Source organism: Populus alba, chromosome 13, assembly GCF_005239225.2.
Source record: "Populus alba chromosome 13, ASM523922v2, whole genome shotgun sequence".
Classification (NCBI taxonomy): Eukaryota; Viridiplantae; Streptophyta; class Magnoliopsida; order Malpighiales; family Salicaceae; genus Populus; species Populus alba.
The window spans coordinates 16063754-16183298 of record NC_133296.1 but is presented as its reverse complement, the minus strand read 5'-3'; the positions used below and the strand labels follow the sequence as shown (position 1 = coordinate 16183298).

At 33.8% G+C, this 119545-nt stretch overlaps 13 protein-coding genes, 3 long non-coding RNA genes, 1 other non-coding gene and 1 pseudogene across 22 annotated transcripts in view; 5 read left to right on the top strand and 13 right to left on the bottom strand.

Moving 5' to 3' along the window:
• Positions 1-6638: 6638 nt before the first annotated feature.
• Positions 6639-8025, bottom strand: LOC118054019 (LOB domain-containing protein 15). 2 transcript variants are annotated; one of them, XM_035065452.2, is made up of 3 exons: positions 7879-8025; positions 7414-7663; positions 6639-7262 (listed from the first exon to the last, which is right to left on the bottom strand). In XM_035065452.2, exons 1-3 carry the CDS (start codon positions 7890-7892, stop codon positions 6855-6857), a joined length of 672 nt encoding a protein of 223 aa, XP_034921343.1. In that variant the 5' UTR covers positions 7893-8025; the 3' UTR covers positions 6639-6854. The 2 variants fall into 2 exon arrangements, with proteins under 2 accessions (XP_034921343.1, XP_034921344.1); XM_035065453.2 differs by having other exon boundaries at positions 7822-7941.
• A 16429-nt stretch (positions 8026-24454) lies between these two features.
• Positions 24455-27085, top strand: LOC118054017 (CBL-interacting serine/threonine-protein kinase 10). Its single transcript, XM_035065450.2, has 2 exons — positions 24455-24612; positions 25171-27085. The coding sequence occupies exon 2, from the start codon at positions 25563-25565 to the stop codon at positions 26913-26915; it is 1353 nt and encodes a 450-aa protein (XP_034921341.1). The 5' UTR covers positions 24455-24612; positions 25171-25562; the 3' UTR covers positions 26916-27085.
• A 2975-nt stretch (positions 27086-30060) lies between these two features.
• On the bottom strand, positions 30061-33358 carry LOC118054068 (uncharacterized). The gene is made up of 4 exons (XM_035065513.2): positions 33126-33358; positions 32586-32724; positions 31700-31833; positions 30061-31609 (listed from the first exon to the last, which is right to left on the bottom strand). The coding sequence occupies exons 2-4, from the start codon at positions 32631-32633 to the stop codon at positions 30427-30429; spliced, it is 1365 nt and encodes a 454-aa protein (XP_034921404.2). The 5' UTR covers positions 32634-32724; positions 33126-33358; the 3' UTR covers positions 30061-30426.
• Positions 33359-35585: 2227 nt separating this feature from the next.
• On the bottom strand, positions 35586-36451 carry LOC140954432 (uncharacterized). The gene is made up of 2 exons (XR_012167658.1): positions 35993-36451; positions 35586-35905 (listed from the first exon to the last, which is right to left on the bottom strand). It is a non-coding gene; the product is annotated as an uncharacterized lncRNA (long non-coding RNA).
• A 6064-nt stretch (positions 36452-42515) lies between these two features.
• On the bottom strand, positions 42516-43449 carry LOC118054016 (uncharacterized). Its single transcript, XR_004688456.2, has 3 exons — positions 43255-43449; positions 42997-43163; positions 42516-42757 (listed from the first exon to the last, which is right to left on the bottom strand). It is a non-coding gene; the product is annotated as an uncharacterized lncRNA (long non-coding RNA).
• Positions 43450-43496: 47 nt separating this feature from the next.
• On the bottom strand, positions 43497-45558 carry LOC118054015 (uncharacterized). Its single transcript, XR_004688455.2, has 3 exons — positions 44781-45558; positions 43714-43826; positions 43497-43624 (listed from the first exon to the last, which is right to left on the bottom strand). It is a non-coding gene; the product is annotated as an uncharacterized lncRNA (long non-coding RNA).
• Positions 45559-47224: 1666 nt separating this feature from the next.
• Positions 47225-48949, bottom strand: LOC118054013 (CBL-interacting serine/threonine-protein kinase 11). Its single transcript, XM_035065447.2, has one exon. It carries the CDS (start codon positions 48692-48694, stop codon positions 47441-47443), a length of 1254 nt encoding a protein of 417 aa, XP_034921338.1. The 5' UTR covers positions 48695-48949; the 3' UTR covers positions 47225-47440.
• Positions 48950-53848: 4899 nt separating this feature from the next.
• LOC118054014 (EPIDERMAL PATTERNING FACTOR-like protein 6) lies at positions 53849-56302 on the bottom strand. 2 transcript variants are annotated; one of them, XM_035065448.2, is made up of 3 exons: positions 55458-56302; positions 55190-55239; positions 53849-54368 (listed from the first exon to the last, which is right to left on the bottom strand). In XM_035065448.2, the coding sequence occupies exons 1-3, from the start codon at positions 55594-55596 to the stop codon at positions 54138-54140; spliced, it is 420 nt and encodes a 139-aa protein (XP_034921339.1). In that variant the 5' UTR covers positions 55597-56302; the 3' UTR covers positions 53849-54137. The 2 variants fall into 2 exon arrangements, with proteins under 2 accessions (XP_034921339.1, XP_034921340.1); XM_035065449.2 differs by having other exon boundaries at positions 55813-56302.
• An 8753-nt stretch (positions 56303-65055) lies between these two features.
• On the top strand, positions 65056-66348 carry LOC118054067 (protein GRAVITROPIC IN THE LIGHT 1). Its single transcript, XM_035065512.1, has one exon. It carries the CDS (start codon positions 65056-65058, stop codon positions 66346-66348), a length of 1293 nt encoding a protein of 430 aa, XP_034921403.1.
• Positions 66349-66956: 608 nt separating this feature from the next.
• LOC118054012 (transcription repressor OFP17) lies at positions 66957-67759 on the bottom strand. Its single transcript, XM_035065446.2, is given in 3 exon segments — positions 66957-67028; positions 67030-67206; positions 67208-67759. Coding segments are annotated over 3 exon segments (666 nt in total). The 5' UTR covers positions 67625-67759.
• Positions 67760-69582: 1823 nt separating this feature from the next.
• LOC118054011 (transcription repressor OFP4) lies at positions 69583-70934 on the top strand. Its single transcript, XM_035065445.2, has one exon. It carries the CDS (start codon positions 69627-69629, stop codon positions 70779-70781), a length of 1155 nt encoding a protein of 384 aa, XP_034921336.1. The 5' UTR covers positions 69583-69626; the 3' UTR covers positions 70782-70934.
• Positions 70935-78037: 7103 nt separating this feature from the next.
• LOC118054010 (probable serine/threonine-protein kinase WNK4) lies at positions 78038-82520 on the bottom strand. 2 transcript variants are annotated; one of them, XM_035065442.2, is made up of 7 exons: positions 81720-82520; positions 80646-80911; positions 80335-80558; positions 80086-80243; positions 79697-80006; positions 79190-79492; positions 78038-78798 (listed from the first exon to the last, which is right to left on the bottom strand). In XM_035065442.2, the coding sequence occupies exons 1-7, from the start codon at positions 81813-81815 to the stop codon at positions 78329-78331; spliced, it is 1827 nt and encodes a 608-aa protein (XP_034921333.1). In that variant the 5' UTR covers positions 81816-82520; the 3' UTR covers positions 78038-78328. The 2 variants fall into 2 exon arrangements, with proteins under 2 accessions (XP_034921333.1, XP_034921334.1); XM_035065443.2 differs by lacking the exon at positions 80646-80911.
• Positions 82521-88250: 5730 nt separating this feature from the next.
• On the top strand, positions 88251-88321 carry TRNAG-GCC (transfer RNA glycine (anticodon GCC)). Its single transcript has one exon. It is a non-coding gene; the product is annotated as a tRNA-Gly (tRNA).
• Positions 88322-88326: 5 nt separating this feature from the next.
• Positions 88327-88417, top strand: LOC118054070 (small nucleolar RNA snoR114; annotated as a pseudogene).
• Positions 88418-88466: 49 nt separating this feature from the next.
• LOC118054009 (uncharacterized) lies at positions 88467-95954 on the bottom strand. 2 transcript variants are annotated; one of them, XM_035065441.2, is made up of 9 exons: positions 95221-95954; positions 93309-93494; positions 93074-93166; positions 92626-92808; positions 92381-92483; positions 92096-92281; positions 90628-91544; positions 90030-90499; positions 88467-88768 (listed from the first exon to the last, which is right to left on the bottom strand). In XM_035065441.2, exons 1-9 carry the CDS (start codon positions 95518-95520, stop codon positions 88765-88767), a joined length of 2442 nt encoding a protein of 813 aa, XP_034921332.1. In that variant the 5' UTR covers positions 95521-95954; the 3' UTR covers positions 88467-88764. The 2 variants fall into 2 exon arrangements, with proteins under 2 accessions (XP_034921332.1, XP_034921331.1); XM_035065440.2 differs by having other exon boundaries at positions 88467-89281; positions 95221-95952.
• Positions 95955-101870: 5916 nt separating this feature from the next.
• LOC118054008 (UDP-xylose transporter 3) lies at positions 101871-105991 on the bottom strand. 2 transcript variants are annotated; one of them, XM_035065439.2, is made up of 9 exons: positions 105781-105991; positions 105642-105699; positions 105342-105504; positions 104370-104554; positions 103527-103594; positions 103225-103357; positions 102839-103000; positions 102477-102749; positions 101871-102355 (listed from the first exon to the last, which is right to left on the bottom strand). In XM_035065439.2, exons 3-9 carry the CDS (start codon positions 105460-105462, stop codon positions 102239-102241), a joined length of 1059 nt encoding a protein of 352 aa, XP_034921330.1. In that variant the 5' UTR covers positions 105463-105504; positions 105642-105699; positions 105781-105991; the 3' UTR covers positions 101871-102238. The 2 variants fall into 2 exon arrangements, with proteins under 2 accessions (XP_034921330.1, XP_073259876.1); XM_073403775.1 differs by having other exon boundaries at positions 105642-105702; positions 105803-105991.
• A 3346-nt stretch (positions 105992-109337) lies between these two features.
• Positions 109338-111096, bottom strand: LOC118054007 (expansin-A8). The gene is made up of 3 exons (XM_035065438.2): positions 110855-111096; positions 110400-110712; positions 109338-109958 (listed from the first exon to the last, which is right to left on the bottom strand). Exons 1-3 carry the CDS (start codon positions 110988-110990, stop codon positions 109655-109657), a joined length of 753 nt encoding a protein of 250 aa, XP_034921329.1. The 5' UTR covers positions 110991-111096; the 3' UTR covers positions 109338-109654.
• Positions 111097-117381: 6285 nt separating this feature from the next.
• The window catches only part of LOC118054006 (nardilysin-like), a 9077-nt gene continuing 6913 nt past the window's right edge, over positions 117382-119545 (bottom strand). The window contains exons 15-19 of the mRNA XM_035065437.2: positions 119455-119545; positions 119263-119369; positions 118771-118924; positions 118096-118217; positions 117382-117840 (exon numbers count right to left, since the gene is read on the bottom strand). The exon at positions 119455-119545 is cut by the window's right edge and continues 113 nt beyond it. Coding sequence (XP_034921328.2) covers positions 117597-117840; positions 118096-118217; positions 118771-118924; positions 119263-119369; positions 119455-119545 — 718 coding nt within the window. The 3' untranslated portion in view covers positions 117382-117596. The remainder of the gene's footprint in view (positions 117841-118095; positions 118218-118770; positions 118925-119262; positions 119370-119454) is intronic.

Genomic DNA, 119545 nt, shown 5'->3' with positions numbered 1-119545 from the left:
AAAAAAAAAAAACACTTACTGGCATGAAAATGACCTTAGTTGGCACTAGCCGGCTAGCCCTACAAGAAACCAAGCATTACGAACACAATCATTTTAAAAAAAAAAAAAACTATTGATAAGCTTCGTTGACTCGTACAAACTTTTTTAATGATTTAGAGATGCCGATGACATTCCATGTTATATATTCTTTGATTATAAAGCGTTACGAATTCATTGTATTTATATAGTAAGGTTGTGGTAAATATATAACAATAATTTTAAAAAACAAAGGAAAGAAAATTCATTCTCTATATTTCTCATCAAGTTGCTCCACTACTTAGTTTTGTTAATTTAATAAAATCTTTTATTGGAAGTTAAATGCTATATAACACCTAGACCATAAGACAAGAATTAGACCCGGTGGCCTTTGCAAGCGAGTGAGCAACTTTGTTAATTTAATAAAATTATATTTTTTTTTAATGAATGTCGAATAATTAATTAATAAGTTGGTCATATACTAGTGAATGGAAAAAAAACATAAACAAATATGAGATAGTATGGTAGCATAATAAGCGGTACTTATACATCTAGCTTTTAAAATCCGTTTAAAAATATAGTTATGGTTACTTTTCAAAATGTTTTTTATACTGAAATATATTAAAATGATATTTTTTTTATTTTTTAAAAATTATTTTTAAAATCAGTGTATCAAAATAATCTAAATCACATAAAAAAATTATTTTTAATAAAAAATAATAATTTTTTTTTTAAGAAAAATGGTGTCTTAATGTATAGGATCTTATAAGAATTTTCAAAATTAAAGTGTTTGGCTAAGGTAATGCTAGGATGAGTGATCTCCTGTAAATTATTATGCATCTCAATTCACACACAAATATATAATTATTTTCAGAATTACTGTATGTCCCAATCCATACGCAAGTGTATAATAAATTTTTTTAACAAAAAATGAGAAAGTATATAACTTGTCGTGCATAACTAATTAACCATAGTAGAAACTCAGTTTTCAAAGGAGAAACATCCTTCGTGTTTGCTGTTCTGCCAATACTTTGAATGCTAATTCCGGGGATTTCATTTCATTGGCTGCAATTTTGGAACACTGTCAGGCATTGGGCCTTCAGAAATTTTACAACGGTAAACGTATCTAATTAAATAATTATTATACTTGTATTAAAACTTGACTTGAGTTCTGACCGAGTTTACAAGTCAAGAGAATTAATTTGAATTGTCTAATTTTTTTTTTATAAAAAAAACCAAAACAAAGATTACTCTGAATTTTTTCTTAGAAAAAAAAGTCAATGAGTACTGAACTCAAGTTTTACATCAAGACACGGTTGACATAAGTGTTTTTGGGTTAAATTTGATCAAGTTAATTTTTTTCTATATTTTCTTAAACTCAAACCATTATAGGCCTTGACTGAATTGGGCCCTTATTCTGCCCTTTGAGTTGGTTCTAGTGTTATAATTTGGATTATTTTACTATTATTAATTTTAACTCTCACTATAAAATAAAAGTAAAAAAAATAATATTTAATTATAAGTTTGACAATAATATGTATTTAAGCATAAAATAATTTTTTTATATATATATTTATTTACTGTTCATTATCAGCCAAGCAAAATACAAAAATTATCATTGTGTCTTATACATCACTATAAAAATATAATTTTATTTTCGTCTCTTTTGATATATATATATTTCTATTATATTTGTTTTTTCTATCTAGAAATAATAATCTATCAATATCTAAACAACAAGAATCAAAACTCACAATTATTCCCTTTACCCAACCATTTTTTATTTTTTATGTCCCTCCCTAATCAAAGGCAGAGAGGTTGGTGGCTGGCTATTTCCATAGCGGAGAGGAAGACAGGAGAGAAGTAAAAATAAAAAAAATAAAAAATAAAAATGAAGAAGGAGGCGATTAATAGTAGAGCCCATTGGACAAAATCCTATGCCAAGGTCCAGCCCGATTAACACGAACAATCAGGTCAGGCTGAAAAATCTCGATGTAGTCCCATCCATTTTTCCCCGAGCCCAAGCTGGCCTGTCGGACCGCCCGACCCTTGAGCAGGTCAAGAGTTTATAAGTACAGTTCGAAGACTAAGTGAGTTTTTATTCTTGTCTTTTAAATCGTTTAAATAATTGTTTGATCTCAATATACATATTTATCAGCCCCTGGAAACTAAATTCTCCAGCTCCGTCCTTGCTTGGCCCAGCTAAAACTCCAAACTTTGCACTCCAAATCTTAGAATTACAGAAGGAATATTAATAATAATAAAAAAGGAGTTTCTGATGACACAAACTAGACCAAATCCAAAGAAAAACAACATGAAAACCAAAAGAAAAATAGATTAAGAAAAAAGAGTTGCTCTAAAGTAGAATGCTTTCGAGACCTCTAAATAAATCTGAACCTCTATAGGAGAATATAGATTTGAAATAAATTGGACTGTGTTAATTGAACTAGAAAAACTGGTTAGTCCTCTGGTAGGGAAGTAGACTGTAAACATACCCCTCAATTAAGTTCTTTTCTCTTGGTATCGATTGGCAGAGAAAAATAAAAAGAACAGAAAAAGAAGATAAAAGGCTATAGAAGCATACTTGTTATCTTTGACAAAAGCATTGATGCAAAAACAAAAACAAACACAATAAGACAACAAACAAGAACATAAAATTTGGCTAAAAAGGTTATTTATATAAAAATTTTAATTTCAAAATTTTAGTAACAGATATTTTATCTTTAATAGTTTAATTAACACTTTAAGTACAAGGTTATAGAAGTATACTGTTATCTTTGAAAAGATGATTGAAGCAAACTAGGAGTGATTATTTTTTGTTTGGTTTAGAATTTTATAAAAATAAATAAATAAATTGATTTTAAAAAAAAAAATGGTTCAAACCGACCGATTTTGGTTTTGTTCGGTTTGGTTTTTTAAGACGGAAACCAATTCAAACCGGTTTGGCTTGGTTTTTTCAATTTGATTCGATTTTTCAGTTTTAACTTGTTTTTTCAGTTTAGCTTGGTTTTTTTTTTTTTTTTTTTTTTTTTCCAGTTCAGATATGGTTTTATCACATCTGCCAATTGAGGCAGTTCTTGTTGGTGAGCTTCAAGTGAGAGGGATGATGGTTGCCAATGGACTAGAGACCGATGACGCGGACATGAAGGGAATGTGAATAGAGATCGGAGTAGCAGCAAAGAACAAGGAGGAAGGCTTAGCCTATATAAGGCAACATATATAAGTTAAGGTACACCATACTACACAGAATATATAATTCTATATAAGATAAGTATATTATTTCCTATAATATAGCACATTCCATATTAAGCATATTTTTAATTATAAACTTAATGGAGTTGTAAGTTGTAGAAGTATTCACAAAAAATAATAAATCTTTCGTAAAGTTACCATATCGATTTTGTACAAATTATAAATTCAAGTCGATGTGAAATTAATCTCTGGAAGATCGTTTATTAGCAAAACAGGTTTGAGAATCCTCAATCACTGGGAATTATAAATTAGTCATTAATTATATATAGGTATAGGAATTCTCATAATCATATATGTGGCCTCCAAATATCCATTGTAGGCGTAGTCAACCCCTCATAAATGCAAAATCAGCAATATATTGATGAAATTATAGCTTAAGCTTTGAAATGCTATATATATATAATCCATATTGCATAATATATAGATTCTGACATATTTGATACATAAAAAAACAGCCACATGTAATGCGTAGAGAGCATACCACACTGACCTATATTAGCTAATAATTTTTTTTTTTCTCTGGAGAAGGAGAGAGACTTTGCTGGAAGGAGGGAGAGAGAATTTAATTTTTTTATATATCAATAAATTTTTATTGGTGGTATTCATGGGAAAGGACAAAGTAATTAGATGCGAATATTTCAAGCAACCATGACGTGAAACCAAATTATCACTATTGTATGCTACAATACATTTTATATAGAGTTCGGCAATGAAGTTGATGTTAGACATCTTATGTATACACTTTCTTCATGGTTTTGTTTGTATTATAATCCAAAACTATTCCTTGCTTCTTCTACTTAATCAAATGAGCTCCACACGCCAAGAAAACCCCATTTCACAAATCAAATCTTGTTGGCGTTTTGATCGGCACAACGTTGACTCCAACCCTAATTATATTAATTATTCCATACCATTAAATGCATGTACACTGTTTTCTCTGTAGACATCTCATTAGTTAAAATTAACTCAAAACCACTGTTTTAAAACTAGTAACAGTACAGCGGGTTGATTTAGAATTGCACAGACAGACTAGGAATCTGAATTAATCTAAGTTAATGAAAAAATAAAGAAGAAGAAAAATATTTCAACTCAAAAACTATTTCAACTCAAAAATTTAAGTTATTAGATGATGTCTCAATATATAATTTATACTATTCTCTAATATACCTCTCAAGTGAAAACCCTTTGAATTTGAAACTTGTACAGGTCCATATTATTTTGTATTTAATTTTTATCAAATAAATAAAGATGATAAGATTCGAACTCTTGACCGTTTGATCATCAATGCTCTATTACCATGTCAAAGAACCATTTCAACCCAAAAATTTAAGTTATTATGTAAGATTTTAATATATAATTTATATTATTCTCTAACAATCTGGCTTAAATCAATCAAAACCCAACCATCAACCTATTGATTTTTCTTGTCAGAGCACAATGTTTTGAAATTTTTTAAAAACCATTATGGTCCATTTAGGTTGAATTATTGATCTATATTTTACCCTAAGTTGACTCAGAATAAGTTTTAAAAAGATGGTTAAAACTTAGAATTTTGCATTTGAAAATCTCAGGCTCCAACGGAAGAGATGTAGAGGGGATCCAGGATTGAATTTCATTTTTTGTAATCCGAAGTAATTTATAAATTGAGGAAGAGCTACCTTTTATTGTATAATCCAAAATTTATTAAATAGAGTAGTAATTCAAAATAAAAAATGTGTCAATCCATCCTTCTATACCCCCATGGTTTGGTTCCTTGCCTTACAGTACATGAAAACAAGAAAAGATTTGTGGCCGACATCAAGCACGTTGGGATGATATAGCGCTGCAAAACTCCTACTTGGAGACGAATCGAAGAGGTGAGGTGGGAATGCATCTTAAAAAATACATTGTAAGAACTCAACAAGGAGTCATGTGAACTGGCCAGTATCCAAATTCAAAAAATTATTGGTTGGCTGAAAGAAGAAAAAGAAAGAAAAACAAAAACAAAAAGAATAATTAGTATAATTATTTAGCTTGTAGAAGCCTCAAATTTATCAATTAGCTTAAGCCAATATCATACTACTTGATTGAATTGTTTTTTTCTTATGAAAAACTACTGGATTGATTATTTGTAAGGAAAAAAAAAAAACTAGAAAGGTGCTTGATTGAATTTTTTTTTTTCTTATGAAAAACTACTGGATTAATTATTTGTAAGGAAAAAAAAAAAAACTAGAAAGGTGAAGCTGCCATGAAGCCGATCATTAAATAAAAAAAAGAATAATTCTAATTTTCCAAAAGTTTTCCCACAAAAATCTAAGATTGAATAAGTGGATCTCACTATGAATCCTAGAATTCAACGATTCAAACTCTTCAGGAAGTTATGGGAAGAATCTTCACCAAGATCTTACAGTATTGCTCAAAAAACAAGCAAAACATAAAGAAAGATAATTAATGATATATAATTATATATAGGAAAAGTGATGAATGAATGCATGTAAAATTGGAATAAATGCGATCTCTTGTCTCATCTACAGATTATAAAAATAAATAATTATTGCAGATTGTCTGGGATTGATAAAGCCATGTGACAAAGGAAACAGCAGAGGCATATAGTAAAATATGACTCTTGGAATTCAATTTAGGATCATGAATTTAATATACATGGGAAGAATCACAGCCCCCACCGTACCTTTTGCCTCCCCCACGTCCCATAAACAAGACTTTCAGTTCCTTCAATGGCTCAGGCAAACATGTATACACATGCATGTACTTATTGGAAGGTTCAGTGAAAGCAAAGCCTCTTCAGTCACCACACGTGCAATCAAGACTCGAATCACGAGAGATTGTAAATATGAACAGCAAGATGTGCTCATAACACAATAGTTGAAGGAGTGTTGAGAATACTAAACATTCAAATCTTTAACCTTCAAAGTTTCTATTGATGGATTGATTCAACACTCGTTAATTTTGAATACACTGGTCCTCAAATTTATAGAGATTTCTTTTTGAAGTAGAAATATTTTCACACAAATCCTTTTTATATAAAAATCTTTTCCTAACTCAATTAGGAACAGCTTCCATTACTGGATGATGATTTTTGCTTTGTCTATGGAGTGAAATTTTGATGAATATATGACCTAGTATCACTGAGCTTAATTAAAATTTTCTTCTGTCATTTCAATCAAATGGGTTTGGATTCCATGGTCAGAACTTGTTTTTTCCTAAAAAGAAGTTGATGAAGGAGAAGTTTCGAGTCTCACCATGAAAATGAAAGGAAAATGTTGCAGCCAGCAGGCAACAAAAACCCTAATATACATGAAATTTTAGACAGGTAGCTAGCTAATAGTTCTCTCATCAAAACAACGAGCAAGGAATTTTCAAGAATGATGAGAGGTTAAAACAAAGCAACAATGTCATTAGAAATTATGAAACGGGAAGTTCTCAGGTCCTTAAAATTCACTACGATTTTGATTTAATGCCCCGAGTTCTCTCTTTCTTTCCCCATGATTTCTCAATCTTTACAACAAGTTACCATTAAGCATAAGGCAACATTATTATACCAAATGCAATGGTAATTGTATAAAAACCGACTACGGTCTAGAATAAAATTAATCAAAATATGGGACATTATTTTCACTTGAAATAGTGCTGTAACCTGATGTGCTAGTTGGTGGTGTATAAAGAGAAGAAGAGGAAGATGAAGAAACAACGACTGAAGGAGGAGGTGGTTGTGGTGGTAGAGCAAGCGTTTGTGACGGTGTTGAAATGGACACGGTCGCAGAAGAAACTAAAGCAGGATGAGTAGAAGAAATAATGTTAGTAGCAGCAGCAGCTTCTCTGTATTTGTAGTTGAGTATCTCAGCCCTTATTGCACTAAGTTCAGCTTGTAGTGATTGAATTTGTTGTTGTAAAGCTGAAATTGCACCCATGGAGCCATATACTGGATCTCTTAGCCTCAAGTTTGCTTCATAAACTAGACTATTTGCAGTATCAACTCTTTGACTTTCTGGCACCTCCTAGATAATTAAACCACAAAGCCAAGGAAAAAATTTAAAAAAAAAATCCCATAAGTCATCAAGAAAAAAAATCGAGAAGGCCAAAATTTGTAAAAAAAAAAATTGAAAATTAAATAGATTATTTGTTATAGGGAATTGAAGGGTAGCTTACCATCAGCAGCTTGGAGACATTGCTTGCACCGTAGACTTTGTGGACAGCAGCAAATTTCTGGGGTTCATGTGGAGAAAAATATGGAGAAAAAGGGCACTCTTCAGCACATCTTCTCCTTAAGAGTTTACATGCAGCACAAGGTGTAACAGTGTTCAAAATTACAGGAGGACCTAACATTTGTCTCCTCCCCATATGAGAAGATACATCACTCTCCCTCTTGATCCTCTTTCCTAACTCTTCAGATCTCTCCCTAAAACACCAAAGGAAAAAACAATATTACATGATATTTCAAGAAAAACACTATGTTTTTCTTATCAAAATTTCAAATAGAGAAAGAAACAGACAGATTAGATCGAAGTCAAGAAGACTTCTTAGTATTTAATAGGCTAGTAGAAGCTAGGGTTTTGCCTTTTGTTGAGAGAATATAGATCTTATTCATTTCTCTTGAGGGTAATTCCTTCTTACCTGTCTCTGGACATTCAAGCATGCTAGTTGGTTGTCTATATCAAAGCCAGAAGAGAGGGGTGGAGATGACTAAGGGAGAGTTGCAAAATGAAGGAGAAAGAGAAATAAGAACAGAGAAAAGGAGTGCTTAAAAGGCAAGGTAGTCACAAAAAGTAGGTCAATATATATTTTTTAAATAATGAAGGAAAAAAAAAGGATTATGGTGAAGAGAGAAAATGAAATTTGTAATCATGTAGGTGATAAATATTAGTAAATGTAGAAGAAGTTAATGTTCTAGGGGTTAGGTCATTGGAATTAAGAGGAGATGGAAAAGATAAGAGAATGCCAATATTGCTGGTATTTTTTTTTTATATATTAATCAAAGAAATATTATTAAGAATTCAGGGCTATAAAAAGAGATGATAAACTAGAAAACAAGTAAAAAATCATCTTGGTTACATGAAAGTTAAAAAGATTGAAGCAAAACAGATAAGAAACGTTCTAAAGCAAAAAAGTTCTACATGAAAATCCATTTTAAAATTTTCTCTAAATTGCCAAAAATATTTAAACATGTATACATCAATCTAACTTCAAAATTCTTTAATCATAAAACAAGATGATTTTCTTGATTCTTAGGAGGTAAGCTGGTTTTAATTTTACCCTTTTTTTTTTTAAATTCTCATTCTATCTTGACGTGACTTTCTGAACAACATCATACCTGTTCATCTCAAGTTTCTCTTTTTCTTGATTTTTAAGTTCAAATGAGAAAGCAAGCTTCGTGTCCCCCACATGTGAGGGCGACACTCTTAAAAAGAGGATTAGTCCCACTTGATACACTAGTTTCAGTTAACCTAATGACTGATTTTCATCGATGTGCTTGCTATTTCAAAAACATCTCCTAGTATGGAATTGAATTTGGAGATTTTAGACATACTCCAAACTAGTGACGAATTCATAAAAATAAAAATAAAAATTCTTTTTCATAGCTTTTTCTCAGATTTAAATCTGAATTGATCAAGTGGATGACAAAACTCATTAAACCATCCAAATCAACAATTCTAAGAGTTAGAGATGGTAATCTAAGTAAGGGTTATTGAAGAACAAAAAAATACAAGAACAAGAAATTTCCAATGACAAATCACAATATCATAAAGAAATGTAACCAAAGCTGCTATACATATGAAAAGTAGAAATGACTAACCAGGAAATTATCTATCTGGGATTCACTTACAAGTTATACCCTCTTTTCATGACCAAAACAGTAGCAACATGCTAGAGATATAGAAGAAGTTGACTCTAATATTTTTTGACAAACATTTGTGATTTGGGCGATCAGAAACAGCAATGAATCAAACTCAAAATTTGGAAATTAATTTCTTGTTTATTGAAAACGCGTTCATATTGTGTGCTTCCCTCTTATAAATACATCAATAGTAGGACTCGCCATTCGATCACGACACCGTTTACCATTTCGATCAGCACTTCTCGTCCTTATCTGATTATTTGGGTAAAGTAAAATATATTGAACTTTGTCACGGTTCATTGTATTATTACCTTCAAACCAGATGTCACAAAACAACCCAAGAGAGGCCGGAAACTAAACTATATCTAACACTTTCAAGTTCAAATGGTCTTAGGGTCGAAATATTGCTAATTAGGAGAGGCCGGCTTTGATTGTGCAGTCTAAACTTCATAAAAAATAAAAAATAAAAAAACCCGAATCACCTGTTTGATGAATACCTAAGTATCAATTTAAAAACATGTGTCGTAAAATCCAAATGTGTCTACAATATAGAAAAAAAAAATCATCAGCACTTCTATTTCAATAATACAAAAAGAACAAACTGTATTTTCTTGGCTAATTAAATTTCTATTTGCAAGAAATCCTCTTGTACATAATATTTTTTGAACTAGCAGCCAAAGAAAATTATTGCGCTATGTTACGGGCAATACAAATCTCTATTTGCAATATATTTACTATTAGTATTGCATATTTACTTAAATCTAGCATGTATATATTTCATTTATCTTTTCTTGATTGATAACTTGATGGTTTTGGATTAAAGAATTAGAGATTGGAACTTGAGACTTTATACAATATACTAATCATTGACTAGGGCTAAGTTACAGTTTAGATTATTTTTTTATCATGTAAAAAAGGTTGGCACTGCTAACGTATTTTCTAAAAGAAAAAAAAAATCTTATTGGGGTTAGTATAATGTGATTCAGTCAACTTGTTGAGTCTAAATGAAACTTAATTAACTAGGAAAAAAAAAAACAACAACAAAATTAAACATTCATAAAATCAAGCATCAACAAAATGACAGAAGGTTTATATAAGACTTTGATAACTCTATAAATAGTAAAAAAAAATCAAATTATAAATATCAATTTAAAATAAATCAAATGTTAAAGAATAAAATTGAAAAAAATATATATTAAAAAAAAACAAATCAAATGAAATTGATAAAAACAAATACCCAACAAAAGCCCATGCACACAAGCTGAGGTGGCCTAGTACATCTAGGTCTTAATTAATAGAAAAAAATCCCAAATGCATGGGTCTGCCAGCCTCGGCCATCACAACTAGATTTTGATAATTTATTTTATTTTTTAATATATTTTAAAAAAATATAGAACAAGTGTGTGTCGTCTACTATAGTAGATGACGCATTGCTTGTTATATATATTTAGATTCGAGCAATCAAAGGGTTGCCATAAAATCATTCTAGTTACTAGAATAGACTGGGGTGTTTTACACTAAAAAAAATTATTTTCAATTATTTTTTTAACAAAAAACAACCTAGAGACATAAGTAAACTTGTTTAAACCTTCAAACAACCTAAAAATATCCAAAAAAAGAAATCAACTTGAAAACCCAAAAACTTTTTGAGGTCATATCTACTCTCCCATGCAATCTTAAGGTGAAAGAACACCAAGTGAAAACTAATTTCATTGAAAAAAAACCAGCTGACACTAAAATCAATTATTTTGGTAGTAAGAAATTTCAGTATCAACTAGCTGGATTAAGCAAAATTGGAATGCGATGACTTTCTTTTTCCTACCCCAAACCAGGGTTTGAAAAATAAAATAAAAATGCAACTTTGGACAAAAAGTGAATAATAAAAAAAAATTAAAGGAATTGAAATTGGGTGGGTTGCAGAGGATAAAGTCAACTTTTTTAATTAATTTTGATAAGGCCATCTAGTTTGTTCTTATTTTTAAATTTTATTCTCCATTTTTTAAATATTTCTTTAGTTAACAGATCAAAAACAATTAATTTTTAATTTGTTCATAAAAAAATTAAATCATCTAAAAAAAGATTTGATGACCAAAAATGAAGAGAAACCATCATGTAAATCCTATGAAGGGTTACAATGGCATGGTGTACATTAAAAAAACCACTCCTTTTAGTATTTTTTTTTAACATAATAATTCAAGGCTACACCTTAAAAGATTTAATATTGCATCTCTCTGTGAGCTTTTTTATTCCACTGGCTGGAAAGGCAAAGTGCTATATGACGAGGGTCGAGGGGTAGTCTTCTCTCATTTCATTACAGCTGAAGAAATTAGAACCATTGATGAAATTGGATTATCTGTTTCACCTTACAAAAATTATTGGACAATCAATCTGTAAGCTACACTCTCATGTATATATTTCTATTGAGCTAAAGATTTTCAAAGTTAGCATAGTTTATTTAGGTTCGTGTTCTATAAACAAGGCCATGGATTAGGCAAAACAAGTTATGATAATAAGTCGCAAATGTTAGAATCATGGTAGGTAAAGAAAGGGAGGGAAACCTAAAAAAAGGGCATGTTTATGGAGATTGAAGGAAGGGAGGGGAGGGATCTAAACTTGCTTAAAATGCAAGAGATTAATGGACTATGAGTTCTTGTTTGACCCGTCTATTAAGGCTCACAAGTCGCATTCTTGCTCTCCTCGATCTCCAACCTAATCTTTAATTTCACCATTACACATACATACACCGACTTTCACCTCACTTCTTCCGCATAGTTTTATAACAATATATGTGGCCACCTCTCTTGAAATTAAGCCCTAGAAAATGTCACCTTTCATGTGATCATAGCTTGCTGTTAAAGTAAATCTAATATCCATTTTCCCGAGCTTATATTAAAACCCATTCATTTTCAATCGTTATGCATCAACAAACATTCGTTTTCTTGGTATCGAATGGTCAATAGAGGAGGCCAAGATCAAATTAGTAATTAATGATGGTGATTTTCTAGCTAGCACATGGTTTTTCCATCCACAAGTTTTCTGGGGATCAGAAGCATATGAGTGGGCAGTAACTTAATTGTGTAGTGGGTCTACATAAATAGGGTTAATGTAAACTTTGACAATCTTTTTTTTTTTTTTTTCATGTATTCAGTTAGTGCGTCTAGCCAATCTCGAGAAAAGTCTTCGCTCATCACAAAACAGTTATAGCTAGTTGAGATTTCTTTTGAGGTAATAGTACCTTCTTCTTCTTCTTTTCATTTGATTTCGTCTTGGTCAAGGAATCTATGGTTTTAAGGAATTAATTAGGTTACTTTTTAAGTTTAATTTAACTCTATGGTCATCGAGACGGAATTTTAATTCTGAACTACATATTTTGAATACTTCTATACCAATTTATATAAATTATCTAAATATTCATTTCAAATTTTAAATTTAAAAAAATGAAATGAAAAGGTGGATCTATCATTTCTTAACTATTTTAAAGACATATATTCTATATCAATTTATATAAATTATCTAAACATTCATTTCAAGATTTAAATTTAAAAAACGAAACGAAAAATTAAATCTCTTCGACCATCCAATTTCGTCTTTTTGAGACATTAATATAGACAAAATTAATTAGTGTGGCCTTGGCCCGTTGAGTTCCCAAGATTTTGGGTCTTGCGGATATTTGAGTCCCTTTAAGGACTAAAACCCAATGTAAAGCCTGAACTTGCAATCCAACATGTGTGCACAAGCAATTTATTCGAAAAACATAACAGGCGACTGAATTAGCTTGCCATTAATCTACCCTAGCAACTTTTCCCATCTCGAATGTTTTTTTTGTAGTTTTTCGTCTTAGGTATTTGAATTTGACTGATGTAATAAAATTATATTAGAGTTTAAATTGTGTTTTGAAAAAGAAAAGAGAAAACGAGAGTTGTGTTTCTCTTATAATTAATAAAGATGATAATTAATAAAAAAAAATAACCACATATAAAAGTTTCGGGTAGAGCTTAACTAGCTTAGAATTAATATAAGAATATGCTAAATATCCATGATCATTACGGGAGTTGGGACTCCCTACTCCGATAAATCCTAGCATTTGACATCATACCTTAATATATTCAAGAGCACTGCAAAAATCAACTATTTACGTACGTATTACTTTCTGCACACTTCTTGCAACAAAAATTAATGCAATTTTGTAGGTGAAAAATGTGGTCCAAGGACTAGCTAGATCAACTTTCTCATTCTGCCTCAATTATTGCACCAAATTTCTAATAGTCCTACATAGAACTCTTAAATTGCATTTCTCAGATTCTGATGCTATACGACAGCAAAATTACCCTTCTCTTTGGATTGGAAAAGGTTGGTTAATGATCATGAGACTGCTGGGGCCAGCTTTTCTGCAGAGATTAATTAAATTTCTTTCTAGTTATATTTTAGATATAATAAAAAAAGAAAAGAAAAAAGGGGGGATGTACTAACTCTTGTGGATACTACGTTTGCTTTCCTCACATCATTCTTGAATTCAAACTAGAAATGATGATTAAAGAAAGAAAGGCACACTTAACCTCCAACTATAACCTAATTCTTAATTGAGTCCCCCATCTATGGATATTACCCAATTATTCTTCTCCTTAAGACCTTTTCCTTCAAGATAATAAAAAACGAGGACCCGTTTGTCTCAACACAATGCCTTTTTCGTTACTATTTTAATGATGGAAGTTAATATTCGAGTAATGGTGGATTGATGGGGATTCAATTGTGAACATTTTTAGTCGGAGGACTATATATTACATGATAGCTGGTTTCTCTAAAAACCCAATAACCACCTCTGTCCACATCTTACTAACCATAAATATATGGTTTCTATCAATTATTGGCTTTGAAATTAAAGTCTTTAGAGGAAATTCTTTAGGGTTAAGTTAATTATAATTATTAGAGGGATGCATGGCGGCCAATGCAAATGCGTCATTGGTTAGTGAAGCAGATGATCAATTCACCGCTAATTCAATGAGAAGCCATGTGGTCACGTGGTACGATCGATCTCTGAAGTTAAGATAATAATTGAATTTCCAAGTAATGTTTAAGAAGCTATAAATGCACGTACCATGTATCACTAAAATTATATATATAGATAAATTGAATTTTTAATTATTTAGAATTTTAAATTAAATTATATGGAACTTGTTTTGAGATGATATTGACAGCTTAATAAATTTAAAAAAAAATCAAAAAAAAAAAATCAGGTTCGCTCTACCCAACTCACCAAATTAACTCGTGACTCAAGTTATGGACTTCACTTGATTGATTTAATTTTTATTTTATTATTTATTAAAAAATAAAAAATCAATTCATAATTAATTTAATATTAAATAATAAAAATTAAATATTAAATTTAATGGAATATTAATTTTTTTTGTTTTGATAAGAGGAGGATTAGCTGTTTTAGTAATAAATACAAGTCAGAATATTCTAATAAATTATAATCATATATGCTTCCTTGTCTTTTCTAGTTCCACATGCCTGGATTTGCATATAAGCTAGCAGATTTCAGCCATGGAATTTCATGCGAATAAAATACGATGACAATCGAACGTCTGCCCATTTTTCACAATATAGTCATTCTTTATATAGTTTATTTCCTTCTCTATAAATATAAAAGCATACTCGTAATATTGTTATTGGAGTGAGTTTAAGGCTTCCATTCATTTTGTTACAAGTGGGAAATGCACAGTTTTAGCCATGACCAATATCCTATCGATATACTTTTATAGAGCTCAATTTATATTTTCTATTCTTTATACAATTCCATTTTATTTAGGACACTCATTCAATATTAGATCTTGATTGGTGATCCCAGATCTAAATTTAGATTAGACAAACTAATTAATTTCATTGACTTTAAGAAGGGATTATCAAAACGTTGACTAAGATTTTGACAATTTTTTAAATTATTACAAGGAAAACAAAGAGAAAAGACACGTACATCCATGGAGCAAATGCAGTTTCCCTCTTCTTTCTTCTTTCTTCTTTCTTTCTTCTTTTTTTGCCATAATTAACTAAATATCTTGTGGGCGAAATGCTATAGTAATTCCCTTATTTGCCAACGAGGTTTTTGGAATACCGTAAACCATTAATCTAGAATATTAATTTTCATTAGGTGGATTCCATGTTGAACTCAAGAAATTATTACATGAACTTGGTTGAGAGAGAGTATGCACCTTTTGACTGATTTGCATGCTTTACCGATCGACTCCCGGCTGGTTGAACCTCTTGGCCTTTACTCTCTCTGTTATTGGCTTGTGCCATTTCTCTTTTTATGACTCGATAAATTTGCTCGTTTTTGTGATAAAAAAGGTTTGGAAATAACTATAATCACTTGCGCAACAAGAAGATGAAAGAAAAGATGCAAAATATATGATTATACTGATAATATGATCACTTGTTTCACTCATTAATCAAGAGAATTAACCACTCCAACGGTCACCACTAGTTTCAGCAAGTGATTATATCATCTCTCGTGCAACTACTACAAGGACCAAAAGCTTTCATATATATATATATATAGATACCAAACAACACATTGACTTGTTAAGCACCCCTGAACAATACCTTGATCATGGATGCATAGCAGCCTCGAGACCTGGCACTTGCTCCACGACCAATACCGCCAAAGCACAAGGTAGAAACAGGATATTCGCATTCATTTTCAAGATCCTGACCATCATGATTCAGCATCATTTTTCTTGTGTCAAAGTTTTGTCTTGGGCTTGACATTCCATTATAACTTCCTCGAGATTTCGAAATCTTCATTGGTGAAGAAGGCACAGAACATGTTGCTGACCATGAAGATGATAACCGCGACGAAGAAGAAGATGATGAAGAGGAAGACGCAGGTGATACAGGCAGGTTTGTTTTCCTTGTGTACGAACGTTTGGGGAAAATAGAGTCCAAAAGACTAGATTTAGATAGCTTTTTTGCTGGTCTTTTTGGAGTATTGTAAAAGTAGGATGGCGGAGGAGTTAAAGGAGGGAGAGGCTTTTCTCGGAACTTGATCTTAGGAGTTCCTGGTTGAGACTCCCAAGTGAAGGGAACTGCAACAGACGCACCAACATGGTAATCTTCTGTGCTCAAGTTAGCCATGGAGACATCTCTTGTTACTCGTTTAGAGGAGCCCTTTTTGTCATCTTGCTTTAATTTGAAGGACTTTTGAGGAAGCTTTGAGATGCTTGAAAGCATTTTTTTTTTTTTTTTTGAGACTTGAGTTATGAAGATATGGAATATATGGCAGAGAAATAAAGTGGATGAGTAGAGCTTAAGGTAAGCAAGGGTTTGTATTTGGAGGGTTTCCTAGACATTGAAGGATTCGTTTTAAGACTTCAAGTTCCCGTGCATGAACACGTAGTTAAGTTTGCTTTTCTATTTATATATATAGTTGGGTTTCTCGATGCAATTAGGTCTCAATAATTACTCAATTATTTAGTAAACAAAATAATTACTCAATTATATACTACAATAGTCCTTTTAGAGAGGGAATAACTTGATTAAGGCTACAATAAGTAAATTTAATTCGGTGATAATTTTTTTTCAGACAAGGTGTAGTATTTTTTTTTTTTTAAGTTGTTATTATACCAAAACAATACGAGAATATTTTAGTAGAAAAAAAAAATCAAAATCATTAAAGTGCAATTTGTGTGGTATAGCTAGCATGGCCCAACAAGTCTTCTTGTCAAAGAAAATATAATATTACACTACACTTTAAGTGAAAGTGTTGTTTAGGATTTAGACCAATGGATAAATTTCTTCTAACGAAATTCAGAAAATTTTTAACATATATATATTTTTTTTAGGTATAAGGCTTTTGACCTATCTTTTTAACCCATGTGGGGTGATTCCTACATGGATTATTAAATTCATACGTGACCTACCATGCATTGTTTTTCTTTTGTTTATGAGCACCCTAATTATATCAGATTTAAAGTCAAATTTATTTAGCGTCGACAGTTAAGACATGATTTTCGGCTTGGGTTAAATTATTTGATTCCGTAATTTTTTTTATTATCATAAAAAGAAGCAAGAGAGTATCAGCCACTTGGAGGCTTATTGCCAATAAATTTTGGTCAGGGTGAAGATAAGACACAGCAATAAATTTTGGGTTACGGAAATGTTGTGCCCAGAAGAAGATTATTGTATGTAGGATAGCTGCCTAATATTGTGCTTCATAAATGACCACACAGCTATAATTTCCAGCCCTATTTTTGCTCAATTTCATGTATATATTCTCTAAGAAAGAAAGGGATACCTTTGGGTTCACGAACTTGACCTAGTAATGTTATAGCTGTCAAAATTCAGCTGAATATATATAATAGGTGTAGACGTTGATGCAGTAACAAGAGAAGGATTAAAATTTAAATCAAATATTTGAAAATGTATAATTAGGAGACAAAATGGAGAGAAGTTGACAAACGATCTGCAAGAAATTAACTGAGTTAATTAATTAATCGTTCTTGAAACTTGACCATGCATATGTATTTAGACATCACAACGCCCATTACTCGTATCATACTATATAGGTCATGGTGGATGAATGACGGAGGTAGCAAGAAATTAACTTGAATCAACTGTTTTTTTTATTGCTCACAATCATGCTTATTAAATCCAATCCGAACAAGTAAATTTATGATCCAAAATTTTATTCAAGTTGAGTTTTAATTTGATTTGAATTGCTATTGATATTAACCATGCTAAGATTTTATATAACTTAATAGGTTGATTTACAACTTGATTGACCTAATTACTTAAACTAGATCCAAACTTAGCTAGATCAAAATTAATAAATTGTGTTGAATAAAAATTAATTGAACAAAAATAATAGACTATAGTTAATGAGCCTATGATCTAAAATTTTATCCGAGTGGAGTTTCAATTTGAATTGGTTTTGATATTAACCTTGCTAATCTTGTGTAACTTGACAGGTTGACTTACAACTCGGTTGACCTAATTAATTAAACTAGATCCAAACTTAGCCAAATCAAAATCAATAAATTTTGTTAAATAAAAATTGATTGAACAAAAATAATAGACTATAGTTGAGCTTATGATCCATAATTTTATCCCAGTTGAGTTTCAATTTGAATTGGTTTTGATATTAACCTTGCTAATATTGTGTAACTTGACGGGTTAACTTACAACTTGGTTGACCTAAATAAATTAACCTAGATCCAAACTTAGCCAGATCAAAATCTCAGCCCTTGGTTCGACTCGAAATCATCCTAACCATTGGCTCAAAGTAGTAATAATGAACTGTCAGTTTTGTGTGGAAAAAATGGTTGTTCAGGTTAGCCATTTTGAAACGGTGTCACTGTCTCTACAGCCTCAATTAGCCCAAATGACTTAGACTTTCGTGTAATCAAGTGTCAAAGAATCGTTTGAGTGCAAGTTTCATTTAATTTGGGGAAGAAACGAGGCGTCAAACGCCTTGAGAAGGTGGCCCCTCGAGCAACCTCTCTGAAGAAGATAATGAACAGTATTTCTGCCAATTACACTTTAGTTATTTAATTTATGATTTATCTCTAATTAAACCTCTGATTAACTTTAATTCAAACCCTAGATTTCAGTGTTTTTTTCCAGTTTGATCCTTGGTTTTGAACTTATTTAATCAAGTCCTCAATTGGCTATTAAATTTCAATATTTATGCAATTAAGCCCCTGATTTGACCAAATCAACTCTTAAAAATTGTAATTGGCCCCTAAACTTTAATTTCTTCCAATTAAAGCCCAAATTAACTTAAAAATTCATTTTTTCTTGAAATCAAACCCTCTATAAATTTAATTGAGTCCATAAACATCTGATTTTGGATATTTCTTCATCAAATTGAATTTTTCTTTATTAACAGAGCTTTCATCAGTCAACGACATACAGTAAAATTTTAATCTTTGTATTTTTGAACCTCCTCAACTAAATTCTAGCTATTTTCTAGGCACTTCGGCATCTTTCTCTCACTGTTATTATTTTTGTATTTTTTTTTCTTTTAGCCCAAATATATTTTTGATTTTTTTAAAGAGAAAAGGTGAATTTGGAAAATAACCCAAAAATAAATTATGACATGAAGAATAAAATATTAATAGATCATTGACCTCATTCCTGAGTCCTTTTCAATAATGAAAGAGAAAGAGCAAGAGATGATAGCGCAAAGGTTCCAAGAAACAAGCATGAATACAAGCAATAACACTATAAATCTATCAAAAACGAATGGTACTCACACCGAAGTGGTGGAATTTTTTCTGATTCCTTGAAGCTAGTTAGATATAATCTCCTTAACATAATTGCAATCAGAAGAGCTTTATGTCCAAAGTTTCTTCTTCAGCAAAGTCATCTTTCTAGGCAGAGGGTGCCCAGAAGTCCAGAAGCAACAACAACAATTCTCCCACGTTAGCTTTTCACTGCATTTATTTTCTGTTCTTCACTGTATCATGAAGCAAAGCATCTGTAATTGTCCTGTTTCTGCACACACTTAATTATGTGTGCTTTTATCTAAAAATGCATAGATTTAAGTATCCATGCATGTTGAATGATCTTCCTCCGGATGTCTGGTTTCTTAGCAACCCACTCTTAGTCTTTGGCTTTTGGCACATGCTAACATCACCAGTAGCATGACAAGGCACAAAATGTTCTTTCCTGTGACAAAGGCCACACTCCAACAGATGCAGGATCAATTACTTATTGAGTTAATTCAGTCCTCTTTAAATTTAAATTCCTAGAACACCGAATCAAGCTATGTAGGAGTATGACAGGATGCTTATCAGTCTTCTTGCCTCTCAGAACACATGAAGAAGCCGAAAGATGTTAGAGAATAATATAAATCATATCCTGGGACCTCACCTAACAGCTTAAGCTATTAGGTTGAGATAGTTCTTTGACATTATATCAGAGTTTTGATGACCAAGCGGTCACGAATTCGAATCTCACCATCCTCATTTATTTGATAAAAATTAAGTACAAGGTAATGTGGGTATGTGCAAGTTTCAAGCTCAAAGGGCTTTTACTTGAGGGGGTGTGTTAGAGAATAATATAAAATATCATGGGACCTCACCTAACAGCTTAAGCTATTAGATTGAGATGGTTCTTCGACAAAAGATAAACAATTAAATTAACCATTATTCAAATCATGAAATCTTAATCCAAACATCCTAACATTTAAGAATCATTGTTAATGTCATAACCTATTTTTAGAGTAAGAGTAGACAGTCACCATGATACTGTATATATGCGACAGTTAAGAATAACTAAAATTACCATAGATAACTCTAGACAGTATTAATGTTAAAGGATATAAAAAGTTGAATATGGATTTATTGTAATTGACTGTGTGCAATGTCTAGCAAAGCTTTTGAATCGTGTTTAAATATTTATAGAATATAACCAGTTGAGGTAAGAAAAATCCTCAAATTATATCCAAAAAAATGTAATTCTTTATTTTTTTTCTTATTTATCATGTATATTGTTTAGATTTTTATCTTTATTTTTCTAGTGATTTGGATAGCTCAAAAGTCAAAACATATCATTGAACCTAATTATTTTTTGTGGATCCTATTTCTTTTATATATAAAAGATTGTATAGTAAATTAGGATATGAATTTAATGTTATTTCCAATTCTTTTTTTTTTTTGGCAGAGCATTAGGCATGCAGTACTTATTATTATTTCCATAAATTAGGATCCAACAAAAACTTATTCGGTTGACCGATGTGCTTTGATTTATACAGGCAAGAAAATGTAATGTCATGGAGTACAGGATCAGTATTGTCCCACGTCAAAGCACAATACACTCAATCTTGATGGGATTTCATGTTAATGATTAAGTTAATAGTTATTTTTTAAATAATTAATTTAATTTAAAAATTTAAATTATTAAATAAAATTTTAAGATATACTTTTTTATTATTTTTTTAATATTTTTTTAAATGAAAGTTTTTTGAGTTTGAAATGTACAAAAATTTAAATATTTTGTGCATAATTTTTATTAAATAAATAAAAATAATAAGATTTGAACTTATAATTGTTTTGTTATCATAGCTTGATATCATATTAAATAATTAATTCATCTTAAAAGTTTAAATTGTTAGGTGAGATCTTAAAATATAATTTATATTATTTTTTAATAGTTATTAGTGTTTTTTTACTTAAAAATATATTTAAGATAATATTTTTTATTTTTTAAAAAATTATTTTTTACATTAATAATTTAAAATTATAAAAACATTACTTTAAAATAAAAAAAAATCTCTTCTTCTAGAAACGATGGTATCCAAAAGGACTGCAAGCTAGCTAGCTATCATTGTTCCAACAACTCAACCGTGGTGTTACAATACGTGACACATAACTTTTTTATTGTTGGAATTAAGGTCCTGAAGATTATGTGGTGATAGAAGATGCACATTTTGATCGGATTTATTTGCTTTTAATTATTCATCAAACCACAATTTTGTTTCTCTATTTATTATTTAGAGTTTTCACTTTCTAGATTATATATATGGCTTGTTTTATCTTAAGTTTTCTATTTTTTTTCTTAAGATTCAAAAATCACATTTCATATTTTTTTAGACTAGATAATTATTTTTATATAATCATTGAGTTTTAAATATTTTTTATTTTTATTCTTTACATATAATGTTTTTAAAATTATTTATATATGTATTTACTAGATCATTAGCTCGTGTTATACTGCAAATCAAATTTTTTTTTTTTTTTAACATTTATTTAGAAAAACATACATGCATTGCTAATATGTTTTATATAAAAATAAAATAAAAAATAAAAAACAAACCTAGGCATATGAGGTATTTTATACTAAAAAATTCATTTCAAACTTTTTCTTAATCCAAAAATACCTAAAAAATCCTAAAGAACTTTATAAATTAAATGAGTTCAAATAACCTAAAGATAGGATAAAAACCTAAAAAAACCAGTCCAAATCCAAAAAACATCTTAATAATATATCTACCATTTCATATAAGGAAAAACAAAAGTGGAACTTTTCTCATCAAATATAATCCATTAACATCAAGAATGAATTTTTTTATGGTTGAAATTAGTATTAATCAATTATTTTCTCTCTTTGTGACCAAAACTTAGTGATTTTCTCTTCTCTCTCTTAAACTAGTAACTTAAGAATAAGAAAATTATTTTTTTGGACTAAATTTTAATTTATGAAAACTATAAGGATTGACAATGAACCATTTGGAAAGTTAGAATGGTCAAAATGAACTTTCCATTCTTACTTTAAAATCACAATCTATTTTGTCCATCCTTTTCATCTTGGTCCCATGTCTTTGAATCTTATCCTCTCAAAAAAATAAATCAATTAGCCATTAATTTGATCACTTAGAGATCAAATCACAAAGAAAAAACGTTAGGGATGAAAAAATAAACAAAGGATTATCATAATCTACTATGCTTCGTGCCTTGTGCTACAATGAAAATTAATTAATCTTCAAGGAGAAGTACGTTTTTTATATGTTTTAAATTTAAATTTAACGCATGTAATCATTCATTCAAGTAAATAGAGACACCATTCGATCAAATTAACATTCAATAAAAGAAATATATCTAGCAATTTGTTTTCAAAATTTCAAATCATGGGAGTATATATCACCTGAGTCACTACAATCCACATTAACATAGAAGCTCAGGTCATCACTATAATCTTTTCGAAGCAATATTCCTAGCTAAATCCCAATTCAAGAATTTTACTATATGAAGAACATCTTCTTGTGTAATTAATTAATATTAACCCTTTCTGCTCTTATCAAGAAATATCATACTCACACTTGAGGGTCTAGTCCATTGGTCAACAGCAAAGCTTGTCTTTGCGAAGGTCCTGGGTTCGATCCTCAAGAGTACCAGTCTGTCACCCCCGCGGTGCCTTACCTGCCTACTGGGCTTGCAGGATGTTCAGTGGGCCCGAGGAATAGTCGTGGTGCGCGTAAGCTGGCCCGGACACCCCGGGTTACCAAAAAAATAAAAAAAAAAAAAGAAATATCATACTCAACTTAACTCATGCCTATCTGAATTCTAATCTTATCACCTACAACTTTCAGACAAGACAGGATAAAATACAATAAAAAAACAAATGTCTCGAGCTTTCGAGCAACTTGTGTTGGGTGTCCAAAGATTCATGCTCTTGTGTGTTACATGCAATGAACACCACTCGATTTCAAATATTTTGGGGTCCAACTATATTTTAACATGGAGTTGCTTTCATGGAAAAATCTGCCTTTTTTTCTCTTCTTTTACGGGGAACTTTAACTTGATTTTTTCCACCATAAATTATCATATTGTTTTCTTGTGGCTAGCTTTCTTTTTTCTTAATTTTATATACCAAGATTGTGGGATTTTATTCTCTTTATGTCCTTTTGCTTCGTTAAATTTCTAAATTTAAAATATGAAAAAACGTCAACCTAGTATTTATTTCAACAACTAGTCAAATAATAAGATAATAGTACCCCCAGAGGACATCCCAACTGCTTCCCAGACATCAGATAATTCTCTCGACACTTGGCATTATAACACAATCACATGTCTCATCTAAATCGAGAATATTAAGATTTTGAGATTAAAAAAATTATTTTTTTTTGTAATTTTAAATTTAAATTATGTAGTTGTTAATATGATAATTACTAAAAATTATATTATTATTAATATTAAAATCTATGAAATTAATTAAAATACATGTAAATTGATCAAACATTCCTATTAAAAAAAATAATAATAACAAAAAGAAGAGCCCATGACTCTCATGATGGTCTTGCCCACATAGATACTCATCCATGCCGCTGTGACCCTGTAAATTATGCATTTAGTCCCTCTAATCTTAAGTCTTGATCTCTTAGGTGCCTTTGCTGTCTTTTTTGTATTAGTATCATCCTCCTATCCTCCCTATTTTACACTAGCATAGGGTCCATCTTCATCAAACATTATTCGGGATAGTGTTAGACTATTCCATTATTTATTTATTTTTTAAAAAAAGAGTATTGATAAATTTAAAGATGAAAAAGAAATCATGAATAGACACAATAACAATTATTATGATTTTATTTAACTTTTAAAATATTTATTGGATATGTCCACTTATGATTTTTTATAAATAGTCATTTTTAATATACTTGTATAATCTAAAAATATTATTAAAAAATAAAATAATTCATTATATAAAATAAAATGAATCTAAACTAGTCTCAAACTTGATATGCATATATGGGACTAAAGTAAGATAAAATTGAAAGAAAGGGACCAAATAATACCATTGATAAACTAGTACACGTACCTCATGGCATATTCAAGTATCTATCTGGTAAGAAGACATGCCAGTTGCCACCATTGCCATTGCCGTTGCCGTTGCCTTATAAAGTGGCTTTAAAATCTCTTACAAAATTTATTTTGTTACCAACCGAACAAAGAAAAGAAAGACAGAGAGACAGGGCTTGTTATCCATTTGGAGTCGTCCTTCTCCGCTTTGGATTCAAGGTAAGCTGAATGAGTCTCTGCTGAGTTTGCCATCTTTTTATCTAGATTTTGTGGGGTTTTTTTGGGTTAAATTCCGGTGCTGGTTTATGTAGAAATTTGTAGCTGTGTTGGTTTAGATGGTGTGTGAAAGTTTTCATCTTTTTAATTAGAAGTTTTGTGGTCAAGTTTCAGTTTTTTGAAAGGCTTAATCTTTGAGATTGATCATGATTAAATCTGAAAATTATTGTTGTTGTTATACTGTTTAGTGAGCATTTCAAAGCGTCTGGCTATGCAGTTTTTGATGACCCTACACGTGTTTATTAGCCTGTGTTAGCTTTTTAGTTCCTAAAGAAGCAGACTGTGATTTGTTTGAGATTAATTTTCAGACCATGAGCTTTCTTTTCTTTATTCATGGTATGGAAAAACAAGGGTTTTGGGCTGTGGGGATCGAGTATATAACAAATGTGAAATTTGCCTTGCAAATTCCTCAGCTACAATTTGTTAAATTTCTTAGCATGTAGATTTAATCTTCTTATTTTTTTGGCTTATTTTCTGTTTGCTCTTGGTTTTTTGTCTCAGGTTATAAATCCTGTTTTTTTGTGTTGGTTTACAAGTGTCCTGCTGAAGGTGTATCCTCTACACCGTGTCTCAGCATTCTTAAGGTGATCTTTGGCCGAGAAACCCAGGGAATGCTGCATGATGTTCCTTAGTGTTTGGCAGTCCATCTTTGAAGCCCATCAGGTTCTGGCTTTGTCGGATCCACCCTTCTTTGCTCTTGATGAGATTGGATTTGTAAATTATTCGTCCTCTTGCTTTTGTGCTCAAAAGCATCATGGACCTTCAAGTTGGTATGATCTATGTGAAGACGGTTGAGCCATTTATGCTTTTATCTATAGATCCTACTTTCTAGGTTGATAAAACATATAGGAGGAGTGTTCTATATCATAGAGTATTAGCAGTTTTAGCTTGGGATGGAAAATAAACCAAGTGTGTTGACAAAGAACTATGAAGTGGGGAGATTGCTTGGCCAAGGCACCTTTGCCAAGGTTTATTTTGCGAGGAGTATCAGAATGAACCTGAGTGTAGCCATTAAAGTAATTGACAAAGAGAAGGTCTTGAAGGTTGGGCTTGTTAATCAGATCAAGAGAGAAATATCTGTAATGAGACTTGTTAGACACCCTAATATCGTGCAACTTTATGAGGTCTTGGCTACCAAAAGTAAGATTTACTTTGTAATGGAATATGCTAAAGGTGGTGAACTCTTTGACAAGGTTGCTAAAGGAAGGTTAAAGGAGGATGTTGCCCAGAAATATTTTCAACAGCTGATCAATGCAGTTGATTTCTGCCACAGCAGGGGTGTTTATCATCGTGATATAAAGCCAGAGAATCTGTTGTTGGATGAGAATGAGAATCTGAAGATATCTGATTTTGGATTGAGTGCCCTCGCTGAATCCAAGCAACAAGATGGACTACTACACACAACTTGCGGGACACCTGCATATGTTGCTCCTGAAGTGATCAACAGGAAAGGTTATGATGGCACTAAAGCTGATATTTGGTCCTGTGGCGTGGTTTTATTTGTGTTATTGTCCGGTTATCTTCCATTTCATGATTCAAATTTGATGGAGATGTACAGGAAAATTGGCAGAGCAGAGTTCAAATGCCCTAATTGGTTTCCAACTGATGCTCGTAGGTTGTTGCGCAAGATCCTGGATCCAAACCCCAGTACAAGGATCTCCATGGCTGAGATTAAGGAAAGCTCTTGGTTTAGAAAAGCGTTGAACTCTAAACAAATTAAAACTGGAACAAAAAGCGAGGAGGTAGCTGCTTTGGATTGGAATGGTTCTGGTTCTTCTGAGAATAGCAGTGTGGCTTCTGAGGCAAAGCAAGAGTCAGCCAAACCTCCTATCTTAAATGCTTTTGATATCATTTCCCTTTCTGCTGGATTTGATCTATCTGGATTATTCGAGGAAAATTATCAGAAGAGAGAAGCAAGATTTACTTCTATACAACCGGCTTCAGTCATCATCTCTAAACTGGAAGATATTGCTAAGCGTCAAGAGCTGAAGGTGATTAAGAAAGATGCAGGTTTGCTGAAATTGGAAGGAATGAAAGAAGGTAGAAAGGGGCCATTGTCTGTTGATGCTGAGATTTTTGAAGTGACTCCAAATATCCATTTTGTGGAAGTGAAGAAATCTAATGGAGATACGCTAGAATATCAGAAGATATTGGAAGAAGCTATAAGGCCTGCTCTCAACGATATTGTTTGTGTCTGGCAGGGTGAGCAAGAACTGCAACAGCAGCAGCAGCAACAATCAAATTGACCAAACTAGCAGCATCAGTTTGCTCGAGATATTCTCTCAATGCCAATTTTTCCGCTATATCTCATGTTTGTACAATTTCTTGAACTTCCTATTTTTGTACTTCCATGCTTGTACTTGTAAGTGTTAGAGATGCCTCCGGCCTCCCTCAATAAACTTTAAACTTGCTCGTATTTGCTATATCGTTAATGATTACTTTCAATGCTCGTAACTATCAAGTTCTTGAATTGCATGTCCTGTCTTCCCATGATTTTCCAATAACATTTTCCAGGTATTCTCTATCCACGCATACAGTTTCTGTTTTGCTTGCACTGAAAGTTAATATTATGACCTAGATCCACATATACAGTTTCCAGGATCACCTTGTAGCAGCTGCAAATATATATCGTTAAGAGCAAAGAATGCTTCTTCTTGTTTGAGATTTATCATTATTTAGATTGCAAGAAGAGGTGTATTAATGCTTTTGTATCCGATCAAATGACTGCGCAAGCACGCACAACATTAGTCGATTTTGAAATCCTTTAAAATGTCAAAAGATCTGTTCTTGATTTTAAAAAATAAATCTTTCCTAATGCGCTACGGTCTTGTCAAGTATGTATTTTTGGCGCTCTGTTCTTGTCAAGTGATACAGCTTACATGCAGCAAAGGTTATGCACTTAAAGTCCATGAACTTTCTTCGGAAGTTGGCAGTAAACAGCTGATCTGTGCTTTTCAACCAGAAATATCCACATACGCAAGTGTGTAGTGAAGTTTTCTCATGACTTGCTATCTTGTACACATGGAGAGCATATTGCAGTTGAGCACCCCTGTCCAGAAAAAATTCTGTATCCTATATTTGAAAAATGATCCTTTTTAGACGCCCAAATAGGACACTAGTGGTTAGCCCTAACCTAATTTAGCTCGCACATGTGTGTATAAGCTGTCCCAACATGATTCAGCTTCACATACTTTGGTTTATGTGGTCTGGTACAGGTGATAGTGCGTCTTGGGTTCACACGTACTCATGCCTACAGGCTTGGTAGAGATCCTATTTTGGCAAAGACAAGATGATGGTGTTTGATTACCAGGACCCTCATGGCCTCAATTGATTCTAATTGTCTGGATTAAGCAAGAAAGTGGTACGTTAATCATTTGATTGGTAACTTAGGCCCCCAGATTCATGTGGTTAACAGTAACTCCACCAGTCTTATCTCTGGACCAAAGCACAAAATCCCTGATTGGAATTGTTCATTAGCTTTTCTCTTGCAAGGGGCCTACAGGGACAGATTGCTTGGCAAGTATTTCCTTGGAAAGTCTGTCTGAAAAATGGCTTGACATGATATTGCTTTAGATATGTCTGTGTATTTACCAAATGTATCACTTCTTGTCACCTGTGATGTCTAAAACGTACAAATCAAGTTTCTGTTTTTGTCCAGTTGATGTTTTCTGAAACTAACTAAAACCAACGGCAAGGTTGTCAAAATCGCGTTTTGACTCGTAAAATCGTACGATTTTACGAGTCAAAACATGCATTACGAGTTGAATCGGTTGAAAAAATCGAAAATAAGTAAAATCGGGTTGAAATAAGGTAAAATCGTAAAAATCGGATGATATCGCGCAAAATCGCGATATCAAAACCGTTTTTACGATTTCAATATAATTTCTGAAGGCCCCACTCCCCAATATAATTGTCCCCCTCCCAATATTATAATTGAGGCCCCCCCCAATATAATTGCTCCCGCCCCCCCCCACCTCCCCCCAATATTATAATTGCTCATTTGCTCCCCCCAATATAATTGCTCCACCCCCCCCAAATAGCCTTGATTTTTGTGATTGGTTTCTCTTTTTAGGTTTTCAGTAGGTGGGATTCATTTTCGTGGATCTCACTAAAATTATGGTAAACATTTTGTACAAGTAAAGTATTTTGTTCAAGAGGCTTTTTTTTTCTTGGTTAGAAAATGTTTTTATAAAAAAGATATTATTTTTATTTTAAATTATTTTTTAATGTTTTTTTATTTTCATATAATAATATCAAATTACTTTTTCTAACATATAATTAACTGTTTTGCGGACTTATAAATGAAGTAACATGTAGTGTATATATATTATTGTGGTGTATGTTGCTTTTAAAAATTAATATTTATTTAAAAAATATATACTATAATAATGCTGAAATTATATTTTTTTATTTTTTATATCAATATATATTTTTTTATTGTGATGAATGCTTAAAGAATGATGAGGAAGATGAAGGGAATGAAGCTGGTTTTAGTTTACATGACACACTAGCAGATTGTTTGTTTTAAGTTTGTTGATTATTAGTTAATGAAAAGTTATTTTATATTATATATGATTTTTATTTGAATCCTGTATTTTTGAGATGCTTAAACTATATATGAATTTTTATTTGAAGCTTGAAATATGTATGAAGTTTTATTTGAAACATGTTTTTTTAATGTGCTTGAACTATGTATGAATTTTTATTTGAAACATGAATTTTTTTAATGTATTTCAAAATTCCTTACGATTTTACGATTTTACGATCCGTTTTTACGATCCGATTTTGTGAAGGGTTTTCCGTTTCGTTCTAAAATCGCGATTTTAACAACCTTGACCAACGGTATTAATTTCATTAAAAATGAAAACGATCGCCACAAACGCATGTTAATTATGAATGCTAAAGATTTATGGTATTTACTATTGAAGACATAAAACCATGATGCTCTGGGCTCTAGTCTTAAAGTAAAATAAGCCATCATTTACTTTGATAATGTCGGAGTAAAATATTTTTATAAAAATATTTTTTTATTAAAATAATATTTATATATATATATATATTAAATTTTTTATGTTTGTAAATCAAAACTGAAAAAAAAAACTTAAAAAGAACATTAATTTAATGTTTTTTTCAATGGACAAACACGTTAAAAAGTGAGTTGAGATGAAAAAAAAACACAAGAATAACAAAATTCACCATCATGTCAAAGAATTCAACCTCAAATGAAGGTATAATGGAGCAGGTGCTATAGCAAATTCTACAGTTTTCCCCACTTTCTGTGCATGTTCCACAGTCATTTCAAGGTTTAGGATTAGGAAGATAGTTTTATTTTAGTGTCATTCTTATTAGAATACTTGACATTAGTAGCAGCTCTACTCAACCTTAGCAGACATATCTTCTCATGTTTCACTATTTTTTGAATAATGAATAAAACTATGCAAAAATTAAATAAACAAATAACATGATAAAAATAATTTGATCATTTCCAATCTAAGAGCAGTTTGATCAGTTGAAAGGGCTGCCGCTTTAAACAGATTGCACCGCCTGAATAAATCCCATTATGCAAAAAAGCAAGCATGAAAATATCTGATATGAAGTTTATATCACCAGTCCATGATCCAAGCAGGGTTGGTAAGAATAGTTAACGTTGGAATAAAATTACAATGTAGCCACAGCAGATTCTTCGGATTGAAACTGTGTACTTATCCAATTACTTTTTGCTATTATGTCCAACCTAGGAAATTGGACAAGCTTGGGCTAAGTCAAGTCAATAATTACCGGATACACAGGAGAAACTCTTCTCTTCTTGTTGGCTGACCTAATTCTGCATTCTGGAGATGGGGACAGCAAATCTATAACCTCAATTTCCCGAGGAATGAATGACCTTGGAATCAGGACTTGATCTTTATCATTGATTACTTTGCAAGAAAGCTTCTTCCATCTTGGCCAATCAAATTCAGAAGCATCCTCGCCGATTAATGTCAATACACCCCCATCTCTAGTCTCCCTCGCAGAAAAGTTTGCGACAATAGAAGATGATGCTTTACTTGATGGCTGATTCATGAAACCAAATGGTTCTGCATAATCTAGTTCTGGAGAGGGTGGCTCTCTTTGGTCTTGCATGACATATGGTTCAGACTGTCCAAATTGTTCACGAGAAGCCTTGTTAATACAATGTGCATCTACAGAAGAATGAGTATCCACGTTCACAGTTTCACAGGTGCTGCTAGCTTCATCATCTTTGTCAATAACTAATTTCTTAGCCCTCTGCCAATCCAATTCAGAAACATCCTCATCAATCAATGTCAATACGCCCCTATCTCCAGCCTCGCTCTTTGAAAAGCTAGTAACAATTGAAGAAGCTTTTCTTGCTAGTAAATTCATGAAAGGAAATGGATTTGCATGATCCAGTTCTGGAGAGGGTGGTTCCCTTTGGTCTTGCTGGTCATATTCTTCAAACCATCTGAAATGCTCATTGGAAGTCTTGTCATTGCTACGTGCAAAATCTGCAGTAATACGAACTATAATATCTGCATGTGCTTCTTTAACAGTTCCTCGTGTGTTAACAGATTCATTATAGTTTTCGTGTACGGGCTCACTTCTGTTACAAGCTTCCCTGGATGCCTTTTCACCATATCCACCTTCAAAAACATTATCCTCCCTTCCATTATAGCATGGAAGCTCATCCAGGGAGGAAACTTCAAGTTCCACCAAGTTTGCCTCAAAAGTTCCACTTCCATCACTAGCTCTCTCATATTCCTCTTCACCATCCCAGGCATCTTCATTTTCTCTCTCTTCAAATAAAATATCACCCGAATCACAATAGCAGGGAAGCTCATCCATGGGGCAAATTTGGACCTTCATGTTCTTTGGCAAGCTTGGACAACCAACAGAGTGTACTTTGTAGTTCGTTGAGAAATAGTTTATGGTGATGTTCAAGCTAATCATGTACAGAGACACATTCAGTATTCGATATATCAAACCTTGAGATCAAGTAATGTCTATTTACTTCCACAAGAATAAGTCATACCTCTGCCAAGACGGTAGGTTAAGCATTGTGTAAGCAAGTTTAATCTTGTTGGCAACTCCTGAGAAGGATTTAAAAGCAGCAGCTGCCTGCCTCACTGCCACTGATTCTGTTGGGTGCTGCCACGCCCATTCAAACTGCAGGTTTGCATGCACATTTCATATGTTAGCAACTATGATATGAGTGAAATTCTTATGTATTGCAACTAATGACAGGATCTTAAAACTCTGGTTTTACAGGTAAAGAGAAGGACTAGTTTTGGCAGAATAAAACTTTGCTCGAGATTATACAAAATTTCCGAAGAGTTTCGTTTTTTTTTTTTTGTCCCATTCCTAAAGACAGTTTTGAAGATGTATAATTAAAATAATTATTCTCTTTGATTCAAAAGAAAAATCTTTGCTATCATTCCACAGGCCTACAAAGCACAACTTCATTGAAGAAAAAAAACACTTCTTTTTATTATTTTCGGGATAAGATGATCAATAGCGCATCATCCCATCAGGCGGCAACCATCTGTTCTACTGCACAAAATGTTTAAGACATGCTGCTTAAATACTGGTTATGGTCCCTTGCTGGGAGAAAGAGGTGAAAATAAAAACAGGAAGTTAATATCATAAAGAAACTCCGAAACAAGAGCAGGCAAATGCGAACTTCCAAAATCCAAAGCATGATAGCAAGGAGCAGATCCAAACAATATTTTTTTACCACCTCCATTTCAGTTTAGATTTGTAAATAAACTGCCAAGGCCATTGTCTTGAGGTTGGCTGAAGGTAAGCTCTTCTTCCTAGACTCTAACATCGACAAAGGTAAAGGATAAAACTGCTTCAACATACTATATGAAACCAAAGCAGAGAGTGAATAAACAGTTAAAAGAAGAAAAAGAAATAACCTGCAAAGCAGCAACGTTAGTTGGGAAACCATAAATGCAGAAAACCATTTCCCATGGCCTTCTTTTCTTAGTCCTGCATGCTCCACTTCTAAGCTCACCATTGTGTTGCCTAATTCTCCGCCGCGGATTCACTGTAAACCTGCAAAAATTCCAGTCCTTTCACACATCAAAACAAGAAAAAAGAGAGAAAACATCTTGTCCTGGCTTGCTAAAGATCAAATCTTTTTTGTTTACACAAATTAAATACTCAAAAAAGGAACAAACTTGTCCATTAAAATTGGGTTTCAAGTAATGGGCCAATACAAAAATCTGAAACAGAGATTATATGGGCCCACAAAACAAATGATCACAACATCACTAATCAATCGAACCCTTAATAGATTGATGGATTTTTTTTCTTTTAATTGAAGACTTCAAAATATTTATAAATCAATCAAAGACTACTACTTTATAGATTGATCAACAAAAAATACATAAAACCAAAGAAGACACCAATCTTAAGATTGAGAAAGCAGAAAAAAGTGAAAGAAGGAATCAAACCCGATGTAGGTGTGGCCTTTGAATCTGGGGCAGAGAGAAGTCAAGAGATAGCAAGCGAAAAACCCATTCTTTCCCTTCTCTGATTCTCCTAGTTCTTGAGGATTTTTTTGGGGTTTTTTCTCTTTCTTGTCATTTTACGGGTATGGAAGATAAGGATACGTTGTTCTTCCTCTTTTCTTTATCTATGAGGAGGGAGTGGAGTTAGATGCAATTCGACCGTTGGTGTGTGGGTTTTATAAATATTTCAAATTTTGAGTTCTTCTGTTCACGGGTTTAAAACATGACTTGGCTTGGCGGTTGAACCGTCATCTTGATAACCTCAGTCAAAAATTTAGATTGATCCATAGTTAACTTAAGAAAAACCGAATCAAAACAAGTTGATTTTTAAAATAATTTAAATGATATTATTTTTACTTTAATCTACATCAACAAAGCTACCCTATGATGTGAGATTTATCAGACTATAATATTAATTCATAGGGTAAATTTATGTTGATTTTTATTGTAAAAATTATGTTACACCGAGAATATTAGAATAAATGGCTTGGAATTAAAAATTAAACTTTTGTCAAGTTTTTTTTTTTTTTAAAAAAAGAAGAATTTTAAGATTGTAAGAAAGGCAGTTCTTTTGATTTTTTAAAAAAGAAAGAAAGAAAGAAAGAAAGAATTCAATTTGTAATACATCATATCATCTACATTCCAATTTTTAGAAGAATTCATAAATCTTCCAAGTTCAGATGAGAAAGAAAAACATAGAACAGCAGAGTGAAAAAGGAGAGACTTGCAGGAGCGGCGAATTCAAAACTTGTGGAGGATTCCACCACCTACTCAGCTGCGTGCAGATGTTTTGCCTTGAAAGAAGCGTCACTTTTACCAGTGTCTGTGGAGGTTCATACAAGGTTGTAACATATCCTCCTCAGGGCTTAATTTTCAATGCATGCCAAAGAGATCCGGCATCCGACATAACACAGGTGGCTTCACTTTCAATCCACAATAATGATAATGATAAAAAATTTTATGTATACATTAATTATATATTACCTCATTTCTCAATTAATTGCTTCAAATGTTACCTTTCAAGTTAAGAAGTTTTTAAATAGATATCATGGGAAGTTATGCATCTTTTATTTTACAGTATTGTGTAAAAAAAATCTATTAGTAAATTCATTTTCAATCGCAACCACACTATACCACAATGTTTTTTAGCTTATTTGGCAGTGTAATTATAATTATTTTTCAAATAACTTTTCGTGTCAAAATACATGGTCTAAAGAGAAGAAAGCTCCCCTAGCCACGGCCAATAATATTTTTTTTTTTTATTTTTAAAAAAATTATCTTTGACATCAGCACATTAAAATGAATTGAAAACACTACAAATATATTAATTTGAAGTTAATAAAAAAATCTTTAATTTTTTTCAAAAATGCTTTTAAAATATAAAAACAAACAACCCTAATGTTTTTTTGTTTTTTTTAAAATTATTTTTAACATCAAAACTTCAGAATGATTTGAAAATAATAAAAAATATATTAATTTGAAGTTAATAAAAAAATAAAAATAAAATTTAAATTTTTTTAAAAACACTTTTAAAATACAGAAACAAACATCCCTAAACTCAGCTGGATCGGTTGAATATTTACCTAATTTGACCAATATCATCATGGAACATAAATGTATGCATTACTTGTATTCGTTTATACAAGGTTGTACAACAATGGCCCCAGGGTTCTTGACATTACACAAAGCAATGTGGGAGTTTGTATCTATAGGCACAAAGAGACATGCAGGCATCACTATCACCACTTGACAGGCTACTTGAAACCAATCCATATTTCCAGAGAATTATAGTAACTTCCCATCTGAATTAATGCATCTCTGGTACTGTCAACAATTTTATAAATTTAGCATATGGCAGAAAACACACATAATTAAAATGTGAACTCTTGGCTCATGATGTTGATATTCCACACTAGCTGTATAGATCTTAAAATGTGAACTCTTGGCTCATTGCATATTGCAGATTATCATCCAATACACAAACCATTATCACAATCCACAACAAAATCATCTCAATTTCACCAATTCTTGTAACACCTAGCTACCATACATACATTACCATCTTCCTAATTATAGCCAACATGATAAACTCTCAACTCCTAAACAAGGTTTCACACTTTTTAAGTTCTCGACAGATTGGATCCGAGACACACCTTAAACAGCAACACAAACTACAGAAGAGCAGCATTTCAACACCAACACAGCACATAAGAAAAGACTAAAGTGCAACACAACATCTAAGAGCCACAAAGTTTTGATCCTTCATTCTTACTAAATGCTAGTACTAGTAATTACAATTTCATCACCTATAAAACAGCAGCAACATTACTACAAATTAAAGAGCAGAATCTCACCTCCAGTACAACATAAATGAAAAGAGTAAAGAGCAACACAACATCCAAAAGCCACAAAGTTTTGATCTTTCATTCTTACTAAATGCTAACAAGTTACAATTCCACCACCAATACAACAACAGCAACATTACAACAACAATGATTTCCATGTGGGTTTTGTTTTTTCAATTGTATTACAGTAATTCACAATCAATATTACTAAAAGGAAAACCTTAAAACCCATTTGTAAATTCCAATACCTACGACACACAAGAACTCCAAAAGCAATCAGCTTTCACGTTTTGAAGAATAACCCAATTGCCTCCACAAGTATTTTCCACTAGCCATGTCCACCAATGTCCAAAACCCCATTTCTATCCCTGACTTTACCTGCACATTTTTAATGAAAAGATCAAAACTTTACCCAAAACAAGAAAAACAAACAAAAAGGACACAGCATGTGTGACTACTTCAGACCTTTGAGAATCGAGATGAAGAAGAATAATCAGATGGTTGAGGAGAGTTGCAGTCGCTGTCGGTGGTGGTGGAACAGTCGTCATCGCCGCTGTCGGTGGTGGTGGAGAAAGGGCGGGATTTGAGGTTTCTGATGACGAAAAAACCGGCAAGAGTGGCGGAGAGGAATATCAGAATCAGCCTCAATGGGCACATTGTTGGTATTATTTGTAAAATTTGAGAAATGTCAAGTTATTAACAATATTAACAAGAAAAGCAATACTCTTTGGTTGTTTGTGCTATAATTATTACTATGAAGAAGAAGAAGAAAGGTGGGGTGTGGTTTAAGTTTTGTCAAAATTTTGGTTTAGAGAGAGGAAAAGAGAGGATGGATAGAAGAATAATTAAGGGAGAGGTGGGGTCTAATGAGTAATGATGGGGCTGCTGCATGTGGTTGTCGCATTTTACCTAATCCTTGATCTATGATAAATTATTGGATTAGTTTTGAATAGTCAATAGTGATCTCCTTACAAAGTTATAATTAATTAATCATTTTAGTTCAAGTGGATAAGTTGATTCATTTTTCATGTTTTTAATTGGAATTTATGAGGTTGTAATAATTAACATTCCTGTGAAGGTGTAGGTTTTCGATGCAGATGGAAACAGAGTCCATTTCAATGCAAAAATATGTTTTTTTTTTTTTTTTTTTTTTACAATTCGAGAGTTCACTCAGTAAACAATATCGTTTCAAATATTTTCTTCAAAGAACAGTTCGAGCCAAGTTTCACCAAGATGACTGGCTAGCCAACACAGGTTTTATAACCATCATTTTGGATGCCTAGAGGGTTAAACACAGAGTTGATTGTGTGTCTTAAGTGCATAGAGCCATCGAAAATAAGTAGAAATAGCAGATCAAGAAAGTAGGGGATTTTGTCAGAAATATTAGAAAAAGACAAAGAAAAGTCGGTGGTGGGTTGCGAGGGAATCCCTTGAGTGGCTTGGGCACGTTGTTCTATTCAACACTTGGATTTCTTCAAACGAGTTTTAATGGAGCAAAAAGGAAGTCAAACATGGTGCGCCTAGGGTTGGATCCCATTTTTTCCACCCCTCGCTGTTAATGCTAGAGATTTAGACATTTCCCACGAGAATTTAAAGTGGATATATCCCAACAAGACTCGTGCAGTACCAAGGGGTCAAGAAATCGAAGGGAATAAAGGTCAAGTTTGAATCTGTCTCTGCCACCAGATTTTGCATTGGATTGTTCATCCAAATTAACAGAGTAAAATGTGATCATTTTGGTTTGGTAGCCATCTTTTGTCACCCTTTGACGAGTTCATCAAGAGAATCTTGCTCATGTTACATCCAGAACTCGCTACCCCTATGACATTTCACTCACCTAACCACTCCAGCATGTGCTCTCATTCTAGAATCTGAGAAAAACTTTACCAGCTATCTTCACTACCCTGTAATCGTGCCCGACTTGTAAACCATATAGGCAGCTAGTGGTCCACATAGGATTCTACCACAATCTCATAGTGGCACCATAACAATTTTAATGTTCACATCAGTATGATCATCAGATGCATAATTTAATTGCAGCACTAGCTGCCGCCTGATTGTAATTCTCAAAAACGAGCCAGTCCAATGAGTTCAATATGAGCACAGGCACCATTTTAGAGCAACACCATAGGTCCCTCAACTACCATACAGTTCAGTTTCTCTTTGTCGTATATCCTTGATTGTTTTTAAAGAAAGCAAGAAAATTGACAGAGGAAGTTTGAAGAATAGCAGGGCAGACTTATTATTCAATGTATTTGCTACACTCCGTATACATAGTTTATATAGGAAAGTTCTTGTCTAAATAAGTAAACTGACAGACTAGCAACTAATATTTAGGACTTAATTACAGCAATAACAATCAAACTAAATCTCTAAGATACGATTTACAAATCAAGCTTTAATTGTTTTGATTCCAAATCTTAACACGCCCCCTCAAGCTGGAGCATGGATGTCCAAGGTTCCCAGCTTGCGCAACAGATTATGAAATAACGGGCTACCAAGAGGCTTTGTGAATATATCTGCTATCTGCTGTGTTGAAGGTACATAAGTGGTCTTTATCAATCCTGATTGTATTTTCTCACGCACAGTATGACAATCAATCTCGATATGTTTTGTGCGTTCATGAAATACGGGGTTGGCTGCGATGTGTAATGCAGCTTGGTTGTCACAGTACAGGAGGGTTGGCTGCAAGTGTGGCACCTGCAAATCACATAGGAGTTGTTTAAGCCAAACCAGCTCACAGGTAAGTGATGCCATTGATCTATATTCTGATTCTGCTGAAGAACGTGATACCACCGACTGTTTCTTACTCTTCCAAGATATGGGAGCTCCTCCAAGGAAAACACAAAAGCCAGTAACAGATCGCCTAGTTGTTGGACAACTTGCCCAATCAGCATCACAATACCCTTTCAACTGTAACTCTCCATGTGATGGAAATAAAATGCCTTGTCCTGGTGCCTGCTTCAGATATCGTAGGACACGGTGAGCTGCATCCAAGTGAGATTTCCTTGGTTGCTGCATGAATTGGCTAAGAACGTGTACAGAGAAGGCAATGTCTGGCCTTGTGATGGTGAGATATAGAAGACGGCCGACAAGGCGTCGATATGGTGATGGATCATTGAGCAGTTCACCTTCTGAAGGGGTGAGTCGTTGGTTTTGTTCCATTGGAATTTTAGTTGGTCTTGACCCAATCAAACCTGCATCTTTAAGTATATCAAGAGTGTATTTACGTTGGGAGATGGCAATACCTTGTTTGGAGTAGGCAACTTCAATTCCAAGGAAGTACTTGAGATTGCCCAAATCCTTAATTCGAAAATGGTTGTGAAGAAACTTTTTCAGTTTTTCAACTGTGGTAGTGTCATTTCCTGTGATGATCATATCATCAACGTAGAGTAGTATTGCTGTAAAGGAAGCCCCTTGTACCTTAGTAAACAGAGAGTAATCTGCTTTGGATTGTTGAAATCCAAAGCTCTTGATGGCTGTGGAAAATTTTGAGAACCAATTACGTGATGCCTGCTTTAAACCGTATATGGACTTCTGAAGCCGACACACAATATTCGCCCCCTGACGAGGAAGGCCAGGAGGAGGCTGCATGTAAACCTCTTCATTCAAATCACCGTGAAGGAAGGCATTTTGAACGTCGAGTTGGTGTAAGGGCCAGTGACGAACAGTAGCAACAGCAAGCAAGCATTTGAGAGTAACTAACTTGGCAACAGGGGAGAAGGTGTCTGTGTAGTCAAGTCCTTCCAATTGTGTGTAACCCTTGGCAACGAGGCGAGCTTTGAACCGGTCGATGGTGCCATCAGAGTGATATTTAAGCTTATAAACCCATCTGCTCCCAATGGCACGTTTACCTGCTGGTAAGGGACATAATATCCAGGTATTGTTCAGTTCAAGAGCTGTTAATTCAGCTTGTATGGCATCCTGCCAGCGGGGATCAGAGGCAGCCTGGGCAAATGATGTAGGCTCACTGTGGGCAGAAAGGCTTGTAATGAAAGCACGGTGAGATGGAGATAAATGAGCATAAGAAACAAATTTAGATAAAGGATGGTGAGTACCTGAACGAGAACATGACGAGCCAGGGGGAAGCAAGGCGGCATGAAAGCAGTGATAATCTTGGAGGTGGGAGGGGCGGGTATGGGTTCGAGTACTTCGGCGTGGGAGAGTAGGCGATGTGGAAACAGGTGGTGATAAAGGTGGCTCAACAAGGCTAGGGATGTTGATAGGAGATGATGGCAGAGCATGGTTTGAGGGAGGAGAAAGCATAGGAGAGGAAAGTGTGTCATCGTTGGAGGAGGGAATGGATAGTGTTTGAGGGGGAATATGAGTTGATAAGGGTAAGCTGGAGGTGAAAGTGTTTGGCTGATCGGGCAGTGTGCCTTGTAGTTGAGTAGAGAAGGGGAATATAGATTCATGGAAAGTGACATCTCGGCTAGAGAAGAATGTGTGAGTTGAGAGATCATAAAGGCGATATGCTTTTTGACCCAAAGGATAACCCACAAAAACACATTTACGTGCTCTAGAATCAAATTTGTGTGAAGGTGTAATAGTGGTGGCATAACAAAGACAGCCAAAAACCTTCATGTGATGGTATGTAGGTATGGTATTGTGCAGCTTCTCATATGGTGAAGCTTTTGAAAGAATGGGTGTAGGTAAGCGATTGATGATATAGGCTGCAGTGAGTATACTTTCCCCCCAAAATTGAAGTGGCAAACAAGCTTGGAAGCGTAGAGCGCGAGCAACGTTTAAAAGATGACGATGCTTGCGCTCTACGACACCATTTTGTTGTGGTGTGGCTGGACAGGAGTGTTGAAAGAGAATTCATAAATCATTGAAAAAGGGTCGCATGGAAGTAAACTCACTCCCATTGTCTGCTCTCACACATTTAACATTACATTGAAATTGTGTTTTGACAAACACAATAAAGGACTTGAGTAAGGTTTGCGTTTCAGATTTAAGCTTCATAAGATGGATCCAAGTGTAACGTGAGTAATCGTCTACAATAGTTAAAAAATATCGAGCACCCGAGTGTGTATGTGTGCGATGAGGACCCCATATGTCACAATGAATAAGATCAAAAGATGCATGTGAGGAAATAGAACTCATATTGAAAGGTAGTCTGGTTTGTTTTGCCATAGGGCAGATGTCACAATGCATAGGATGATGAATAGAAAAATTAGGAATAGTCTTAGATAAAAATTGTAATGGTGCAGCAGAGGGGTGTCCTAAGCGACAGTGCCATAAATCTGGGATGGTGGAAATGGTGTTGGCTTGAATTTTTGATGGTGGCTTGATAGCAGTGTGCTCGGATAGATAGTATAAGCCATTATGCTCCTTCCCCAGGCCAATCATCTTCATCGTGTTCAGGTCCTGCAAGATACAGAAGTTAGGATGGAAAGTGATGATACAATTTAGGTCACGGGTGAGTTTACTGACTGATAGAAGATTAACTTGAAAGGATGGTATGTGGAGAACATTCTTGACGCACAAGTGTTGATTAACTTGTGCATTACCAACTGATAAGGTTTTTAAATGTGAGCCATCAGGTAAATGAACAATATCATGACGTGGTGTTTGAGATAGTAAATGAGAGGAAGATGATATATGATCGCTAGCACCGCTGTCAATGATCCATGCTTTATGACATTTAGAAGTTTGTTTACCTGTCACATTTCCACAGAATTGATTTTTACCAAGTAATGCCCTTATTTGATTGTATTCCTCTTCTGTAAACTGAAGAAAGGTCTGATGTCCGCTTGCTGCTGTGTTGGGTTTGACTGCGTTGCTGGCATTATTGACTGCAAGCCGTTTGTGTCGATTTGGTGGTTTGATTTCTTTGCCATGAAATTTATGTCCTGGTGGAAATCCAATGATATAATAGCAACGATCAACTGTGTGTGTATCTCCCTCACAGTGTGAGCAAAATAAAGATTTGCCCTTGCTGTTTTGTAGCCGTGTGGATTGTCTATTCTCTGTGATCCTTGTGTTCCTTTTCACATTCATGGCATGAATGGGGCTGTCAGTGGCTTCAGTGAGTTGCCGTTGTTTTTCCTCTTGAAGTAGGAGTGAATATATCTTCCTGATGTTAGGGAGTGGCTGCATCAACAGGATCTGTCCACGGACAGCAGAATACGTATCATTCAGCCCCATGAGGAATTGGAAAATTCGTTCATGTTCTTCTCTTTCAGCAATCTGTTTTAGTCCTGCACAGTTACATAAAGGTGGATCATTGTATGATCCTAATTCATCCCAAAAGGACTTGAGTGCTGAATAATAAGCTGCTATGGTTTGTTGTTGTTGACGATGTTCCACGATCCCTCGTTTGAGCTCAAATATGCGTGAGAGATTTCCTTGTGAGAAACGCTCACTGAGATCTGCCCAGACATCAGCAGCAGTATCAGAGAAGATTACAGTATTTGTCAAGGATGGACTGATGGAGTTGAGGATCCATGACTTTACGATCTGATTGCATCGTCTCCAAGCTCTATATTTAGGATCTGTCTCTGAAGGTGCTTTTAATGTGCCATCAATGAAACCAAGCTTATTCTTGGCCTCCAGAGACATCATCATGGCACGGCTCCATGTTGCATGATTATCACCTTCCAAAAGTTGGTTGACAATGGCGTGATTGATGTGATCTGAGGGATGGATGTAATAAGGATCATAAAAATCCATTGTTTCTGTCATGGTGATGTTGGCGGAAGCAAAATAATGAGCAATATTAGGTGTTGAACCACTGCTCTGATACCAAAAAGAAAGCAAGAAAATTGACAGAGGAAGTTTGAAGAATAGCAGGGCAGACTTATTATTCAATGTATTTGCTACACTCCGTATACATAGTTTATATAGGAAAGTTCTTGTCTAAATAAGTAAACTGACAGACTAGCAACTAATATTTAGGACTTAATTACAGCAATAACAATCAAACTAAATCTCTAAGATACGATTTACAAATCAAGCTTTAATTGTTTTGATTCCAAATCTTAACAGTTTTGGGACTTCTTCCTCAACTAGCAAGCCAGGGAGTTTGAGAAGACCCTTTGGATCCACAAAACGTTTTCTTCTCATGGTGTATCAAACTACGGAACTGTGAGTGATCAAGGTTTCTCATACGAGCTGTGATATAAAGAAGCAGTTTCTGCTGCGAATTTTCAATTCTAAAAGCCTCATCCTTCTGGCTGAAACGGACAGGCTGTTCACATCAGTATGCGAATATGCAAACTGTACGTCCTGCAAAGATAAAATAAGTTGTTCAACTACTCAACCATGAGTTGGAGATGGAAAAGGCAGAAGGTTGGGCTGCCATATAATCAACCAACCTATCTGCTCCATCAAACTAAAATGAAGAGAAGAAATTGTCAAATTAGTTTACCATGACCATATACGTGACATTATTGATTGGCCAGATCATGCCAAACTCAAGATTCTGAAAGTACAAAACATGTTTGACCAATGAAAGCAGTGCATACCTGACTATGGATTATAGTTTGGCGAAACGAGCAAACTTTGAAAGCACTGTCCTTAAGCCTCGAAGACCAGCTCCGGATTGTGAGCTCACCATCATCTATTGTAAAACCGGATTCAAAAAATTTATTCATACCACAGGCTGGACAAGAGACCTGCTTGCCTTGAGGCTCTGCAAAATCAAATGGACAGAAACCCATCGGTCCGAAGAGAGTTCGAGATTTTAAACAAAATTGTCATCAGTGTTTGTGTGCAAAATTCACCTCTTCAATTTGCATTGCACGACGTGCCACATCAATTGGAAAGTGAATTAAGTAGTGATGACTGATGTCCTTGCAACACCCCATTGTCTGGTAAGTGAATTAAGTAGTGATGACTTCCCGACACTTGACCTTCCTAGCAATGGTAATAATGTTCACTAAATGTATCAAAAAGGATGAACATGCACAAAAAGGACATTTATGTGAACCAAGTGCGAAGAACATAGTCTCCAAGTGCAAAGAACGAACTTACATTCTCTTCAATTCGTGCTCTCTCTGAAATTGTAGAGAAGGGGATGTTATCTAATGGAGCAGATAGATCAGTGTTGTAGCCTGCTCTTTCCAGCTCAATCAAGCGTCTACGTCCCAGAAACTACCAACAAAATTCTTGAATTACTACACAGGAAATGATGTAAACAAATCATTTTTCCAAACATTCGAAGCCTTTTTAACGCAAATTACATTATCTTCTACATAGGAAAGGATGGAAGGAGTAGGTTGGATTGCATGGAATTTTGCATTCTTTGACATTCCAGCATCTTCCTTCAATTCTGCTTTCCTTTCTATGGTACTTCCTGAAAATCAAGTAAGAATGAGTATTAACTCATCACAAAAAAGGAGGAAGAATTTACTGCTAAGAAAGTTGGAAGAAAAGAAAAGAAAGTGATTGAAAATGAAAACTGCCCTAGAAAGAAAACATACACGACTCCAACAAGTAGAATCAAAAAAGAAAAGTTGTGGTGTATATAAACATTAGCCAACACATTCAATGAGCAGCAGTGCAGTTGCTAAGCATAGGGCATTCCCAAACAATTTCAGAGTAGGAAATGAAGAACTCAAGACAGGCATGAGGGTGATGCATGGGCTGATGTTCATACAAGACAAACTTCTCCACATGCCCCTTTTTCTACACAAAGAGGGAAAAGAAGACAGCTATAAATCAAACACTCCATAATGCAAGAAAAATAGAACCTCTATCTACGCTGGAGAAAATGAACAACTAGAACCATGGATACAAATCTCAAGTGTATTCAAAGGTGTAAGAGCCTCAAGAAGTAAAGCAATGTCCTCATTAAAGGAATTAAAAGAAACTCACATTCTTCGAACAGCAAGATCGATATGTTGCCCTGACCTTTTGCTTTACACTTCTCTGAACTACTGTCTAATGAAATGACAGACTAACAGAGACTGGGAATGGAAGAACACATGTAAATAGCTAACATGGTAATGTCATTAATCCCTACTGACTCTTGAACAGTTTCACTTGAAATGGTAGAAGAAGCCTCTCGAGAAAAAGCTGAATCCACCAATTAGATGCCCAGTTTTTTAATGACATCCACAAATTAATAGTTAACATTAGTTATCATAGATGAAGATGAAAACTTCTCTTACAAAGCACCAGCGCATCCAACCCATGTTACATATTCCCAAATCAGAGTTGAAATATTATTAGTAGAAGAATCCCAGTAATAGATAGGGGGGAAAGGCAATACATGTCATAAGCAAGAGTAACTCAATAATATCCATACCATCAGAAATTATCCCATCATCAAGTCGCTTATTCGAGGTGTCTTATGGATCTAATCTAATCCGCTTTCTCTTCTTTGGCTGGTCATCCAGAGTCTCTGAGTCATTGTCAGCGTTGCTTTTTTTTTTTTTGTCTAGAACACTTTTCTTGATAGAAAATCAAGGAGATACATTAGAGTGTTTGCTTCGACTTTGATCCAACCACTTTCTTGAGTCGTAATTGATTTTGTTTTTGTTTCTTCAACAAATCATTTCTCTCATTATCCAATTTATCTACTTGCTTTTAACAGGAACATCTTTCACCTTACCATGCCCTTTCTTAGCTAAAGCTTTACTATTTTGCACCTTTCTGTTGTTTGTTGCCTCCCAAACCCCGTATTGGTCCGCATAAACTCTTTTCCTTTTCCTATCAGAATTAAAAAGCTCAAACCTTCCCTTCCCATAAACTTCATGACCACTCTGTTCTCGACCACCACGGCGGTCTTCTCTGCCGTGTGCTCCTGACTTTAAATTCCTCAGTCCAAAATTCCATCACTTGTAAGATTTATTCCTTTCCTTGAAATTCTACGATTTTCCAGTATCAAGTTTGAGTTTTTTTTACTAAGCTTGTGCCTTAAACTTGCTTCTGCAGACATTCTCGAGTAAAGTAGAAAACCCAGAAGTGTAAAATGAGTTACGGTACCTTTTTTCGACAACTTCTTTATTGGGTTCTCTTCGAGCTTCGAATTTTTTTTTGTTTTACTTTTGCTTGTTTTTCATTTTTTTTTTTATTAATGGTTGTTCGGACTTCGGATTCGCTTCCACTTATGATGAATTTTATAAAATCTAAAATTAATAACTATTTTAGTCTTAATAGTACAAATTTATAAAATTTAAATTAATAATTTTAAAAAATAAATCTAAAATTTAACTAAGTTATACCTTCAAAACTAAGATGGTGTCTCAGTGTTGTTTACACTTGTGTTGGCGCTGTGTCCCAGTGTCCGTCGCTGCTCTACTAGGGGACGCCACCTACCTCCCAAGGTAGGTAGCATAGGAGATAGTGGACTTCATGGGCCCAATTAGCTAAGTGCCATAATTTTCTGTTATGGGCTTTTTATTTTTCTAGCCCACCATTACAAAATTAATTTTAAAAATTATTTCCAAGAAAACCCTTGTTTTATTTTCTTCCTTGTATACAATGCATATATTGCATTTTGCAATCTTATTGATAAAAAATAAAAAATAAAAAATAAAAAAAACCTTTTTCCTGCCAATGGATAAAGAGAGTTGCACCAATTGGGTTCTTCCCGTATGATTCGCTTTCCTGTAAAGCAATCATCATTAATAATCATGCATCGTTTAACTGTGTCACAAATCACCAACTGCTTGCTGTGCTGTGGCTGGAAACACTCCGGTCCCTCCACTCCGCTGCCTCATTAACACTGTCCAATGAAGAATGAGTGATTGCTAATCAACCAGCTTAACCCTAAATCATTACCATCTTCATCTTCAAAAGGGTAGCCGATCTTCGTACAGCTCTGCGAGGTGTTAAATAACAGAGCAAGTTATAGCTGGATTGGAGAGCTCTGAAGGTCCTCGCTCACCAAGTAATTTCATATATTGGAACGCTCTTCATATTTTTTTTATTTTCTCATAGATATTAAAGTGTAATCCTGATGATCTGTTCAAGATTTGATTGATGCACATGCCATATGTCAATCCAGAGGGAAAATGGCATAAAAAAATGGAAAAACCATCTGCAACATTGCAGGTCCAATGATTGAATCCATTGATGACCTAACCCAGGAGGTAGTTTGGCTGCATTATATTAATAAAATCAGTACTTAACCTGTAAGTCTGTAACAATTATTTTTAGTCCTTTACAGCTAAATCAGGGATCAACCTCTTTTAGAACCTTGCTAATTAACCCTAAAAAAATGGTAGGTCCCTCTGTACTTCTTCCTCTGGTTGAATTGAGGCTAAAAGCTCCCGGCTTTTACCTGCTGTGCTATGTTCATAGAAGGAGATTTCTGGCGATGTCTTGTTCACTGACATCAATCATTGTTCCAGGTCAATCAACTGCTTTACAAAACAGGGCTTCAGGGAAACGCCTTTTGGGAACGCGGTCTGAATGATGTTTTTCAAAAAATTTAAAATTTTTTATATATATTTTAAATCATTTTAAAAAACAATAAAACTTGATTGAATACGATAATTCAAAACCAGCTTTCATTGACTGTACAGTTGTTTTATGTCAAATTTTGAGCAGCGAAATTAAGTTCATTGTCAAATCTACACGCACAAAGCTAAGAAATCTAGCTAATTTACTCTTCACGAGTTCATTGTCAAGCTATATACACATTACACAGGGTACGAAACCAGCAACAAAACTAGAATTGCTTTAATTTCTACAGCTAAATGGATCGACCTAGGCTAAAAAAAAAAAAAACATGAAGAAGAAGAAGGCAAAAAAAAGAAACTTTTATTATTAAGAGCACAAATTACAAGTACAAACACAATACATTTAACAACATTCATAGTTTTTTTTTTTTTTTCAGGAAAGAGAAATGCAGCAAACATATGGCAAAAATTCATTTTTTTCTGGCAAACAAGAGATGACCAAATTCCAATTAGCAGAAACCTGGCTGATCTATTGTTGATTAATAAGTTCTCCTAATTTCTAAGTAGCCATAATCACAGGCTTAAGCTTATTCTTCCATGTCTCCTTAAAGCATCCAGCATCACCACCACTCCTCTTAGCCTCCACAACAAACAAAGTATCGGTTAACCGGTAAACCTCAACTGATATCATCAGGTTACCATTTTGCCCTTCCATCTCCAACCCCAATTCTTTCCTTCTCTTCACCCTCAACCTCTCCTCCTTTGCAAACTCCTCAACCTTCTTCATCAAATTCTCTGGCGATTCGGTCGACACAAATCTTTCTCCGTCATCAACCGAGTTATATGAATCATCAAACAACCCTGATAGGTTCAAACCGGAGGAGAAAGATATGATATCGAAGGCATTCAAGCTTGTAGAAGCTAATTCCCCGTCTTTTTTCTCATCATCAGCCTTGTTGAGCTCCTCGTCGTAGAAATTAATTTCCTTATGGTTCCCTTTCTTGAACCAAGGATCCTTCAGAATCTCATCAATGGTGATCCTTGTCTCCGGATTCGTATCTAGAAGCCGAGACAGGAATCGTTTCAAATCCGTGGACATCCATTTAGGGCACCGGAATTCACCTTTGTAAATTTTTTTATACATGGCCATCAAGTTTGGATCATTGAAAGGCAAAAAACCAGCTGTTAAGACAAAGAGAACAACCCCGCAAGACCAGACATCAACCTTAGCACCATCATAACCTTTTTTTGCAAGAATCTCAGGAGCAACATAAGCAGGAGTTCCACAAAGCGTGTGCAAGAGTCCATCAGTTCGGATCTGATCTGTAACAGCACTTAGACCAAAATCTGAAACCTTCAGGCTCCCATTTTCATCAAGAAGCAAGTTTTCAGGTTTCAAATCACGATGAAAAATTCCTCGAGAATGGCAATAACCTACCGCAGAAATCAACTGGTGAAAATATTTCCTGCTAAGATCTTCGCTAAATCTCCCTCTAGCAACCTTGGCAAACAATTCTCCACCCTTAACATACTCCATAACGAAATAAATCTTCGTCTTGGAAGCCAAGACTTCGATCAATTTCACAATATGAGGATGATTTAGCCTTCTCATGATGGAGATCTCCCGCTTGATGTTAGACATCAAACTAGGGTTAGAGATCTTCTTCTTGTTGATAATCTTGATAGCGACACTTTTTCCTGTTTGAACATCTCGAGCATGGTATACCTTCGCGAAGGCTCCACATCCGAGAAGCTTTCCAACCTCATACTTGCCAAACAAGGCATTTTCCGATACACTTTCGATCTCCGGCATGCAATATCTTCCTAAAGATCGAACCAGCCTGCGTGCCGGTTCGATCAAACAAAACAAAACAAAACAATAACGACAATAGCAATAACAACAGCAGCAGCGACAAGAACACGCTAAAAGGAATTAGCAATGATGGGCTTAAAGAGAGGCAAATTTAGCGGTGGGTATTTAAGGGTTGATCTAGGACTTTTTTTTTTTTTTTCCCTGGTATATGGCGGTGGCTTTTGAGAAGAGATTGGTACAGTGTCTATGATTAATTACGCGTTGTTGAGAAATTTAAAGAGCTTAGAAATTCGGTCAGCGTACGCGTGCTGACATTCTATTGGGTTGGAAGTTGGGGTGACTAATAGAAACGTGACACGTGTAATGGTGGTGATTAATGAGAATTGACGAGAGAGTTTAATTTGGTGATTTGGTTTTGATTAATATTTATTGTGGGAAATTAATTTGGAAATTTTTTTTTTTTTTTGAAATATCTGAAGAATTTGGGAAATTAAGTGAAAAAGTTTTCCCTTTTTTATTCGAGGAGGATAGCTTATGGTTGCCTAGACGTTTTTTTCTTGTATAATTTTCCATGACAGGGACGATTGGCATTTAAATTTGAATTGTGAAGGTTTTTTTTTTTTTTTTTTTACCGGAGGATATTTAAATTAATATTTTTTTTTTTTAAGAGAATAATTTCAAGCATAGTGAGAGAATAATATTTTTATTTAAATTAAAATGATATTATTTTAATTAAAAAAAATTAATGGATTAAAATTAGGTTTTTAATTAAGTTTTACAAGGTTAATTCCAAGGTCACACTGAGTATTTTTTTTTTATTTTTTCTTCAATCCGGCTTAATCAGTTCTAGCCTTGAATTTTGGATTGACCCGTTAAACTGGATTGGATTTTAAAACTATAATTTTATCAAGTATTTAATTTTATAATCCACCATATACTTGATTGAACCTTAATTGCTATATGAGAATTGAATCCAATAGATCTACTTTGTAACGCATCAAACATTTTCTTGTGGTTGTAGTTCTCTTGTGTTTTTTTTTTTTTTTAACAATACTAAGGATTTTCTCAACTTAATTTTAATGCATCAAAACTAAATTATTTTTTTATTACATTTTAATTAAGTCATAACGCTATGGGTTGACCTCAAGATTTTAGAAATGACCAAGAAACTGTCTCTGAACGGCAGGATGGCGGCAGGGACGGTGAGGTACAACAATGGCACGTCTTGAAAATTGACAGCAAATTTGCTAGCTACCCAGAGCTAGATAGGTCCAAAATAAGAGGAACTGTAAAATGCCCCTTCGCGTTATTTTTTATAATTACACTATGAATCAATTAATTACCTAGATACTGATCTGTATTTCAGCATTAATTATTAGGTATTAATTTAACAAATTATATAAGGAAACTTTGCAGTTTATTATTATTATTATTATTATTATTATCATCTAAATTGATTAGAAAGGTGGGCAAGAAAAGGACATGATAAAATAGAGTCCAAATGTCACATTCAAAAATTTGGTGGTTAGCCAACTTGAAAGCTAAATTAATATTTTAAAACGTGAACATATGGAAAGGCCTCGAATTCCACATATAAAATAAAAGTTTTACATTAAATAAATTAATTTGAACACCAAATGGAACAGAAATGTCGGCAAAATAATTCATAATATGTGTGGCGTGCCAGCAATGTACGTACTGAAGTCAGCAATTCAAACTTTGATTAAAAACAAAAGGCATCATATATTAATGCAAAATATATGGATCAGATGATCAAGTCTTTGCAAGGAAAAAGTTTGCCGAAAAACAAACTGCTGCTTCTTGCAAAACTTTTAGGAAAGATTTGGTTGCTATATATTTGCTTGATGAGATTAATTACAAGCTCAAGCTTTTTATGTTGTGTATATATATAATAATGAACCTTACTTTAATGTATTAGGTATTTAATATTAAAAAAATAATGGGCCAAGAGCAGCAGACCCAAAACCAACGAGCCAAGACATACCAAGCCCAAGAGACCCTCGAACCTATAACCAACGAGCAAAGAACTAACGGGCACAACACTTCCGCCCCAAAAACTACCGGATTGAGAACTCCCACCCTAGAGTAAAACTAATAGAAAAAAATTTAATCAATCTAACTTTTTATTTAGGTCGAGTTTCAAATAAAATTATGTAGAAGTTAAAGAGTTTGCCTTTACATGATTTAGGAAACTAGACTAAGTGTTAAAAAAAAAAATGCACCTTTTATATCGGCCACATAAATTAAGAAAAAAATAATAAATTCCTTCAAATGCTTACATTAAAATTTAAATTCAGGAATTAAAAAAAAAAAAAAAGACATAGCTCCATAAATATAAAACCAATACATTAAGGTTAAAAATGATAGCTGTGAGATTTAAACTGGGAAATGATATAAAGTATTTACAAGTTACGGTGGCCAACCTTTAAAAAAAAAAATCAAAATAACATTGTTATGATCAAATCTTTTTTTTTTTTTAAAAAAAATCAATTGATTGAGGATTGAGTTTTAACCGGATCGACTCAATCAGCATGTCATGTCTAAGTTTTTGACCAAGTTAACCATGTTTTTTTTTTTTTCTCTTTAATATGGGTCGACAAAGTTCTAAATTGACTTATAGTCGATCCATGTTTTAAAACTATGTTAAAAACTAGATAAGTTAAAAGTAATATTATTGCAAGGTAGCATTACAATTTTTTTTTTTTTAATGTAACTCACATCATTAAGAGATTGTTTGATATTATAATAATTTTGTTTGTTTTTCAAAGTTTTTTTTTTTAAAAAAAAACATTAAATCAATGTTTTTATATGTTTTTTTTATGATATTAATATGTCGATATCAAAAAATAATTATAAAAATATATATTTTTAATTAAAAAAATAATATACACTATATTACTAAACAACACTAAATTAAGTAAGTCTATGGGATTATGATGTATACATATAAAAAAATATATTTATATCTCTTCGGATATCTAGGTTCAAAATATTATTGATTCGCAAACGTGCTGGCACATTGCTTCGAGCATGAAACAACAACCCCCCTCCCCCGGCCCATTTTTTTTTCTCGAGAAAGGATTTTTCGCTATTTGGTCGGCATTAATTAATCATAATTTTTGTTTTAACAAATAAAACTAGGTTTTCTTCGATCTGGAGACAGCAAGCATATATGAATTGTTCAAGTCTTCGACTAATCCTGGAACTCTTTTAATGGAAGCAAGTTGACTATAATATTTAAGCATCAACATATATACATGAATTAACTCAATTGAGAAGCACCCCTTGTATTTTAGGAAACCAATAAAGAAAATAGTTAATTTAAAGATCAAATTGAGAACTAGTTGATAGTGTTATATATATATATTGATCATCATGCATTTCAATTAGAGAAGAATTATCAATAATCCAAAACAAGAAAAGTCTCCTTCAGAATCATGGACAACATAGAAATGAACAAACAAATAGATTGAGAATATCATACGGATACTCCCTCTCTAAGCCTCAATAATGTTGATGACAACATTCATTACATAGACAACAAGGAACAACATATACTAGTACGTGCATGATACACACTGATCTCTCTAGTTGTTTCTTGGAAGGTCACCATCTCCACGTCTCTTTCGTCTCTTTTCCACCTCTTTTGTGTCTTTTTGCTTGTGCTTGCCGTTTGGACACTTTCATGTGACTGTTTATGGGATTCCCTGCGAGAAATTTCCTGTGAGTGTTTAGATTTATCGAAGCATCACGTGAAGATATTAACGCTGTAGTAACTGTGGGGCACTTTCAAAGTGAAAATGTTGCTTTTGACCTGGATATTTGAATGCACAGGGACAGTATAGAAGACAAACATCGACGGAGTTCTGGATTAAGCTCTGGATGTCGTCTCTTGGTCGTCATTCAGGACAACGACAATAACTTGCCAACTACGTGCTCATGTGCATGTGCACAGTCTCTTGTGAAGTGAAAGATGTGAGATGCTGTGCTCAAATTCCACTTTGATTAATTCATTGCTAATTTCATAAACAAAAAGAAAGGAGGAAAGAAAAGCTGCTGCTGTTTTTTTTTTTTTATACCAAGACAAGGTCGATCTGTCATAGCTCATCGAGACATGGGTGATTATCGAAGACAAACTTGCTTACGAACAAGGTTTCATAATTTGATCACTCAAAGTTCAGAGCCATGTTAAAAGATTATTCATATATTTTATCAAATTGGTTCTTTTTAAAAACAAATTCTACAGATCAACCTGCTCACAATTCATAACTTGAGCTTAATTTGTACTGACAGACCCCCAGATTTGATCACAGGTTCAAATAGCTAGAAAGATCCCATGATCGGTGTTGGTTCCAACTGGACTCGGGCCTTTTCCCTTAAGAAAGGTGCAGGTAGGGCTGTGACCCAAAACTTGTCAGTGTTGGCCCTCCTTGTGGACTTTTGGGTTGGGCACTGACCCTGTGCTGTTCATCAATTTATTGACAAGGAAGATCAGCCCCGATTCTATCACGTTTTAATGATTTCAAAGTTGTAATATGGCCCCGGAAAATTTGTGAAAACAGCTCAACAAAACTGTGAGCAAACTTCCACCATCTTCTAGTTAGCCAAACATGATTTAAGATAATTTGAAGGGTCCGGGCCATTGTTACATCTAGCCATGCATGACCTACATGGTCTGTTTTGTCACACCCCATCCGCAATCTGTGTTCTATAGATTGGACGTTTGATAGGTTCATTTCATCTTTGCTAAAAGAGAACACGTATTTCAAATCTCACAAGGTCAGCCCTTCAAAAGCAGCAAACTCCATACTTCCAGATTCTCTTGAGCCCGTCTCTTTTTTATTTTTCTTTTTTTGTCATACTGTAGTCCTGAATTCCACATCCTTGTTGTTTGTATTAATTATAGATTAGTTCTCAAGGTAGAACGAGGTTTAATAATTACTAGCTGAATATCCAAAATTAGGAATATCCACAAGGGGAAATCATTAATTCTTCACAAATGTACTGGAAGGAGAGTGAATCATCAAGTTATTTCAAAAGTTGTATTCTACGCAGTGGTCAGTGTCACAAAAATTGACCTTGTAAACACTTGTTTCAGTTCACAAAATGATGGCATAAACACTTAATATCACGTAGTGCAAACATCATATGTATATATATATATATATGCTTTACATAAAAATTAAATAGCGATGCTTTTATATATATATAGATCCTATTAATTCTCCTCATGAACAATTTTCACAGTAGAATTTATAATTAGCGAGCAATAATCTTGCGCCATGTAGTCAACACACAGGCAAGTAATTTCATCGACTGGAGTTCTTTTCTTCTTCTTCTTCTTCTTCCTGTTTTTTGTTTTTTCCAAAAATGAAAAAAAAAACCCTTAAAAAGACCTAGCTAATAGCATGATTACATATCATCATGGCATGTACAGCTTGTTCCCACATTTGCACCTCCATGCTTCGGGGTAATACTCAGCAGTCACCGGAGTCCCCGGCGGCACGGGCACATGCACCGGCTTGCATGGGGTGCACTTGCCACACTTTGATGTGCACCGTGGTGGGGATGACCCTGGGCCACTCAAAAACCTCCTTGCCATGCTCAAAGAAGCCTCCATTTGGCCCTCGTAACCTCTTGTTTTCTCAAACTCCTATAAAAATACCAAAACCCATTAATTACCCGCTAATTATTACAACTTTCTTGCAAGAAAATCAATCAGTCAAAAATTAATTAGTATAGTACCAATCAGGTGCATAGTACACATAAAATTTTGCACACAATAATTACCTAAAGGACTTAGGTGAGGTTAACTCAATTCGCCACTTGGTGAATGATCCTTACGTGTGCTAACGTGCGCAAAATGAACACCACAAGAGGACGAGCAGAGGAGCTCACGAGAAGACATTGATAGATGGGACATGGAATTTAGAGTACATGGACATAGTTCCGGTTAAACCGCTTAGCACTGGTGGCGCAAGTTACCGAGACTCATGGAAAACAAGACAAAAATGTTAAGCAGCAAAGAAAAAGAATTTTCAGACTGGCTAACGTGCGCCGGACGGAGGGAGCATAAAAGGGACCCCTAGTACAGTCCTTCACTGTACTGTGCTGACTAGTAAACCCTAATCATATGCCTGATGGTTCCATTGGATCAGCAGGTTACAAGATCATAACTTCTGTTTTTTTCATTTCGATCATAAATAGAAGATTAAAAATTTGTGGATGTAGCTAGGCAGTAGACACAGCTTGGTTATTTTTGTTCAGAAAGAAGAAAGGGAGACAGCTTGATTGTTATTCACCCTAATGGGAAAAAGGAAAATATAGGGACTGGTAAAAAAAATGTAATTAATCATATTAGAATTAAATTCTTGAGATATTCTTTTTAATTTGTAATCATATGGGAAATTGTTTGAAGCATTGATAGCTAGCCAGGTGAGGCTCAAGGGACCAATTAATTTTAACCAAACTCACCTGAAAATAAAAATCACGAGCTTTTCCGGATAATGGGCACCTGATGATGCCTGCAAGAAAGTTAATTACAACATGTTAGTACATAAATGGAATTGGGGGGAGGAAGAACTATTAAGAACATGGAGAAAATAATTAAGAAAAAGAACCAACGAAGATGGGCATTTCGTATTCCTTGATTGCAACAAGTGGAAGTGAATTAGTGATGGTGGTTACCATTAAAGCTTAAAGAAGAGTACTTGAGAGAGAATTAGTGAGAGCTGGAGCTTACCTAGACATGTAGTCTTGGAAGAGATGGTGCTGAAGAGTGCAACAAATGACAAGATGAAGAAGATGGTGAAAGAGACACATTGAAAGAGAGAGGGTTCCTTGTTGAAGAAGATGAGTGATCTTTTGCTCTTCAACTCCATTAAAAAGTAGAAAGAACTATAAAGCTAGCACTAAGAAATCCCTTCAAGGAGACAAATACACCGAGCAGCTAGCCAGCTAATATATAGGGAGATTGACTGGATGGGGGAGTCTTGCTTAAACTCTCTTCCTGTCTTCTAATTTGACTCTTTAAGATTTGGGTGATCTACACTAATGGTCACAGAAACTGGAGTTGAATAGTAAGAGAAACAAAATACCTAACATCTTATCCTTCTTGTTAGAGTAACACAACATTCACTTTTGTACAACTCTTTCTGTCTTTCTCCGTGTCTCTGTCTCTCGAGAATCTTGATATAGCGAGTAGTCGTAGCAGGTAAGTAGGTGTTTGTGTGTGTAAGTGGGGGTGGTTGCAATGGAAATATATATGGAAAAAGAGAGGGTTTTGGAAAGAAAGAATTGATTTGTGTGAGAGAGAGAGAGGGAGATGGTGAATCTAAGTTATTTGGATATTAATGGGTTCCTAAGCTTTGCCATGTTTGAGTCTTGGATTCTCTGTGCAGGCTTTCTTCACTGTCTTTCTATGTTTTCCAGACCAGGCAAAGAAAATTGCATATAAACAACAAACAAACACTATTCAGTATTCACCTCTCCCTTCCTTCCTGCCCTGTGCTCCCTATGGCTATGGCTATGGCTAGCTCGCTAGCTCCTGCCACACCACTCTCTAGTCTCCTTTTTCCAATTGACCCTCGACACCTCATGTTTGCCTTTTCCTCTACTTGTTTTTCCTTTTTTCTTCTTTAGGGTTGAAAAATACTTTTTTTATATTTTAATAAAAAAAATATTATTTCAATATATTTTCAAATAAAATATATTTTAAAAAATAAATATTATCATATTATTAAACCTACCATTCACTCTTATTTTCTTTTCTTCTTTTTTTTTTTAATCTTTTCCGGCAACACTATATATATATATATATATATATATACATAATTAGTGTAGATTGGAAAGAAAAATTTACTTGTGAAAATTTATTTTTTTATCCTTGAATTTTTTATTTTAGTGTCATTTTAATTACTAGAACTAAAATGATATTTCACAATACGAATATATTTATAAATTTTGTCAAATTAATATTGAGTGTCCAAAATAAAAAAAGAGAATGAGAGAATGATTATTCAACAAAATAAAAATCTTCTTATTTATAAATGAGTTATGTCTCTTTATATATGAATATAGAAAGCGGTTACTTTATTCAGTAATATTTTTAATAACTTGGACCAGATTTATTTATTATGAACAAACCACGCCAAACCTAATAACCAACAATTAATTTGGCTGAAAAATGAAGATGGTTGAATTCTCATACTCCAACAATCAATGAGGACTTCACTGCTTCGGAATATTTTGGTATTTGAAATAGAAATTGCAAGAGTATTATTAATTTAAAACACAAATTACACAATTTTTTTTTCTGTTGGCCGGAGGACTTTGGTCGGTTGTCATTGCTGCATTTCAAGACCCAAAATTTCTGTTCAAATTTATTACAGTGAAAACAAGAGGTACATGTTGTCTGCCTTAGTATGTGCTAGTAAGCCTCTCTAGCTAGACCATTTGGTTCATATCTTGAGCCATTTACATTATTTAAGGGGTTGCTAAAAATATTATTTAACCGTAATAAAGAAAAAAATATCAGCAATATAATTTTTTATATACAAACACTTTCTGTTCATAAAACTTTTTGTAATTCCCATGTGGTGTGTTGGAAAATTTTGTTTTTTATTCTCAATTTTTTGTTGAAAAAGAAAAACCCTAAAAAGAAAAGGAAAGGAAAACTGAAAATAAAAGAGGAAAACAGTTTTCTGATGTTGAGCACACCCTAAGAGTTTTGTGTTTTTTTTATAACTAAGAGTATTTTTTTATCATTTTTTAATTAAATTTAAGGGCTTTTAGCTAAGAAGTAAAGGAATTTAGGTAAGAACTTTGATTCATCTCAAATTTAACCGATCGTGTGTGTGTATATATATATATCCTCACACCATGTGGGAATTACTGTGCATGAAAACACATAAATCCCTTAAATGGAATATTGAAATTGAAAAAAAAATCATTTTTTTTATTAATTTTAATGTTTTTTAAAAAATATTACATTGAATTAACTCCTTCAAGCTCGCTGATTTGAATAAAAAAAATTATTATAATTTTAAGCAAGCCGCCATGGTGAAATCGGTAGACACACTGCACTTAGAAAGCAATGCTAGAGCATCTCGGTTCGAGTTCAAGTGATGGCATAACATTTTTAAATTATTTATTTTTAAATTATCTAATTATTAAAAGGATAGAATAAATAATGAATTCAATTCCGTATGTAGAATTATGGCTCCATTGATGAATTTTACTGCCATTTGCAACCTGATGCAATGAATTCACTAGATTCCCATGGCAAGGACTTGAAAACAAAATCAAATTAAACAAAGAGTGTAAGATACCTGAGCTGTACATAAATGGTCGCTTTGTGATGGACTGAATTCCAAGGAGTGTACTCCCCATGCATGATCCTAATGATCTTTCAATTCTTCCCTTTGTCTTTCTAAAAAAGTGCGAACTTTTTCTAATATTCTAATTTAACACCCCATATTCCTTTCCTTAATTTCCCTTTCTTTTCCTTTTCCCTATCCCCTTCCTGGTTAAAACTTCAACTAATGCTTATCAAAAACAAGTAAACAATATCAAGAGTCACACTCCAATACCATTTCTATTACCACTAGCATAATGTCGGGGTTCTCATTATTCCAATAAATTCCAAAATCACATGTTTTCACACATCATAAAATAACATTTGCTATTTTATTTGGTATTTAGACACTGATTTTGTCAGGGAAACATTTACCATTGCTTCTTAAGGTGAAAGTCTTATTATTTTTTATATAGTATAAACATGATAGTTTTCACGTATGATCTAACTAAAAATCATCTCATGCATAGAAAAATCATTGATAGTCCACATCAAAATTATCTTCATTTGAAAATTATATTTCTTCGAGACATCATATATCAAAGTATCGGACGATCACAATTGCTTCAACTCATTAATCAATGATCGAAGAAAAACATCTATATTTTTACTCGGACTATCAGGATTGAGTATGATCGTAGATAGGAACGTGAGCTTCGACCTCATATGCATATTTAGTGGCAAGTTGTAAATCATGAGTACCATTTTAATTAAGTCTCGGATGGATTCAATTGATAGATTTAAACTCATCAGGAAGTCTGTTTGTAGAAATGACTTGCCAACGTACTTCTTGGTTTTCGTTTTCATTCTTTCTTTTGATCTTATTATAATCCCTTCAGTATATATCGAGAAAATATTTACTTTGGTGTTTATCGATATATACAACAAGAGACTATTCTGCCAATAAAGTTCATCGCAATCTACCAATGAAAAAATTTCGTTAGTGTTTTCATTTATATTTGTTAATTTTCTGTAGTATTTTAAAAAAAACATAAATTCATTTCAAAACTTAATTGGAGATAGATTTATTTGATCTCCCCCTCTCCGTGCTTTCAATCAAATATATTTGTATCCCTTTTAAATTTGTTCTTTCTATGGTAAGAAACTAACAAAATACAAGAAATTTCCATTCACCAAAACAAGTTAGCCCTCATCCACACTGATACAAGGGTCGGAATCTATGGTTTCAATGGTTCCTTGATGAGTTTGAGAAATGTAGTACAAAAACATGGCAAATATGTCCAAGGGGTAATCAATTATGTGAAGCTAGCATATTTAATAAGGTTTTTTTTTTTTTTTTTTCTCAAAAAAGGGCAATAAACTACATGCATACAAACATCACAATCCATGTTCTAATATTATTCTCCTGGCCTTCGTGTCCATAACAATGAATAGGTTGTGGCAAGCGTGCGTGCATGGGTGCAGTAGATGTGGATGTGGAGAGAAAAAGAAAAGTCTCTCTTGCACTCTAACTCTAACTCATAACTCGTTCCTATGCTTTTGTTCACTTCTAAAGCCTCTAATATGCCTTTCCAAAGCCCCTAGATTCTTGTCCCCCATGCATGAAGACTGAAGCAGTGTTTATTTTTTTTTAATGGTTAGGGTATTCTTCAACAAATTTCCATGCACTAATATTAAATTTCTCCCATCTTAGATCTTAAATAATTAATTAATTGGGACGACGATTTCAAAATTGCTTGAAATCAAAGAGTAAAGATATCTTCAAAAATTAATTAACAAGATGAAGAAAGATTTAGAAACTTTGAGAAGACGAGACATGATCCCTAGCTAGATCCATTCTTGATCATTTTTTGTATCAATTAATATATTTTTAAATTCAAATTCAGATATAATTCTTTGTGCTAAAAAACTCAAGGGAATGCATGAAGTCCTTCAAAACCCAAATTGACCGTTGATCCCCACCAAAGCCTGGGGTTTGATGGTAATAATATATGGGAAATGTGAGGGTGACATGTGAAGGCAATTATCCATCCTGACACACCCATCTCCAATTATTTAACTTGAATAAAGCTGATAGACTCTCTCTCTCTCTCTCTCTCTATATATATATATATATATATATATATATATATATATATATATATATATATATATATATGTTGATTGTGATAAATTTGGAAATTTCTTGGGTCCACAAACTGAAGGCCTGTAAAAATTCTTTCTCCATCGACAAAGCCATTGGTAGTGACAGTGATATTGGAAAACATGTCCAGGGAAAACTATGTATATTCTTGAAATGCAGTACAAAACAGAAGAGAGGTCATCAAAAAAAATACGAGAAAAGATTTCCTTAAGACCTGTAATAGATGTAGTGGTCCATCTTTAGTTCTTACATGTGCAAAATCCTGGAAATTAATTAAATTTCTGAAGTTTCGACTTGAGTTGTAAACAAGGTTGTTAATAAACCTTTACAATTGAAAACAAAAGCTGAAGTAAAGTGTTTGGTTAATCCAAACTTCTCATTTTTTTACATGGGCCCCACCTAATAACTGAGGTCGAACCTCAGCTCATGAGAAGTAGATTTTATCTGCTTCTCCTGCGTTCTTCTCCTGCGATCCTACTTGCGTCTTCTCATGTTGGAAAATGAATTCTCCACTGTGCACTTAAGTGAACAGTGGAGAGTGAAATTAATTCACTCTCCACTGTTCACTTAAGTGGACAGTGGAGAGTTCCTTCACTGTTCATATGAACAGTGGAGAATTCTTCCACTGTTCATATGAACAGTGAATACCGGACCTGGTCCAAAACTATAAAAACGTATTGAATTAGGTCTGATCCAGTAAAAAAAAATATTTTTTATTTTTAATTGTGTTTTATTTTAAAAAATTAGTGTTTTACATTATCCAATAACACTATATAAATTAGAAGAAGATCGTTTGATGACGTAATATTTGTAGAATTTGATCACAATCCCAATTTTATTTCTGATGATATTTTACCTGATGTTGTTGCGCGCTTACAAAACCAATAAAACTATAGTCCTTATCGGATGTATTTTATACGTGATGGAATTGTAAATGGTTTAATGCAACAATAAAAAATATTTTATATAAAATATTATTTATTTCATGATGTAATAATAATAGTTAAATCTACAATATTTAAATTAAAAACAATATATATATATTATAACCTCAATTTGAAAAGCATTTTTTTAACCAAACACATTAAACTACTTTTTACTCAACCTCAGTTTCAACCACAGTTTTAACCAAACATATATTTTTCCAAACCAACCTCAACTAAAAGTACTTTTTATAAAACAACTTTTTTCAAACCACAACCACAACAGCAACCGCAATACCAAACACACTCTTAATATTTTAACACAAAAATACTCAAACTGACTTGAGCATTAAAGTTTTTGTTTTTGAGGTAACTTCAATTATAAAAATACAAGCTTAATCCACTACCAGCGAGGAAAAATTCGAGATTCATTAAAGTTTTTATATATTTCATCAGTGATACTATCTATGAAAAACTGAATAAAAGTTTTGTTTAGTTTTCATTCCCATTTTTTTTTTTAATTTTTATTGTTTCTTGTTCTCAATGGCTAACCACACGTAAATATCAGGTGGAAGAGCTACGGAACTTCCATCATCTTCATCGATTCCAATCAACTTCCATCTACTTGCTCAACAAAGAAAAACACTTACAAAAGTTGTTTTGGCTACCCAATAACAGCTTAGAGTTGTTCTCATCCATCCATCACAAAAGAAATTGGGCAAAACAAAGTAGAGGAAAGTAGGCATAATACTCTCACTGTTCCTAGAAGCATATCTCGTTACCATGGGGGCCACTCCTACACAAGTTCATTGAATTTCATATGTATATAGATATGTAAAGCACTAGTATTATAACAAATATAAGATAGATATGAAACCCTAGGTAGACCATCAATGCAAGTCACTATTTGTTTGTCAAGAAATCTATTTGAGATTAGAGTTTCGCAGAGATATATAGTAATGTACTTGCTAGCTAACAAAATAATGTTGTTAATGGTCTACTGTGCAAGGAATAAGACATGAGAGAGCATTGTAGGAAAATGTTTCCAGTTCCCATCGTTTGATATGCTACTAGTTTGGACTATATAAATGTCACTATGTCATGCTCTGAATTCTTGTCTCTAATTTATATTTTCATGTCTCCTTCAAGCTTATATCCATCATATTCGTTTCATGTGATCAGAGATATGAAGGTTTTCCCTTAATGGCTTTTACAAGCTAATTATATGATCCTTTTTCTAGCCCTGCAATCGCATGAACAAGAGCAACGCGATATGCAGAATATTAATTAGGACCTATTTTTGTAGAATATCATCAATACTGTATTATCAACAACCATCACAATTAATATTATTTGTTCATGGTTGAATTAATGGCAGCAATTTGACAGAAATCAACATGTTAGTGGCATAAACTATGGTAGATTCTTGGTAGAAATTGTGCCTGGAAACGAAAAGGTCTGTCCCTTGGTTCTGGCTATTTGGAGAGAGAGAGAGAGAGAGAGGGAAACAGAAAACACGATAAACAAGTAGTGGAAGGAGCTGCCTTAATCGGCAACAACAGCTACAGATTGGCATTTGGCAGCATAAAAACTGTAGTTGTAAAGCTGTAAATTTCCTTTAATGCCTTCTTCTAAACTCTTGTAAAATTCTAATATGGTATCAGAACGAATTCTTAATTTTAACATTACTATTAATGTTGTTTAGGATATGTTTTCTAACATATATCATACGCATGTAAGAAGTTAATTGTAACTCAATTAACTTTTTAAAAGTTTTTTTTTTTTTTTTCCTTACAGCAAATACAAACACACTCCTTAAGGACTTGTTTGTTTGGGTGCAAACTGCATTTTATAAGAAAAGGCATCAAGGTTGCATAGCAGGACATAGCCAAACGGGCTGGAGTCCTCCCACGAGACTTGCATTTGCCTAATACAAAACCCATTTGACCCATTTCTTTTTTTATTATTATTTAGATGGAATATTTGAGTTAGCTTGTATGTATTCTATCTTAAAATTAAAGAGCACATAAACATCCAATAATCATTAATATTAACAATTGAATCTAAAATCATATGGAGAAACCTCTTTATTTCATGTTCTTTTCTTACTATTTCTTTAGATGTCTCTTCACTGCTGCATGGGGACAGAGAGGTACACTACCCTACACCTCTCCTGCAGCACTTCAATGGCTACGATTCAGTCTGATAATTATATTGTTTTCTCTTGGGATGCTTAAAACTTCTGACACATCAGAGTATTTAGAAGAAGAAAAAATCCAAGCAGGAAAAGAAACAAGCGTGCGGTTAATAGTTACTAGTTAGTATTAGCCTTTACCTTCTTTGGTGTGGTAACGTAATTGTCTCACGGTTGTTTCTTCCTTGGGCTAACTACAAATTAGGTCTCTAATTCTGATGGTTATTTCAAATCAGTCCCTAAAGTATACATACTCTCAATTCTACCACCTGATTTCAATGAACTAATCACCCATGAATAGTAATTAGACCTGATCAGGGGTTAGATTGCCGTCGATGGCCCAACCTAGACATGGTATTCTTACTTCCCTTAGTATTTAATTGTATGATAAATGCAAAGTGTGATTTATTATGCTTATAATCAAAGTATATGTTTGGGAGTGTGATGGTTTCTATTTTTGGATGATTTTTAAAAGAGTGTTTGCTTTTAAAAAGAATTAAATTAATTTTTTTTAATATTTTTTTATAATTTTGATCTATAGATATCAAAAATAAAAAAAAATCTGAAAAAAAAAATTAATATATTTTGAAAAGAAAAATAATTTTGAAAGCATTAAAAAACATATGCTATCATATTCCCAATTGGATTTTTTAAGGATGGAAATAACAATTTTATTTGTTAATTTTAATGAAAAATGACCAAATTTCTTTTAAAAAACATTTTTGTTCCATTTAAAAGGCTCTAAGATGGATTAAAAAAGACTAAGCTTTATCTCAAACTAGACTCAAACTTGCAAAGAACAACGTGCTAGTTGGATGGTAAAACCGCAGTAATAGTTAGTTTGAGTACCTCTTTAAAATAGACAACATAGCTGGAGGACTGATTTGTAGTAGCCAAAACCTCCCTTCTTTTCACTCGCATGATCATGGAACAAAGACAGTGTGTTAAAGAATTCAAACACTGGAAACTCTGCGGGAGGTGAACAGGTTTCTGCTCCATTTCCCCAAAAATATACAGAAAAATATTTGAAAGTTGAAACCCTCACGTTCACAGATGACAAAGCCAAAATAAAGACTGTCTTTCTTTCTTTCTTTCTTTCTCTCCTTCCAAAACAAACACTGCATTGCATTTGAGTAAATGCCATTTTCAGCACTCCTTACGATGCATTTACTTTGAATCCCATCACCTTTTTTTTTCTTTTTAAGATCAGAGACAAAGACACCCGGATAGCTAGCTATAGCGTCAGCTACTTCAGTTTTCTGTTTTGTTTTGTGTGTTTTTGATGTTAGAATGTGCTTCTTTTGAGCTCAAAGTTTAAATCTAGGACTGTTGTTTGATGACCTTGATCATAGCTTGTTGTTCTTGAACGTCTTTGATTTGGGTTTGAATAGAATACAGGTAGTGATTTGATTAAGTTTGAATCTTTTCACTTTCTTTTAAGCACTAATCTTAGTTGTTAATATTTGTTTAATCAAGCATTAAAACCCCATTTCATTTCTTTAATATTTGGATGGTTCTAGCTACCATATTGCCAGGGTTTATGGCATTTGACCAGGAATCCTGGTTCATGTTGGTGGTTGATATGCGTTGAAAGACCCCATTTTTGTGATTTAGTTTAGTTTGGGAGATTAGTGTCTGGGAAAGTTGTTAAATCTCATTAATCTTCATCTTTAGTAGATCTGATTTACTTTGGGGCTTTAGCTTCCTTGAGGAATGGAGCATGTTACCAATAAACTCTCTAAACCCTCTTCAAATATATCTGAAATGGTATCCAAATTTGCAAAAGTTTGCAAATTGAGATCCATTGGTGTCTTCTCCAATGACCACCACTATCAACACAACCTCATTGGCAACCATGATGGCTCATCGATGGGTGAAGATAGTAGTGATGCCACTGAGGAAACAGAATTTGATGGCGAGAAAATCCATCCTCAACCTGTTGTAGTTCCAAGCAAAAGCAACATGTATGGTGACAAGGATATTGTAAAGTTGTTTGACACGGTTTCTGCCTTGAAACTAGCTTATGTTCAGCTTCAGGAAGCACATATTCCCTATGATCCGGATAAGATTGTGTCTGCTGATGAACATGTCGTGGCTCAGCTTGAAGCACTTTGTAAGTCCAAGAAGGCATTTAAGGAGAAGCAATTTTCAAAAACCAAGCTTGACTCCTCAAGGTCTGCCTCTCTGCGATCAGAAATTGATGTTATCGAGAAGCTTTTAGAGAGACTGAAGTCCCAAGATAGAGATAAAGATGCTGAGATTGTACGCCTGCGACAAGAACTCCTTGATTTGGATGCGGGGAATGCAGTATTGGTTGAGAAGATTAGGGAGAAAAGTTTGGAGAGAAGGAATGTGACGATTTTGAATGTTTCCATGTTTGAGGATACGTTCAAACGAGCTTCGAGGGCCATTCATGACTTTGCGAGGCCAATAATCAGCTTGATGCAAGCTTCAGGATGGGACTTGCACCTGGCAGCGAATTCGATTGAAAATGGGGTTCTTTATGCTAAAAGATCAGATAAGAAGTACGCATTTGAAGCCTACATTGCACGAAGAATGTTTAATGGGATGACACTTGGATCCTATGATGTGGATGATGTTTTACGGTTTGATGATCCTATTGATTCTCTGATAGCTAATCCAAATCCAGGATTTGGCAATTTCTGTGGGGAAAAGTACATGCTTGTTGTTCATCCCATGATGGAGATGTCTTTCTTTCGGAATTTAGACCAGAGGATGTTCATATTAAGTGGCAAGCATCCAAGGACTCCATTCTATCAAATGTTTGCAAGAATGGCAAAGTGGATTTGGATTCTTCAAGGAATCGCGACCTCAATTGATCCCAATGCACAAATATTTTCTGTGCATAGGGGAAGCAAATTCTCAGATGTTTACATGGAACCTGTTCAAGAGAACAAGGAAGGTGTGATAGTGTCCGAGGGAGAACAATCTAACTTCAAAGTTGAGTTTATGGTCATGCCTGGGTTCAGAATTGGAAGCACATTTGTGAAGTCTCGGGTTTATCTTTCAGAAACGAAACAGCCTGCCGGAACATAATAGAATGAGATGCTGCGACTTCCTTGCGGGTAACTTTCCAAAGCTAATCATGTTTTTTGTTTTGAGGATATCGATATTTAGGTTAAGTTAGTTGAGAATATTACAGCTAGTGAAATGTGGTGGGATTATAGCCCAGAATCTCAGTGCCTGTACTTCTTCTCAGTTGTTTTTGATATATCTACATATGCTGCAAGCTGCAAGAACATTGTTGAATGCTTCTTCTTGAACTGTAAATAGATATCCACTTGATAATGCTAACATCTCTGCCTAGTGATGCCATCATACTCGGTAGTTTCCTTATTGCCTATTATGAACTGAACGGACATGAGAGTTTAGATACTATGTATATTTGGTCTGTTATCTTACTAACATAGAGGTGCATAAAGCTCTATTTCTCAATTTTCCTTTTGTTTTTTCAATGTTGTACTTAATCAATGAGAAAGAAACCAAAGATCAGTTAATGACTAATCTTGTAATTAGTACGAAACGTGTGCTTTCCAATTCTTTGGCAGCACCCTCGAATTTCACCGCTCTCTCCCTTTGCTTGATTTGCCCCCTAACACTAAGAGAAAACGGTATACAACAATGGGATTTATTCCTTTCATTATCTACTCGCATTACAAAGAGTCAACAGAGAAACCAGAAGAGGGATTGCGGAGAGGACATGGATTGTCTCTGCAGCTGCAAAGGAGGAACAGCAATACTAGTCGCAGAATCATTTGGGAGATTTGGGACTGTCAACTTCGGTGTTGTCAACATCAGGAGAGAACAAGTCCTTGCATAGCTCTCCGTAGAATCTGCAGACCAAACCAATGAAGACAGGACACTTGAGGTTTTTCCAGCAATACAGAAGCTCTTCCACATCCGCTAAATCCCTTACCTTTCCCTCTTCAACCATCATCTCCACCAAATAGTTCTCGAAACTTCTGCATGCATCTTCTACATCTTCATCACCAAAGGTTTGCCTTTTTGTGGCCAAACTGGCCTTGATATAAGCTGGTGTAAGAGGAGATGGATAGAGCATTCTCTCACGCTCTGCTTCGGAGACGCTCCTAAGTTCTGCAACTCTGTCCATCTTTCTTGACTTCCTAGAAGAACGAAAAAAATTAAAAACTCGACTCTTTTGAGGAGCTTTTCTGGGTTTTTTGCTACGACGATGAAGTCGGAGATCTCTTATAAAGACAGGTCTTTTGAGCTTGAATCTGAAGAGTATTAGTAGTTTCTTGCATGGCCTGAAAAGCTTGGATCTGAAGACAACTAATGCTTTCATTTTCATCTGTAATGATTGATATCAGAGTGTTGTTGAAGAAATGGAGCAGAATGGAGTCCTTTTATTGCTTCTAGCTAGTTCAAGGACATAATGTTGCTCCACTAACGGTTGGTGTACCAGAGGGAGAGAGAGTTTGTTGAAGACGGATATAATAAGAGGTTAGTTAAGCCCTGTGTGCTTCTCCTTGCCATTGTAGGGTTCATGTCCTCAAGGAGGAAAGTGGCACCCCATGAAGTGTGAGAGACTATTTTGGCAAAGAATCCTGATATGGAGAAGGAGAAGAGTTCAATGGATGCTCATCATTTGGGCCAAAAGTTCCATTAAATTAAAAATGATCCTCATTTTCCAATTTGTGATTAATCTACCAACTTCATATGTGGCCTTCAGATTGCTAGCAAAGCCATGTAGTGGAAGCCATGTTTACCAAATATATAACTGGTAAAAACCTCTCGCTTATTGGCGCGAGTGATGCATGAGTTAGTAGCCTTTTCTTTTCTTTTTTTATTTTTATAAAAATACTAATTTACTTCTAATCGAGATAAAGTATAACGAAAAGACCTAGAGAAAAATATTAAAAAACTTTTTTTTTTTTTCCCTTAAGGGTATCTAATTAATTTGCAAGCGACCTTTGAAATCCTTGAAAAATATCATTCTATTCTACCCCACCCACTAGCAAGGCAAAAACTTTGTATAGGAAAGGATAAAATAATAATTACAGCGGTTAATAAAGCTGAAGTCCAAGACAACCTTGTCCTTGGTGGCTGGTGCTCTCTTTGGGCTAAAATGTAGCTCCTAAAGCCCCAAAACCATACACATTGAGACTCCAATTGCTTCTCACAAAAGCCATCCTCAATCTGGGCTGTGCTTCTTCTGGTTTCATTCACAGTCTAATTCTAGTACAGCCATGAAACCAGCTTTTCTATCTGGTCTTGGCCTCTGAGTCCAGAAAAGTTGTTGGACACTAGCTTTATAGTTGCTGCTCTTACGATGGCTGTCAAGGTGGCAGCGCAATCAGCAACTCTTGCCAGAAAACCATTTGTTGAACGCTTGAATGCCATCAACTTCCAGTCCCCGGTAAAGAGAGAATGTCTTATATGTATCAGAACAAGAAATTTCTTACTTGACGAAGTTTTTTCTTTTTCTTAAGGAATATTTCAGAAGGTTGATGGAATAATTGTTGTGATCCTTCACATACATGATTCCTAAATTATTGCTGACTGTATTTGGTCCACAGTAGCACAGCCTAGTTCCTAAACCAGAATTAGGTGTGCCTCAGACAAAACCAGCATGTGATTGAGCTCCCTTCACCTGTTGCTGTATCGGAATCCATCAGTTTGGAGAAATGCAATTTCATCCTCAGCTGGGAAAAGAGAAGTGAAAAAACCTATGGAGTGTTTGGTAGGGGACCCGGAACTGAATGTGCAGCACCAGGCATGTGTGGGGGCATTGTGAAATCAAGTTGAAAAGGCACGGAATATCATCATTTGTGAAACATGGAATTATGGGAAAGAACACAGCACTTAGTAGACATATGGGCCTTGATTAATGCTAAAATCATCATTACTCTCTCTTAACCCTTGATTTGGCTGAGCAAAAGATGAGGCACCAGATGAGGTGTTCTCACAAAGCTTCAAGTTCCAGCGATATATTGGCTACTGGCCACAGGAGTGTATATAAAATGGTACAAGTGATTCACAGACTAAAATTTAGCCAATGTTTTCAGGCCCTCAGTTTCTTTTAGTAAAGTTGAATTTTGGAGATCATTATGCATAACAAATCCTGATTATGTTTGTCTAATCCAAAAAAAAAAATTCTGATTTGTAATTATGTTAGTGGTTATGATGGAAGAGGAACACACCTTGCTTTCATGCAGAACTTTTTTCTAGTGAGCCCCCATCTATTCTTTACCTTTTATAACCCAAACTTTGTAAGCTCTTTATATCTTTTCAGTAATCAAAGAGAGGGAAAGGTAAACCAACTCAGAAAAATCTCAGAGAGGGAAAGAAAAATGGGAAATTACAGGTTTAGATTATCAGATATGATACCAAACGCCTGGTTTTACAAGCTCAAGGACATGAGCAAAAGCAGAAAGCACACCTCTCGAGCTTCCAAGAAAAAACCACCTCCAGGAACTGTAACATCACAAAAACCCAACATTTCTCATCAAAGATACTCTTATTACTTCACCACAGAACCTGAAAGAGCTGAGAAATTAGATTACTATTCACCTGCAAATCCAAAAGCCTCAGATACTCATTTCCCTGATCCACCAAGAAAATCATCCAATAGAAGAAACAAAAGAAAAACCATTTACAAGCCTTCTCCAAAACTGGTGTCCACATTCTCTGCTGACTGTAGCTGTCGCGTTACAGTTAACTCGAACCTGACCGGGTTTATTCCAGGTGATTCACCTGACTGCTCTAGCTCTCCTGTTGAGAGCTCTTATGATGAGCTTGACTTCCTATCAGAATCTGATGAAGATGATGGTTTTCTTGTTCCTGATTCAATTGATCATCATTTAGCCTCCTGGTCTAGCTCTTGTAACTGTAATGTTAGCTCTTCAACCACTGACATTATCATTGATATGAATGAAGAAACCTATGAAAGGAAAATCAAGGAGGTTGAAGGGTTTGGTAGGATCCCTGAGCTAGACCTTCCTCCTATACTGACCAAGCCTGAGAAATTCAACGACAATGAAGTTACTAAGTTCAGAAGAAGTTCATCCAAATTGGAGGAGGTCCAAGCAAGTAGGTCTCTCTCTGTCAAGATTGTCAAGGAGAAAAGCATTAGGACTTATAAAGAGAAAAAGATGAATCCTCCTACAAGAAAGTCCTCGGTGAATTCGGCAAAAGGGATAAAACTCCGAGCAAATACTCCAAGAATTGCAAGCAGGAAAATTCAGGGTTGTGCTCGAAAAAGTGTGTCATTGTCAAGAAACAAGACCCTTTCAGAGAGCTTTGCAGTGGTTAAGTTCTCAGTTGATCCACAGAGAGACTTCAAGGATTCAATGGTGGAGATGATTGTGGAGAACAATATCCGAGGTTCAAAAGATTTGGAAGACCTTCTTGCTTGTTACCTTTCTCTCAATTCAAAAGAATACCATTATATCATTGTCAAGGCATTTGAGCAAATCTGGTTTGACATGACTGACCTTCACTTGTAATTGTAAAGCCTTGTTAGATTATCAGATGCACGAATAATATGATCCTGTAAATGCTAGTGCATTAATTAAAATTTCTATTCTCTGCTTAGAATTGTTGGTTTAATCATGGAGAATTTCTTCAATATGTAGTTGATTTTTAAAGAGTTTTTACCAGGAAAATGCACCTAAAGAATCTTTGATTCTTCCCGATTCACAGTTACTAAGCCCAAGCAAAACCACAAGTTAATGACTGACAACAAAACCTGAGTTCTGTTTCTGTCAGAGTAAACTAAAAAGAAAAATTTGACTTGTCACAACCTGCTCCGGTTGATTCCAGACTTTCTGAAGAAAACAATGAGTTGAAATGCAAGCTTATGGATCATGATGAAGGACAAAGTGAGCATCAGTAATGTTATGGTTGCCAATTGCATGAGCATGAGCATGAGCATGAGCTTTTGAGCTTGAGACATGGTTGAGGTAAATGTTGACTTTGAATAGACAAGACTTCCACATGCATGGACAACAACATTAAACAAGATTAGTTGAGTGCGATCAATTTGTATTTGGTAAAGAATACCTTAATAATTAACTTGAGCAAAACCGTTATCATGCAACTAAACATAATTAACATCGTTGACTTGATTGCTAACATTCACATGTATTAACTTTGTAATTAATTGCAACTGTGACAGCTCTTACGCTCCGCTTGTTTCTGTGATGTGGCGCGATCCAACTACGGATTTAAAAGTGTTTGGTTAATGAATATATAATATATAACACAGTTTTGCTCCAAACTTTGTATTGAAATCTTAAGAAAAAGATATAATTTATAGCTTTTCTTGAACTTTTTTTCAAAACTGCAACCGCAAAAACTACTGCAACACGAAACACACTTGGAAAATCTGTATTTCAAGAAAAACAGAAAAATAGTGACACTCAGCTGTAAACTGTATGTTCCTGCTTTCAGATCTCCATTCCAGACTTGCCATTGCTTTCCTACACAGGTCCAGATAGAAAGGATCATGTGCTGGTTTCTCGTATGGGAAAAAGTTTAACCTAAGATAGGAATTATTAGAATCCTATCACATACAGGTAGTCTTGTGCCTCCGGTGGCAGATTTGTTACGGTATGGAAGGACCGACATTTTCACTAATGTAACAATTATTGCAACCTTTTTAGCAGAAAGTTGCTTCATAGGCAATTTAAGGTAAAACAGGACCACCAGTTTTTCACCCCTACAATTTCTTATGTTACCTTTCGTAGATATAGGATTAGCCAGTCTGGTGACAAGTTTCCTTTCCCTTTGTTTTTTAGCTATGCTGCTGAAAGTGGTGGTTCTTGGAAATGTAGAATTGCTACATGAGGGTTGGAGGCCAGCTGGTTGATTGGTATGCAGATTTGCCGAAGATTTTTAACTTCTGAAAACATCATGAAATACAGATTTTAGCTTGATCTTTCTCTGTAGATGGATCTAAAACCTGGAAAAAGGGAAGGCACCATCCAAAAATGACAGTGATGCATTGCTTCTCAGTAGAGTTACAGCCACATTCAACTAGTATAGCCCTAGCAGCAGCAATTGCCCTTCAAATTTCTCTAGGTTTCTTTCCCAATTTACCATCTCTTTCCACTCATTTTTTTACATGTTTTGAATGGCTAGTCCCATCAGAAGAGAAACGAGAACTGAGGGGTCACGAGAGGAATAGCTTGCTGTTATGATCGGGAAATAAGCCAGTAAATTTAGGTCAGAGTAACTGTTGAAGTGTAAACCGTAAGATTGAATAGTAAAAAGTTAATTAGTAATTTCTATAGCATGTTTTTAAGAAATAACATAAAAAACGACAGCAAGCACAAAAAAATAGAAAAGAATCGTGTGTCCAAAAGACTTCATACATAAACTTTAATTCAAAAAAATTTTAACCTATATTTTCTTTCATCAAAACTCCATATTAAAGTTTTTATAGGTAACTTATACCCAAGGAAACATGTCATAAAAAAAGGTTATATATATAAAAATTAATAGTTTTCGAACCATATTTGAAGGCTTTTCAGATCTCAAATGGTTATGAAATTTTAACTTTAGAAGAAATAAGATTTTTAAAATTTTCTAAAAAATATTAATTCAATCCAATTATCCAATAAAAAATTATATTCGTTGTCATAATGTTATCATTTAGAAAAAAATCTTCTACATCAGTATCCATAAGTTAAAGATAGAACTTGCCCTCAAGTTCTATTCATTCATTTAACTATGTTTCTAGTGTTGTTGACAATTAAAAACAGTGTTAGAGCCCTTACACTCCCTTAACATCTGACATGTTACTAGTACCATACAATTAACTAATTTAGATAAAGTAGATCAAGAATCAATTCTCAAAACACCTTTTTTTTTTTTTAATAAAACCATTACTAGCCATTAGTGACTAACTCCAAACCATACTCTTTCTCACTTCATTTTGAGTCTCCATAATCTACTTCGTTTCCTTTTTTTATATTCTTCCTAATTGGGATAAAAACAATATATTTTTACCTTTATTTTCAACAACTACCCATTCTCTCCTAAACGCCAACATTATGCATTTTATCTTTGTACTGAAGGTTTACATATTACATCATTCATCATATACAACACTCCTATTATATTACTATGTTCTTCTTAATAATGGATGACATATATCTATAGACACCTTATAACATAAACAACTATCAAAATATTTATTGCTAGTAGAAAACAAAATAAAAAAGTGTTCATCCACAATTACCTTGTTTTCTCAATTTAACTAATTTAATTTGTAGGGTTTGAGGTGTTTTTTTTATCTTGAGTTGTAACTTTTTATGCTGCCTCAATTAACACCATATGTTCACAACCACTATTATCAGTGATCAAATTACATACATTGTCCTTGATGATACAATTTGAATAGAAAAGACTAATGTGTTACCAATCTTCCCAAGAATCACCTCTAGGAACAAACAAGTTATTTTGGATGGGTAAGGTAACATCACCGTCACCTTACAAAATCTCCTCACTACTATCTAAATCATTACAAATAAGATCACCAATTTTTTCAACAAGTTCTTTACCAATAAATTCTCTACTTATAGCACTCATAGAATTGATGCCCTGGCTCGCCATAACTAAAAAAACAAAACTTAAAAATTAAAACCAGATTCAGAACCCTAACTTGTGGTTTGTTTAGTTGCTGATTTAGGTTGAATAACTTATTTTTGTTTACAAGTGCACACACCTTATTATTCTATTCATTCCAAAAGCCACCTCTACTATTTACCCCAACAACTTGTTGTTTCCTAGTAAAATGTTGTTTCTTTATAGTCAAACCTTTTTGATAAGCTTCGAAAATTATCAATAAAGATTGTAAACAAAGCACGTGATGGTTGAATTACCGCAATTCACTTAAGTACCTAGAAACCGTATGCTCATCCATTTTTGATAAATCATTCCTAGCCCCAAGTTAGTGTATTCATCACTTTTTTTTTTCTTTATAAAAATTATTATTTAAGGATAATTAAATGTCGAGCATTGAATTTATATATGTTTTCTAATTGGATTTGTGATAATCAATAAATCAACAGTGAAAAATAACAAGTTTTTCTAAATATCCAATAGTTCTTCCACCTTGTCTTGATAAATAGTCATTGGTATTGTCATGACCTGAATCTCGAGTCCATGATTAGCAATGCAGGAGTAGTGTGATAAGAACACCTCACCTATGCTAAGTTTTAGAACTACCATCTCAAAAGCACAAGTTATTTAAAAATACACAACATTTCATTATCTTCCAAAATATTATGTTACTCAAAACTAATGAAATCAAATGATAATTCAAAACTTCTCGTTAGTAATTAAAACAAAAACAAAAATCCATAGTACTTATTACATTGTCAAAATCCAAACTTAATTATAAAATTTGGGTCTTACAGGTATAAAGTTTAAGTATACCAAAAAAAAAAAGTGTTATTTCATCTTCTTCCAATTACTAATTTTCTATTTGTCTCATTTTTTGTAGACCTCTTCAAGTACTCTCACAAAGAATAAGCTTACCCTTTTAATCTAATGGTGATTAGCTTCATCCTTATCTGCTCTCGAACTTTTTGTACTAAAAAAAAATTTATACATCATTCAATCTATTAATAAACTCAGAGAGCTTTATCCAAAACTCTAAATATCCACAATACTCATCCCAATTAAGAGATTGACTCTTTTACTCTCGCCTCTGAAATGGGTTTTCAAAGCTTAACATGGATATGTGATCCCTTAAGCTTTTCACTTTCACTAACTGACTGATCAATTTCACAATCTATCTATGCATGTCTTTTATCACCTATTTCTGAACATCTCTTTCTTAAGAGAGAACCTTCTCATTCGCTCCTCATGAGTGTCGCACGTGTGCGAACATCATGATGATTTGCCACTCTCATGTATTGTATTGTATCTATCTGGAAAATATGGGGTAGACAAGAAAATCTTGTCTTTTATCAGTGAAATGGAGGTATGAGAGTCGTCACTTAGTATTTTGGCCACTAGAAACCCTAACTGATCTCAGAGAACGGGCACAAGGACTGGTTGCGTAAAGAGAAGGTATTAACATCCCAAATGCGCCCTACCTAAGGTAAGCTTCATTGTTTAATTGTCTAATATATGTTAAGGTCTAACTGTTGGTATGTCTATGGTTTAAAAAAAGTCATTCTTATTAAGGAGATCCTTATCTTATCGGAAAAAAATCTAATTGTTCTAATAGCTATAAAAGAACTACTTTTTTAATACCGGAAATGCGTTTTACGTATAGATTCATAATCACCTATACTAAAACAAAACAAAAAATATTTTTGGGTTTTTTGAAATATTGGCCTAGTTCTCATGGCTTTGATAAACTGGTTATTAAAGTCAAAATGCATGCTAAAACATATTTTTTAAAAGTTTTCTTTGCATGAAAATACAATATGATTTTTCTTTAGAGACTTGATCGTATGTATGAAAACAAAAATATATTTTTTTGTTTTATATATTTTTTTTGCAACATTTTGGAGAGAACTGAATATTTTAATACCAGATTTTTATCTTTATAGTATAAAAACACAAACCAATATTAATAGAAAATACACAAAAAAATCACAAATTTTTGAAATGATTTTTTTTAGGATAGGCTAAACCCGGCCTAGTCATTTTGGATCGGGTCAGCGCTGCCTGGCCTAGTAAACAATAGAGGATTTAGAACGAAGACGATGAAGAAAGAGGAGGAGGAGGAGGAGGAGGGAGAAGCTGACTTAGGGTGGCTGGCTGCGGACAATGGCGTTGCGGTGGATGTTCTTCTTCTCTCATCTACTTCTCCCTGCTTCTACTTCCTCTGGTTTTTTGTTTGTATGTCTGCTGCTCCTCTAGCTTTTGTTTCCTTTTTTTTTTTCTTATGATTTCTTCTCTGTCTCTTCTTGTTTCTCTTCTGGTTCTTTTTTTCCTTTTCAGTTCGTTCACTCCTCTCTCTCTCTCTCTCTCTGTTTTTGTTCTCTTCCTTTTTTTTCTTTCCTTTTTATTTTCTCTGCTCCTCTGTTTCTTTTCTCTCTCCTCTATATCTTAAACATTCTCTCTTTCTTTCTTTTTAATCTCTCTCGTTCTTCCTCTGTAATCTTTCTCTCCAGTTGGTCCCTCCTCTTTGTTCGTCTCTTCTCTCTATTCTTTCGTCTTGTTTTTTCTTATTTATCTCTGTCCCCTGACACTCTCTCTCCCCTAGTATTTATAAGTAGAAAATAAAGGAGAGAGGGCTACAACCCCTGTCCAGTCATGGCACAAGAGTAGGGTGGGCGGACAGCCACTGGGCAGTTGCCTTAAAGCTGCTCAAAGGGCTTGTCCACTTTTTTTTTTTTGTCTGGTGATAGGTCATGGGTCAAAGTTTAGACAAGTGGGGGGAAAGAGAGATACAGAGGAGAAAAACTTATCCTTCCCTTGCCTCTGTATGTGCTTTAAGAATGATAGAATTGTGTCGAACAAGGTCATTACACAAAAATTCTAATTTGAATTTTTATTACAATATTTTCTTTAATTAAAACTTCATTTTACATGTGCTTAATACTAGGGTAAAATCCTAAACAAATCTAAAAAGAATTATAAAAGAAATCTAAATCAAATAGTAAAAAGAATTTTAAATCAACTAGCAAAATATAACAACTCCTAAATTATAATTTCTAGGTCTTATTTGAAGATCTTTCCAGCTTTAGATGACTATAAAATTTTTTAACTTTATAGAAAAGAAAACCTTTAAAATCTCCTAGTAGAAATTCAATCCATCCAACAGTTAGATAAAAAATCATGCGGAAAATCTCATGCATCAACAATGAAACGACATTCATTAAGGTAGCAAGCTTAGTTCTTCCAAAAACTAAATCACGAGAAAGGCCTAGGATAGCTGAAGATCTGTGATCCGAGGAAGGTCTGAATTCTTGTGAACACCTACAGGGACCACCAGATTATCACATTCCTGGTATGTCTGTGAAGGAAGCAAGGAGGACCACATGAAGGCTAGGGTGGGGGGATAACCTAACTGTACAGTAGCCGTTAGGGAGCCGTACCCATGATTGCACACTTGATGAGTCTCTTTTCATGCAAAACCACCTAGCTCCTCAGGACTTGTTACTTTCATACATAATATATATAGGGACTCGAATTTTCCAACCCGTAAATCAGATCCTGCTGGATTAAAGTTAGAAAACAATATAGGAGTATTCGCTGTCATCAACTTGTACCAAAGTCAGAAACCTCAAGAGAAATGCTTTTCTACCAATGAAGTTATCGATGCGACCTCTTTTGAGAAAAAGTGGGAGCATCATAATTCAGGCAGGATCCACCCAGTCAAAATTTAAGGCAAACAACCGGGCACTGCAGATGATACCCAAATGTGAAATCTACACAGTTATGCCTTGCAATTATGGACATAAAGAGCACAGCATGCTGTACTGCATTATTTGGTTTCGGTGATGCATTGCTTCCACTTGTTTCACCGTATTGACAAAATATTAAATCCCAGCAAGCAATCCATGTAACTATTGATGACATGACCATATGGTTGAAACTGTTGTCGCTTTTACTTCGTCAAAAATCTCAGTATCAGGATATACCCTTTTCAGGTTTACCCCTAAAATGAAGGTTTTACTTGCAGGCTTCCTGAAACATTTTCATATAGGGTTTTACATGTGAAAAACTGGAAGCAAGACTTCGTAAAAAGCAGAACTTCGAATATAAATGCATAATGTTTGCCCATGGCTGCAAGTAAAAGAAAGCAGTAATAATTATATTGCTAATACAGCTAGTTTCACACTGCACAAAACATGTCAGTACATATTTACACTGACTATGTATCTAGCACTCTACCTTCCACCTGGGAATTTTCAGTACTAACTGACATGGATGCCCGACAAAGCTTCCTCATTTAGTTGTTTGTACAGTTACCGCGTAAGGGGTAATCTAGCTGGTACTTGAAGCATTTTCTTGATAGCTCCATTATGCAGGAACAAGATCATCAACTCTCTTATTCATCTGTGATATACACAAAGGCTAATTTTCAAGTTCTTCTGCTCGACGTCCGTTGTGATGTCTTTTTGCAAACCTCAGTAGGTTTCTGAAAACCAACATCTTCTACATCTCCTACTGTCTTGGACAATCGTCTCTTGTGCACTTCTTCCACCAATGATCGGTGTAGTAGCTGGCTACGAATATCTACCAGTGACCGGTTCCTTGTTAATCTACGACTGTCCATCATCCTTTTGCTTTTAGAGCTCGAGGCTCTAGTTTGTGATTCTAGCAAAACCTTGCAGTGGTTGTAGGCGTTTGTAGCAAGTGCCTGCCCAATATTAGAATTTGAATTTTCCTGAGGACAGAATCTTGTTGAATTTTGAGTCCTTGTGATCAGATGTTTATCTCTCCTTGCTGAGCTTAAATCAAACTTGTGCTCGTCGCCAGATATGTAGTTCAAGCAAGAATATGATCCTGAGTGTGAAGAGCTTTGAGAGCTGGTATCATCAAACAAATCATCTGCAACAGCAATTGTTTCCAATTGATATTGTGATTTTGAAATGTCAACCCAAGTCCCAGCATGCATATTAACTAGTTATTCTATTTGCCTATCTGAAGGAACATGGGATACCTAGTTTGTTCTGCCTGTAGCTTTTTTAGACAAGATAGAAATGACATTTGACTCTAGCTGCTCAAAGCAAGATATGCATTTCCAATATTCTAAAAAGAAATTACTCTGTATAAAAGGGAGATATTCCTACTTAATTTTGATTAGACAAACCAAAGCCAAGCAATCACTAGCTGGTTCTTTGGTTAGGCTGCTGATGCATAGCTTAAATGGGATCCTACAATACAGGTTACTAGACCAAAACCACAAACAGTCAGCTGTAATGCATCGTGGGAGACATACCTTGGAGCAAATGTGGCATTAATCCTGATAGGGATGCAGGAGATGATGAACAGGAGGAGGAGGAGTGGAAAGGATGATTATGCCCATCATCTTCTTGGTAGTCAAATGTATGGTGGGATTCAATATGAGGTAAGTCCCATTTCTTCCAATCCGGCACCAGAGCTGAAATCGCCCCGTCAATCATATCAGCAATTTCAAATGGTTCCCAATCATCTATCTCAAGCTCCTTGACCATCTCCATTGCAACATCGATTGGTGTATCATGTAAAATGTCGAAAGGAAAGAATATGTTCCTAAGAGTTCCTGCAATAAAACAATGAAGGGAAAGCACTTGAGATAAATGCTGATCCACAAATACTGACCAGTTAACCGAGCCTATCAAAGCCACACTGACATTAGGATGGCAAAATCTATGTATATTTTTCCTTCTTTTTAGAAACAAACAAACAATTCCTGAAGAACAAATCTGTAAAACGTTTGCCTAAAAAGAGATAATTGGATCCTTACCATCTTCATTAGCAATTTGCACTTTTAGAAAGATGGTATCGTCTTCAGGGTTCAGCTTCCCTGTGATCGTCATGTCTGTCCTTGGGGGATGATCATTCAGCTGCAGTTTCTCCATTTCCCTGTCATTCAGAAATGGCTTCTGTTTTCTGAACCTTGGAACATGTGACAGTTCAGCTTCATCAGATGCAAGAAATGGATCAAGCAGGAGCTCTTTCGCTGACAATCTCTTCGCAACAGTTACTAAGCATTTTCCAATAAACCGCTGAGCTTCCAAGTCTTGAATCCGGTGGAACACTGCTGGTAACTTCCCCTGCATAAAAAAAAATAATATGCAGGTCATACTCTAGCTCATCAGAAATTATGAATCTTAATATGAAACCAGATTTTACCGATGTGACTTTCTTGTAAATTTGTGCTGGATTAGTGCATTCACTATAAGGGTATTCGCCTGTGAGCATCTCTAACACACACATGCCAAACGAGTAGACATCAACTAGTTCATTGTAATTCTCCTCGTATAGTTCCGGCGCCATGAATTCCGGAGTTCCTAGCGATGGTCACCAAATAGTAATGATGACAATAGTCAGCAGAAACAGAACAGACATTAATCCAGGCACTAGAGTAGGAAAAATGAGTACCTATGACACTGTGTGCTGATTGGGAACCCCGGAGAACTGCCGCAAGGCCTAGATCACCAATCTTGACCTGTCCAAGATGGCCATTGACAAAGATATTGTCACATTTTAGGTCTCGATGAATTACTGGAGGATCATGGCCGTGTAGATACACGATGCCCTCCAAGATTTGTCGAGCCCATTTCTTGATAGCTCGGATGTTCACACGGTTATATTTTTTGCGGTATCTGCCAAATAGCAGATAGTTATTACATTATAGCATAAGACACACCAGGTTAAAGAAAGAATCTATTTTGAATTGCGAAGGAAATTACTCTCTAAGAGTTCCTGAAGTGAACATTTCAGTGATGAAGTTAAAAGTCTTTCGACGAACATCAATCCAAGAGGTGTAAAATTTGATGATGGAGTCATGGTTGAGGGTGCTGAGCAGATGAACTTCTGAGTAAAGCCTCTGCAAATCATCTGGTGAGCAAAGCACCTGGTTGAGTTTGACCTGGTTCCATGCCACCTCTATTCCTAGGAATTCATCTATGGCCTTGTACACTGTTTTCATTGCTCCTTTGCCAAGAACTTCTTCAAACTATTCATGCAAAACACAACCAGTTCTTGTCATAAGTGATCCTAATATGTTTTTCAGTAATCCCATCAATCAATTAATTAATCAGTCAATCATTCCCAGGGAGAAACTAAGTCTAAATCTTGGATTAAACACGCGCAAATCATCATCATCATCATTCACATGATAATTGTCTCTACTCTCTAATAACCACCAAATCATAAAATCAAAGCTCACAGTCTTTGCAACAACAAAAATAGTAATTCAATATTTTTCACCAACTAGTTTATTAATAAATCATCAATTTCTGGGGATCACTAAAACCAAAATTTGACATAAACAACGATTAGGACAGTGACCTTTTCCTAACTAGAACAAAAGAAGGTCTACCCAATTAAAATATTGAGATTCGTGTATTGACATTGTAGACATGTACGTGTGACAACTAAAAAGAATTCATTACTATGTGCAATCATGTTGAAACTCTTCAAACCATGTACACACACTTGGCGCATAAAACTGGAAGGAGTAGAACACGACAACTTCACTTGATGTTTTTTTTTGTCCCATTCAAGGAACAATCTTATCTTGTACAAGCTAATCCAGACCCGTTAAGTCAATTACATATGCTAAACATATCAAAGTAATCTTGAATTGTGAATCATGGCAAAACTTGGTGAAGGTACAACGAGGAGGACTTTAACTTCTATTCAATGCTATGGGAATCAAGGTAACTTGTACAAGTAAGTGCATGCAATAAGATAAGAACAAAAAAGAAGACAGCAAAAATATATGTAGAGCATGTGTGACGATGCAAAAGGCTAAAACTTACCCGACCATACCGGCCTGTAGGATCAGTTTCAGCGTAGCCATGATCAGCTTTGGTTTCATCAAAAGTATGCACTTCTTCAACTTGCTTTCTATACATCCTTATGCTTTAGCCAAAACTTTTGGAAACTTTATGGAAATAAAAAGAAGAAAAGGATGGGACTGAGGATTCTTTGACGTACGTGGGAAGATATAGCTAGCTAACTAATTTTAAGCAAAAAATCGATGTGCCCTAAATCCGAGGTTTCCTTCATGGTTTTCATAAGAGAAAACACTACAGAGAAGGCAGAAGAGTCTTGAGCAGTCTATCCTTAGCATGATCCAATCCATCTGTATAACTCCATTTGAAAATAAGTCGTACTTCTTGGCAACCATTTGGAGTGAAAACAAAAACAAAAAATAGTGGCTTTGCCTTAGAATTGACCTGAGAATATTATGGCATGTGATGGAATGATGCTGTCTAGTTTTCTTGAGGTTGGAAAAGCAAATACTACTGTTTGCGAACCAGGATAGTGGGCAGTGCAAGCAAAAAATACTTACGTAATTGGATAGATTCATCCATCACTCAAAAGAATTATACGGGATAATTAATTCTTACATAGGAAAGTGATGGGATTCTGAATTTGAAGAACCTGTGGCCATGTTTTGTCGGAGACATTTGTGGATGCTAAAGAATCCCCAAAAATATATATATTGAAAGATTATTATGAATTTATGAGAGAATAGTTCGGGAACAGAATCTGAAGAAAGCTAGCCAAAATGCAAAAATGTTTTATAAGAGATGGCTGTGATTGCAACTTCTTCGCAGGAGGTGCTCAATAAATAAGGAGGTAGTAGAGGAGTAAAGAAGAAACTACATGGAAATATGTAAGTATGGGGCCTATATATTATCTTATATGAAGGGAGTTGACAGCATATTAAATCCCCATGATTATTTTTATGTTTTAAAAATAATTTTAAAAATATTTATTTTTTTATTTTAAATTAATATATTTTGATATATTTACATTATTTTAATATGGTGATATTAAAAATAATTTTTTAAAAATAAAAAATATTATTTTAATATATTTTTAAGTAAAATACACTTTAAAAAACAATCATAATTATATTTTCAAACAAGTCACCGCATGCAATATAACAGTGGCCATGCTTTAGGATTTGTTTATAATTAATACAGAACTCATTTTAGGCTTGAAGTTTCTATCATGCCATTATCTCTTTATTGAAATAATATATTTAAATTTAATTAGCTCTATTTCTGTTTTAATATGGCTGTGTTCTGATATAAGAAAATAGATAGATGTGAAATAAATTTGTTTTTAAAAACAGTCTTAGAATAATTTTATATTATTTGGAAGGAGAAAGGAAAAAGAAATATATCTTCATTATCTTCATTGTAATCCAGTGCTGCCCGAATTCTTTGTCTTATGAGCATGATATGAATAAATTATTAACTAATTAATTATATTTTTTTAAAAAGAAATGAGATAAAAAGTATAGTTACATATGTTTTTCAAAGTATTTTTTTATCTAGAAATATATCAAAATAATATTTTTTTTATTTTAAAAAAATTATTTTTGATACATCATATTAAAATGATCTAAAAACATTAAAAAAAATATTAATTTAAAATAAAAATAAATAAAATATCTTTAAAACATAAAAATAAATAAGATATTCAACAAATTATGTTTTTGTGTTGAGTTTTGTGGCTTATTCTTTCTTTGTAGGTGAGAATTGTGAAGGAGGAAGATTCCTCCTCCTTATCATTGATGAGGATGTCAAGCTTGACTTTGATGCTATGGCGACTGAATGACAACACAACACGCACCCATGATCTTTTGGCGACGCTTGTGTTTTAGACAGTCACGAAAATCAAGGCAAACCTCAAACAAGCACCCAATTATATAAGAATTATCAATTAAGTCCTCGAACATCTTTTTTGGTCTCAATTGAATTTCCAAAGATTCAGAAAATTCTCAGTCAATAGCTCCATTATTCATATGAATTCGTGTATTTAAATAAATAAATATAATATATATATATATATATATATATTTATATAAAAAGAGAGGGAGATTTCAAAGAGATAGAGAGAGACTTGGTCTCGTGTGTATATATATATATCACGTAATTTGTACATGACTAATATGTTCATATAGAAAGTTCAGAAACCATTTTAAATATAATATTAAGTTGTGTGCGAGATTGATTCACTTAGTTTGAATGAAAGAAATACAGGATAATAGGTTGAAAATGATAAAATTGACTCAATTATTTTCCCATAATTATTTTTATTGAATTAAGATACTTTAACGGAATAATAGACTTAATGCATCACTTTAAGATGGTGGGTAGAGAGTCCTGTGCACTTGGATCATATTAAAAACAAATATATATATATATATATATATATATAGCTAATTACCTAGCAAAACAAGTAATAAGAGGGCGCCACCATGATACTCTTTTTATTTTTATGTAAAACAAGTTTTTTTTTTTTTTTTGGCTAAACAATACCTTAATACTCTTTCTAATAATGAGTCATCAAAGCTAAATGGCTCAATGGTTAGGTTGCAGCCATCAGAGCCAGAAACAAATTAGCTATAGATGAAAGGTGCAGAACACAACATCCCATAAACTTATTGCTTGTTTGTGAGTACAATTTAGTTTGTTTTTTTAAGTGTTTTTATATTAAAATAATTTTTTTTATTTTTTAAATATTATTTTTTAGAGTTGCGCATCAAAAATAATTTAAACATATAAAAAATATTATTTTTAATAAAAAAAATAAAACTTTTAAAAAATATAAATTGGCTCATGTTCTCAAATATGGATGATGGATTGACAAAAGGCTGTAATTATGACCTCTCATTTTCAATTTTTGATAGGCTCTTCAATTGCAAGACAGAAAAGAGTCCTCTTTCCACTTCCTATTACTTTATTCATATCCTCTGTTTCTTAATAGTTCTTTCTTTTTTTTCTTTTTTTCTTTTTTTTTTTATAATCTGGGGGTGTTCGGGTCAGCTTGTGCGTACCACAATTAATCTTCGAGCTCACTGAACATCCTGCAAGCCCAGTGAACATTTAAAGCACCGCGGAGGTGACAGGCGTACACAAGTGGAGCTTGAACCCTGGTGTGGAGGAAGGGAACAAGTTCCTTCAACCACTAGACCACAACCCCATGTGTATTTAATAGTTTTTTTTACTCATGGTGGCCCTGCCTTCCTCCTCCATTTAATTTATTTCTTATGCTTTAATCATCAAAAAAAAAATATACACTTCTTACTGTCGCCAACATTATTGTCCTTGTCTCTTAATTATATTTTATTTTTTTTTATTTCAATTATAGTGTTGGTGTTTTTCTATTGTTTTGCTGGTGTTGAAGATGGGTTTTAAAAATTAAAAAATATATATTATTTTTCTATATTTTTAAATAAAATATATTTTAAAAACAAACGTTATCATCTTACACACCCATTAAAAAGTCTGATTGACTGCGAATCTCTGCCTACCGCCACCGGCACTTTTCCTCACCATTTACCTTTTTTTCTTGCTTCTTTTGCTTTGGTGACCCGAGAAGATGGATTAGGAACACCTCGTTTTCCACATGCAGTTTCCACCATTTATATTTACAATTCCTATATATTCGAATTTGTTTCCTCTAATTGTTTGTTGTTCCAAGAAAAAGAAAAAAAAACATTTCATTTGTTCCACATTGAAAATAAAAAAAAATATGTAAGTTTGACCTTATTTATCTAGACAATCAAATGTGTTTTATATTTTTTTAATTAACAGGGATGATTATAAATCTTAACTAACCTTAAAAACATTAAAGTTATCGATTATATAAGCCTTTGGTAACTTTGAAAGAACTCAAGTTCATGATTATTAAAAAATAAATTTAAAATCTGATAAATTAAACTACCTCTCATGATTTATAATATTCAAATGCCTTTAATATATATATATATATATATATATATATATATATATATTTATATTCAGCCTCCAGCCAGCCAAGATTTAAAACATAGTGAATTGGGTAGATAAATACAATAATAGTATGTTTAGTATTATAATAATGATTATTTGAAAAAATATTCTTCGCTTTGAGATTATCATAATAGTGATTGCCGGCTTGAAATTACTCATGATATAAATATAAAACAAAAGAAGATTTAGCTAAATAAAAGTAGCGATGAGCCCTCACACATGCAAAGTGCTGGTGAACAATAGAGACCAGGCAAGAAAAATGTTGCAAAATCCAAGCGTTGACAACGAATGAAATGACAGATTAAATGCATACAGCCAGGCAGCCACCAGCTAGTGACTCGAAGAAAGGCACCGGACTTGTTAACTGTGGCCACCATGGACGACCTTTCACTTCATTTCCATGGCAGTGAGGGCCACATCACAGTGACAGCTTGTCCCCTCACTAGAGAGACCTCCACCACCACCAAGTTTTGTTCATTGATAATGGGTGGAGAATAAAGTAATCTATGGAGGTCTTGATTAAAACAATAATTGATTATAATTATGTATTCATGTCCAATCCCAAGTATTCTCTTGTGTTTTCTTCAAAATAATCAAGTACATTACAACCTCTATGAGTTAATAATATCTCTTTATGCATCAAAATTATACACACACACATGATTTAATTAAGAAATCTTTGTAAAATATGACTACAATGTTATTTATTCTCTCTTAAAATTATTGTCTCTTTAAACATCTTTTTTTTTTTTTCTTAGCACATCAATGAGCTCTAGTTTAGTGTTTTTGTATCATAAGAGATGCATCTTTAGGTGAAATAAAATCCAATACAGAACTATAATCTTTAACTTCATTTTCCTTGTTATTTTTCATTATGTTCTCAATAATTTACTTGTCAGTCAACAACTATAAAGTTACCTTATTTTATCCTATGTAGTTCAAAGGGCATTCAACATTCAATGAATCAAGATCAACCTTTTGATTAAAACATGTTGTTGAACACTTTATCATCCAAGTGTAGATCTAGATTTTTTTAAAGTCATATTATCCATAGACCTAACTTTATAATGTCAAAAATGATTTGCAATTGTACTTACTTGAACATTTATTGTCCAAGTCAAGATTGTAAGATTAATTGCATCTAAAATATTTATCTTCTCTAAATTTGGGTTTTTAATTTCATAATCCTTCAAAATATTTTGATAAAATCAATGACAGTAATATATCTGAAAAGCTTGTATGATCCCTACATCACAAAGCTAAATCTTTGATGTTGTGTTGGGAGGCAAGAAAAATGAATTAATATTTTTCAAACCTTCATTAGTTTTTAGATGACAAGGACAATTATCAACAATCAAAAAAAAAATTTACCATTTTTCTATACATTTTCTTGGAATATGATCTCAATCATCCAAGCTCATTTGTTGGCATGATACTCGTAGTTTCTTCATACTACTCAAGTTCAAATTCTTGAAACATCATGGTTTGACATACTTGTGAATATGAACTATAAAGAAATTTTCTCAAAACCATCCCCATTACAGCAAATTACAAATGCAAGTCTTTTCTTGTCTTGTTTTTTAGCTTCAAGTTATTTTATTGCAAGAAAATGATTTGGTTGTAGTTTATAAAACAATCTTATTCCATTCATATTGAAAAATCTTTCATGGAAAATTGATATAATTTCTCTTTTTTGTGGACCTCAAGTTTCTTTCCACGAAGTCTATATCAACTTATTTGCTTTCTTAAAAGTAATGATACGTTTTAATGTCATGTCTTGATTTTAAGTGTCTAAGCCAACCTTGAGAAAATAGAGTTTTAGTGTATCTACAGGATATATCTTTTAAAAAAATCATTTGTCTTCTTCGTGTTTAGTTCTTCTATCATATTCACACATTCTTGGTAAAAAATCTACTTATATAGAGCCTTTGTTGGCTCTATGAATTTTTCGGTATGGCATCATTTAACATCACTTTTTTTAATATTGATTTATATATACTTTGATGACCTCTTCATCATATTTGATGTTGTTGTTTGGTTTACTTATAAGTTCAACTTTTCTAACACTCAATTGTTTGTAAGAGCAAGTTAGATTTTTTATGTTGTATTTACAATAGCACTTTACACATTTCATCTATCATTATTGATTTTTTACACTTTTAAGATGAAAAGCAATTATGTTTAGTTTTGTTGTTTGTGATACTTATGTTTTATTTATAAATATTTTTGCTTGATTTAAAATATATAAAGTATATCAATTAAGTACACATCGAATATTATTTTAGCTTGCTGTAAAAAATGATACATTTATTTAATAAGATTAATTACATCCATACACTTATTCTGATTAAATAATTAGATAATAGGAATATAGCCATACAATGTGTGAAACACACCCTTTGCGGTTATGAAATCCATTATCATTGTTCCAAAAGATGGCAGGAAAGAGATTCTATCTTAGGATGTGTAGTGGCCATCCTCGACTTCTAGATAGACCTCATACTGATATTTCATAGAGGGAAAGAGAACCAACAAGCACCAGTGGTCTAGTGGTAGAATAGTACCCTGCCACGGTACAGACCCGGGTTCGATTCCCGGCTGGTGCATTCACGAGCGGTGAGGACATCTGTGCTCCAAGTGATGGTAGGGTCTATCACTGCCGTCTGATCTTTCATTGGACGAAAGCGAGCGCACCTGAGCTCCTGGTTTTGGTTAAATTATTTTTCTGCCTTTTAAACTGCGACACCATGGTTCGAGAAAGAAAACATATTCTACCTTCTAAGTTGTTCAGTGTTCAAGAATACTCCTTACCCTTGAATTCCAAAGGGAAAAAAAATTCTAAAAGACAAAATTTTACATGAACATGGTTTTTTTGGACCAAATCAGGTTCTGTTGATCTAAACATTGGACCACCTGAGGATTCTACAGGCCCTTGATGGAAGATTTTTTTTAAAAAAAAACTCAGGAGTAAACCACACTTCTGGACATCGGCCCGTGAGATGAGAGTGGTCATTCTGAACATCATAACGACACCAAGCTCCATGGGATTTTAACTGCACATTTGGGAGATTTTCAGCAAGTCAAAAAAGAAAACACTGGTGTCTAATCACTCGTCTCCACTCGATTCCCTGTTGTTCTTCTCAATATTTGGTATAGGGCTAGGGCTGCTGTCTACCAAGAAAAAATCAACAACCGGCATTCGGTGTTTCTATGCTCACTGAAAAGATATCTACACAAACCTTTTCTGTTAGACTACCTCCAATCCTACAAGCATTTAGATGGAAACATAAAATCTGAGCAAACAGCAGCTGGCAATACACGCACTCAGCATCGCAAACCAACACGGTGGACGGAAAAAGGTCATTTTGTACATTATAATGACCGCAACCTCCAAACCGTAGGGCAAGAAGAAGAGCAAAACAGAAGTCTTCACCCAGTCTCGGATAGTCATTAGAATCTATAGTTATGCACACTGTCTTCAGTTAATCTATGTTTCACAAATCCTTCAGTGAGTCAGAGGAGGAAAATCTACATCGTCTTTAAGATGATATTGCTGCAACAAAGCCCTAGAATCCAAATGCTGAGGTATTAATACAGTACCCTTCTACAATATTTAGATAGAGAGAGAGTGAAGAACCATTAAGGCCCCATTTGTTTTCCAAAACGTGGATTCCTTCTGGAAAAAAGAGCTGGAAATCATTTTATGGTGTTTGGACGTATTATTTAACTTTTTTAAAATAGTAGAACTTTTATTTTTATCAAACATTTTTAGGTCTTTGGAGAACATTGAAAATAAATATATTTTTTTTGGTATCCTATTTTTATAACAAGAATTTATATGATTTAATATGTATGATTATTATATAATATAACATGTTCTGTATTCTAATGTATTTTCAAGCAATATTATCTAAATTAAAGAATTATACACACTAATATGTCAAATTAATACATTTATATAGTGTATATTAATATATTTTAAAATATTATTTCCTAATAAATATATTAGTACTTTATTATTTTTTTGATAATGAATATATACATATATAATGAAGTGTTGTTCTACTTTAAACCGCGAAACACTTTCCTTCAACTAAAACTTAGGTTTTTCTTTGACCGAAAAGTGAATTTTGTTGACAAGTTTTCCCAAAATGTAACCAAACACGAGGAAGTCATGAAAAAGCTTTCCAAGAAAACATTTTCCATCAAACAAAGAAGGCCTAAATTATCACCCTTCCTTGCTCATTTTCTACAAAAAATTGAAAGCAAAAATAAACTATTGAAAATTTATAGATTCTAGGTAAGACTATTTACCTTTCTTGCTCAGTTTCCAAAATTGAATCAGGGTCCTCAACCACTGAAGCGACAGGGCTTGTAGATGAGGCCCCAGAATAAGATGTGCCCAAATCTGATGTGGAAGGAAGCCCTTCTGGATGCTTAAGGCCCTGAGATAAATCTGATGTGGAAGGAAGCCCTTCTGGATGCTTAAGGCCCTGAGATCCACAGTCAGTTCTCACTGATGCACGGGAGGAACTATAGGCGTTGGAAGATCCCCATGCAGAAGGGTAAGAGTAGTGAGCCTCTGGTGGCATAGGCTTCCCATTACCAAGATGTGGGTACTCAGCCTCCGAAAGATCATGGCCATGTTCAGACAAATTCTTCTCCTGTGAAGTTGTAGGCAAATCATTTTCATGGGCATGTTTATACAACTGACCATGATTCACTAGTGCCTGAGTCCTTCCTTTTCCCGAGTACAGCCTATCCGCCATATATGTGTGATAGCTCTGCAAAATCATTAGAACAACTATGAGACCTGGAGTCCAAAATAAAAAAGAGGAATATGATGATAATTAAAACCAAAAAAAAAAAAAGAGCATACATGCCACAAAACCTAACAGTTAAGTGGAAATACCATGTTGGGAATGTATGTTCCTGTTCCTCGTCGTTCCTTCTTTTCTTCAGAATTTGTAGCCGCTCTAAATGGTGCCACTGGGTTAACACAATAGAATTGTGTTCCATAAACATGGTTCGTGTTCATTTGAGAATGACCATTCTGCTTCAACTGTAGGGACTGTCGAACAGTTTCCCAACGATTCTTGTTCTCTGACTGAGGTGACATGGAAGGACAGGGTGGTATAGGTGCAGATACAGCATACATATGGCAATACTGACTGTATGCCAAACTTTGTAAGTGGTCATTGTGATCCCCTCTGAGGCCCAACAAGGATTTCAAAGGTTGGGAGTTTCTAGGAAATCCAGCAAAGTATTTTCCTCCAAGAGTAGGTGATAGGTTCTCTGGGACACTTTCAGCAGAATTGGGGGTTGTTGAAGCAGATGGAGCTATTCCCTCATGCTTAGTACATGAACAGACTGAATTGCTATTCACAAAATGATTCTGTTTAGGTTCAGACCCTACAGTGCAGCTTATTTCATCCTCGGTTCCAGAATTTATAAGCATTTCTCTACAGGTGATGCCATTTTTAATTCTTCCATTTTCAACAGATAAGCCTGGGTGATGGACTTGAGTATGATCAGATTTTTCGGAAAATAATGTATCATTATCATAGCCATCAGTGGATTTCAGACGTGTATTGTCTTCAGAGCATGTATCAGAATGCGACGACAGTGAAACTGAATTATCAGAACTTCTAGGAACAGATGCTAATTCAGAATTTTGCACATCACTCCAATAGTCACTTCCGTGCCTATCCAAAGTGTTTGCAAAGAATGTTTTGAGCTCATCAGCTATTTTCTCTCTGGGTAACAAAAGAATTCGGCCAAGCTTGCGACCCCCATATTTGAAGGCACTCCTTATTCGAAAGAAATTACCTGCCAAAAAACCACAGTATAACCATTGGCATGGAATAACACAAACATGTTATGTGCCCATTTATTTGGGCTCTGAATGCAAACAAACAGGCCCTGAACAAAGTGCCATTTATTAAACCATGCAGAATCCCATTATCCTTTAGCACATCATAAACAACTTTGATTTTACACCACAGTGCAGAACAGACATTCCACCATCAGTTAGCACAACAAAAGAAACTAAGGTGGCTAGGCAGCACACAGTAGTCAATGGGGAAAAACTACAGCGGTGGAGGAGGTGGTGCTAACAATGGAGGGGTCAGTGTGTTGATAACAAAGGGAGTGATGCTAATTCTTTTTGTGGTCTTATTGAAGCCATTAAATAATGCCACGATCAGCAGAAAGACAGTTTAAATTAGAACTACTGGGTTTTAACTTTCCTTAAAATATTACTCTTTCATTATAAAGAAATGGAAAGGCCATATCCAAGGTCAGGTATATAAGTGAATACAATAATTCTTTCTTTTTGTGCCAGGCTAATAATTAAAAAAGAAAAAGAGAAAGCTCCAAACCTCTGTTGACACTGCGCCCAAGGTTATTATTTTCCTTCAAAGGATCAACTATATTAAGATGCTTCTGGGGAAAAGGCCGTGAATTCATCTCAGGCTTTCTTGACGGGACATAGAACCTATCCACACAATCTTTGAGAAATTCATCACTCAGCAATAATTCACCACTCACATTTTCAGGTGGCTTAGCTGCATAAAACGAGAGAAGCAAAAGACAAATATTAATCCAGCAAACAATCTATAGCATCAAAAACTGATCCTTTAGAACTAATACAGTAAGTATCTCACCAACAATATTGGGAAGGGAAGATTTGCAGACTGGTCCATTTAAACTGATACAATAATTCTCCCAGTCAAACTTGCTGAAGTAATCCAAAAATTTGTAGAGAACCTACAGAAAATGCAAGCATATTCAATGACTCATGAATGCATACAATGCTGTGATTTTGCACTCAGGGAGACACTGTGTTCACACTGCAATATTAAAATTGAGGACAAGTGCAATCTGCCATGTTAAGTCCTATAAATCTTACCGCCAAAGGCCCATTTAAGGAAGAGTGAAATAGATGGAAGATGTACAGAATTAGCGTTTCCAAAGCATATGTTGAAATCAAACCATGATGGGCACCAAGAATACGACTCTCATAATAGCACCAAGCTTTGATCAGAATGATGCTGCGTTTGAAGAGGTGGTTTTTTCCAACGAGCCGATCAACCTGCACAATAAGTTATATTACAAATGCCAACTTCTGAAAATAAAAACTTGACCAAAATCATATTTCACAGCACTTGTAAACTTTGATCCATTATTTGATCAGAGAGCAGGGCACTACAACAGAGCCATGGTGATTGAAGATTTAAATTAACTCAGACTTGTCTTTCCTAAAATAAATGCAACAGAAAAATCCATGGACTCAATGCCGCAACTATACAACAAACAAATCAATTCATCCAGAATTCTCATGGTGTCAAGATTCATACCTCTTCAAGAAAGCATAGGGTACAAAGTCCTCCCAATTGATTGAAGGAAATATCTACCACCATATTCTGTACAATACATTTTATAAGCTTAACCTGCCAGCAAAAACCCAAAATCAACCAGAAGTGGAGGAACAAAGGAAGGGACTAGAATATTCTTTCTGCAAAAAAATATTAATTCTTCTCCTTTAGTCTAATGAGAACTGCAATAAAAATAAGGCATCAAAGTGAGAAGAACCTCGGCATCAATGCAATGGACGTCCTTCACTTCATACAGGGCATCCTCATTCAGCTCTTCTCCTCTTAGAACAGTATAAACATCAGAGACCAAAGCTTCCTCAATGGCAGGACTGCTAATGGCAGTCAAGTCAATATCCCCATCAGGGAGATATGTCTTTAAAGGAACTGACCCATATGGGAACACCTATAAGAAAGAACGAATCAGAAAAGGCCATGACTTCAATTTTTATCCACTTCATTGAAAATTAACTGTAAATCCTATTTATTAATTAATGGCACCAGGACAGGAGTTTATGAAAACTAGTTGCAGAATGTGATTACAGTCGAACAGCCAAATGCCAATCTTAGCTTAATGGGTGATGCTTAACTGAGACAAGTTAGAAATGCGATAACATTTCCATCAATTATTAAAACCTCCACTAATCCCTTTCAATTTATGCTTTAGGAATCAGGACAAAAACCGGAACTGTCACAATGCCATCACAACTGCTAAAACATCAAGTTTTAAGTGACCCGGGACCTATCTACCATATCAGTCAACACCTGTACTCATGTTGGACATGACAACCAATCAACCAGTAAAACTCCAGCTAGCCTCACACAAAAATGAAAATCTATTTCTTCAACCTAATCATCATGATAAGAATCCACTTAAACATTGATCATGTTGCTGAGAAATTTACTCTGCAATGAGCTCATGCTAATTATCCACCTATTCTTGGAATACAATTCATAATAATTGATCAACCAAATAAAACTCAAAATGTGTCCATTCCTACACTAAGAATTATATTAATCATGTTTTGAGTTGATCAGATTAAAATAAATTACCTTATAAAGGGCTCATACTCATAAACCACCTAATCTTGCTTCATATTTCTAATCACAAATCATACATAAGCACAAAATTGGTCTCCATCTCTCCACTATGAATGCTCAGTCTAACCTCCATCTTCAAATTATTAGAACACCACATCACCAACTAGAATATCCAAACACACACTTTTGGTAACATCACTATCCTATACACATCAAGATCCTGATTGTGACTAATATAACTCAATTTTCACATTCAAAGAGTAATCATATGTTTTGTGTTTTTTCTCTGTAATTTTGTTCTAAAACAGATGATATTTTGGAAAGCAGTTGAAGAATGTGATCATGATTGAACAGGCAGATACCAAAGTTGACATAATGAGTGTGATTATCTCAACAAAAACCCCTCCAAAATTAAGCTTCAGAAATGATATCAAAATAAAAACCTGAACAGACCATTTCCAACTACTAACTACTATCCAGGTTCTATTGATACCAGGATCACCCTGCCACATAAATGAACACTCGTACTTATACCGTACATTACAGCTATTCGCCAGCAAAACCCCAGTTAACTGGGAGCAAAACAGACGCATACCTCTAAAAATTTACTTTGAAAAGAGCTCGTACTCATAAACCACTTAATCTTCCTTTATGCTGTAAAATCACTAATCAACAACATAAAACACAAAAATATCTCTCACCCTAACCTCCATTATCCATTCCTTAGAAACATTAAATCCCCAACAGCCCCATCACTAACTACAACCTCCAAACCTAAAAACATTTTATAGCATCACTACTCTACACTTCAATTCCCTAAATTTTCACTATTACAGCTTAATTTTCTCAATGCAAACACATTGAAAGAAATAATAACCCTGTTCCTCCAGGCACCAAAAAAAGAAATAAAAAAACAAATTAAGGTATTTTTCAAGGTAAAATAACTCCATTAACACCACTAATCTGCAAAATAAACCACATTAACGCCAAAAAAAATTAGACAAAAAAGAAAACCCACGTCACAAAACCACTAAAAAATGAAAAAAAAAAAAAGAATAAGCAAGAGAAAGGGGTTGTTTAAGAAAAAAAACCTCGAACCCAAGAGAGTATCTAACGAGTCTTTGAACATAATCAATAACTTGTTTCCTCTTGAAATTGGATTCTACAGTTGGGTGTATTCTATAAACAATCTCTGTTGTAACTTCCTCTGCTCTCTCCCAATTCTCTTCAACAATTGACCCGGGATCCGGATTCGAAGAAAAAGAAGGAGAAACCGGGTCTTGACACGAACCCAGAAGGAGATGGTGATGATCATGATCGTTATGGTGGTGGTGGTGGTGGTGAAGATGGCCGTTTACAGTTGGAAAGCCACAAACTTGAAGATCACCCATTATTTAAAACTGAATTTCTAACAAAACCCACAACTATGTTTCTTGAAAGGAGAGATTTTCTTCTCGCTTGACAGGATCATATCATTATTTTTATTATTGTTGTTTTTATTTAAAAGAGAGAGAGAGAGAGAGAGGGGGGAATTTTTTTATTATTATTATTATTTTGCTTTCTATTTTAGATAGAAATTAAGGTTATGACATAAAGATGATGATAATTAAAAAGGAAAGAAAAAAGGCTTGCTTGATCTGTCGTTTCTTCAGACTCTCTTGAAAAAATAAAAACCCAGAAAAGAAAAGTTAATATTGTGGGTTTTTTTTTTTTTTTTCTACGTTGTCTTTTTTTTTTTTTTTGGTTAATGATTTTGTTTTGTGTGGGTGTGGGTGTGGGGCTTGACGATTGATTTCACAGGTTGTATGTCTGTCTGTCTGGTGAGACGCGACGAGATGGTAGTGAAGAAAAATAAAGAAGATGATAATAATAATAAAAAATTTAAAAAAAAAAAACACGGATTGGATTTTATTGTTTTGTATTTACTCCAAGCCGTTTTTGTTTGTTTGACAAATTATTAACTCAATGAGAGTTATCATGTAGATTATTAAAAAGATTTTTCTTTTATTATTAACGGTAGAGGTTTTCTAGAACTAATTTTTATGTATTCCCATTAATTTCTTTTTCTAATCTGATTTTAATTATATTGTAGTTAGTAATTAGATTGTAGTTTTTATTTGGATTCCAATCAATATTCATCTAAAATTTTATGGCGCGCGAGTAGAATTTAGTATCACTTTACTAGTTATTTTTAAATTTTATTTTAAAGAAAAAAAAACAAAAAAATTATAATTAATTAAAAATGATAAAACTATCACCTCTAGAATTTCTCTTTTTTTTTGGTTTATGTATTCTCTTTTTAGAATAGGCTGGTTTTAATATTATTATTTTTTGTTTTTATTCGGGCATCCTTACATTTTTTAAAAAATAAGACTAGTTTATTTGAGATTCGTAATTGCCTCTCCCAATAAATATGTTTTCTAGAAATTAAACTTGTGTTTTCATCCTTACAGAAATATAATAGTACTTTAACTGCTAGACCAACACTTTATTGGTGCTGATTTTAATATTTGATATTGTTATTTATTCTCTTTTGATTTTTTTTTTAAATTAATAGAATTTAGAGCTTTTATATTTGAAAAAAAAACTAATACATTTTGACATTTTGTTGGTATGATTTTTTTTTCCTCCCTCTTGCCGATGAATTTGATGGATCGTAGGCTAGTCATTCCTTCATCCCCATCCCTTCAGCATATTCTTTGATGCACACTAGTCAATTCGCTCCTCCTATTTTACAAGTTACTTTTTTTACATAAAAAGAAGGCAATGACATCACGGATATATTTTTTTTTGGTATAATAAAAAAATATAGAAAGATAATATTTATGTTTAATAAATAGATTGAAAAGTATAAGAAATGGTGGATGGATGAGAGTTATAAATCATGATTTTTATAAATAAATCATGCACATACAATTTATATATTTAAAATTTAAAATGATGAATATTTAAAGATAAATGAAAATAATCTCTTTGCAGTGTCATGAAACTATAGAAACAATTTAAAAGATCAATTGATATTTAAAGAAAGGTTAAAGCAAATAATTTAAAAAATGAGATAAAATTTAAATTAAAAAAAGGAATGATTTTTTTTATAAAAAAAAAAAAAAAAAAAACAAAAGCCAAGCCTTCCTTTAAAAAGTAAAGGTGGTGTCTAGGGTTTTTTTTAATTTCATAACAAAGTTGTAATATTTAATATAAAAACTATTTAGTCAAAAATATAATGATAATCCTATAAATTAAATGATTTTTTTTGTTGATTTTTTTATGTGATAGGATGAGGATATAAAGTGACATTAGCTTTATAAATTATTCATGATGTAAAGTAAAAATTTTTGAAGAAAAAAAAAAAGGAAAAAAGATAATATATGAAGGTTTCCTTCAAAGGTATTAATGGGGGGAGCCAGCAAATGACCTGTCAGAAGTTTATCCTCAGGTTCCATATATTGCATGAGCAGATCATTAATACTATAAAGGGACCACATATTAATGGAATCTTTGGGCACACAAAGCAAAACTAAACGTGATTCACATTAGACAAGACAGAGACAGTAAAAGCAGAAAAAATATAAAAATATATTTTAAAAACATATTTATTTCATGTTTTTATTCTTATATTTTTTTATAATTATTTTATTTATTTTGAAACACTCATCCAACATTAAAAAAAAATATTCATGATGGGAAAAAAAAGAAATTAGTGTGGAAAAAGAGCATTACAACATCCACAACTAATCATAATAATAATTATATGCACTTGAGGTCTTGGTTCAGCGGTTGAAAGGACTTGTTCCCTTCCTCTGCATCCTGAGTTCAAACCTTACCGTGCATGTCTGTCACCCCCGCAGTGCCTTACATGCTCACTGGGTTTGCAGGATATTCAGTGAGTCATGGGATTAGTCGTGGTGCACACAAGCTGGCCCGGACACCCACGTAAATAAAAAAAAATAATTATGTAAGTACACAATAATTATAATTATAATATTTATAGAATCCAAATGAGTCCAATGTGTCATCAGATCATAGGAGTAATAAGAGCGAGGCATCGTGCATGCATGCAAGTTGTCATCTCCATGAGCCTTTGGGACATTCTCGCTGGGCCTGCTTCCTTTTTCTTTTTCTTTTTTAATTAAAGTGAGTGTTCGGGTTAGCTAGCGTAAATCTCGACTAATCTCACAGGCCCTGAAGCTAATAAGGGTCGACAATTTTTTTTTCAATTGTTTTTTTCTCATCTCATAATTTGACATTGGTTTTGTTTTTTAAAATAGGTTTTGTAATTTTTTCTTGTTGAGTTATCCTGATTTTATTATTTAACTCATGTATTTGGTGAGTTAATTGGGTAGCCTTAAACCTTTCTTTTAATTCTTATTACATCAATAAAATGCAACTATAGGTGACACATAAACTATATGATTTTGTATATAAACTATTATAAGTGCACCGTAGATGCACGAAAAGTTGAACAAGATTTTTGGATAAAATATGAACATATCATAGCTTGTGACCCTTTTTTTTTTTTTTTCTCACTCTTCATTTTATAAAACATCACTATAAGCTATATGACTTTATATAGCCTTTAAAACCCATAAAAAAAAAATACATGAAGGTTTCTTTGAAAAAGCGATGTTTGAAAATGAATTTTAACCTTTGTTAAAATTTAAATTTTTTTTTGTTTTAAATTATTTTTTAGTATTTTTAAATTGTTTTATATACTTATATCAAAAATAGATTTTAAAAAATAAAAAATATTAACTTAATAATTTTTCAAATAAAAATATTTAAAAAATAATTATAACAACATATTCACATGAAACTTTTAATATATTATTGGTGGGAACGGGCAAAAGTTTATACTGGATTTCATGCATGAGAAAGCTTTTAAACAAGGGACCATATATCAATGGAATCTTCTGTTACATAAAGCAAAACTAAACGTGATTCGCATGGTGCTCACATTTGTTTGGGCTTTCGATATTTAAAAAAAAAACTTATGAAATTTGAACCTCATCCATGAGAACATGGCATCATTGCGAAGAGATAAAAAAATAAAAAATATATATTTTTATTTTAAAGATACAAAAACTTATTTTAAAGCTATGTCTTATATCACAGCAAATTATGTGTCAAGTCACATTTTCAAATGAGATCTAAAACTTGAGTTTAGACTTAGCTAGTTGTTTTAATCACCTAAAAATTTGGATTTTTTAAACAAATACTAGGGACTGAAGTTAATGGGTAGGGTAAAAATAACTAGCGCGTGTAATGCACCCATCAGAGAGCAAGGGTGGCCGCAAAATTTGGTTTCCCTCTGTCTGCCTAATATTGTAGTCTAGCGAAGAATAACGTGATGGCTTCTGCTTCTTCTTCTTCTTCCCTCTGCTGCTGCTGCTGCTGCTTCTGCTTCTGCTTCTGCTTCTGCTTCTGCTTTTACCCATTTGGATTTTTGCAAAATATTTGTCCCAATCTCATAGTTTATGTCCTTTTTTGGGTCTCCTGTTTTGCCCTGTCATGTCGAGTCTATGTGTGTGAAGTGTGAACATTTTCTAGGCAAAGCACACTCCTTTACCTAAAGGTGAGCTCCTTTTTGCCTTCCAATTATCTCATCATCAAATGTCAAATGTATCTAGAAAGATATAGGGAAAATTATAGTTTGGTCCTCGTTTCTTTAAGAATCTAATAAGTCAGTCTCTCTTGTTGAAAAAACCCCATATTTTATCCTTTTATTCTCATTTCTACAGGCAACTTAAATACTCCTTGCACAAGCAAGCTTAATCTCAAAATTTAAGTATCGCTTTCTCCTGGCTGTTTATTTTTGTGTTACAAAAATATTTTTTAAGAAAATTATTTATTATTTTACTTTAAATTAATATTTTTATAATATTTTTAAATTATTTTGATGTACTGCTATTAAATATAATTTTTTTAAAATAAAACTGTTATTTTAGTATTTTTCTAAATAAAAAATACTTTAAAAAATAATTATTAATACATTTCCAAAGCACTTATCTCTTTCTTATACAGTCTTGAGAGTATGGCCATTGATAGTATCATTTTTTTTCCTTTTTCTCTTGTTAATTTATTTGGAATAATCCCGGATATAGTATTCTTAAGTTCTAGATCTGATTTATTTTTTTATGCTTGTCTAGTTCATATATTATTTTTCTTAGTTTACGGTTGTTTGATTATTTTTTTATTTCTTGTGTTTTTCTGTCATTTTATGAGTGTGTTGCAATGAAAATTTTATGTAAATTGCTAATAAATCAGTCTTTAAATGCATCAAGTGGAAGATCAATTGCTGAAAAAGTGTGTCAGCTATCCATTCACTTGTAAAATAGTTTTTATATTTTACATTTGAATTTAAATATAAAACCTTTCTCATGTTCAATTTAATAAAATTTGTATTTTAAAAAAACAACCTTGCAGGCTTAACCTAGTGATTTTATCTCCAATTACTTTCTTTTCTTTAATGAAATAAAGTACAAGCAACAATGGTTAATATAATTGAGACTTTGAGAGGATTGTCCATGTTTAGAAGTATGATTATAATTGTTTTTTAAAGTGTTTTTTATTTAATATATATTAAAATAATATATTTTTATTTTTAAAAAATTATTTTTAATATCAGCTCATCAAAATATCTAAAAACACAAAAATTATTAATTTAAAGCAAAAAACAAAAATTAATTTTTTTGAAAAATACTTTTGAAACGTAAAAAACAAATAGATGAAATATTTTTATAAAAAAAACATAGGAAATAAATAATATTTTTAATGTTAACACATTAAAAATATTTAAAAACATATAAAAAGTTAATTTAAAATATAAATTTTTTTTTTTAAAAAAAAAACAACACCGCGTGTGGCCAAGTAAAAAATCAGTTTCAAATACTATGACTTCTTTTCTTTTTTCTAGTTTCACTCACTCTTTCTTTCTTTCTCTTGCTGTGTTCCAGAATATTTCAGCCCATATTTTTACATGTAAAATCATCACATATTAGCCTTACACATGTGACATGGCCACTCTAATCACCACTTAAACTAGCTCTAATTACTCTGACTCGACACAAGCCAAACTAGTTACAACACATTATCCTTAAACACAGCCACTTGCCATGTCTCAATCAATTCTGGTCCCCGAAAATAAACTCATCTTTGGAAGTTGAACGAGTCTAGCAATTCCCATTGGAATGGCCTAAGCTACATCGCATGATTAGGTAGACGGTGGGGTCCTGGGGGGAGTGGGTGCCTAGAAAAGGACTCCTTCAAGTTGCAGACTCTGTTTGCAACAGGTTTCTGAATCCTAAGCATCCTCCACAAAATTCAGGCGGCCAACTACATTGGGAAAAGCCCCTAGAAATGGATGTCCTTCATGAAAATTTGGTTTTGGTAGTTTGGAGTTGCGACTCGCCTCAAATTTCTTATGATTAGTCAATGCCAAACTTCTTAATTTGATTAAATCAAAGTGCTTTAAACCTAAACCCCCAACAAAATCTCGGTGAAGCTGTCAAAAAGAAAAGGGAGGCGTGCACACTGACCATCATTAGCTTTTGTAACCTGATTTATTGACCAGGTTAGCCAGGTTTCTCCCTCCTATTTTTCTCCAACCCAAATCACCGGTCCCATCTAGACCCCAAGTCAACCCACCGGAGCTGATCTAGGTTTTACAACAATGAGGAAAACAAATAGGATTCGGATGCAAATCATTGATCTCCATGCATTAATTAACGTAGAAAGTTTCGGAAGTACTAGAAAAGCAGAATTTACCGGCCACTTAAAGAACAGGACATACATTTGTTGTTCTTCACAGATGAAGAGGAATGTAACCAGAGAGCAAGCAGTAAAAAATTTCCAGTATCCGGTAACCACAGTATACATTTGACAATTCAAATCCTAGTATCATACCATTGCCATGTTTGATTCATACAAAACTAATAAACCAAAACTGCTATAATAATGACATGTTTCTTCAATACTTTATCTGATATAATATTAGTAATGATCCCAGAACAAAGCAACTCCTGCTATGTGAAATGTGATACACCCTCGCTGAAACCGTTTTGTTTGCTGACTTTGATCTAGAGCAAATGAATTTATAAAAATGGGAATGTCTTATGCGTCCAAGTCCTTGTTTGAATTCCACACGGGAACATTTGGTACAGCAACATCGGCTAAGATCCCAGTTCCGTTTTCCACGCTGATTAATGGATCAGTTTCACTTTCCTTGACCTAAAACCCATTCAAAAAATGAGCATAAGAAGTCTGAAAAGCTTACAGCACTATAAGAATGAGATGAATACAAGACCGACATAACTCTTGCTTATAACATAAAAAAAGGAAAGATAATTACCTCGGGCAATTTTACTGGCACTTCATTTTGCTTCTGCTGGCTCTCAATAGTGCAACAATAAGAATACAGCACCATTCCAACAACTGCAATAAGGATTCCTAAAATATTGCGCCAGCTAAATGGATCACGAAGTAGAACATAACCAAATGCCAAAACTAGGCATGTTTTCAAATGTCCTAGGACTTGATAGGTGACTGGAGATGTCTTTCCAATCACCAGAAAAGTACTGAAGTTCACAGAGACAGAAATCAGGCAGGATAGAACAATGAAGAACTGCAACCGCACAATGCACAGAACAGTCAGAAGCAATAAAATAGAGAAATGTCACGAAAGTGGTGGTTCACGTATTCTTCAATTCTCACCAGCACTTGGGGGGTGTATTTGAAAGCAAAAACGTTTTTGTTTGTCAGAAGCCCATCCAGGAATGGGCCAACAATGAACAAAGTTAATGCCTGATAGGGGCAAGACTGGTACAGAAGTTGTGTTGAAGAGACTTTGAACTTCTTTTGGATGGTATTAGTCATCTGAAATACACTGGTTAAGATTTTAACAAAGTGAACAGAGGAAGAACAAGCAAAACACATGAACAGACTTCACTAAGAATGGAGAAACTATAGCCATACAGTATAGCACTTGAGTATTCATTTCCTTCGCTTTTTCTTACCATTGAAACAGCTAAAAATGGCATCTAACAGAAGAAAGAAAGAAATGAGATAACAATTAGCAAAGGGACTTCAGCTAAGGATACGATCTGAGCAACACATGTTGTAAGAACTGCAAGCAGAGACAAGACAGATCCCAGGACATTGAGCTGAAGATCGGTTACAGTTGCAATTCCAACACCCATAAGAAGAATGCTCAGTGAAAGCTGGATATTTCGACTGCAATATCACAAGTACAGCAGACAAATGTAACCACATAAAAAACTTAAACAAGTCGATCGAAAATGAAACTGTCACTACATAAATTATGAAAGCATATGGCATGCAGAAAATTAGCAGCAGCCATGAAAATTTCTCAATAAACAATACACTAATGACTCAAACTGACCTGAATTGCTTCCGGAAGAAAAGTGTCTCCAAAAGAACAGTGCATGGGATGATCGCCAATTTTGTCATCTAAAAATAGTGAAAAGAAAAGAAATCCATTTTCAGAAAAATTTTGCTCCAAAATAGTTTATAAGTAAAAAAAAATATCTAGCATGTAGGATTAAACTAAATAGGATAGCAATCAACAAATGACAACAAAAAAAGAAGTCAATCAAGGGACTTTCACTAAATATGATATTACTAGATGTCAATAAATCAAAATGCTGCAAAGTGAAACCCAACCTATCCACAGTCAATTCATACTTTACAAGGAAGAGTTTAGATCGATTAAACAACCTGGTTTCGTTTAAAACACATGAAAGTATTAAGCACTTTTTTTTCCGGTTCACACCCCCCTGAAACCCAAAAGCACTTAAAATTACTTTCAAGCATAGTTTTAAAACCCGGACCGGCCCGGCGGTTCGACCCGGGCATGGGACCGGTCCGGGTGGAGGCCAAAACCCACTTGGGAATTGGCCCGGCCAGACCCGGCGGGGTCGACCCGGCCACAAACCCGTTGACTTTTATTGTTTTTTTTGCTAAAACGACGTCGTTTTGATTTTTTTAAAAAAAAAAAAAAAATAAATTTTGACCCGGTGACCCGGAACCCGGGCCTTGGACCAGGCCGACCACCGGGCCGGGTCTTAAAACTATGCTTTCAAGTCTACTACTTCAAGATGCTGCTGTCATAGAATGATAGAATAAGTATATCAAATTACATGACCATTGATCAATAATGTGGCATACTGATTGGAAATAAAAATAAATACCAGATCTTAAATCGGTCACAGAGAAGGCAGCATACCTGATAAAAACCAACAGAATTGAAACCCAAGCTAAGATTCAAAAGGCCAATGGATATCCCATTTAGTATGCCAAATCCCATTACTGCTCTTGCGTCAAAAGGCTTGTGCTCAAACAATTTCATGCATAATGCCACATGAAGAGAACAAAAGGTGACCAGAAGATGCCAGCTTGTCAATGTTGTAGCTGCATTTGATCAAACAAAAATTAGTATATGACGGAAAAATTAGGGGGGAAAAAACAAAAGTTAAGCAACGATAATATTGATGATGATGATTCAAATTAAGCACATCTACAGAAAAATGACTGCTTACAGAGTTGCAGCCCATTTACTAACATCACCAAAAACTGCCAGTAATTATAGTTTACATGCCCGCATTTAAGTGAAGTAAAGTAGCATGGCAAGAATATATGAAATCATCATTTCTTTGTATCATGTAGCAGTTGGAACACGTTAGATAATACAGTCACCATATGGAACCACACACTATTAAGATCATATAGATCAATAAATAATCAGATTGACCTCTGAGGCACTATGCATCCATGAACATAAAATCTTACAGCCATGTATCAAAAATAATAAAAGGTGACAAATAACTAACAAGTTGCTTACAGTAAGAGATTAGGATCATGTGGTTATAAACTTCTACTTACAAAAATAATAACACCCTTTTGATCCATTACATGATTTCTAACAAATGAGTATATGGTCTCCTATCAAGCTTCAACCGTGTTGAGCTCTCACAATCACCATTCATGCATATTCAAAGAACTTATCCTTTTTAACATGAATTCTGACATCTAATATTACCATTAGGTACCCCATCAACATCAAATCGATTGTGAATACCGACAACAGCAAATGAGATTCAACAAACAAACAATATTAACTTCACAAGAGCCAAATCTAATCTAAGCACACAAAATACATTATATCAAAAGGAAAGATTACGTAAATATAAACACTCACCAAAAGTGAAGCCAAGTGTGCTAATAAGAGCCTTATTGCAAATTACAATCGACACTGACGAAACCACTGATAAACTCAAAGCCCCAACAGTCCCTAGCTGGAATTTTTGACCCTCACTCATTTTCACTTCAATTCCAAATCACGCTATCTCCTTGATCCAGATCTACCAAAATCCCAAAATCTCAACATGATCAACACATTTGAGCATAAAAAAGAAAACCCATTTCAGATTATACATAAAAAAGAAAACCCATGAAGGTGACACATTTGTAATTCAACACAGAAATACAAACCCTTTACCTGATTCACCTCATAATTGGATCCAAAACTATAAAAAAAGCAACCAAAGCAGCTGAAACTGTAAGCAAATAACAATAGATTAGAACACGAAACATAGATCTGTTACCGAAACTAAAGATCAATGTAGAGAAAGAGAAACCTTTGAGAATTGTTGATAACTGAAATCAATCTATAGAAGAAAGAACACAAAAAAGGGTGTTCGTTTTTTTGCTTATTTTTGTAACTCTCTTTGTTTTGATTGAGAATGAGAGAAAGAGAGAGAGATTTATTTATATATAAATGGGAGAGAAATGAGAATGAGAAATAAAGAAATGGGAGAGTGTTGCTGGTGATGGTGATGGTGATGGTGTTGCTGTTGCTGTTGCTGTTGGCGATGAGAAGCTTTGACTCACTTCCGTTTTTTGTGGGGATTACATTGTAAATGTATTAAAATTAGGGGACTTCAAATTTATGGCCTTGTTTGGTTAGAACTTGGAACATTAGAGGGAGTATTCGGATCTTCTTGGACCAACTTTCCTCCACCGAGACCAAATTTCTAGATTTTATGATAGCGTTTAATTATATCTCAAGGTAAAAAAGACTGAAATAAAAAAGATAAAAGTGATTTGTCTGTCTTTTTGTTTTTAAATGTCAGAAATTTATTTTAAAATTGTTATAGAATTATATTTATGTTTTTTTTATGTGTTAAGATGCTAATTGAATGCAACTTTGACGTTGAAAAAACAAATCAAATGATGCTCTTTTATATGTAATTTGATAGTTTAGATATATTTTCATATATAAAAAAATGAATTTGATATCTTTTTATTTCAAATACAATTTGAAAAATACTTCCAAACTTAACCTAAATGAATTGCCAAATGGAGCCTTAAGCCTATAAAAAAATCCCTTCTTGCTTATTTCTGTCCAAACAAACATGGTCTAAGAGTGAAATTACCATATGACTGATCTCCCATGTGATGTTTTCCCAACAAAAATAAACAGAATGGTTGATGGAGTGTCACAATAACTTATCAAACTTGACCAAACATGGGAATTTTTAGGTGACACTCAAGAGTCTGCAATTATTTGATCATACTCACCTCAGTAAAATAGCATAGTTTTAAATTCATATTAGGAGTTGGAATCTGGACGGCGGCCGAGAGTTAAGGGTTGATTCTGAAATTTTTATTTAAAAATAAAATAAAATAATAAATTTTAACTAGATCCCATCAGATTAATTAAATCATCAAGTTAACTTTGATTTTTAACTAGATTAATCGGATTTTTTTTATTTGTTATTATTTTCAATTTCAAACCAATTCTAAATTTTATATTAGATTAATCCCAAATCAACTCTGTCCATTTAAACAGGTGAGCTATTATATATTAACAAATTAGATTGTGGTTATTAATTCTTTGTAAATGCTGCACACATTAAGAAATAATCTTCATGCCTGAGGATAAGCAGAAAGCTGAATAGGAAAAGGTTTAATTAACAGAATAAAATTGTGATTTCTTGGTTGGCATATCAAGAATTTAGATCATCGAGTAAATATTTCTCCACCAACCAACAAATTCTTATTGGAATAAGAAGAACCATCATTTAACAATTGCCATGCTTTCTCCACTACCAATATACATAGCAAAACCTAGCCATGTTAAGACCAACTGCCATGGCTACACCTTGTTGAAAGGTGTATTATCTAAATGGTTTTTTTTGTTCTTCTTCGAAAAGCTTAGAGAAAGTTCAATTTGCAAGCAACTTCTTCCTAGATTCATGGAAATGCTCTTTTCCTGTATTTTTTTTCTCAATTTCTTCCATGAAACTCTAATTTTAAAACCCGATTTGATTTGAGGTTAATGTAGGATTAAGTTTAAGTTACAGGTCGAGATAATCGATTTTAAAAAATAATTTTTATAAAAATTAAAATAGTATTCATTCTAATAAAAAATTTCAGAAAATAATGAGTTAAAAAATTAATACTCGGGTTTTTGACAGGTTAGACTTAGGTTTTTAACCCGATCAACTAAATCTTATCATTTTTTATTTTTTTTTTAAACTTAAATAAATTCAAACTCTAAATAAGTTGAATCTCGAGGTAATCTATCGTTTCAGGTTTTCAAACACAAAGCATGAAACAACATGAAATGGGCACGTTAGGTAGGTTAAGATCTAAAGGTAAGTGTTGAATTTGGAAAACGAGGAATGCGATTTTTATTTTCTCATGTTCTTGCTGGCGACTTTATAAAGAAGCGAGGAAGTACCATGAAGGTGCTTGTGTCACGGGCCTCAGGAAGTAAGAGCATGCTCTTTGGAAATCTTATAGCCCATTGGTTAGGCTACAATACACATACAGTACACGAAGGCAGATGGATACGTACAAAATAATTGTAGGAAGTACGAATACGTCAAAAGTATCCGTGAAAAACAATATACTTCAGAAGTCAATTCCTTCATGAAACAATATAAACTCTGACTCAGCGTTTGCGACAACGTTTTTAATTACTCGTGATTTCATTTGATTAAGAAAAGAAACGTGGTTGAAATTGTTTTTATAAAATTTAAATTTTATTTTTTATTAAAATTTAATATGATTTATATATTTTAAATTGTTTTGATGTGTTAATATAAAAAATAATTTAAAAAAAATAAAAAAATATCATTGACATGTATTTCGCATCACAAAAAATTATTTGAAAAATAACCGTTATCACTGCGAAACATACTCTATATGCATTCAAAACTTGATTTTGTTGAAGCAAAAACTAGGATGATTTTCGCAATGCTACGTTTCCCAAGCTATTGTTTTATTGTATTTGTTACTGTGTTTATAAACACAGTAACAAGAGGCGTCGAAGAAGAAGAATAGAAACAAAGCGTTGAAGAGCACAGATGAAGCTTTTTTTTTTTATGTAGAATCCATATACAAAACAACGAAAAACATGTAAAATTTGTTTTTAACAGCGATGTTTTGTGTATTAAATAAGTTGTATATATAAAAAAAAAACCATCACACTCTGCAATATCGTACTCATAAACATAACCTAAATATAATTAATGTTGGCTAAACAATAAAAGAAAGTACATTTACAACAAATTTCACAAGTGATGCACCAATTTTTTTTTTTATTTACATGGGTGTTTGGTCTAGTTTGCACGCACCATGATTAATCTCATAACTCACTGAATATCTTGTAAATCCAATAAAAATATAAGGTACCGCAAGAATAACAAACATATACAATAAAATTTAAATCCTAATAAAAAAAAAAAGTTACTTTCATTACTTAGCCAAGATCTCAAATGGCCCCTGTGGTTGCCTGAAAAGAACTTGAAAAGGGACTGTAAGGTGCTTCAATGGGCTTCAAGAAATCATGCTTTAAAATGTCATCGGTCTTCATGTTTTGGGGAACATGGTTGCAACCTACGGGGCTAGCTGCGTTTCCCATCTAAAAAGCCTATAAGATGAAAAGCACAGTGCGACTGCGTTCCTAGACATTCCCTTGCTCCTAGAAAACAATTCCCTAGGGGCCATTTAAATGGCTAGATTGATTGATTTGAAGGAAAAGACAATGCTCTTTGGATGTACTATGAGTTAAAAAAGACGATCATCTACAAGATTTCTTTTCCAAGTGGCAAATGCACACAAATATTCCAATTGCAGACAAAATCTTATTTGAATGCTCAACTCTTTTTGTTAATACAACACTGTCTTAATGTAGCAATCTTGTCTTAATATTGCATATCAATGGAAACTGTAAATTACTCTTGAACGACATGAATACATTTCTCAAAAGACTACTTATCCATACGAGGAAGGGCAAGCGGGCGCTACCTAGATTTAGCTACCTCAGCTTTACAAGGCCACTTCTCCTCCAAACATCACTAAAATACCCTTTTTTTTGCCTCTTAATTTGTTCTTATAGGAAGCATATAATATAAATATACAAATTTCCACCAACCAACCAGGCTTAATTGTAGTGAAAACTTTAGACCCAGAAGAGAAAATGGTAAAAAAGGCGTTGAAATCTTAAAATTGGCCTCCTTCAAAAGTCTGACCAAACTGCCAGCCAGCAGGCACCGCGTTGTAGCTTGTGACAGTTCTACCATCACTGGTGGTGACTTGAAAAGATAGGCTTTGACCGTTGAGGTAAGTGTTGCTCTGCCAGTTTTGTCCCCAGTTTCTTGACATGGCTTGCCACCCTGTTTTCGAGCCTTTGATTGAAACTGAGTGAACATCTCCGGCACCACCAACATTGGTGATCAGGACCAGGTTGAAGTAGGAGTGGCCGTTGATGGTAAATCTAATTCCTCCCTTCTTAACACAAGGCACCCTGTCAAAATCAAGAGCATTTGCATTGGTTAATGGCAGACTGATTAAAAATTAACCCAGAGTTGTCAGCAGCAATGGAATCAAAACTAACTGGCCTAACATTTGGCACTCCTCTTTCCTTTGAACTGAGACTTGACCCTGCTAATCACTAGGTGATTATTTTCTTATTCAGCTGTTAGAAATGTGATTTAAATAGTCATTAAGTATTAAGTACAATTAAGCCATGGCCCATCTAGAAAGGTTTCTTTAAATATCGATAGCTTACTTGTCTAGCTAATCTACTCAGAAAGTATTTGTCTACGCGATCTGCGTTATGTTGCAAACCGTGGTTTTTGGTCTTGAAACGCGGTTTAACAAGGAGCAGGAGTGGGACTAATAAAATTGCCAGAGGCAAAAGCTATACCATCACTGTTGAACAAAAAGGAAGAAGAAGTTGATTTACCTTCTAAAAGCTACAGGAACAATTCCAGCACGGTATTGAGCAATTTGCAAGAAAGCAGGCTCAGCCATGTCAAAATGTTGGAGAGGAGGATTGCACCATCCACCATTGTTGTTTGGCTGGGAAGGGTTAGGTGGGCAAAAATTTGTAGCAGTGACAGTGATGGTACCGGGGAGACACCATTTGGGGTCATCATCACATCTCATTTCATAACAAGAACCACAGCTCAAACCATTGTTGAACAAGGCAGTGCTTAGGGCTGCAGTGCTAGTTCCATAACCCTGACTGTACAAATTTCCATATCCACACGCTCCTCCTGAAAATCCCCAAAGCCCCATAATAATTAGCAGATAGATTAATTATCATATTTAGCAACTTGTTTTTGTTTCTACAAGCTCAGTTACGTATATGATCGAGGAGCACACATTAGCTCCTAGCTAGATATGACTTAAACTTACCCATCGTGCCAGTTGCGTCACCACCGCCATAGAAAGTGGCATGACCACCTTGCCACCCTCCATAATCAGCCAAAATGCCTTGAAGGTGCAAGCAAATGAAGAGAAGAAGACATGGAGCGAATGTTTGAGCTGCCATTGCCAATGCTAATTGTCTTACAGATGCTATAGTACTGACAAGACTAATAAGACGATAGAGGAGGTTGAAGAAGAGGAAGAAGTGTTTGTGTTGCTGAATTAAAGAAAGGACGTTGTGCTATTTATAAGGAAAGTAAAGAGTAGCTCAAACCCATTAGGTGGGGTTATGACAGCCGGCCAAAAGCCACAAACTGATATTTGGAAAATCAAGCTGCACATGCACTGGTTCTTGTGTAGGGGGTACCTACCGCTTAGCTAAGTAACAGAAAGTGGTTTGAGATTATTGATTTTTAAAGTATTTTGTACTTGAAAATATATTAAAATTATATATATATATATATTTTAAAATTTATTTTTAATATTAACACATTCTAAATAATACAAAAACACTAAAAAAAATTAATTTACAATAAAAAAAATAAATTCTAAAACAAAAACAGTTTCAATCTCAATACCAAACAGATAATTGGTGGGCCAAACCTTGCACATGCAACTCACAACCGCTTCCTACAACTTCATAAATCAATGTAGTTTCGTTGTCGCCACTAGTTTTTAGGTTTGGTTTGGTGCGTGTGAGTGTATTTTCTTTATGGTTTTTCATTTTTGGTGATGGATATGCAGGCAGAGGAGGGTAAAGTAGGGCATATGGTGTCTTGATTTGGGACCATGGATACTTGAATTTGGCCTTAAATGTGAAGGGCTAGTGAGCGTAGGGTCTATAAGAGAGAAAAGGATCAATGGTATCTTTTGCACATGGAAGGAAATATTGTTGCTTTATTAAGATTAGCAGGGAAAGGCATGCTTGCCAATGCATACCATCCAATTTGTTCAAGTATTTTGGATAAGTAATGCATGAAACATCATAATTTGATGAATTGACATCCGATATATCAATTAAGTTCTCTGAAAATGACAGATCAACTTGAGTATTGAAACAAACTATACATATATATGGTTGGAAATGGTGACTGATAAAGCTATGCATGTTTTTTGTTCATCATAAAAAAGGTAAGTTAATCTCCCTTTATTAGACTTTTTATGAAATTGCTAAGTGGCCGTTTAAGAATACAAAAGAGTTATCAAAATATTATTTGTTTATTTGAGAATGTAAGTTAATTGCAGGTGGATTCGTGTTTTTAAACGAGACGATATCTATATTCGAGAGAAAAAGTAGGTATCTTCACAAAAAGAATAGTAGGTACCCTTTCTATAATGATTCTTATCTTATTTGAACTAATTGCTTCACAATTTGGTTCTCAACACCTCACTTTCACCCTTTTGGTCCTAGCTAGACAAAGAGAATGGCCGTCTGCTTCCTTGGCCACCATTGTTCCTCAGGATTACAAGATCAAATGGTTCATTAATGTTTGTTGACAATTGCTAAACCATGTTCCCTCACAGAGTTTTTTTCTCAAGAATTTGAGAGTTGAATAAAGGGATTTTCCACCGATACATATACATGTTTTCAAAATCTATAATGACCATGGAAAACATCTAGAGCGTGAGATGTTCCAACTTTTCTTTGTATGATGGTGTTGGTCACGTGACTAGGTGCCCTGTTTTAAATAATTTGAGACTGACATGAAAAAGAAATGGAGTTTTTGTGTAGTCTAGGAAAGAAATATGACTTCTTTAAAATGTCCATTGCTACTATTTCCTTTTACAAACATTGTTTCAGATAAAAAAAAAATTCTTAGAATTATTTAAGTTTGGTCTCGTTTGAAATTTAACAGGACAATAAATTTTAAATTAACTTATTAGATTATTTTTTTTTTTTAAATTAACTCTAAATCAAGATTTAAATCAAACTAAATTTAATACATATATTTATTACGGGGAGAAAAAGAAGTTAAAAATCACAAATGTAAATTAAGATGTGCATTTTCATGTATTCTTTTTCCATGTACAATAAAAAGATTGCACCGTCCACACGTGAATAGTGTCTCGTGTGACCTTATGTGTGTGTGTGTGTATATTCTATACTCAGCAAGCTTGTCTTTATGTACCATGTTCTAAAAGTTACCTCGATGAATGCTAAGCATTTTTTAAGAATATGTGTTATGTATGGATAAGGTTTTTTTTGGGATAAAGATTACTTTTTCGTATGTTATGTGTGGATAAGGAAGGCTTTTCGATTTCACTTTCTTTCTCCTTGTCGGGGGACGGAGGGTAATAGAGTATTATATTTTTTTTCTTTTTTCTTTTTTTAAGCTATGTTTAATAGTGTTTTAAATCCTATATTATTATTAATTTTAAAACTTATAAAATTAATTAAAATATATATAAATTATTCAGCGTATATTAATTTAAAAAAAAAAAAAAATTATAATTAATTAAAGATAATGTAGTGACCTGAGACATTACTATATAAATTTGTGTAGAGTGGTAGAGATTCTTACTCTCAAGACATCATTAAATTATTCTTAACTAGATGATTAGTTTTTAATGAAGTTAATTAAAAAAATTAATAAATACAAATTTCAAGAATGTAAATCACCACCTAACTTCATATCAAAAGATTCAAAACAAGCATTTGAGTCTTGACCCAGCGGTTGAAGGAACTTGTTCCATTCCTCTGTATTCTGGGTTCAAACCTCACCGTGCATGCTTGTCATCCCCGTGGTGCCTTACATGCTCACTGAGTTTGCAAAATATTCAGTGAGCCGTGAGATTAGTCGTGGTGCGTGCAAGCTGGTCCGGATACCCACGCAAATAAAAAAAAAAAGATTCAAAACAAAAGGAGACACATTGTTTTCATGCAAGGATATAAAATCAACTTAAGGCCTCCGTGCTAATATGACAATATGATCTACTTGGTTAATTAGATTATTGCACGACTTCTCTTGTTCTTGTTCTTGAATCTATCCACAAGCCTTGCCATGAAACATCCATTGCTGTTTGTCGGTAGTAAAATACACAAAACCAATTACACTTCTCTTCATTCTACAGGGTTATGTTCACACGTGGACTCGAACAGGATAAATAAATGCTTCTACAGAGCATCAAATTATATGCCCGACCAAAATGTTGTTTCTAATTTACGAATTCCTATGGTTCCGGTGATCGTTTTTTTATTGCGGTGTTTCAAAGTCGGTGAAACCACAATGTACGGTTGCACCATGATACCAAACATAGTTGTGGTACAAGTTTAGAAATCAAGTAATCTGAAAAAAAAAGATAAGAAAATCTGAGTAAGTGCTTGCTGTTTAGCCACGGATTTTTGGTAGAACAGTTTTACACGTAGGAGTCCTCTAAATGGGAAAGTATTGAATGGCATTTACTATGGTCAAATGGCTTGTTCTTGACACACTTAAATATGACAATATTGTGTTCTTCGTTGCAGTCGGAGTTACGGGCTGCTTTGTTAGCATATATGGAACCTTGTTTCTTGCATGGTGGAACTTGAAGCATAGCCATTAGAGCACGCACTGGAACTTGACCTGCCCTAAGATCTAGGTTGCGGATTTAACGTGTTTGGTAGTGTAGTAGCAGTTGTTTTTCAAATAACTTTTCGTGTTGCAATGCATGCTAATGATGTTTTTTTATTTTTTAAAATTATTTTTGACATCAATACATCAAAACGATCTAAAAAGTATAAACCACACTTAATTTTAATAATAATAAAAAAATATTTTCAAATTTATTGGAACGCGGTGCCCAAACGCTGCTAAATGGCCGATTCAACATAAACCTACTAACTTCATGTGGGATTGAAGATAGGTAACTAACATATCCCAGATTAGACTTTGAACCGGCGAATAACCAGATTGACAAATCAAACCAGATCGAGATAGGTAACTACGTACGAGGGCTTGGAGTTGATTCAGCTGTTCTAGCTGCCTCTTGATAGAGACGTACAATTCTTTTATATATGCCGCTAATTTGATATTGGCGGTCCTACCATGTTAGGAGCACATGCAACTTCCGGCTTTGCGGCCACCAATGTCATATTCATGCATCTTCTCAATCCTCTTCTTCTTTTTATTTTTTTATTTTTTTTTAATTTCCATTCATCATATATACAAAATCTCATGCATATATCAGACGCAGTGGCTGAGCAAATGCAAGATTCAGTGGTCATATATATATATATATTAAGTGAGAACCAAAATAAACATGATGTGGCCTTCGATTTATTGAGTTTGCAATGTGTATAAAACTTGTCTTCAAAAGCATATTACTCCACCAGCCAATGTCCTTGATTAGCTTACTTCAGGGTCTGTTGGTGAATACATCAACTTTTGGTCCTCAATGGCAGGCTTTCATTTATTATCTCTTCTACCGTCCAGGCTACATGTGGAGTTTCCACACATACGTACAGTTTATTTTTCTAATGTATGTCTTTGTTGCTTTCCCTTCCATTGTAAGGAAATACAGATTCAGCCCTCCAAAAGCCATTATCAGATATCGTATGGTAGAAAAGACGGAAATAGTTATGATAGAGAGACATGCTTTCCTGTATTTTTTATTTTGAAATTACAGAAATTCATTTTAAGACTGTCTAAGAAATAGTTTCTGTTTCTGTTTTTTTAAACCAAGTATGTGTTTCTTTCTTCTCTGTATATATCTGTTTTTCCGTTCAGAAGTAATAGCTAAAAGCAACCTTATTTATTGTTTCATCGCTATGTGATGACAAGGTTCAAAGATTACAGATCCAACAAGGAAATCTTAAGGAAAGAACAATTTCAGCCATAAAAAAGGAGAGAATTCTGAATTTTCTAATATAGTTTCCTAATAAATGTAGGGTAGCTAGGAACAGGGCTCGACACATCCTTTTCCAGGGGATGCAAATGGCGAGTTATATCCACAAGAGCATGGGAGTTTTGCAGTGTGTGTTTTTTCTTGCTGGTGAGGAGGGCAATGTGAAAAGCCCCCCTCACTAGGGTTTGTCTATTAATGTTAGGCCCACTGGTAGGGCAACAAGATCAAGACCTTTGAATAACTGTTCTCAGCTTGGAAAGAGTATGAGCATGGTGGTATAGGTAGATGACGAAGCCAAACCCTACCATGTGCATTCTTGATGGAAATTTTGAAAGAGATGAGGAGAACTTCTATCATGATGGTTCTTAATGTTCTTTGGTATCCCATTTATTGAATTTTTCTCAATGATGCAGCCCACATTGGCTGACTAAACAAAACTGTTACTCCAATGTCAGCTTCTTAAATTATTATTAGATTGAATTTGTGAGATTTTTACATGTTTAGCTCAAAATCTGGATGAACTTGGTTGGTCGAACAAGTTATAGGTGACTTATAATTTAGTTGACTTGAAAAAAGTATAGAAAACAACTTTGTAACGAAATTTTTTATAAAAAATTGAAGTTTAAATTAACCCCGGTAAGGTTTACTAACCATAGTTTAACTTTCATGCATTTTATGACGGTGTGATGGCTTTCGTTTTCTCGAGTTGTGGAGGAAAGGGGAGATTAGAGGGCGGAGACCCAAAATTCAGGATTTCTCTGTTTACTTCAGCTTTTGCCTTGACTTTAAACTCTAAGGATTTTATTTTTTATATTTTGAACTAAAATTGGGAATTAGAATTGCTCTTGGGATTATTGGACCACCTTTAAACTATGGCAAACTGTAACTATTTCAATATATATTACTATAAAACACTGCACAATCTCATACCAGGACCAGGTCATCTTACATCTATATAAATTTAGCCTGGTAGAATTAATTTTGGACTTCTTGTTTCATTTATATAATACTATAAAAGTTTGTTTAATTGGATTATTTGAAGGTGTAGTATGGCAATAAATATTGTTAAATTATAAGGTCATTTACATTATTTAGACTTATCAAACAATGAATGTTTTTTTTTTCTTCTAAAAAGTCTGAATATATAAATATATATTTTTTAAAGTTATCAAGATGGTATCGTGGTGCCTATACTAAATGGCAATGAAAATAAAAATTATTTTCTGTAAAATTCGAGTTTTTTTATTGTTTCTAAAATATTTACTATTATTAGCAACAAGACTTTATAATTTTATATCATGATTATAAAGAAAAACATTCCCCCATATGATAAAGAGTTTTAAGAGTATTTCTAAAAAGAAGAGATTATTACTAATAAATATTGAATTTAAGATAAAAATAAAATAAAATTGAAATCTCTTGCTTCAATCAAGAATACCAAATAATATTAAAACTTGAATTATGTTAAAGATTTTTAAGAATACTTGGATTTAATTAAACATCATTCGCTGCTAAATAAAATGTAAAATGCAAAAAATTTGTTGGTATCAAATGTAACTTTTTAAAGCTAGCAAAAACATATTGCAGTTTATTCAAAAATTTATAAAGATTTTCATTCAAATATCCTACAATATGTAGTTTTCATTTGATCGCTATTTTAAGAAAGCACGAACCATGTGCAAATCACGTGATAAGGAAAAAAAACTAGTAATAAATAAATAGAACAAACTTTATTTGTGGTCTACAAAAATTCCAAAAGAATATAGCGTGACATGAATGGTCAATGTTTTTTATTTTCGGTTCTATTCTGAAGTGCAAGAGATAATATTGTTTCCAATCCACATACCATATACTGTTCAAACTTTGCCTTCGATGGTTATTGCATGAATTGAATTTTCTCACATATTTAGCAAAGGCTCGGATAGTACTCGGATGATACCTTAAATGCAGTGATGTCTGTAATAACCTGCTCAGAATCTGGTCGAGTTTCAACTTCTTTCGAGTCGATGTTGCAACCCCAAAGCCGAATCGTGAGTCTCCTACACTTCGGCGATGATTGGTGCAAATAGGTTCTGAACCAGTTGATGACATCACTCTTGTGAATGCTTTTAAGCTTTTCTGCTTCTTTCAGTGAGGAGTCGAACATATACCTGAAAATCAAAACCCAAGTAGGGTTACTATCAGCAAAATGCCACATTCACACAACAACAAAAAAACATTCGATGCTTTAAATTCAGTTAAGAATCATGGCTCCACGGTCATGATCATCCAATAGAATCAGGGGCTCAGTGATGCTCAAATGTCTGCTCGCCAGTGCGTTTTAGGGGATCTCATTTGATTCAAGTGGTTTTAATTGAATTAAAAATTGCCATCCATGTCAGAGTAAAGTATACAGATAGCAGTACCTTTTATCGGTTATTTGATTCCACAGCCGATTGGTTTCATACTGGAGGGAATGATCTTTCTCCAGTAGCTTAGCCATTAACCCACTTTTGTAGTTCTCAAAGGATGCATCATCAAGTCCTCCCTGCTCACCAACATATCAGAACCAAATTTGTTTGTGCAAAAAAAGAAAAAGAAAAAAAATACATGCATTTTAGAAGTGCATATATCATTGTTGAAAGCTTCTTGATGCTTTAACACAGTTGACATTTATACAAGTTAAAATCAAGTTAAATGAGAGAATTTATGGTAAATACTTTTGAGGGGGAAGAAAAATTAAAAGAGCTGTCCATGAGAGAACAAAGGCACATAAAGAAGAAGCATGCCATGTAAGAACCAGGATGGCACCTCAGAAGCATTAAGCTAATCAACGCAAAATGATTGTTATATCAAGCAAATATTAAACAATTCATATTCACAATATATATTGCATCAACTGAATGCCCAAACCATCTAACTTATAGCCCCAAAAGATGCAAAATCCCATGAGCCATCCAAGTAAATCATTTCAAGTGAGCAAATGGTCCTTGTAGTGGACAAGGACAAGCTTCTTAAGACAATAACTATAATGTACAATCAAACAGAGCAAAAATATATGAAACTAGCAGTATACGAGAACATTGAACTTGGATACTTACTAACAACTCTTCAAGCCCATTTATGAAATTTTCAATCCTTCCTAGCAAGTAAACTGGGTTGTACTTGGAAGATTGGACTACGAAACAAAACCCATTAATACGGTAGGTCACGCGCGGGCTACATTCAACAACATAGCCAAGCTGCTCTTTTGTCCTGTATTTCAAAATAGATAGAAAACTTTCAGAAGGAAAAGAGAATAAAGTATCGAGTAAATATAAATCCTATGTAAAATTTGGTTTTCTTAAAGGGTGGGCTTAACAATCTGGATATCTCTAAATCATTCTCTATGCCCATCCAATAGAATATGTAGACAACTGCACACCTTTGTTTAGACCCAAGAGAACAGCAAAAACTCACACATATTAAATTTCTGGGACACAAATCTCATTGGCATGACTCACCATTCCCCCAAAATGTAAGCATATTTCCCAGTCTACTTAATACAAAAAACCAATAACCAAAAAAAAAAAAAAAAACCTCTGAAAATTTACCTTAGCTGATTAAAAAGTGGTTCTTGCACAATTTCATCAAAAAGATCTGCCAAGGCCTTCAATTTTATTGAGTCCAGCCCCACTTCTGGCTCAATTTGGAAATAAAGCTGTAGTGGAGAACAAAAAGGAGAAAGCATGTAATGGATCATATCAGGAAAAATAAAATTGTTAAATTAGTAAATTTTCAATTACCTCGACCACAGAGTTTGTTTCTGATTTATTCTTCACATTGACATCTCTCACAAGATTGGCACTAGGTGGAAGACATATTACATGCTCTTCA

What these genes read in the sequence shown, in the direction of transcription:
- LOC118054013 (XM_035065447.2), bottom strand. Translation starts at nt 48,694, where the DNA reads ATGCCGGAGATCGAAAGTGTATCGGAAAATGCCTTGTTTGGCAAGTAT.
- LOC118054067 (XM_035065512.1), top strand. Translation starts at nt 65,056, where the DNA reads ATGGTATCCAAATTTGCAAAAGTTTGCAAATTGAGATCCATTGGTGTC.
- LOC118054007 (XM_035065438.2), bottom strand. Translation starts at nt 110,990, where the DNA reads ATGGCAGCTCAAACATTCGCTCCATGTCTTCTTCTCTTCATTTGCTTG. An exon ending in TGACGCAACTGGCACGATGG is followed by an intron (nt 110,713 to 110,854) that starts GTAAGTTTAAGT and finishes GGGGATTTTCAG; the next exon opens with GAGGAGCGTGTGGATATGGA. An exon ending in GTTCCTGTAGCTTTTAGAAG is followed by an intron (nt 109,959 to 110,399) that starts GTAAATCAACTT and finishes TGATTTTGACAG; the next exon opens with GGTGCCTTGTGTTAAGAAGG.
- LOC118054014 (XM_035065448.2), bottom strand. Translation starts at nt 55,596, where the DNA reads ATGGAGTTGAAGAGCAAAAGATCACTCATCTTCTTCAACAAGGAACCC. An exon ending in TTCCAAGACTACATGTCTAG is followed by an intron (nt 55,240 to 55,457) that starts GTAAGCTCCAGC and finishes ACTTTCTTGCAG; the next exon opens with GCATCATCAGGTGCCCATTA. An exon ending in CTCGTGATTTTTATTTTCAG is followed by an intron (nt 54,369 to 55,189) that starts GTGAGTTTGGTT and finishes GTATTTTTATAG; the next exon opens with GAGTTTGAGAAAACAAGAGG.
- LOC118054011 (XM_035065445.2), top strand. Translation starts at nt 69,627, where the DNA reads ATGGGAAATTACAGGTTTAGATTATCAGATATGATACCAAACGCCTGG.
- LOC118054068 (XM_035065513.2), bottom strand. Translation starts at nt 32,633, where the DNA reads ATGGTTTTCTGCATTTATGGTTTCCCAACTAACGTTGCTGCTTTGCAG. An exon ending in CTAACGTTGCTGCTTTGCAG is followed by an intron (nt 31,834 to 32,585) that starts GTTATTTCTTTT and finishes GCAAACCTGCAG; the next exon opens with TTTGAATGGGCGTGGCAGCA. An exon ending in AACCTACCGTCTTGGCAGAG is followed by an intron (nt 31,610 to 31,699) that starts GTATGACTTATT and finishes GTACATGATTAG; the next exon opens with CTTGAACATCACCATAAACT.
- LOC118054010 (XM_035065442.2), bottom strand. Translation starts at nt 81,815, where the DNA reads ATGTATAGAAAGCAAGTTGAAGAAGTGCATACTTTTGATGAAACCAAA. An exon ending in ACTTCAGGAACTCTTAGAGA is followed by an intron (nt 80,559 to 80,645) that starts GTAATTTCCTTC and finishes GCTATTTGGCAG; the next exon opens with ATACCGCAAAAAATATAACC. An exon ending in AATGCCACATTTGCTCCAAG is followed by an intron (nt 78,799 to 79,189) that starts GTATGTCTCCCA and finishes TTGCTGTTGCAG; the next exon opens with ATGATTTGTTTGATGATACC.
- LOC118054019 (XM_035065452.2), bottom strand. An exon ending in ATGTCTCCAAGCTGCTGATG is followed by an intron (nt 7,263 to 7,413) that starts GTAAGCTACCCT and finishes TTAATTATCTAG; the next exon opens with GAGGTGCCAGAAAGTCAAAG.
- LOC118054017 (XM_035065450.2), top strand. Translation starts at nt 25,563, where the DNA reads ATGGAAAATAAACCAAGTGTGTTGACAAAGAACTATGAAGTGGGGAGA.
- LOC118054009 (XM_035065440.2), bottom strand. Translation starts at nt 95,520, where the DNA reads ATGGGTGATCTTCAAGTTTGTGGCTTTCCAACTGTAAACGGCCATCTT. An exon ending in TGGGCGCAGTGTCAACAGAG is followed by an intron (nt 91,545 to 92,095) that starts GTTTGGAGCTTT and finishes GTTTTTTGGCAG; the next exon opens with GTAATTTCTTTCGAATAAGG. An exon ending in TTGGAAACTGAGCAAGAAAG is followed by an intron (nt 89,282 to 90,029) that starts GTAAATAGTCTT and finishes TTTGGATTCTAG; the next exon opens with GGCTTTGTTGCAGCAATATC.
- LOC118054008 (XM_035065439.2), bottom strand. Translation starts at nt 105,462, where the DNA reads ATGAGTGAGGGTCAAAAATTCCAGCTAGGGACTGTTGGGGCTTTGAGT. An exon ending in CAACATGTGTTGCTCAGATC is followed by an intron (nt 103,001 to 103,224) that starts GTATCCTTAGCT and finishes AGTGTATTTCAG; the next exon opens with ATGACTAATACCATCCAAAA. An exon ending in TGCCAGTAAAATTGCCCGAG is followed by an intron (nt 102,356 to 102,476) that starts GTAATTATCTTT and finishes AATGGGTTTTAG; the next exon opens with GTCAAGGAAAGTGAAACTGA.